This window comes from Microcebus murinus, chromosome 8 (assembly GCF_040939455.1).
Source record: "Microcebus murinus isolate Inina chromosome 8, M.murinus_Inina_mat1.0, whole genome shotgun sequence".
Classification (NCBI taxonomy): Eukaryota; Metazoa; Chordata; class Mammalia; order Primates; family Cheirogaleidae; genus Microcebus; species Microcebus murinus.
Genome location: NC_134111.1, coordinates 53,613,549 through 53,757,727, shown reverse-complemented (window position 1 = coordinate 53,757,727; position 144,179 = coordinate 53,613,549). Strand labels below are relative to the sequence as shown.

Sequence of the window (144,179 nt, the reverse complement as noted above, 5' to 3'; positions counted from 1 at the left end):
CAGATCAATATATAGAACACTACTACCATCCTACCATCCTAGAATCTTCCTATGTGCCCACTGCCAGTTATTACCTCCCAAAGGAAATTGACATATAGATTTCTAACATGATAGAATAATTTGGCCTGTTTTTAAACTTTGCATACATTGAATAATACAATGTATACTATTTTTTGTTGTTGTTGTTTTTGAGGTAGGGTTTTGCTCTGTGGCCGAGGCTAGAGTGCAGGGGTGCAATCATAGTTCACTGCAGCCTCAAATTCCTTGGTTCAAGTGATCCTCCTGCCTCAGCCTCCTGAGTAGCTAGGACTACAGGCATATGCTACCATGGCTGGCCAAATTTTTTTCTTTTTTGTAAAGATGAGGTATTGCTATGTTGCCCAGGCTGGTCTTGATCTCCAGGCCTCAAGCAGTCCTCCTGCCTCAACCTCCTGAAGTGCTGGGATTAGAGGTGTGAGCAATTACACCCATACTACAATGTGTACTCTTTTGTGACTGGCTTCTTTCCCTAAACATTATGTTTTTGATATTCTTCCATGTAGTTGCAAGTTGCAGGAGTTCATTCTTATTGCTGAATAGATTCCAGTGTATGGATATTACACAATTTATTTATCTGTTCTTCTGTCATTTGACATTTGGATTGTGTCCAGTGTTGTGCTATTTTGAATAATGGTGGTATAAACATTCTTGTATATGTCTTTTGGTGTACATATGTATGCTTTTCTGGGGAGTATAATAATTAGGGTTGGAATTGCTGGGTTATTTTAGGGTTACTATGTATTATTTTACTTTCTGGTAAGGATTATACAATAATCCTCCAACGACATTCCCTGTATCTCTTTATTCTAAGTTAATGGCCTTACAATTACTTACAAAGACCGAAACCATTTGGTCCTGACACTATCCCCTTTCTTGCTTCCTTCACTGCAGTTATAGTTACCTCCCTGCTGTTTCTTGAACACACCAGGCATGTCTCTCCCTTAGGGCCTTTGCCTTTGCCACTTCTTTCTGCCTGGTAGCTCCTCTAGCAAATGTTTGCAAGGTCTCTCTCCCTCACCTCCTTTACTTGACTCAAATGTCACCTTCTCAGGAAGGCCTTTCCTGACCAATTATTGAAGCTGTAACTTTTCCCTATTACCATATTATACTCCCTATTATCCTTCCTTGCATTATGTTTGTTCATAGCATTGATTGATATCTCACATACTATATGTTTTTATTTGTGTGTTTTTCAGTCTCTTTCCACTAGAATGTAAACACAATGAAGTCAGGAAATTTTTTTTATTATTATTAATAGAGATCACTATGTTGTGCAGGCTGGACTCGAACCCTGGGCTCAAATGATCCTCCTACCTCAGCCTCCTGGGTAGCTGGGACTATAGGCACACGCCACTACACCTGGCTGAGACAGGGATTTTTGTCTGTGTAGTTTTGTTTCCTCCACTGCTGAATCCACTGCTATATCAACAACTTTCTAGTCTTAGGACAGTTCCTTACACATAAACAGATGCTTAATCATTGTTGAATGAATAAATTAATGGATGAAAAAAGGAGGCCACAGTTGGGAAAGCAGAAAGTTGCAGAAGAGTCAGGACACCTGGGTGTTTGTCACTGCTGTGTCATTAATTGACTCTGTGACCTTAGGCAAGTCACTACCCTTATTTGTCAAATGGGGATAATAAAACACGTCCCTATTTAGGACTGTTAAGTGGATCAAGTGAGATAATGTAGGTGAAAGTGCTTTTCAAAGTTTAAAGTCTACCCAAATACGTATTCTCACTTGGCATGAAAGAATTCTTCAGGAAAACTGAGTTAAGAATGATAAAACTAATAAGGAATGCACAATGAGAGCCACAACTATTTTTTCCCTCTTGTATCTTATGAAGAAGGTTAGTGCATGTCATGGTTCAATTGCTTCTTACTTATATACTTAATGTGTTTTTCTTCTTAGCAGAGAGGAGGTTAGGGGCTCCTGCATGCATCTGAGGTCTCAAACCTCCATTCATGGGTAGGGCTGGGAGTCATAAAGGAAATCTAGGATCAGCCTGAATGATGAGAGCAGTAATAACTGCTTGCATTCATTGAGTGCTCACCATATGCCAGGCAAATGGTGCTGTGCATCCATTAGCTAATTTATCATCATAGCATCCCTTTGAGGTACTGTTACTACTCTTTTACAGGTGGGGAAAAATGAGGCAGAAAGAGGTAAAGTAACCTCACCAAGTTTGACTGGTAGGGTTAGGATTTGAACACAAGTACTCAGGTTCAGAACTCAGGTAAATAACTACTCTGCTATGCTGCCCAAGTTCTGGTAGCCTTCTACATGTATTATAGAACTGCACAAGCTAAGTCCATGGCCCCAGAAACTCCTTTCTGACTAGTTTACACAAGAGGTCAGGAGAGAGTTGGTGCTCTCTGTTGTTGCTGGGGACAGTGAAGCTTTTGTAAAGTTCTTGCCCCTTCTCAGCACTGCCTTATACTATGTAATTATTTGGATTTGACAGCCACATATAATATGGAAAATAAAATCATTGAAAACATAGTAATGCTTCTCAAAGCTATTTGTCAGTGAACTAATGACTTTTTTTTTGAAAAAAATCATAAAAAATAACTGCAATGGATTGAAACACTAAATATGTTTATATTAGTTCATCCTAATGCTACAAAAGAAAAAATAAAAGCCCTAAACCAAGTGGTTACCATTGGAGAATATTGAAGAACTCATTATTTTAAAAATTGGTAACTAAAAGACAAGAATTAAGAACTTTTTCTGCCTTTTAAAAACTTCATTGGGCCAGGCATGGTGGCTCACGCCTGTAATCCTAGCACTCTGGGAGACTGAGGTGGGAGCATCGCTCAAGGTCAGGAGTTCCAAACCAGCCTGAGCAAGAGCGAGACCCCGTCTCTACTAAAAATAGAAAGAGGCCAGGTGAGGTAGCTCACGCCTGTAATCCTAGCTCTCTGGCGGGCGGATTGCTCGAGGTCAGGAGTTCAAAACCAGCCTGAGCAAGAGCGAGACCCCGTCTCTACTATAAATAGAAAGAAATTAATTGGCCAACTAATATATACAGAAAAACTTAGCCGGGCATGGTGGCGCATGCCTATAGTCCCAGCTACTCAGGCGGCTGAGGCAGAAGGATCGCTTGAGCCCAGGAGTTTGAGGTTGCTATGAGCTAATGCTGACGCCATGGCACTCACTCTAGCCTAGGCAACAAAGCGAGACTCTGTCTCAAAAAAAAAAAAAAAAGAAAGAAAGAAATTTGTTGGCCAACTAAAAATATATAGAAAAAATTAGCCAGGTATGGTGGCACATGCCTGTAGTCCCACCTACTCGAGAGGCTGAGGCAGAAGGATCGCTTGAGCCCAGGAGTTTGAAGTTGCTGTGAGCTAGGAAGATGCCATGGCACTCTAGCCCGGGCAACAGAGGGAGACTCTGTCTCAAAAATAAATAAATAAATAAATAATAAAATAAAAAACACTTTATTGAAGTATCACTGACACACAGAGAACTACATATATTCAATGTGCACAATTTCATGAATTTGAGCATATGCAAATACCTGTGATACTATCACCATGTGAACATTCTCTGAAAAGGTATTTGGAGGAAATAGACTTTATTCCAGTGAACAGCTGGAAAATACAGCATTAGATATAAGAAAGGGGCATTGTAGAGAACAAAGAAGTTGGGGAGATTATAGAAAAAGTTCCCACCCAGGTTCCCAATTAGGTCCATTTTTGCTAATTAAAAAAAAAAAAGGAACTTCCTTTAGTTCTGATTGGTCAGCACATCTGAGTTCTGATTGGTCCATACAGCTGAGCCCTGATTGGCCAGGGCAGGTGAGCTTTGAGTGGTTGTTTTCCAAGCACTCTTTCAGGTGTGTCTTTGGGCTGGCGGCATACCAGGGCAGGGAGGAGGACGGTTCGCGGCAGTATATCTTGGCACTGACAACAGGAACTGATTTGGCTTGACTGTAGAGGGAGGTCCTGCGACACTTCTACAACCTCTGTCTGAGAACACGAGTACGTGATCACTCCCTTACCCAGCCATGGCCACCTGGTTCTGTTTTAACGTCGAGCACCTCAGTTAGCCATTTGCTCTGTCAGCTGGGGTAATACTTTAACGACCACAGTCAAGATAATAGACATATCTAAAACCTCCCAAAGTTTCCTGGTGTCCCTCTATTTGTTCTATGGTAAGAACACTTCATATGAGATTTACCTTCTAAACAAATTTTGAAGTACCCATATCATATTGTTAACTACAGGCACTATGTTGTTTAGCAAATTTCTAGAACATATTCATCTATAAAAACTGCAACTTTAGTATACTCATTGAACCACGATGTCTCATTTTCTCCACCCCAGCCTCTGACAACCAGTATAATGTTCTCTGCTTCTATGAGTTTGACTATTATAGATACCTCATATGCATGGAATCACGCAGTATTTGTCCTTCTGCGATTGGCTAATTTCACTTAACCTAATGTCTTCCAGGTTCATCTGTGTTGTTGCAAGTAGCAACATATCCTTCTTTTTTTTAAGGCTGAATAGTTTTCCACTGTATGTATACCATATTTTCTTCATCAATTCTTTTGTCAATAGACATCTTGGCTATTATGAATAATGCTGCAATGAGAATGTAGATATATCTTTGAGATACTGATTTCCATTCTTTTGAATGTATACCCAGAAGTGGGATTGCTGGATCATATAGTAATTCTATTTTTAATTTTTTGAAAAATCTCCGTAATGTTTTTCATAGCTGCTGAACCATTTTATATTCACGCAAACAATATACAAGGGTTCCAATTTCTCCACAACCTCACCAACACTTGTTATCATTTTTTTAAAAATAACCATGCTAACAAGTGTGAAGAGTATCTCATCATAGTCTTGATTTGCATTTTTCTGATAATGAATGATGTTGAGCATCTTTTCATATACTTATTGGTCATTTGTATGTGTTTTTTAGAGAAATATCTGTTCAAGTCCTTTGCTCATTTTTTAATTGGATTATTTGTGTGTGGGTTTTGTTTGTTTGTTTTGCTATTGAGTTGCAGGAATTCCATTTATATTTCAGAAATCAAACCACTATCAGATATATGGTTTGCAAATATTTCATCCCATTCTATAGATACCTTTTTCATTCTGCTGATTGTTTCCTTTGCTGACCTGACTTTCTTAGATGAACTGTACAATGGAGTAATCAATTAGTAGATTAATAAAGTTTCTCTACAAAGAAGTATCCCAACACATCAATGAAGGCAGCATAACATTGGAATGTCACCATTTTGCAACTCAAAATAAATTAATAATCTAGCCATTGAGCATCAACACTGAGAGACAGCAGACAGTATATGCCTCCTGCTGGAAGAAAACAATGCCAAGTATCAGGTAGTTTTGCTAAGAAACTTGAACCTGAATATGTTTAAGCTCCTAGATCAACATAACAATTTACAGAAAATATAGAGGACAAAAGAATATATTAAATAATGTATTAGCAAAATCCGATCTCTGGGAAACTTTAGAGAACAATTTAATTTATTTAACAAAAACATTGCAAAGAATAAAAGAAGGAGGAGGAACCTCTGAATTAAAAGATACTTGTAAGACATATTACCCAATTGCAATATGTATACTAATTTGAATCCTGATTTGAGCAAAAAAACTGCAAAGAATTTATGATGTATATTGACTGAAAATTTGATGGTCTTAAGGCATCCCTTTTTTTTATATAAGTATAATGGCATCTAGGTATACTAAGAGTCCTTATATTTTAGAGATACATACTGAAATACTTTTAGATGAAGTGATATGATGTCTGGGATTTCCATAAAAATAATATGGGAGAAAGAGATAAATAGGTATACAGATAATATCTAATTGTTCATAAGTTGATAATTACTGAAGCTGGATGATGAGTACATCAAATGCTTTAGTAAATGTATGAAATGATTGAATGTTCGAATGTATTATCAGGTACCAAAAATATATTATGTTTATTTCACTTCTCATGGAGCTAAAATGAAATGTCTATATTGGTGAAGATGTGAAGCAATTGGAAATCTTATACATTGCTGCTTGGCATCTAAAATCACACACCACTTTGGAAAACTGGCAGTTCTTTATAAAGTTGAATATGTACGTATCCTGTGATCCAACCTTCTCACTTCTAGATATTTACCCAAGAGAAATGAAAACATATATCCATAAATAGCTATAAACAAGAATGTTTATAGCTCTTTTACTCACAATAGCCGGAAATCAGAAACAGACTAAATCTCCATCAATAGCAAAGTGAATCAACAAATTGTGGTGTATTCAGACAATGAATATTACTCAGCAATATAAAGAAAAAACTACTGATATAATCAACAACATGGCCGAATCTTATAGACATGATGCTGAGTAAAGGGAGCTAGACAGAAGAGCCTGCAGTATAGTTTTCCTGTTATGAATTCTTAAACTGGCAAACTGATCAATGGGGATGGAAATGAGAAAAGGGATTGCCTCAGGGAGGGGGGTTTGACTGGGAAGTGCAGGAGGGATCTTTCTTGGGGTGAAGGGTACATGGATATATATGTTTGTCAAAATGTATTGACCTATGTACTTAAGATTTGTACATGTTGCTGTGTGAAAATTATACCTTGATTTAAAAATAATAAAAATAAAATCACTGAGAGGGTCAGACAACTACTTCTGTGGTGTGAGGCACACAGGCAGAGCTGTCTGTTGTCCTAGCATAGCAGCTAAGGCAGCCTCAGCCTAGAAAGATCCCAAGGGAGAGGAGTCCTCCATGACTAGATCTTTCTATATCTAGCTCAGGCTGAAAAGTTTTCTTTCCTGAAAACATTGGTCAAGTGGGCCCTGAAAAAAACAGGCAATTACTAGTGTAGTTAAGTTCTATCTGAAGGTCAAAGGCGAGTGATTTTTTTTTTTTTTTTAAACAGCATCTTGCTCTGTTGCTGGGGAGCTAGTGTGCAGTGGCGTCATCATAGCTCACTACAACCTCACACTCATGTGTTCAAGCCACCCTTCTGCCTTAGCCTCCCAAGGGGACTACAGGCCTGCACCACCATGCCCAGCTAATCATTTCAATTTGTTGTAGAGATGGGGTCTTGCTTTTGCTCAGGCTGGTCTTGAATTCCTGCTTCAAGCAATCCTCCCACCTTGGCTTCCCAGAGTGTTAGGATTACAGGCATGATCCTGGCAAGTGCTTTTTAGCAAGCTTTCAGGTCATCATAAACCAGAGACATAAACAGTAAACTAAAGCTGGGAATGGGAGGCCTGGTGCTCAGATCATCTGTGCTAGTCTCTGGCTAGTGTCTGTCTTGACATAGGCAAGACAGTTCACTTTTCTGGACACCAGTTTCTTTTTTCCCAAAATGAAGAAACTGTATAGAATGGTCTCTGGGGCCTCTATTGTAACTAACATTAGGAGACTGCACAGCTTTATCTTTCCCTGGAGTGCTAAAGAAAGTCCCAAACTGAACCCAACATCATTTTCTCTAGCCGTGCTCCTTTTCCTGCTTTCTTTCCCTAAGTTTCTCAGGTACCACCGTCATGCATGTGTTCATTCAGTAGATTCTTAATGAGTGTGTAGGTTGCCAGGCACTGCTTCAGGTATTGATGATGCAGCAGTGAATAAAAGAGACAAAATCCCTGCCCTGAGGAGTCTCATATATTCTGAGGGAGGGAGATAGATGATAATGAAATCATTTAAGAGGGTAGAGAAAGATGTAGCAGGTAAGGGACAGGCGATCCTGGTAAGGATGATTTGCAGTTTTAGTAGGGTGGGTCAGGAAAGGTCTCACTGACAAAGTGACATCCTATGTAGATACATGGAAACTGCCCCTTGTTATGGACTGAATATTTGTGTCCCACTTGAATTAATATGTAGAAATGCTAACCCCCAATGTGATGCTGTTTGGAGACAGGGCCTTTAGGAGGTGACTGGGGCTGGATGTGGTCATGAGGGTGGGGCCCTTATGATGAGATTGGTGCCCTTACAAAAAGAGGAGGAGACATGAAATCTCTCTCTGCTCTCCACTGTGTGAGGATATAATGAGAAGATGGCTGCAAACCAGTCTGCAAAGCAGGAAGTGGGACATCACCATATACCAGATCTGCCAGAGCCTTGATCTTAGACTTCCCAGCCTCCTGAATTGTGAGAAGTAAATTGTTATTTAAGCCACTCAGTCCTGTAGTGATTTGTTATAGCAGCCTGAATTGATGAGGACATCCCTGGTCCACCCCTTTTTGATACCTCCCATACCTAGACATCTGGGCATGGAGGGTATCAATTACACAGTGTAATATTTCTCAATTTTATTTCCTCCCCTAACTAATAATGGCCAGGTTCAGGGTTTTATCATCTGGATTGGATTACTAAAACAGTCTCCTAACTACTCCCTCCTGTCACCTGTCTGGTCTCCCCAAATCAATTTTCTACAAGGCCATGTCGGAGAGAGTTATCTGAAAGGTATATCTGACCTTACTAGGTAAAGACCTCCTGCCAACTAGGTAAAGACCAGATGCCCTAACAAGGTGTTTGAACCTCTGTGGTCTGGCCATTGACGACTGCTCCAGCCCCATCTCTAACCCAATCAGGCTTGCCACCTCCGTTCCAGAGTGGAACTTCCCCTTCCGTATGCAACACCATCCAGAATGCTCATATTTCTCTGTTCATGCCTGTGTCAGTTTTTATTTTAAGATCCCTGTTAACAATCACTTCCCTTGTGTGATTTTTCAAATCCTGCATTCTGCACCCAATCCAGATAGGCTGGTGCCCCTCATCTATGGTTCTGTGACACCGTGACACACCTTCTGTAATCACTGTGTTTGTCACATTGTTTTGAAATCATCCAGAATGGCTCCATTCTGCCATGGGACTAAGAGCTTTCTGAGCATAGAATCACATCTTCTTCATTTTTGTATCTTGGCTGCAACCAAATAATCAATGACTTCATTTGTGTTCTGATTCATTCCTTCCTGCTCATGGATCTCAGTAGGCTAACCAGGATGATTTATAAATTGTGGCTAAAAGACAGATATGGAAAATAGTCCCATTTTAAGGCTGATTTCAGTTCAAATTAATTATCAGAGAGTCACAGAATCTTTGAGTTGGAGAACAATTACAGGTAATCTCATTCAATTATCCACCTGACACTTGGAGGCCCTTCAACATTTCTACAAGTTGTAGGGGTTATGGAATCCTTCAAGTATAATGTAATGGTGGCAGAACAGGTGAATCTTTAGCTCACTGGAGGCTTCCCCTTTTCCCTTCCTCTGTGGTTCAGGATGTTGTGTGTGAAAATGAAGAAGCAGGAAGTTATTTGTATTAGGACATATATGTGTTTACGTACAGATGCATACACACACACACACACACACACACAACAGAGTATAGGTTTAAATCTGCAAGTTGTTTGACATGAAGAATGGCAGGCTATTACCTAAAATGTTAAGTGTAAGTTGGGGACTGAGACGGTACCCAGAGAGAAAATTATTTGTAATTTGAAGTTAAAACCATCTGTCAAAGCAAGGGGCTCAGAGTAAAAAACAAATGGATTAGTAGACTCCATGGAGGGATGGCAGGAGACCAGATCCCCACCCCCCTGCTCCCTGCAAGGACTTGCCAGCTGGAACCAGCAGTCTGGGCACCAGTCTGGCTCTATAACTGGAAGAGGGGACTGCGAACCTTGACTAAGCTATACCCCATTGGAGCAGCCTCAGGTACCACATTGGTCTTAAGCTTTTGTGAGGAGCACCGTACTTACTTGTTGCTCACGTTCCAGTTGAATTCAATGTGCTCGAGCTGCTTATGCTTGCATTTCACTTGTGGGGATTCTTCTTCTCTGAGTCAAGGCCTTCTCCCTCCCTATCTTCTTTTTTTGTCTGCTGCTCTTGTGGGAAATAGAGGCATATCTTTGGGTGAAAAGAATACAAAACTCTTAAAGAATCAGAATTCTTTAAATTCTGCCTTGGTCTCTAAGATTGGGGTCAAATTTATCTTTTACAAAGGAAAGTATTAAGACATTAAGAAGTTAGGAAACTTACCTTGTCCAGAGGCAACTCCATCTATCGCCATATAGCCTGTTTGGAAGCTATTCTCTTAGTTTAGTTGAAATCTGGCTTTCTATGGCTCACTGATCCTAGTTCTAAACCCAGGACCACATAGAACAAATCCAAATTATCTGCCACATAACAATCCTTGAATATTTCAAGGCAGCTTGTTTGTGTTATCAAAAATTACTGAACTAAATAGCATGGTGCTGGCCCAGGGTAATACCACATAAACAGCGGTCCCCATCTTTTTTGACACCAGAGACTGGTTTCATGGAAGACAATTTTTCCAGGGTTGGGGGTAGGGGGGGCGGGCCTCAGGCGGTGATGCCAGTATGGGGAGTGGCTGTAAATACAGAGGAAGCTCTGCTCTGTTCACTGCCCCCTCACCCCCCACAGCTCACCTCCTGCTGTGCAGCCCCCCAGCGCCACCCTCACACCCATTTCTAAGTTTCATGGAAGACAATTTTTCCACGGATGGAGGTGGGGGGGCAGCAGAACTCTGCAGCCCAGTCCCTAACAGGCCATGGAAGGGTACTGGTCTGTAGCCCAAGGATTGGGGACCAGAGTAAAATGATAACAGTTACTATTAGCTGTAGTGTCACACTGCCTTTGCTCATTTCTTTCTTCATACATCAAGCTGTTTTAGGAAAGTGGTTCACTGGTGTCACAAAAGTGGAGGTTCCCATTTAATCACATCAGCTTTATGTGCAGATGTTAGATACCAGGGTCCTAGACAACTGAGATGTCCTTCCTCTACCTGCCACTAACTACTTCTGCCTTACTGTTATTAAGTGCCAAGTCTCCCTTGAAGACTCAGCTCATTTAGTTCTTCTTTGAATCCTTTCCCCTCCTCCAAGGAGATCTGACCGCTCTGTTTTTAACCTTGAATTGAGACTGAGTACTGTCTATATTTCTATGTGATCTATCGCCCTTCCCATCTAGAATGCTGAACTTCTCTTGGTATTTCTAGTGTCAAACAGTGCCTGGAACATAGCATGTGATGAATATGTATTGAAGAAATGTAGCTTTTTGGCATATGGGTTATATAATTTTTAGAGCTAGATGGGAACTTTAAAGAGTTTCCCATGCTTTATTCCTTCATTTCAGTTGTTCTAACTTTGACTTTGTATTGGGGACTTTTAAAAAAATTCTGAGGCCCATGTCCTTCCCACAAAAATTCTGATGTAATTGGTCAGCCTCAGCATATTTTTTAAGCATCATATTTTAGGTTGCTGATTCCAGTGTGCAACTGAAGGAGAAAAACTGTTTTATTCCCTTTTTGTGGATGGGGAAGCTGATTTCCAGAGAAGTCACGTGTCCTGCCCATGTTATGTGGTGCACAGAAGTGAACAAAGAACTCTAGTCTCCTGACACCTGTTCTAACACACTTCCTATGGTACCATTCATCTGCTTTAAATGGACAGTACTCTCTACGGGGGTGCTGAGGATCAGCCCCCAGTTCACAAGCACCTGAAGCCTGCTCACCTTCTTAATCATTAAGGACAAAAGATTAGAAAGCAGGGCTGGGTCGAGTGGCTCACATCTGTAATCCCAGCACTTGGGGAAGCTGAGGTGGGAGGATTGCTTGAAGCTAGGAGTTCAAGACAAGCCTGAGCAACACAATGAGATCCCATGTCTACAAAAAATTTAAAAATTATCCAGGCATGGTGATACCCGCCTATAGTCTGAGCTACTCAGGAGGCCAAGGCAGGAAGATCATTTGAGCCTAGGTGTGGGAGGCTGCAGTGAGCCATGATGACACCACTGCACTCCAGCCTGGGTGATGGAGTGAGACCCTGGTCTCAAAAAAAACAAACAAACAAACAAACAAAAAAAAAAAACAAAAAAGAAACCCAAAAATAAATGAACAAAAAAACCCAAAAAAGATTAGAAAGCTGCTTTCATAATTATGCTTCTAAAATACCACCAAATACTATTTTTGGGGGGTGGGAAAATAGTATCATTTTCTTCTTTATCATTTTAGTAAGGGGAATAATCTTACTTTTTACCACATTCCATTTCCCTTGTGGGACTTCACAAAAGTAATTTCATTTGAATGGAAACAAAAATGCCATTTTAAAACATTTTAATTTATGACTGTATGTCAGGAATATTTACCAGTAAATTTACCAGGAATATTTACCAGCAACCTAGGATACAATGTTTAGATGGTTCATTGTTGCCTCTGCCTTGGGTGAGGGAGACCAGTGTTGCCCACCATCCAGATATTTTGCTAGACCTCCTTAAACTTGGCTGAGCACTCCTTCTTACCCATACTACTCTTCTAGATATTTGGGAACCCCAGGCCAAGCCATGCACAGAAAGTAGAGGGAGCATGTTCTTATTATCCATTGCTGTCGGACAGATTACCCTGAAAGCTAACAGCTTAAAACAGCAACACTTTTATTATGTCTCATGATTTTGAAGGACAGGGCAAGGCTCAGATGGGTGATTCTTCAGTCCCAGTGACATCACTTGAGGTTACTCAGAGGTGATCGTTTTGAGGTTAGGCACTCCTGGAGGGACCAAGACAGTTTCATTCATGTGTGACACCTGTGCAGGGATAGCTAGAAGATCAGCATCTGCTTGGACTGTCAACCAGAGGACCTACATGTGCCCTCTCCAGCAAGCTGGTCTCAGTGTATATTAGGACTTTAAAAAAAAATATGATATAGCTTACCGATTTTTCTAGTATTTTTGTTATTGTGTGGTAAAATATACATTACATAAAATTTACCATTTTAACTACTTTTAAATTTCAGTTCAGTAGCATTTATTACATTTACAATATTGTGCAATCATCTATTTCCAAAACTTTTTCATTACCTCTACTAGAAATCTTGTAACCATTAAGCAATAACTCCCCATTTCCCCTCCCCAGGTCCCTGGTAATCTCTAATCTACTTTCTGTCTCTATGAATTTGCCTATTTTAGGTACCTCATATAAGTGAAATCATAAAATATTTGTCCTTTTATCTCTGGCTTATTCCAGTTAGCATAATGTATTCAAGGTTCATCCATGTAGTAGCATGTGTCAGAACTTCATTCCTTTTTGTGGCTGAATAATATTCCAATATGTGGACATACCATATTTTGTTTATCCATTCATTGGTTCATGAACATTTGATGTTTCCACCTTTTGACAATTATGAATAATGCTGCCAAGAACATGGGTATACAAATATCTGTTAAGTCCCTGCTTTCAATTACTTTTGGTATATACCTAGCAGTGGAATTGCAATTCTATGTTTGGCTTTTTGAGGACCTAACTACTACCAAACTGTTTTTTATAGTGGCTACACCATATTACATTCCCACCATCCTCACCAACATTTTTTATTTTCTATCTTTTAATAATAACTATCTTAGTGGGTATGAAGTGGTATCTCATTGTGGTTTTGATTTGCATTTCCCTACTCATTAGTGGTGTTGAGAATCTTTTCATGTGCTTAGTGGCCATTTGTATATCTTCTTTGTGAAACGTTTATCAAGTCTTTGGCCATTTAAAAAATTTTTTTCTTATAGTTGTTAAGTTGTATATTCAGAATTTTTATGGGATAGTTCAGGGTGTTCAGAGAGAGGATCCCAAGAAACCCAAATAGAAGCTACACAATTTCTTATGAATTAGCTTCAGAAGTCCCAGGACCGCAAGGCCAGATGTGGTGTCACATGCCTATAAACTCAGCTCCTTAGGATGTTGAGGCAGGAACATCGACTGGGCCCAGGAGTTTGAAGCAATCGTGTGTTAAGATCATGTCTATGAATAGCCACTGCACTCCAGCCTGGGCAACACAGAGAAACCTCATCTGTGAAAAGGGGAAAAAAGTTTATGTTCATGATGCTAGGTTCATAAAAAAGAAAAAAGTCCTGGGACCTCACTTCTGTCATATTCTATAGGTCATTCAGGAAACTGAGGTCAGCCTAGATGCTAGGGAAGAAGTAGCAAAAAATTTGTGACCATCTTTAATCTACCAAAGTACAATATAAAATTAATGAAAACAATTCAATTTCTTAAGTAACAGTGACAATAACAATGAGTGCTGCCACAACTTTGAATTAATACAGCTTCTTTTCTCCTGTGATCTTTAGGTGTTTTCATCCATAAAAGCCATCATCATGCATTTTGCACATTTTAGAGATCTTTGATTATGATACAGAGATGATTACTTGATTTTTAAAAATCACTTAGCTGATCCACTTTATAATGATGGCATGAGGCAAGAGGCCTGAGTTTCCATCTTGATTCTGCGATTAACTGGCTGAGTAGCCTCTTCTGCGGAATGGGCCAGAACAGTGTTTGCAAAGGATCCTTCTTAAGAAGGATTAGTCCTCTCAACCTTGTGCTATTGTCACAGAATTTATTACTAAACCTGTTCCTTACATTATACTGTTATTATTTTCCCCTCCAATAGTCAATTGTGTTTTAAGGTGACTAAAAGTAATATTTTTAAAAATTTACCTTTATTTTGACTATTTCTGGAGTTCTTTATTTCTTTGTGTGTACAGATTTCCATCTAATAATATTCCTTCTGCCCCAGAAATTATTTTTTAAATGTTTCCAACAGCAGGTCTGTTGGAAAATTCTCTGAGCTTTGTTTTCTGAAAAAGTGTATTTCACCTTTATTTTTTGCAAGATATTTTTGCTGGGTATAGAATTCTAGGTTGACAGTTTTTTTCCCCCTCTCTCAGTACTTTAAAGATGCTGTTTCATTGTTTTCGCTTATGTAGCTTCCAATGAGACATATATTGTAAGAAGTATGTTATCTTCATTCTTCTGTAAGGTTTCCTTTTCTGCTGGCTGGCTGCCTTCAATATGTTCTCTTTATCTTTGGTTTTCAGTGGTTTGACTATGATGTAAGTAGGTATTCATTTGTTTGATTTGTTTTTCTCCTTGGGGTGCTTAGGGTTTTTTGGATCTGTAGTTTGTTTTCTTTTAGTAATTTTGAAAAATTCTTGGCTGTGATTTATTTAAAATTTCTTCTACCCCATTCTCTCTCACTCACTTACTCTCTCCTTCTCCCCTCCTTCTTTTCCCTCTCCCTCTCTCTCCCTATCTCTTCTCCTCTCTTGTCTTTCTGGACTTCAGTTACACACACGTTATATCATTAATATTGTCCCATATCTCTTAGAGATCTGCTTTTTTCCCTCTTTTTTTTCCATTTTGTTTTCTTTTTAAAATAGTTTGTATTGGTCTATTTTCATATTCACAGATTCTTTGCTCAACTATGTGCAGTCTACTGATAAGCTTGTCAAAGAGGCTCTTCATCTCTAATATTGTGTTTGTTATTTTTAGTATTTCCATCGGATCCTCTTTTTATAGTTTGGATCTCTGTCTTGAAATTCCTTGTCCATTCATGCATGTTGTTTTACCTTTTTCACTTGTTCCTTTAAATATCATTCATGGTTATTTTAATGTCCCAGTCTAATCATTCCAATGTCTGGGTCATTTTGGAATTTGGATTCTAATTATTGCTTCATCACTTGACATGGGGTCTTTTTTTCTTGCTTTTCTGTCTTATAATTCTTGATTTAATGTCAGATATCATGTGTAGAAGAATAGCAGAGACAGGGGTAGAGTATGTAAGCCCAGAAATGGGCGCACTTCTTGTTTTCAGGATGTTAGTGTGGCAGAATTAGTCAATTTGGTCAGGCACTGGCTAGGTTTGGTTTGCTGTTGTTATCTTTACCTTCAATGCACACATTTTAATTTCTCTATCAGTGTATGGCTATTATCTTACATTTGCTGTCAGGCCTAGGGTGTTTGAGGGATGTTCTCATGTTTGTGTGCTCTATCCTCCCTTTTTAACTGTTCCTGCATGTGTGTGCCACAGAGTGGAGGTCTCCCTCCATGTTCTTGTCCTCCTTTACCTGTAGACTTCTGTTTGTACTAATTTAGTGCTAGGTTCATTGTAGAAACAGGGAGATCTTGGTTCTCTGGTCCATCCTCAATCTTTGGCAGGGTCTGTGTGCCTAGGCCGGAGGAGTGGAGCCTTTTCAGCATTCCTCCTGGTGAATGCCCTCCCAAAGAAGTCAGACATCTGAGTTTTAAGCAGGTGAGAGTCCCTTATTCCTTCCTCCCTGTTGGGAGCAGACTCCTGCTTTATATTGTTGCAGGATCCCAGGCCCAAGAGATTTGTCTATTTTCCCCCCAGGGCCAGATGGCTTTTGTTTCTACTCTTTCCCCGTGAGCAGTGGACCTTTGCCTGGGTCCCAGATGTGGGAGGCTTTGCTACAGCCTCCTTGCCTTTCAGCCGTTTAAAGCTTTGGTTTTAAATGAGAGAAAGTTTTGGGGAGTGGCCTATGTTTCATGCCACTCCCCAAGTGCAGCTAATTATTACTTGTCTGCCTGAGCCCCCACAGAGGACTTGCTCCTATCTCCTACTCTTTTCCCAATCAATCTTAAGATCACCTGGTGAATAAGAGCTTGGGAAAAAGTGCAAAGTTCCTTGATGAAGTTTAGGGTTCCCATTTATTCTAATCTGATACACTAGCCCACATCCAGGCTTTAAGAATTTGTTAAAAGTTTAGCTGTTTTCCTCTTACCTTCCTTCCATGCTGTGCCAAAGGTAAAAAATTATTTGTTCCTTTTTTCCTTTGGAGGGGTTTGTCACTCTTTGAAATTCAGTTCATTTAGATGCCTTGTGTCCTCAGGGTCTCTAATGGGTTCAAGAAAAATTATGATTTTGTAGATCATATGGCTTTGGCTTGTTGTTAGGATGGGAGTGATGTTGTCTTAAATCATTCTAGATCCTAAGCAGAAGTGGAAGTCTAGATGATATTTTAAAAATCCTTTTTAGGCTAGCCTGGTGGCTAATGCCTGTAATACCAACACATTGGGAGGCTGAGCTGGGAGGATATGCCTGGATGGCATAGCGAGACCCTGCCTCTATGAAAAATAAGAAAAATTAGCTGGGCATGGTGGTACATGCCTATACTCCCAGCTTCCCGGGAGGCTGAGGCAGGTGGATTTCTTAAGCCCAGGAGTTGGAGGCTGCAGTGAGCTATGATTGTGCTACTGCACTTCAACCAGAGTGATAGAGCAAGACCCTTTCTAGACCCCTCTAAAAAAATAAAATAAAATAAAACCAAAATCCCCTTTCTATTATTAAATTTTTCAAACATTGAAAAAGGTAGAGAGAAGAGTAAGTACTCACCACTCATACTTTGCAACAATTTATCCTTGACATTCCTTGATATCACTACATACAGCTCCATTTCATTCTTTTTAGCAGGGGTATGGTAATGTATAGTATCAAAATACTTCAGTTTATATAACCGTTTCCATACTGGTAGCTATTTAGGTTGTCTCCCACCAATAATAATATTGCATAAAACATTTTTGCACATATTTCATTGTGCTCTAGTGTGAGCTTTTATTTTGGATGGGTTCCTAGAAGTGGAGTTAATGGGTCAAAGGTTATATATATCCTACATTTTGATAGATAATGCCAAATTGTCCTTTAAAAAGTCTTTACCAATTATATTTCCACCAACATTGTATGAGTGGCACCCAAAATCTTAACTGAAAAAGCGGAGGCTGCCTACTCTAAAGAAAAATGATAAAGCAGTTAGGTTTCCAGTTTGACCCAGTGAAAGATATTCTCACTGTAAATGTCTATTGTAAAAGAGCATTTCATAGAAGGAAGTCAACATTGGTGTATGGTTCTTTTAGTCCAGTATTTATAGCTGAGGCTATTTGCTTTTTAAATGTAATCCACCAAATTTAGTGCTTAATCACATGAACACTTCTGGTTTCTAATAGCTCCATATCCTTGTATGTCAGTGACTTTAATAATGGCTGTGATGATTGGTGTCAGGAGCAAAGAATGCCATTTGACCATTTATTCATTCAGTAAATATTTGTCTCTAATATTGACTCTGTTGCAATAATGTTGTGGAAACTCAAGTTGAATAAAAGGTGATTCCTGTCCTCAACAGAGGATAATCTAGTGGAAGAGATAGATATGCTCACATCCTACAGGAGGATTAGAGAAAGCTTTCCAGGAGAGGTGGCATCACAGATGTTCATTCAAAGGGTATGTAGGATGTCAATACATGGCCTAGGAAGAAGTTCAGTCCAGTCTGGGGAAATATGCTGGGCAAAGGCATGGGTGTGCAAAAGTGCACTGGGAAACAGGTGTGGAGGGGATGTTGAGTAACACATCAGATGCTTAAATTGAAATTTGAAACATAGTGGCTAGGGTCAGTAAGGAGAAAGGAGCATCATTATGGGTAAGCGTAGTTAGGGAAGCCTTTGTAGTCAAGGAAGAAGTACTTAAACAGGACTTTGGAGGATGGGTAGGATTTGATAGGCAAATTACAAAAAAAATACCAGAAGCAGAGAGAATAGCACAAGCATAGCCTTGGAGTTGACTAAGAGCCCAGCATTCCTAGGGGTCCAAAGGAGTGAACTTACGTGGGAAATAAGCAGTACCGAACATTGTGTGTCATATTTTTTCCTGCTGTCGGGTTTTCACATAGACTGTTTCCTCCACCTAGAATCCTCTTTGCCAGTTAGAATGCTTTTGGTGGCCATTTATAGAAAATCAAAGTTGGAAAGACCAGGAGGTTTCAAGCTTCAGTTCATAATGCCTTAAGGGCTTTGCTTCATTGTGATTACCCTGATTCTGCCCTCTCCTGTATGTTGGCTTTATTTGAAGTTGGATCTTCTTGTGGTAGAGAGGGATGCTGCTAGCTCCCAGGCTGCATGTCCTTGTTCACATTCAAGAGAGGAAAACAGTTCTTGCCCTACCTTCAAACAGAAGTGCTGTGTTTCATTCTGATGAACGCAACTTGGGTCATGTGCCTGTCCATGAACTCATTACTGTGACTTGTGGAGACTGTCATGTGCTGATTCGCCTAGGTCAGTTCATTTTTGAACCAATAGCCATGATAAGGAGATTAAATTAGACCAATCAGACCCAATCCTTGAGGTGAGTGCAGGTCTATATGAGCCCAAACCTATGCACGTAAAAGATGTCTAGGATGAGGAGTAGGAATGGAGGCAACGGCAAAGTCTACTCTATTGCTCCACTTAGGAGCCCAGTCAATCCATTTTTTCCATTCTTTTTTTTTTTTTTTTTTTTTGAGACAGAGTCTCACTTTGTTGCCCAGACTAGAGTGAGTGCCATGGCGTCAGCCTAGCTCACAGCAACCTCAAACTCCTGGGCTCAAGCAATCCTGCTGCCTCAGCCTCCCGAGTAGCTGGGACTACAGGCATGCACCACCATGCCCAGCTAATTTTTTCTATATATATTAGTTGGCCAATTAATTTGTTTCTATTTATAGTAGAGACGGGGTCTCGCTCTTGCTCAGGCTGGTTTCAAACTCCTGACCTCAAGCAATCCGCCCGCCTTGGCCTCCCAGAGTGCTAGGATTACAGGCGTGAGCCATTTCGCCCCGCCCATTCTTTCCATTCTTTCTTTAGTCCTCACCTTCCATGTCAGATCTGCTGAGAGGCTCTCCCTGATCCCTAAACAAATTTAGAGTCTTCCTGTTTTAGCTCACAGTGCCCTATAATTTTGCTTCGCAATGCTTCTCTCCTTTAAACTAGTCTCCCCTTAGCCACAAGCATACATTCCAAGACCCCCAGTGGGTCTGAAACCCTATGTGTACTATGTTTTTTGCTATACATACATACCTATAATAAAGTTAAATTTATAAATTAGGTGCAGTAAAAGATTAACGACCAATAATAAAATGGAACTATCATAACAATATACTGTAATGAAAGTTATGTGAATCTGGTCTCTCTCTCTCAAAATATCTTATTGTACTGTACTCACCTATTTTCAGACCACAGTTGGCCATGGTTAACTGAAACTGTGGAAAGTGAAAACTCAGATAAGGAGGGACTATTGTATGTGCTTATTTGTGTGATTATTTGTTAAAAGTCTGGTTCCTCCATTAGACTCTAAGCTATATGAGAGCAGGGTCCATGACTTTTTCTCCACACCGGTCCCTAGCTGGCGCATAATAGACACTCTATAAAATGTGTGAAATAAATAGTTGGATTCATCTCAAATTCTATTCAATAATGAAAAATTTTATTTCAATCAGCTTCAAAATTGGCATGGTACCAGGAGAGGGAGAACATAAAAGTGAATACTAAGCTCAAAGCTGTGTTACAATGTGACCAAAAACTGATAAGTACTATGCACAACAGAAAGATGCTCCAGGAATTACATGGATTAGAAAACTCAGTTATTGTAAATGACACTGTCAAATGCCAGTTCTGCATAAAAAAAATCTTGTCATTTGTAATAATATTCATCCCCACTCTCTTTTATTATCAAGGTTATATCTCATAGCAGAGTAAATTTTACATGCACTTACACAGACCGGGACTGTCTTACTTTTCTTATAATAAATTATCTGTATCAGAAATGCACAATCATGGGACTGAGGCTATAAAGAGGTTTGAAAAGAGGCTAAAGAAATGATTATAAGCCAGTGGAACTGTTGTCATTCAAAATATGCATTTGACTCCTGCTGTTTTAGATTTTATTTTCATATCAATTTTGGTAGTTTTCAAATAGAGGAGTTTAGGGAAAAAAATCAAGTTTCAACATTTTGAAACATTTATGTCATCAAATGTAGGTCTACTTTATCCCACCAACCTTAGCATTCTGGTCAATGATGTTTGGAAATTCAACTTATAGAGCATCAATTAAATCTTGTCAAATTATTTGGACAACCTTAATATAATTACTTTCTGTTCTTTCAGTGGGAAAAAGTTTCATTGTTGGATTGGTCCTGAATAAACAATGAAGTGTTTTAATGACCACTATTTATTGATTTTGTTACTTTTTCACACATGCATATTTTTCTGCTGTTATTCAGAAACATCCAAAGTATTATATGTTTAGATTTCTATTAGAATATGTGAAGAAAAATATACTTACTTCTATTTCATCTTATAGTCTTTTATCTTGTCTTATATTATTTTGTGTTTATAGAGGCTAAAATTTTCAATTCAGTAGTAATGATATGGAAACTAAAGATCTCAGTGATATTTCTTCCATAAGGAATCTATATTCACCATTTACTATGGTGTGTGTGGGCTAATCTATTTAATATAATAACTTTAATTTGTTAAGCAATATTTGGGCATAGCCACTAATTTGAGAAAATAAATAATCATCCAAATGAACCCTTTCTCCTCCTGCCCTTCACCCATTGTTTGTCTTTAGTATTGATTAAAATTTAAAAGAATCCCATTATATGAAGAAATAAAGATAATATGTACAATTAAAGAAACAAAAATCCCTGGCCCTTACTTGACAACAAAGTTTTTTCTTTGTTGTTGTTGTTGTTGTTTTTAGATTTTGCAAGACATAGGTAAAGCAGTGAGGTAGGTAAATGTGTGGCTTACGGATTTGTTGGCCTTTGTGTTGTGTATCACATTTACATCTCAATCTTTGTTTTGCTCATGAAAACATTGCAGATATGTTTGAAATTATTACACCCTTCACAAAAACAAAGCAAAAAATTGCCTTTTCTTTACATTGTTGCATTTTTTGGGAAGCTCCTGGATGTTTTCTAAATCTAAGGTGGGTTTTTAATAACCCATTAAGAAAACCAGCTTAGCCTGGTGAGATAAAAATTGACATCAGGACATCAGTCCTATTTTAATAGTAATTTTGAATAACTGCCCACCATTTCTGTGCCTCAGTTTATCCATCCATAAAATGCTTTGCAGTATATGCTTGAAGTTTATTGAATGAATGAATGAAATAATAACAACCAACAGTTACTTAGTGCTAACCATGTGTTGGGCACTTTACAGGCATTATCTCACTTAAGCCATATAAAGCTGATACTGTTATTAACTCTGATAGAAGAGAAAGTTGAGCTTTAATAATTAACTTACCCAAAGTCACCAGCTAGCAATGTGTGAGATTTGAACCCAGGCTTTCTAAATCCAGTGCCCGGGCTCTTAAATATGCTATGTCTGAGTCTTGCCCCTGGCTCCAGGAAGAGAAAGTCAGCTAAAGGCAACTAACACTTCAGCTATCCTTTGCTTGATGAACTTGTGTCTGTGCTTTGTCATGTCACACCACGTGAAAAAGAAACTCAGCAGAGCTGGAATCTCTCATTTTGTGGTGTCCATAATCTTGAATGCATGAAAACTACTTTACCTTTTGTGTCTTGAAGAGTGCATAGCTAAGGTTCTTCTAAACCAAAGAGACAGAGTAATTGACCTTAAAATATGTACTGCCCTTTGACCTCTTTGGGGGTAAGTGAGGGGCATAGAGCTAAATATTACTGCCATCTCATTCAGAAATCTAAATATAACATTCTCAAAGAGACATTTGACACCTGATGAAACAAATGGTCAATGGGTGCTTATACTCAGATGGCAGTGGTTGGAAGCTTGGAGGAGGAGGCCCCACTACAGTTTATGGAAGCCACAGATGGTATCCTAATTAATATTTAGAAAGTGTATGCATGAACATTGAAGTTGAGTTTATATAACTCTAAACCCTTCATTTCATTTTGAACACATTCAGTGGCACATAGTGACCTGGCCATGTGGAGTTTGAGATGAGATTCTGTGTTCTTCGTGATGGTTTTTAAAAACAATTCCATATTTTGGAATCATATTGAAATCTTATTTATATAGTGAACAATTCTAGGGCACAACCTGAATATTGTATGAAGCTAAAGTTAAGTGAGAGTGACTCCAGTTACATTGTAGGTGTCAAGGGTATGTCTGCTGAGGCAGAGCTAAACCCATGTGTCTTGAACAAAGTTGGAGATGCTGCTGCATGTGTCAAAGGCCAAAGGGAATTGCCAACCTGTGAGGTCAGGCATGAGAAGCATATATCACAATTGGACAAGTTGGTATCTTCACCAGTCTGTTTTTCAAGTAGCCTTTACAAAATGCAGAGTGTATGGGAGGAAGGGAACAGATAAGCTATCCCAATAAACAACGAGGATGGGCTAGACATAGAGAAAAGAACTATAAACAGGAGAAATGTGATTTTTGAGTGTTTTCTTATCCCAAAACACTTATCTAAAAGTGATTAATGCTTTTTAAACTCTCAAAAGTACTTATGAAAACATAAGGCATTTTTAACTCCCCCCTACCCTTCAGAAAAACTATATTAAGACTGTGATACAAACCAGTAGGCAGCAAAATACTCTGTTAATTTTGGAAGCCTTACCATATGTCATCATAACACAACATAATGCTGCTTTAATGGTTCTCTTAACATACCCTGTGGTGTTTGAGTATTGGATGACACAGTACCGTCCTGGTTTAATTGTGCATTTCCTTGCTTCCTTTCGTTTCTGTCCATCAAAACAGAGATATTCTAATGCTGATGCATATATATTAAACAATTAATAGTTAATAATGGAACAATTTAATATGTTGAAATATTTTTAAAACTCAAAGCAAAGCATACTTAAAATGTTTTTACAATTGTCAATTGGAACCTCTAAAAACAGTTTTCTATGTAATAATTTACCTTCCAAATTAGATTTAGGGAGAGAGGTTTTAAGGTGGTTATTCAAACCACGTGTAATGCATCATTTATTAAAATTGATGTAAAAAATAGAACCAGCTCTGAAAAAATTAGTAATATTATGTAAAAAGTAGTGAATAGTATTAAATTTTTAACTTATAAAACTGAGTGCCATACATGTTCAATGTACATTTATGATATCTCAGCATAATTATTTGTATTTACTAAAGAGTATTTTATCTTGTACAAAATATCTAAATAGCTGCACTTTAATCATTTGAAATATATTTATATGCATTTAAGATACTATGTTCATCAAATATATTAAGAATCAAAATCTATTAAGAAAGTATCTGAACATTTGGTTATATGTAATTTGTTTTTGGGAAAAACTGATAAAATTGCTTAGTATGTTTTAAACCAATATTAATACTAATTCACTCAGGAATGAGGACAAATGGAATTCCTCCTTATAAAGCCATATAAGCAAATATTGTCTTTTCTTCTTTCTACAGGTCCTCTTATTTCCATATTAAATTGAAGGAAAACTACTCTTTTTAAAGAATTTGAGGATAATGAAATGTTAGGATTAGATTAAAATTCTGGGTAATAAAATTACTACACATATGAAACTTTTAGTTCTGTATCATAAATTTCAAGAAAACAAGATGACCACTTTAATATTAGACTAAATCAAACAATTGGACTGCTTTGCAGTTCAGAGGGCACTTTCATCTTACAGAATCTTAGGGCCATCCACAGGAACATAAATCATCCTTGTCTATGGCTACAAAGAATTCTGGTTATTTGAGTCTAGTTAGATAGGAACTGCTGGTATTTGCTTCAATTCTCCGTTTGACTTCATATGTATAGTACTTTCAATGAAGTAGTTTTCAGAGCTTCTCTTAATGGTCTATTTATAGTATAACAGACTCTTCTAGTGTTACATATTTTATTCAAAACTAAAAATCACAAATTAAAACTCTTAATAACTTATGGCCTATTTGTTAATGTACTTCTGATTTAATATATTGTTTTACCTAATATTATGACATTAAATATAATACATAATAATACTATAAATATTAAATCAGAAGTAAAAGTTTCTATCTCTCTGTCTTGGTATCAGGTAAATCAATGTGAAATTACATTTATAATATATAAGATGGAATAATGCCTCAAAGGTAAGAGCCAAGTTTAATTAGTATATCCTTTTGAACTTTTCAACTTTTGATACTGTGTACATGTATTAATATTATTGCTTCAAAAAATGAAAACAAAATAATTAACATTATTTTAGGCTAGGATGGCACAATAACAGTCTATTACCACATTCTATCTCACCACAGGTAAGATGGCTTATTTTAAAAAGTATCTTTCAGAATCAGAATTATAATTTTACTCCATTCTCTCTCATTGCTTTTTTCTGATAATACTATTTCACTTTTAACTATTATAATTTATAATAAAAATCATCAATTTTATAAGAACATTATGACTAAGATTAGAGAGCCCTGAAAAAGTCCTTTAGTGTTTTGGAAAAGACACATAACATAAGAAAAAACATTATGATGTGGTGTTTAGGAAAATGTACTTAGAGGCCAATTTCACAGTGGTCCTCTTATGGGAGTCGACATTTTCCATATTGGAATATGTAGAAACAGGTGCATGGATGTAGGGGAGTCTATTTTCCCAGTTGACCTAATAAAACCATACATATCCACTTAGGTTGTATTCATGGGAAGCCATAGGAGATATATACATATATATATGTTGTTGCTGATTTTAACACAGTATAGTTTAGGGCAAAAGGTAGAACCAATGATATGGTGTTTCAGTGAAATTATGAAGGCAAAAAGATATTAAATACTTGACTTTTGTGCTAGAAGTTGAGATTTGAAAACTGGTGACATCTTCATTTTTTGAATTGGCTACCAAGCAGCCTAAGAAATGGTAGCCACATAATGCTTATTTGGTTGTTTCTCCAAAATTATTAGCAGTTTTAAATAAAAATATATTATTAACTTCACTAATGAGATGACTTTGTAAGATAACTTCCTTTACCTTCCTAGCGAGTTTTGCTTGCATTTGAACGTTTAGCTGAGTATATAGCATGGCAATGTTTGTTTCCATTGAATGCTTACCATGTGTAAAACACTTTACATGAATCATCCTCACAAAATTTTATAATGTAGGTACTATTATTAAGAATATTATCATTAATAAGAAAACTGAGACTCAGGAAAGTGAAGATCTTGCCCAAGGACCTGTTCATGAATGTCAGAAGTGGAATTGATTCAGACCTGTCTGACTCTAAAACCTGACTTCTTTCTACTAAACCATTGTCAAACTCCAGACCTTAAATTCATAACTGATTAGTTAGACAATATTTTGTTAAAAATCCAAAATTAAGTAAAGATTAAACATCTCTGAATACTTTGACACATTGTCCTTAATTACTTGCATTAAGTAATGTACTATCTATTTCTTCTGAGGATTAATGTTTCTGTTCAATATAAATTCAGGTTTATTATCTATAGTTCTCTTTAGTTTTTTTTTTTTTTTTTTGAGACAGAGTCTCACTTTGTTGTCCAGGCTAGAGTGAGTGCCGTGGCGTCAGCCTAGCTCACAGCAACCTCAAACTCCTGAGCTCGAGTGATCCTTCTGCCTCAGCCTCCCGAGTAGCTGGGACTACAGGCATGCGCCACTATGCCCGGCTAATTTTTTTTTTTATATATATATCAGTTGGCCAATTAATTTCTTTCTGTTTATAGTAGAGACGGGGTCTCGCTCTTGCTCAGGCTGGTTTTGAACTCCTGACCTTGAGCAATCCGCCCACCTCGGCCTCCCTAGTTTTTACACTCTAATCTGTACCTAATCTGTACAGTGATGTTTCAGATCTTTAAAAATGACTTACATAGTAAAGTATTTCTCATTTGTAGTTTCTTACTGATTTTTGTGAGGGTCATTGCCTTTACATCATCACAGAAGACCCCAATTTCATTCTTATGCTTTTCCATGGAAAAAAATAAATGCCAGGAAATGCTTCTGTCTGTAAGACACCATTCATTTGAAAAGAATTAAAGTCTGAGTTTGTTTTCACAATAAAATGGCCAGAAATATGGTGAAACAGCTTCTGATGATGGAAGTAAATGAAGACAATAAAATGCCAGCTATGGTTTATGACCATCATAATTTACTGTATTCTATGTGCCCCAGACACTTCTATGTATAATTTCTGCTACTTAATTTTCTACTTATTCATCTGTTACATTGTCACTGTTCTACAGTTTCATATATTGCTCTTTTGTCATCTGAACTACTTCATAATTGCAACAGAACAGGACCCTATCTTCAAGTTTTGTTTTTTAAGATGTGATACTGAAGATTTCAGCATTATGGGTAAATCTGCACTCCATAAATGCCGACTGAAGGAATATTGAAATAATCATTTCTGTGAGAAGGGAAGAACTGACATCACTAATTAAGAAATAGCCTTTATCTTCGAGTCGAAGTAACGAGATGGAATTAAATATTTTTTTGTAATTCCGAAATCCCTACGTACTTTAAAATGTACAAGAGCAAAAACAGTTTAATTAAAGCTATCAACAAACCTAGTTTTCCAAGACAAAATCATGAGGAAGAAAAACATTTATTAAATTTTATAAAGGTGAAGTGTCATGCTGCAGGTGATAAGTATTTCATGAGCCTCAGATACAGAGTTTTTTAAGTGGAAATGGAACAAGTATAAACATCTTACTGTCTTGTCTTGTGGTAAAGAGTTGGCTTCCTGAGATGTTAGAGCATTGGTTTGTGGGTATGTTACTCAGGCTGTTAGTCCTTCATTAACACTGGTTTTATTGTGTAGTTTGTCTTTTTTTTTTTTTTTTTGAGACTATCTTTTATTATAATTAAACTTAAGTTGGGTTGGGAGGAGCTTTCATGTTAACACGCTATTACAAATTCACAAATTCAGTTGAACTACCTAGGGTATGTTATTTATAGCTCACAAGTTTGTCTTTATATATTAGATTTATTTGGGATTATTTGCAAACTATTTCAGATTCATTATTTGAATCTGGAAAATCTGGACTAAAGTTTTGTACCTGAGAGGAAACTAAGTCATAGAAAGAATGAGTGACTTTTCCAGAGCTGTAGAATTGGGAGTAGAACTCTATCAGGTACAAACTCATCCCTCATCCATTCTTTATGTTATTTGTATTATTATGCTTACAAAATATCTAAGTAAAGTTCTTTCTGGGATATTAGTTTATGGTGACTTAAAATTATTCAACTAGAAGAAATTTAGCATTAGTACCACATAGAAACAATTCAGGGTAGAATTTCCACATGGCAAATAGATTAAAAAATATCAACAACTGGCAGAAATGATTTTAAACAATATATAATTATTATTCAATATTTCCCAAGATATTGATATAGCCTACCATGATTTTAATAGTGATGCTTACAGAAGTAAGTGGTGATTACTTCCTTTATAGAAGCAAGACGATTCTTAATAGGTTGGTATCACTCTTTTTGCCAAAGAAAGAAGTCAAAGTGACCTGGCTGTTGGAATTTCACTTGCTCACTGAAAACATATACATAATTATGACAGTAAGACCATCATTGACATCCTTGGTCTCCTTTTCACTGGAAGAGGAAATGTCTCCTTTTCCTAGTTAGTTTCTCTGAAATTTTCCAGTAGCTCTTTTTCTCTGCTTAAATCTGAGACTTTCTGTCCCTGAGCCTGGCTTTGGGGCACAAGATAAACACCAGGTGCAGCTAGCAATAAAATATACCACTCAAGACCACAGAAAAGATGCATCGGTTCTACTAGTGGGTGTTTGATTTATAATTTAGACATAATTTTCTGTTTTGGACCATGATTAAAGTAAGGTCTTCTGAAAAGGGCCCAGCACGTTCCTGACTCTTCTAGCTGCCTTCCACCCGACACCCCACCAAAGTGCTTGCTGAATTTCCTGAAGCTGGGACAGCAATTAGGACCACAAAAATGAAGTTCATTAATGAAAACTAATTGAAAATTAATTCACCATGACTCCAGGGAAGAGCTTGCATTTAAAATGTTGTGTTGTTAGCGAGCAAGTCTCTAATCATCAGAGCATGGCAAAATACTTCAGAATGACACATAGGTTAATGAGGTGGTGAAGCATCAGAAGAACAAAGTCTTGTAATATTAAAATAGCCACCATGCTTAAAACGTCTACCCTACCCCTCCCTTCTGGCCTCCCTTTCTGCCTCATTCTACCTTCTTATCTTATTATTGCTAGACAGAGCAGATGCCACCTTAGTTCCATTCCCCCAACAGATCTTTCCCAGAGAAAATTTCAACAATGATTCTTCAAATTTTGATTACTAAATAGGAACTTTGCAAAATGTCAATTTATTCTCCAAACCTTAAGGAATCTGATTTTTTAAAAAAACTTTTTTACTATGGAAAATTTCAAACATGTACAAAAGAGAGAATCCTATAATGAAACTCCTTTCTCCGACCTCAACAGTTACCTACCAGGAACCTATTTTAAGCCATATTTTAGTAAACTTAAAAGAGCAAATATGTAGACTTATGATATTTCCTTTCTCACAAGATATTGTGTTATGACTGGCTTGCTTTTCTTCTTTTTTTCTCATTCATATAAAAAACTTATTGTAGTTATTATACATGCAAGATAGAATGTAAGAGGGATGGGACATTTATTCTTTCAAAATTCCATCCATATCTCTTCTGAGAAACTATGTAGGATCCTTTTGAAGTCTCTTTATATGCAAATAGTTTCTAATTTTATGTTTACATGAAAGGATTTTAAAAATTATATCAAAAAAATTTTGGTCACTTCAAGTGTGATTGTTTTCCATGGAAATATCCATTTTCATTTTGCTCTTCACACAATTCATAGCTACGTCTGATATTAAAAATATTGGTAAGCTGGTATGTGAAAAAATCTAATAAATCACTACCTTTCCTTTCCATAGTATTATTTTATTATTTTTGAAAATGAGAAATTAAGGAAAGAATTTAGATGACAAATTCTTTTTCTCCCTTTGGTTGCTACCGAAGTCAATTTGTATTTCCTTTATCATCAGTCCTTTTAGCAAATCTCATTTCTTAATTCTTCCAGAATTTATGATTTGAGAAATCTACCTTCAATTTCAATCCAAAGAAGATAATAAATACATTATCTTTTCTGTTATCTTTTAGAAAGTTTTAAAAAGTTATTAAAAACTATTGAACTGTTCTAGAAATCTTTTGTACCTTGCATTCAAGGTATAGAGTTTAGATATACCTTCGCAGTAGAGCAAGTCTCTCTTAAAATTCCTTCTTTCTTCATGTACTCCTACATCTGAGAGTTTAATTCTCCACTTCTTGCAAATTATTTCAGAACAATTCTGCTTTTGTATCTTCTTTCTTAAATGTCTATTTTTTTAACAGAGTTTTTCCCATATCATATTAATATTATTCTGATTTTTTCAACTAAATCATTGGGCAAATATATATTTAGGATATTTCTATAATGCTGTAATGTTTTGAAATGAGACATTTTTAAATGAAAAAAAGAAAACCTGACAGAGTAAAAAGTTAAACAGCTGATGAAGAGAGCACTGTCCCAGGTGAAGAAGAGATTGGTGATTTTTTTTCTTTTTATTTAGTTGCTAAGAAAAATTTTTGTGTTATTTAATTTTTAAAAGAATATTTGATATAATGCTAGCATCCATACTAGGGCTGGAGCCAATTTCAAAGGACAAATAGAGACACACACACAAAAAACCCACATGAATTATTTTAATTTTGAGTGTGTCTATTAAATTTATCTGACACATTTGGTCAGATATTTTCCCTCTTTGGCTAAATTTCTTTCTCGTTTACAGCTATTGACTTTAAGAAATATTATGTAGTCTATTTTGTGTTCCTTCCTTGCCCTGCTCTGGGATGTACAAATGTACCATACTTAGTAAAAAGCACAACATGATGAGTTAATAGGAATTGGAGAACAGGAAAGGAAGTAGACTGTTTAACTGAAGAGATCCATTATGAGAGAGGAGTCCAACATTGAATACAAGCAGCAGCACATAAAGTTGTCTTCTCCTTTACAGAAATATGAGCATATATGTAGCTCGTGTGACGTCTGAGCATTACCAAATGGAATACATGTACACATTTCTTAAATTTCTGTGTGAGTCTTTATTTGCTAAAAGTCATACCCATTTTCTGTACATTAAGGTCTTTGACAATTGCCAGTACAGGAAATTTTAGTACATAAGCAGAGTATTTGAATGATAATATCAAAGAAAATATGGCTGTTTTCCTTTATTATTAACAGCCAGTCAATTAAATATCTCCATTTTTCCTTAGATAATTTACAATGGATCTTATAGTTGAGACTTAATCTTGTAAAACTTTTTTTTAACTTTAAAAAAAATGAAAACAACCAATCCTTGGCTTAATTTGAGTATGAGCATTTCAAAGCTGGTATTTGCAAACTCAGAAAAAAAGAGCTTTTCATTAATCCATGATTTTGGAAACAGTTACTCTAACCCACAACCACATACAAATACAAAAATCCTAATGGGACTATTTTCTTACTAAGCCTGTAACAGTTTACATTCACCTAATGGCCTCGGGTTATGAGCAAACTACTCAATTAGAGAATTTAGGCTGGTTGCCCACATATTTTAGAGCAAATTATCCCTTCACAAATGCAGAACCCCCTATATAAAACGCCTAACCAGTATTTCCTGTAAAAAAATACTATTCCCTAAATTCCCACCTTGAACCTACTAAGAATTTCTCTTTTTGCTAGGGCAAAGATTTTATGGAAATATTTGTTTTTATATCACATACCTTAGTTGGTCTTCCTGCTGCCTTGTGTTTTGACCTTAAAGTAGCTAAGAAATTATATCAAAACACTTCTAAATAAGTTATTTTTTTCTAAGTACTTTTGCTAAGTACTTAAGCTCAGGACCTTAAGTTGGAAGGTGTAGAATCCTGCCAATTCTTTGATAACAGATCTTCTGCTTGGGGGGTTAAATGAATTTCGTGGTTATCCTTAACACTTACTATTTCTTCTTAGGCCTCTTTCATTTAAAAGGGGGTCGGTGCTTCCAATCTATAAACACCCATTAAAAGTTCTCCACCCTTTTATACTTGGCTGCTGGTCTTAATTGTCTGCAGATGGGTGGATCACTGCATTTTTTATTTCAAAGGTAGAGATTTGCAAAATGTAAACGAGCCTATTGAAAGTTCTAAATCAACACTCTCAACATCTATTAAAGAGACCCATGTGTAAATGGGAATAGAACTCAATTGGAAAGTGTATTTTTTGTAACAAACGTTTTCACTCACAACTAAGAAAAAGTGTATATCACCAGCAATGCATTACAAATGTATTCATCACTAACAGTGCTTTGCTAGAGGGCTGTTAAAAAATTTCCGGCAAAACTTTGAACCAGGAAAAATGTGTTTGCAAAATATTATTGTTTTTCTTTGATAATAGTTGCTAGATAAGAGATGTTATGTAGCATCCTACATCATAAATTGTCACTGGGCTGAAAAGAAGCAAAAGCAATTGTTATATTTTACGTGACAAAATAAAATTCAGTACAATATAGTCCTATACTACTAAGAAATATTTTATTGTACTTAATATAAAATCTTAAAATATGACTATTTCTGGTTCACCTACTGAATTATTATTTTTTATTTTGGTATAATTTCTTTTTTAAAAATGAACCAAAATTTACGATATTGCTTGAGAATCAGCTGAGAACCAAACTCATGCTAGCTGTTCTTGGCACTGGCTTATCTTGCCTAAGGGACTGACAGTTTACTTCAGATTCTATAGTTTCTTCCATTCTTCTTTCACTAGCTTTCCCCCTTCGTCTTGCTTTTCATTAGCCCACCCTGATGGTTGACCACTTCTAATCCATAAATTAAACAGACGGAAAACACAAAAGCGTGCTTCTTTTATCTGTGAAAATCAAACCTATCACAAACTTAATTTTTCTTGGATCTAAAATAAAATGTTCTAAGTAGCAAAAATATATTGCTAGATTCTCTGCCCTTAAAAACCAGTCTTATATATTTATTCATCTTGCAGTGGAGGATACGGTGGAATTGCTTTGGACTGTTTTATTCACTTTGGCTTTGAGCCTCATAATCTGTGCCCAGTAGTCAGATCAAGGTCTGAACATCAGACACCTCTCCCTCATCCTTTCTTTAAATGCAACACATAATTTAGTTTTAGGGAAATGTTTTTTTTCCTCCTAAACTTCAGTTTCAATACACAGATTATGGCAACAATATTTAAAAGATGTTTCAATCTTTGAGATTCCATTTTTTAAATATTTTACTTAATTTTTCTGTGTGTGATGAAAAGGGAAGTAGAAGTTGGGTATATACATAAAAACAAAAAAACAATTTAAGTTACTCTCCAGCTTGCAAAAATATATTTACAAGCTCTCAACAAAATTTTACTTTTAAAAGCCATTTTAATATTTGTTATCTTTTACTGAGTAAAATAAGCTGATGCTTTTACATGTGGATCTTATTATGTGAATAGCCGTCTAAGCCTGCTATTGAACATAATCATATGAATTACGAACTGTGACTTTATTTCTTTTATAATCTTTGTAGTTCTTGCCATTACTTTTACATGTCTATGTCTGGCATTATGTAGCTTTGAAACCATGCCAAAAATATTTATTGTCGTATATCTGGCATTCTCATACTTTGTGGCTGAGTTTGGTTTCCAAGCTGGGCAAAACTTATTAGCAGATACAGTTCTTGGCATTTGTTTGAAAAAAAAGTCTTAAGTAAATTTTAGTACCTCCTGAAGTATAACCTTTTGCACTCCTTGAAACACGTATGGAGTTGAAATTTCAATGCTTGAGCTATCTCTTTTTCCAATTTTAAGTAATTCTCCTTCAGTTATAAAGTATGAAAAATGAAACAAAATGATGAAAAAAGGAAACAAAATAAAACAATGAATTTAAATGCAAACTGGAACATTTTGAAACATTCTCATGGATGGCCTGGATAAAATATTTCCCTGTTATGCAAATCCCAGAGAGCTGAGGCAGAGTACCACTGCTACAGTGCATTGCTAGTACTTTGTGGTGGCATAAACTAATAATAATGATAAAAAGAAAAATATGTATGAATAATTTTTTTATTAATCTCGTTGCAGCTTGACTAGAGAAAATTATTTAAAGAAATGTGATGAAGATATTTACTTCCTGCTTTGGGTTTATATACCAGTCTCCATTGCCACACTGTGCAGGCATAGCACAGTATTCTTCATGTAGTTCATTCTCAATATGCTTTTGTGTATATAGATGCAGGAACCTATTAGCATTATTTAAGGTGTTATTAAGGTATTGTTAAGCTCTTAAAGGTTATTTTATAAAAGCAGATAAAATCATGACTGTCATACAAATATAAGATAAACCCATATCAAGTATTTTATTTAATGCATAATTAATAAGGTAAACAGTAATATGTTAGAACCAATTCAAAAAAGAATTCAAAGAACTACACATATAAGGGCAATAAGGAATGCTCAAAATAGATGCAAATACATTTACAAATAGATGTAAAATTGATCTATCCATACAGCAATAATCAATTGCATTCTATTGGGTACAATCATTTGCATTTCTACAGACAAGAATCATTTGTATTATCCATTTTCTATAATTTACAGAGTCATAAATAATAATACTTGCACCATGTATTTTAGATGGTAAAGACTATTATTTTGAGAATTAATATGAGTTTTTCTGTATTTATATATTGATTAATGTTTTCCAATCAAAAGTTTTAGGAGAACCTACTATGTGTCAGGTACTGTATTTAGTGCTAATGATCAAAAACAGCCCTCCTTCATAGATCTAAAGTTTAGTGAGGGATACAGACATTAATCAAATGATTACAAAAATAAATGTACAATGGTAACTGTGATCAGAGCCACAGAAAGTTTGCAGAGCTCTGAGAGGGCCAAATTTGTATAAGGTAATCTTAATGTAGGTTAATTTTACTTTAAGTAGCATCTATATTTCCTGATTTTTATATTTATTAAAAGTGATACTTTAAATTACAAACCTATTTTTTAGAAATTCTCTTACTGAATCAATTAATCATATAAAACCTAGTAATTCTGTAGCACACAAATGAGTCTAATATTTACATACTTCAATCTTACTGTGAAAAATACTGTGTAATATAAACTTTTTATTTTTTTAAATTTTTATAACAAGTGCAGTTTTGTTGCATAGATATATTGCTGTGTAGTGAAGCCTGGGCTTTTAGTGTACTTGTCACCCTAACAGTGTACCTTGTACCCAATAGATAATGTTTCATCCCTCACTCGCCTCCCACCCTCCATAAACTTCTATATTATTAATCATTTATTTGTTAGGGCCAGAGAAGGATATCACAGTTGGTTAAAATTAGTAAAGTCAAAATTAAGTCAGCTAGTCTTTTGCCAATTAATTGCTCCTTCTGGAATCTTACTTGCATCCCCCCAACCCAGACTTCATTATGGTTCTGCAGCAAGTATCCTTGTGCAAAACAATTAAGTGTGATGTATTTGAATCTTCAGTGTTTCAGTTGCTTTAGAATCCATGCTGTCCTGTGTTTCGCAACACTTTCAGTCTGTGTTGGGTGATGCAGTGGTGAGTATTGCTGAGCTGTCTTGTTGCCCACTCACTCCATTCATTTAACCGAATTCCCATCATCATGGAAGATTCAGTTGGAAGATAACTGCTTTTATGAAGCCTAATTTGATAATGTAGAATATGAAACAGATGCATTTACTTTTCATTTTAAAAATCACAACAGTGTGGCCCATAAGTTTATTGTGTCTTCAAGATACTGCAATGACAATGTAGACTCCTCTCCCAGAGATGGGTCTTTCAGATGAGTTGCTCATTTCTCGTATTCACAGGTAGCTGGATTCTTCGTTTTGGATTTCTCAAACTCTTGGCTCTCCTGTGTGTAGATAAGAGAAAACATTACAAATGTTGGCACCACGTTAAGGAAGGACACCTGAGTGTTGCTGGAGTAGTGCAGGAAGGTGCGCTGCTGGAAGGGTGATGAGCCCTAGGTGACCACGTGCTACATCCATGTCATGGTAGTGGTGGTCCTTGCCCTCCACAGTGATGGATCCGCTACATTCATGTTTGGAGTAGGATTAGACATGCACATTGCAAAAGATGAATTTGACCCTAGCTAAACAACAAAAATACACATTTTAGGTTTTTTTCTTATAGTAGTGGTGATACCTTGGAGCTCAGTTCTCACCTTCTATCACACTTTATCCTGTGTCTTATTAGTTTTCCTAGAAGCAGACCATCACATGAGGATTCATGTGCAAGTGATTTGTTAAGAAAGTCCTCCTGGGGGAAACCAGTAAGAGAATGTGGAACGCAGGACAGAAAAGAGAAGCCAGCCAAGCAAGGATGAATATCATGCTAACTTCATCCTGTGTCCATAGGGGAATTCTGGAATGTAAGTTATGCCTCAAATTGTGCTGACCAGCTCCCTTGGGGGTGAGGTGGAATGGGGGGAAAGTAAATTCCCACGAACTTCCAGTATTGGCAAAGTGGAATCCTGTGTCTTTTGAAAAACAGTCGAGTGTTTTCTGTTGGAAGCAGAAACACAAAAAGAGGGAAAAAGGGAACTGAGAATATTGGGAAGAAATATTAATGGTGTTTGCAAAACTCTATCTGGTCCCCCCAAGTCCAGTCTCTTCTTCCTGGCCACATGGTTAGACTGCATTTCTCAGCCTCCCTTGCCAGGTGTGGCCATGTGACTGTGCCCTTTTCAGTAGAGTGGAGTGGAAGTGATATGTGCCATTTCTGAGCCTAGAATAGCCTCACCCATACTATTAATATCTTTCTCCTCCCTGCTGGTTGGGACTCAGGATGACTCAGCTTATGCTATAGAGATGACGAAAATGAGCTTAAGAATGGTGATGCAACATGATAGAAGTAGTGGGGTCCTTGAATGATTTCATGAAGCAGTTTCTTGATGATGCAGGACATTCACTTTGGACTTTTAGGTTAGAGAAACACACCTCTTTTTCAAACCACTGAATTATTGTTGAGTCTCTTTATCACAGTAGCCTAGTCTTTTTCTAGTTAATACAAGATGTTTTGTTCTTCTTATAACATTATATGGTATTATAGATCCATTTTTATAGTTTATTGTTGATTTCTTCTACTAGAATGTATATTAATATATATGAGAGGAGATTTGTCTGTCTTTTTCTTGTTGGCACAAATACTCAGTAAGTACTTATTTAGTGAATAAATATAAGTATAGTTTTATCTTGCCCTACAATAATTAAAATAAAACACATTACAATTAAAGAACTTACTATAATGCCATGTTAGAAGTTATATATAACAAATGGGAAGAGTTTAATAAAAAGTAACCCAAATGATAAATGAGGCAAAATATTGATGTATTAAAAATGAAGAGAAGATAAATTATACACTTTTGAAAAAACAAGGTTGAAGGGCACCTTGGTAACTGTCTTTGTGTATTGGAAAGGTGATTATAAAGAGGTTGCTGCCCAACTGTTTTCCATGTCTGCAGAGGAAAAACTAGCAGGAAAGAGCTTAAACTGACTTGACAGTAATAGTGATTAAACATTAGAAAAGGCTCCAGAGTAATATTGTAGAATCTCTGTCCCTGGTGAATTTTAAGGACAAACCATCTGTCTTAGACATTTCAGGCAGAGCCTTGCAGGAAGTGAGAGGTCTGGATTAAATGACTCCTTGAGCTAGCTCCCTTTCAATTCCAGAAGTCAGTGCCACTATTCAGGGTACGCAGGGGATCCGGCAGTGACATCTTTCACTCCATTGACCAGTCTGGCTGATTACTTGGCATCTCTTATCTGTAACTTGAGAGAGTTATTTCTCCAGGGAAGGCCAGTGGAGTGGGGAGTAGGGAGTAGAAAGACTAACCTCCCCAAATAATGATATTAAAAAGAACATTTTGTACCTAGAACTCAGAGATACTAAGTAATTTCTACACAATCAGTACAAACTGGAAAAGTCCTAAAACATTTTAGTACATTTCAAGTACTATGTTTTACTTAGTAAGATTAACTTCTATGGCAATGATGGAAAGATAATAGTTTAATGTTGACAGTGAAATTCCACAGAACAAAAAAAGTATTACCATTGATGCCCATTTATACTATTTATTTACACTGGTGTTGCAATACTAGCAACAATTTAATAATGCTATTTATGGATACTACATTAAAATTTATACTATTTTTATATTACTCATAAATAATCATGTCAGAAGGCCCCCCTAAAGACAACCTTTCATTAGAAGAGAGATTTAAGTCAGTTTGCTTTTTTTATTACTAAATAATATTATAGTTACTGTTTTAAAGGCAAACTTTTTTTGATTTGTATATATATATATTTCATTTTGACATGGTATTGTGTAAAACAATTACAATTGAGAATTTATGTATTTTGGGGACTTTCAAATTTATTAATAAATGATTTTAGTGAAACTTTACATGTTTGTTACAAGTCCAAAGATAATTTTTTTTTAATTCTTACAAAAAAGGTAGAAAAACCCTGCTTTTATATTCTAAGATGGTGTAGTGTTCTATTTATGTATTTATTTTAATGGCATAATAGCAGATGCAATAAAGTTAAAACTTGGTGAAGGTTCTTTTTGTCATTGAGGGGGAAATCTAGTCAGATTTAGAAGGAAATCATTTACTGCTCCTCAAGTAATGAAGCTTGAAAGTAAATATTGCTCTAAAACACACAAAGTGATTATCTGCCTCACTTATTGAGTAGAAAGATAAAAATTAAAACTACAATGAGATGCCATTTTTAAAATCTATCATATTGTCAAAAATCAAAAAATTTGATCATATACTGTGTTCTCCAGGATGGGGAAAGAGGTACCTTCCTGGAGAAAATGTAATTTTGTACAACCTCTATGGACGGCAATTTGGCAATATCTATTGAAGTTATAATCATATATATCCTTTAACCCAACAATTCTACTTCTAGAAATTCTTTGCTACAGATGTATATTGATGCACAGATGGCACATGTACAAGGTTATATACTGCTGCATTGTTTAAAAGACCAGAAATAACCTAAATGTCCACTAATAGGAGACTAGTTATGTCCACTAATGTCCTAAATGTCCACTAATAGGAGACTAGAATGCTACATCCTTTCAATTGAATATAATACAACCGCAAAAATGAGTGAGACTAGTTCTTAAGAAATGAGTCTCTTTGTTTTAAAAAATAGAAAAATATATACACATATGCACAAAATGTATTTGAAAAGCTTCCCAAGAACTGGTAACACTGGTTGCCTTCAGGGAGAGGAACTATGAATCCTGTGGATGAGTGGGAGAAAGACGTAATTCTCACTGTCCACTTTTTCGCAACATTTGAATTTTGTGTCACATACATGTGTTACTCATTCAGAAAATAAACCAAATAATTAAAAAAGAGAAAAATATCGTGAATTGGATAACAACTCATTTATTCTTCATTTGAGGATTTATTTACATTTAATATAAAATTATCTTCAATTTCAAACTATAGAATTAAGACTATTGTAAATCTTTTAGACTCTGTTCCCATTTTCTGTATGAATTATAAATTGTATTTAAAATATGAAAACATGCCATCTTGAAAAATATGAAAACATTTTATCAACTGTATATGGGAGTACTCCTAACAGAGCACATCTTAAGTTGATTATTTGAAGTGTTTTACTTCATCATCTCAGAGAAGTAGATATAAATAAATTTTGGCTAAATAATTTAGAAGGAAAATAAGAACAACTTATTGATATATAAAGTACCAAGTATCTGAAGTACTATGAAATGAACCATTTTGAAAAAGGTTGAGAGAGAAACTTAAGTTGCTTCAGTGTAGATAAAAGTGGACTAGATCAGGCTGGGTGAGGTGACTCACGCCTGTAATCCTAGCACTCTGGGAGGCTAAGGTAGGTGAATTGTTTGAGCTCAGGAGTTCAAGACCAGCCTGAGCAAGAGTGAGACCCCATCTCTACTAAAAATATAGAAAGAAATTAGCTGGACAACTAAATATATATATATACATATATATATATAATTAGCCAGGCATGATGGCGCATGCCTATAGTCCCAGCTACTCGGGAGGCTGAGGCAGAAGGATTGCTTGAGCCCAGGAGTTTGAGGTTGCTGTGAGCTAGGCTGACACCACAGCACTCTAGCCTGGGTAACAGAGTGAAACTCTGTCTCAAAAAAAAAAAAAGTTATTGCCTATAGAAATTGTTAAAAGATCTCCAAACCAAAAAGCTACTTTTCAGTAACACAAAAATTTTCCTAAGATACAATAAAGACAATTTTCTTATATTCATCTGTTGTAAAGGATCAAACTTCAATGTTAGAAAAATTAATATTGGAGGTGTTAAAAGATAGCACATATAAAACAACTAAATATAAAGATAATAATTGAAATTTTCTATGAAATAATTATAAGCAGAAATCATATTCCAGATCCTTCCATCAAGTTTTGATTATCAATACCACGAACAGCCTGAGGAAAAAGGAAAGAGCAGTAGTGCTGATCCTGTCTTTATTTAGAATTTTGATATTTTGTTCATCATGGATTTTTTTGCACTGATTTAAAAAATTTTGAATTAAAATATTATTTATATTGATTACTGAGTTTTTTGATACCCCTTTATATTTGGGACCTGAGGCAAATGTCCTGCTGGCTTAATCCTACTTCCAGTCCCATTGATCACTCAAATAATAAAATTATGTTATAAGGAGATGGGGGTGGTGGCACATAGTCCCAGCTATTGGGAGGCTGAGGCACGAGTATCGCTTGAGCCCAGGGGTTGGTTCAAAGCTACGTGAGCTATGCTGATGCCACTGCACTCCAGCCCAAGCAACAGAGAAAGACCCTATCTAAAAAAAAAAATTATGTTAGAAGGGGAAAAAGAACTATTTTAAAGCCTCTCCTAAGCACAATTTTCTCAATATTTCAAATATTCTATTGAGAGATAATAAAATAAAAAAAATAGAATTGATTAAATACTAAATTTTTTAAAATTCTGACAATTCAGCAAGGTATGTATTCTACCCATATTTTATAGATGAAGAAATTGAGACTCAGAGAAGTTAGTAATTTCCTTCTGACACGCAAACAGCATGTCAGATGACCAAGGTTGAAATCCAAATCTATCTTTTATCAAAGCTCCAAAATATAAGAGGTCCCTTCTCAGGGAATTATTTACATTTGAATCAACCTCTGAAAGAAGAGTCTGGATTTGCCAGAAGGAGAAAAAGGGACAGGACATTCCATGCAGTGAGGGAAATTGTGAATAAAGCCTGAAAGTAGTGTCCAGAGGCAGATTTACTTTGAAGCTAAGGTGGTTGAAATGTTCAGGCCCCTTAGTAGAAGCTCTTACAAAGCTTCTTGGCAGGAACTCTAATGATGTATTCATAAGGTCATGCATTTTTGTAAAATTCACCCAAATAAGGTATCTTAACTCCAATTACTGACAACTGCTGTCTGTTTCCATTCTGGCTTTTCCTTCATCACATTTCTCCTTGTGTTGGGTGGCTTTGGAATTCCTCAGTTATTCTGGGGATCTAGCTAAGTGGCAGTTGATTTGGAGATATGCTATTTTGGGTCTAGCAGGATATATTTACATGGTTAACAACCACTCTTGTGGTTATTGCTATCCTTTTCAGGGTAAGAATAATTTCTAGGCATATTCCAATTGCTCATTGTGCCAACTCACCTGGCACTGTGGCATGAAAGCACAAGGAGTATCTTTACATGAATGATACCTGGACAGTGAGAATAGGTTGGCAGTAGAGTGGAAACAAGGTTTGCAATGTACAGAAGCAGAAGCTAGTCTATGGAAAAAGTTTTCAGTCATCAGATGAGTAGAATTGTAAGTTGTAGATTGAGTTTTCATTAACATATAGTGAAATTAAAAGTTCTTTCCTATCAAGAATATACTCGATAATGCAGCCTATGCAACTATATATGCCTCACATATCTTTCTTTTTTCACAGAATTGTGCAAAATAGAGTTTATCAGAATTCCTGTGTTTGTAGGGCCCATACGCTAAAATAATGAGTGTTCTATGCAAGAAGATACCTGTTTTATGCATCCTGGTGTATTATAAGGTACCTTAGCCTATCTGATACATCTTATCCTGAAAAAGTCTGGTGGTTCAGGGAACAAGGTAAGAAAAATTACCACCAACACAATGTAACAGCCAGAGGAGTGATCCAGTGACAAAATTCCTCCACATATTCATCAATAAACCAATGTATATAATATGGGTGATTTGGTTACCCAATTTTCCAGTTCATCACATATTATAGCAAATTTTAAAAATGAATTTGAATTGTTCCTTTGAATGTTTTAATTTCAGGCTTATTTTATACATCTTTTCAGAATTATTGGTTTAGACTAAGAATCAAATATACCTGAAACAAAGTATCCTTTTGGAAGCCAAAAATTTAAACTAAAATTAAAAAGATTCACAAAAGCTTCAAAGTACTGAAAACAATCTGATGATATTGAAATGTACACTAAAATGCTGATTGTCAAAATTGTGAAGGAAACATTCAGGATAGCCAAGAAAATATAAATAATTAAAATGACAAGAGAAGAGATAAAGATTAGAAGAATGAAGACACCCCCAAAGAAGAAATGAAAGAGCAGAAGAAATATAAAAGTAATTGTAAAGCAAAACATAATCTGTATGCTCAACAAAGATCAGCAGCAGCTTTGCATTGATGACTTCATTGACTTTTATAAGGATTATGGTATTTAATTATGGTCTGTTACAAAAAGTAATAATATCACTTAACACTTCAGTTAACAACAATTTTTTTCTTCAAAATTATGATTCCAATTATATTCACATGGAGTCAAACAATGTAAAATGGGTGTATTAGTCTGCTAGGGCTGCCATAACAAAATACAACAGACTGGGTGACTTAAACAACAGAAATTTATCTTCTCACAATTCTGGAGGTTGGAAGTGCTGGCAAGATCAAGGTGCTGGCAGGGTTGTTTTCTCCCAAAGCTTCCTTCCTTGGCTTGCAGATGGTTGCCTTTTTGTATCCTCATGTGGCTTTTTCTCTGTGTGCATGTGATCCTGGTATTTTTTCTTGTAAGGAAGGATACAGTTCAGTTGGATTAGGATCCCACCCTTATGACCTCATTTAACATTAATTACCTCTTTAATGACCCTATGTCCAAATACAGTCACATAAGGGGTTAGGGCTTCAACCTGTGAATGTTGGGGTAGGGGGCAAAATTCAGTCCATAGCAATGAGTAAAAGAGATGTTTTTCAAAAATAAATTCACAATAATATTTTTAAATGGTCATTCTTTATGAGAGTCTACATAGCTTCTTCCAAGGCAAAAAATTCATAAATTTTTTTTGTCAATTATTTTTAACAAGACAGATACTAGTTACATGAAGTATTTTTTGAGTTAAAGAATATATTTAAAGCTCTTGAAAGCTGTGATTATTGCATGGAACACAAAACACTATGTTTTCTTAGATTCCACATAAATAAAAAAAACAGATAAGAACATTCCACATTAATTTGAAGTGCTACAAAGAGTAGTTGAGCTTATTATACTTTAAAGAAAACTGCTATGGTTTGAATGTGTCCTCCAAGGTTTGTATATTAGAAACTTGATCTCCAATGAGGTGGTATTGGGAGGTGGAGCTAATGGGAGTGACTAGGTCATGGGCGCCCCACCATCATGAATGGATGGATGCTGTCATTGTGGGAATAGGTTTGTTATCACGGGAGTGGGTTCCTTGTAAAATGACAACTTTGGCTCCCTCTTGCTCTCTTTCTCTTGCCCATGCGATGTCTTCCACCATGTTATGACACAGCAAAAGGAACCTCACCAGAGACTTGATCTTGGACTTCCCAGCCTCCAGAACTATGAGGAAATAAATTTCTGCTTTTTATAAACTCAGGTAGTCTGTTAGAGCAGGATGAAATGGAGTAAGACAGAAATAATGATGAAAATAATGATCATGATTCAAATAATAGAAATTTAATGGGAATCTCAGTAATAATTGTTGAATTTAACTCATTTTTACATGAGAACTTGGAAATATGTCCACCCAAAAAGTAACAGTTTATGAAAAATGACTTGAAATAATGGGAAACATACACATAATGAAAGAATTCACAAATAAACAAGACACCAAATGCTGCTTTGTTATTGTAGGTTCTATGCCAGATGTGAACAACACTGATTAATTGGCCATAATTGAACACTGATTAATTGGCCATAATTGTCCTCTACTGTTATGATTGCAAACCTTATGGGTAGTTTTTAGCTTTTCACCAACTTTTTCAATAATGTGGGGGAAAAAAGTCTTGGACTTAGTAATTTGTAGTTGAAAACATCCATGTAGAGTTGTCTGACAACATGGCCACTATGAAAGGTGAGGAAAAGCACTCCAGCACTCTTTAAAGATATGAATAAGTGTGCAGGATTTACACCACGTGTAGCTCATTCCTGTAATCTGTAAGAGAAAAAGTTTCCTCCAAAGTTGTTAACCATGTTGCTATTTTACAACAGTTATTTTATTTTCAGGTTCCCCTTACAAATGGAATATTTTAAATAAACATGTCAACTTAGATTTTTTAAAAAATGTAAGTGTAATATAATGGATTATCCATTATAAAAAAGCTGTACAAACCTGGCAACATGTGTCAAGGACATTTTAAGGACTCTAAAATATATTTTTCAAAGACTTGGAAGAAAAACCTCCACACACAAAAAAGCAAAGAGCTTAGTCAAAAAGTTGATAAAGATAAAATACATCATTTTAACTGCAATTCACAGAGACACTTTGGAATATTTTAGTAAGACATTTGAGAAGTTGCAATCACCTTATTTGAATTATATGAAGGAGAACTTCTTTTGCCATCTTTAAATCTATTTGTAACAAACTGAAAAAGTTCAGGTAAAAAAATTAATGGAATATAAAAAGTAGAAAAGGTGAACAATAAAATCAATAGTGACCAGGTGCAGTTGCTCATGCTTGTAATCCCAGCATTTTGGGAGGCTGAGGTGGGAGGAATGCTTGAGGCCAGGAGTTCAAGACCTGCCTGGGCAAGAGTGAAACCCCATCTCTACAAAAAAATATTAGAAAAATTAGCCAGGCATGGTGGTACATCCCTGTAGTCCCAGCTAGTTGGAAGGCTGAGGCAGGAGGCTCACTTGAGCCTAGGAGCTTGAGGTTGCTGTTGGCTATGATGATGCCACAGCACTCTAGCCCAGGCAACAGAGTGAGACTCTGTCCCCCCCCAAAAATAATTTTTTTTAAAATCACTCTTAGCTCATTGGACATATAAAAAGAGACCATGGGCTGAATTTTGCTAACACTTTCTAAACATATTAATTTAAAAAAATAGATATTGTATGTGACAACACCTCACATTTGTTAGGGTGGGTCTTATTATTAAAAAAAGTGTTGATGAGGTTGTGGAGAAACTGGAACACTTGCACACTGTTGGTGGGAGCATAAAATGGAGCAGCCACCATGGAAAAGTTTGGAAGTTCTTCAAAAAATTAAAAATAGAACTACTGTGTGATCCAGTAATCCCACTTCTGGGTATATATCCAAAAGAACTGAAATTCAGATCTTGAAGAAATATCTGGATTTTTCTATTTATTGCAGCATTATTCACAATCAATAAGATATGGATACAATCCAAATGTCTATTAATAGATGAACAGGTAAAGAGAATGTACTATATATAATACATATAATGGAATATTATTTGCCCTGAAAAAAGAAGGAAATCCTATCATTTGTGACACCATAGGTAAACTTGGAAGATATCATGCTCAGTGAAATAATTCAGTCACAGAAGGACAAGTACTGCATGATTCCACTTACATGAGGTACCTAAAATAGTCAAACTTACAGAAGCAGAAAATAGAATGGTGGGTGCTAGAGGATGGGGAAGGGGAAATGGTAAATTGTTGTTCAATGGATATAAACTTTCAGTTATACAAGATTAATATGTTCTAGAGATCTGCTGCACAACATAGTACCTCTAGTTGACAATATGGTATGTTGCTTTTAAAATGTGTTAAGAGGGTAGATCTTATGTTAAGTGTTCTTAACACACACACACACACACACACACACACACACACACACACACACACACATGAGAAAACGTTTGGAGGTGGTGGATATGTTTATTACCTTGATTGTGATAATGGTATGATGGGTATAGGTGTCTTGAAAGCCACCAGCTAAATCTGGATTCCAGTACAAGAGCAGCTAGCAACCCTGACCTAATGGGAAATGAAGGGGAGCTGGACATGGGTGTTTACAGTGTGCCTTTCACGGGACACCTACCTGACAGATGGCCTGATGCCTAGCTGTCTGACCTGTGACCAGGTGTCTCTCACACAGGAAACTTGTTTATACTGGCAGATATGGCTCCTGTTTGACTTGTGTTCAGTTTATGCCTTTCTGGCCATCGCTCTGCCACTGGGAGCCTACCTTTGTGTTCTCCCTGGCATCCTGGAAAAAACCCAGCAGATTGTGGTAGCTCTTGGTTCTTCAGATGGAAGGGATAAATTCAATATACCACCACAATAGAAGTTCAAAGATTTATTACTCACAGACCCTGAGCAGGGAGGGTGCAATGAATTGAGAGGGCAGTCCTCCATCCCTGGGTCACACAAGGCAGGAACAGTCAGGCAGAAAGAGAGAAAGAGGAAGAGAGAGACAGAGGTAACTAGCAGTATATATGTAGTATATATGAAATAGATATGGGTCACTTTAAAGTTTTGGGGCAAATGCCTGAATGGCCCATTTAAAAGAAGCAGTGGGAAGGTGAGGGGCCCAGTCTGTTAGGCAGAAAAGTTCTCATCTCTGGCCACTGGCTTGGGCCATTTGGGTGTGGTTGGTTCTATTTCTAATGCATAGGCAGCAACCTTTGCTCTGTTGTTCCCATTACCAGCAGATATGTGAATCAATCACATTGAAGAACTGAAAGGAGCTGTAAAACTAGAAACTGTGTCAAGGTTGACTGAGCCATGCTTCTGGTATAAAACAGTTAAACTTATATTTGGCCGAGCACTGTGGCTCATGCCTGTAATCCAAGCACTTTGGGAAACTGAGGTGGGAGGATTGTTTGAGGCCAGGAGTTTGAGACCAGCCTGGGCAACACAGAGAGAGAGAGAGATCCTGTCTCTACAAAATATAAAAAAATTAGCTGGGCATGGTAGCACACACCTGTAGTCTCAGTTACTTGGGAGGCTGAGGCAGGAGGATCCCTTGGGCTCAGGAGTTTGAGGTTATAGTGAGCTATGATTGCACCACTCTGCTACAGCTGGGGTGACAGAGTGAGACCCTGTCTCTAGAAAAAAAATAATAAAGCTAAACTTACATTCAAAATGGATGCTAAGGTAGCATAAAATTGTAAGAATTCACTACAGTATGTGTATGTCCAAACTCATCAAATTGTATACATTAAATACATGCAGTTATTTGTATATAAATTAGACCTGTAAAAAATAGATATTGTAAGATTATATTTAAAAAGAAGACCTAACTATATATATTTTTTTAATTTTTTTTTATTTTGGCATATTATGGGGGTACAGATTTTAAGGTTTCAATAAATGCCCATTTCCCCCCTCCCCCCAAAAGACTGAGTCTCCATCATGACCATCCCCCAGATGGTGCACATCTCACTCATTATGTATGTATATACCCGCCCCCTCCCCCCTCCCACCTGCCCAATACCCTATTACTGTAGTACCTATGTGTCCACTTAGGTGCTACTCAGTTAATACCAGTTTGCTGGAGAATATATCTGGTGCTTGTTTTTCCATTCTTGGGATACTTCACTTAGTAGTATGGGTTCCAGCTCTAACCAGGAAAATATAAGATGTGCTATATCACCATTGTTTCTTAGAGCTGAATAGTACTCCATGGTATACATATACCACATTTTATTAATCCATTCTTGGATTGATGGGCACTTGGGCTGTTTCCACAGCCTTGCAATTATGAATTGTGCTGCTATAAACATTTGAGTGCAGGTGTCTTTTTTGTAGAGTGTCACTGGATCATTTGGGTAGATGCCCAGCAATGGGATTGCTGGATCAAATGGTAGATTCACTTGTATCGCTTTAAGGTATCTCCATATTGCTTTCCACAGAGGTTGAACTAGTTTGCAGTCCCACCAGCAGTGTAGGAGTGTTCCTCTCTCTCCACAACCACGCCAGCATTTATTGTTTGGAGATTTTTTGATAAAGGCCATTCTCACTGGGGTTAAGTGATATCTCATTGTGGTTTTGATTTGCATTTCCCTGATGATTAGAGATGTTGAGCATTTCTTCATATGTTTGTTGGCCATTCTTCTGTCTTCTTTAGAAAAAACGGCACGAGACAGATCCTTCAAACAGAAAATTAATAAAGAAATAATGGACTTAAACAAAACTCTAGAACAATTGGGTCTGACAGACATCTACAGAACATTCTACCCAAAATCCACTGAATATACGTTCTTCTCATCAGCTCACGGGACATTCTCTAAGATTGACCATATCCTAGGACACAAAGAAAATCTCAAGAAATTTAAAAAAATAGAAATCATACCATGTACCTTCTCAGATCACAGTGGAATAAAACTAGAAATCTACCCTAACAGAAACTCACATTTCTACACAAAAACGTGGAAATTAAACAACCTCCTACTAAATGATTACTACGTAAATGAAGAAATCAAGACGGAAATAAAAAAATTCTATAAAGAAAACGACAATGGAGAGACAAGTTATCAACTCCTCTGGGACACAGCTAAAGCAGTTCTGAGAGGAAAGTTTATCTCCATAAATGCCTATAACCAAAAGACAAGAAGATCACAAATAGACAATCTAATGAAACGACTCAAAGAGCTGGAAAAAGAAGAACAGACCAACCCCAAACCCAGCAGAAGAAGTGAAATCAACAAGATCAAATCAGAACTAAACGAAATTGAAAACAGGAAAGCTATTCAGGAGATTAATAAAACAAAAAGTTGGTTCTTTGAAAAAATAAACAAAATTGACACACCATTGGCTAAGCTAACGAAAAGCAGAAAAGAGAAATCTCTAATAAGCTCCATCAGGAATAAAAAAGGAGATATCACAACTGATCCTAACTATATATTGTGTATAAGAAATCCACTTCAAATATAGACATAGGATAGGTTAAAGTAAAAGGATGAATAAAGATATATCACTCAATCACTAATCAAAACAATGCTGGAGTGGCTATAATAATATTAGGCAGAATAGTCTTCAGAATAAAGAATACCATCAGGAATATAAAGAAACATTACCTAATGATAAATGGTGAATTCACCAAGAAGAGGTAACAATCCTAAATATGTATGTATTTAACAACAGAGCTTCAAAATACATGAAACAAAAAACTATAGAAACTAAAGAAGAAATAAATCCATAGGTATATATGAGATTTAATATCCTCCCCTTAGTAATTGACAAAAGTTGACAGAAAGTCACAAGGCTATGGAAGACCTGAACAATGCTTTTGACTAACTATACCTAATTGACATTTATAGGATACACCACCCAACAAAATTAGTATATACATTCTTTTCAAATGCATATGGAACATTCACCTAGGAAGACCATATTCTGGACAAAAAAACAAACCATAACAAATTTTTTAAAAATAAAATCATACAAAGTATGATCTCACATCATAAAATAATGAAACCAGAATTGAATAACGAAAAGAAATCTGGAAAATCCCCATATGTTTGAATATTAAACATACAACACAATTTCTAAATATAATACAGCCTGGCTAAAAGAGAAAGACACAAGGAAAATTAGAAAATATTCTGGTTAAAACAAAAATATGACTATCAAAATAGGGATGGAGCTAAAACAGTGATTAGTGAGAAATTTGAGGCATTAATTGCTAATATTAGAAAATAAGAAAGTCTCACATCAAGGATCAGCACTTTCTCTTGAAAAACCAGAAAAAGAAGAGGAAATTAAAACCAAAGCAAGCAGAAGAAAGAAAATGATAAAGAGCAAAAATTAGTGAAATTGAAAATAGAAAAATAATAGAGAAAAATCAATGAAACCAAAAATTATTTTTTTGATAAAAATAAATCAATAAACCTTTAGCTAGACTGAATGAGAAAAATGGAGAGGGAAGACACAAATTACCAATATCAAACATGAAAGTAGGGACATCCTTACTGACCCTATTGACTCCATAGACATTAAAAAGCTGATAAGGGAATATTATGAACAATTTTATGTTAATAAATTTGACAACTTAGATGAAAGGGATCAGTTCCTTGAAATACACAAATTGTCAATGAGCATTCAATAGGAATTAGATTATCTGAATTATCTATCTATGGAATTATCTATCTATCTATGGAAGAATTTGAGTTTACAGTTAAAAACTTTTCAACAATGAAATTGGCTTTGCTGGTGAATTTTGCCAAATACAAATATCAATACTTCACATTTTCTTCCAGAAAATATTAATAGGAGAGAACACTTCCCAAATCATTTACTAAATAGAGGCATTATAAGAAAGGAAACTAGAGAGCAATATCCCCATGAACGTGAATGCAAAATCCTTAACAAAATACTAGTAAATTGAATCCAACAATATATAAAAAGGATAACATGTCATAACCACATAGGGTTTATTTCAGGAACACAAGGCTGGTTCAAGATTTGAAAGTCAATATCATTCATTATAGCAACTCAAGAAAAAAGAAAAACCATATGATTATCTTAATAGTTGCAGATAGAGCATTTGAAAAGATTAAAAATCCATTCATGATAAATATTTTCTGCAAAATAAGAAGGGACTTCCTTATCCTAGTAAAAAGATCTACTAAAATTCCTACACTGAATATGTTATAATAAGTGAAAAGATTCAATCTTTTCCCCCAAGACTGAGTGTAAGGCAAGGATATCTGCTTTCACCACTCTTATTGCACTGGAAGTACCAGATAGTGCAAAATAGGCAAGAAAATAAAATTTAAAAAATACAGCTCAGAAAGGAAGAAATGAAACTCTGTTTAGACTAGGTGATTTTCTACATAGAAAACCACAAAGAATCTACAAAAATACCTCCTAGAACTAATAAATCATTTTAGAAAAGTTGCAGGACAAAAGGTTGAAATATGTTTTATTTCTACATATTACCAACAAATATTTGGAAATCGAATTTTAAAACACAGTATAATTTATGATAGTACCAAAAACATGAAATAATTAGGTGTAAATCTATGAAAAATATGCAGTATCTGTATGCTGAAAACTACAAAATAATGAAAGAAATCAAAGGTCTAAATAAATGGAGAGAAATACTATATCCATGGATTGGACGACTCAATATTGTTAATATGCCAATTTTCCTCAAAGTGATCTATAGAGCAATGCAACCCTAATAAAAATCCCAGCAAAGTATTGTTTTTCTAGAAATTGATAAGTTTGTTTAAAAGTTCACATAGAACTAGGATAGCCAAAACAATTTTTAAAAAAGACAAAGTTGGAAGACATGAACCACCTCATTTCAAGACTTACTGTGAAGGTATAATAGTCTACACGATGTGGCAAATGGCAAAAATATGGAACATAGCTCAGTGGAAAGAATAGTGAGCCCAGACATAGACTCACGAATATACAGCCAATTGATTTTTGACAAAGGTATAAAGGTAGTTCAATAGAAAAAGGACAATCTTTTCAACAGATGGTGCTGAAACAGTTTGACATCCATATGCAAAAAAAAAAAAAAAAAAAAAATACCCTTAACCCAAACCTCAACTTTATATAAAACTAATTCAAAATGAACTGTAAGACCTAAAAGCAAAATCTTAAGTTACAAAACTTGTATATGAAAACATAGGAGGAAATGTTTGTGATTTTGGATTAAATATTTCTTAGATATGACACCAAAGGCACAACCAATAAAAGAAAAAAATGATAAATTCCTTTCATCAATGCTAAGAATGTTTGGCCAGGCGCAGTGGCTCACGCCAGTAATCCTAGCATCCTAGCACCCTGGGAGGCCGAGGCGGGCGGATTGCTCAAGGTCAGGAGTTCGCAACCAGCCTAAGCAAGAGCGAGTCCCTGTCTCTACTATAAATAGAAAGAAATTAATTGACCAACTAAGATATATAGAAAAAATTAGCCGGGCATGGTGGCACATGCCTGTAGTCCCAGCTACTCGGGAGGCTAAGGCAGCAGGATTGCTTGAGCCCAGGAGTTTGAGGTTGCTGTGGGCTAGGCTGAGGCCACAGCACTCACTCTAGCCTGGGCAACAAAGCGAGACTCTGTCTCAAAAAACAAACAAACAAACAAAAAAAGCTAAGAATGTTTGCTGTCTGAAAGACAATGTTAAGTGAATGAATAGCCCCCACAGAATGAGAGAAATATCTGAAAGTCACATGTCTGAAAAAGAACTAATATTCAGACTATGTAAAGAATGTTCAAAACGAATTAAGACAAACAATCCAATTAAAATAGGCGAATTATTTGGACAGACAATTCCCTGCATGCGACCTATTTAAGGAATAAAGAGAAGTCTGGTGAAGCTGTTGTGTGGAGCTTCCATCTCCAGAGGTGGAGCCTGGAGATGCCACAGACCCTGAATACACTGTACAGAAAGTTGGTTTTCCTTTTGTAGGGAAATAGCGGGTCTGATTTCAGCATTGCTACAGCATCAAGAATTTTCTGTAGCATATGTATATATTTTAAAAAACTACTGCTTTTGAATATATCTTCTAAAGTGAAGATCCTTTTACACTATAGCTCAAAAAATTCTTAAACTTCTAAAGTCCTTTACAATTCAGCTGTATACAGATCTATATGAAATTTTATTTATATTTACTATGTTATAGATGGAATATGGCTTGAACAAGAAATTTTGCAGAGTGTCTATTATTTGGGAAAACCATCTCTTAAATTTTATAAGAAATGAGTTATATAATTTCCAGTTGTCTAAGTTTAGAAGTTTGGTAAATGAATCAATCTTACATTGTATAATTCATATATTGGTTTATGTCTCACAGCACCCTGAGTCTTTTGTCCATTTTTGTCTCCATTTTTTCTCCAATTTCTCCTCTTTCATCATTTCTTAGAACTTTGTTCTGTCATCTCTTTTTCATTCTTCCTTCAAGCTTTTGCAATAAGTTCTTTTTTCAAACTCCATACATTTTCCTATTCTCTCTTTATAAGGCATCTTTCATGTATCCAGTCTTCCATTGGTGACCACTTTGTAAATCATGATGACTTAATATTTTTCCTGTTAGCTACTGCCTGCACATGTTTTACTAAGCTCCTCAGGGTAGGGAACCTGTCTTCCATATTTTATGCTTTGTGAAACACTCTGCACTCTTATGACTCCTATTAACAATAAATCTCAGTATGAATTAGCTAAAGCTACATCTTCCTTGTTTTATGTGTAAGCATTACATGCACACTGGAGAAGACTCAAGTTTCACCAGATTTGTCACGTATATCATTTATTACATAGGAAGCATTAGAATGCCACCTTTTGAAGTTACTGGGCACCAAGCCAAGAATGTATTTTTAAAAATCTGCTTAGCTTATGTATATATATATATATATTTTTTTTTTTCTAGAATGACAAAGTTTCTTTTTTTTTTTTTAATTGTAAGAAAGAAATGTTTCTCTCTTTCAATAACTAGATTGAGTTTGCATGGAGTTTTGAAACAGGTCTCTATGGCAGGATACCTTGTGTTCTAATTGTAAATCATGCCTTTCAGACACAAATGGTCTCTGGAATTATGCACAATTTATGATAACAGAAATCTTTAATGTTAGACTTGATATATGTCAATATCAAGATACATTGGATATTTTCTGAGCTATTTCACCGAAGTCTAGACTTTATTTTCTCATTTTTTTATTAGAACACGGGAACCACATTTAGCACACATTTGCTTCAGGAGAATGTGATAGACAAGCCCAAATTTGAAATGAGCAAACAGAGGCTGAAGAGCCACACTATTCATTCTGCTATATCCCATGCTCTTGGCTTTTGGTGCTGTGCCTCTATTTGCGGTCCCTCTCCTTCCAAGTAGTGTCTTGTCTACCAATCCCACCTTCAGGATGTAGCCGATAGCACCTTCAAGTGCCACCTCCCTTATAAATACAGTATGTGCATTTTCAGTCTGAACTCTAACAGGTGAAAATATCAGTCACAGGAATAGAGCAGTGTGACCATTTTGGAATCATTCTGTTTAGAGTAAAGGCTTACCTGGTGAGCTCCCCAAAATATTTTTGCTTACTAAGAAAGGTGGGTGTTAGTTTTCTTTTCCTGCTGTAACACATCACCATAAATTTCGTAGCTTAAAATAACACCCATTTATTATCTCACAGCTCTGTAGGTCAGAAATCCAGGCATAGAGTGGCTCAACTACTTCTCTGCTCTGGTTTCATAAGGCTACAGTCTATCAGCAAGCTGTGTTCCTTCCTGCAGGCTCTAAGGGAGAATCTGTTTCCAGGCTCATTCAGGTTGTTGACAGAATTTGATTCCATGAGATTGTAAGACTGATATCTCCATTTGCTTGCTAGCTGCCAAACATAAAGCATTCTCAGCTTCTAGGGGTTACCTGTATTCTTTGGCTCAAGGCCCTTTTCTTCTACTTTCAAAGTGAGCAATGATGTGTCCAGTCTTTCTTAAGATTTGAATTTCTCTGACCTCCCTTTCTGCCTCATCTTTTCTTAGCTTCTCTCCTCTGCCACATCTAACTGACTCCAGCTGGAGAAATTTCTCTTTTTCCAAGGGCTCAAGTGGTTAGATTGGGCCCACTCAGATTATCCAGGATAATCTCTCTATTTTAAGGTCCTTAACTTTAATTACATCTGTAAATTTCCTTCATAGCAGTGCCTGGATTAGTGTTTTACTGACTAGGGGTGGAAATTTTAGAAAGACTTCAGAATTCTGTCTACTATTAATATAAGGAGAAAGGAGACCTATATAATGAAAATGAGAAATTTTTTTTGAGAACATATGAGGATGGGCACTTGAACAAATGTTACCATATTCCAGAGAGGAAAAGCTCATTTGGAAAGATTTTATTTTCCCTGAAATTAATATACACAAAGAAATTTTAATAAAAATCCAAATGAGGTTTTGGGGGACTCTTGATGACTTCATTCCAAAGACAAGAAGAACAAATGGGCTAAAGTAATAACAATTGTCTAGAAAAAAGAAAGCATATTCATCAACTCATTTTATGAGGCTAGCTAAAATAACTTTGATACCAAATTCAGAGAAAGACATTACCAGAAAGATAAATTATAGGCCAATCTCATTCATGAGAGCCCTCTAAATCTTAAAGAAAATATTAGCATATTAAATTCATCAATATATTAAAAAAAATAAGAGGTCAATGGAAAAGAATACCGAGGTCACAAACAAATCCACACATGCATAACTATCTGGCTTATGACCAAGATAACCCTGTACCATTTTTTGAAAAAGGACTGTCTTTCAGTAAATAGTGCTGGTTTCATTTTCCACATGGTGGGGGATAGGGAACTATAGATGCCTCCCTTTCTCCATATATAAGAAAATTAATTTCACTTTTTCCTTGCATAAAATTTGTAAAGCAAGGCAATAAAATTTTAGAAGACAATATAAAAATCTTAATGACTTTAGGGTAGGCAAAGATTTCTTAAATAGGATATGGATGCCACTTTCCATAAGGGAAAAAAGTGATAAATTTGACTCCATTAACAATTTTTTTTCATCAAAAGACATCATTAAGAGAGTGAAAAGACATGCCACAAAGTGGGAAAAACATTTGTAGTACATATAATCAATAAAGACTAGTTTCCACATTATCTAATGAATACAAATAAATAAGACAAATACAAACAATACAACAGAAAAATGGGAAAAGACCTGAACAATGAGACAATGCTCTTATGAAAAGGTGTTATTATTCTTCATTGAAAATCAGGGAAATGCAAAACAAAGCCACAATCAATTGGCTTTACATATCCCTTAGATTGATAAAATTTAAAATGTCTGACAATATCAAGTATTGATGAGGACATGGAACAATAGAAACTTTATATATTGTTTTTGGTTATATAAATTGGTACAATCATTTTGAAAAATCTTGGCGTGATCTTACAAATCTGGAGATATACATGCCCTATAAACCAGGAATTACACATCAAGATAAAAATTCCAAAGAAATATGTGTTTATGTGTTCTAGGAGATATATATATATATATATATATATATATATATATATATATATAATGTGTATGTACACAAACTTTCACAGAAGCATTGCTGATAATAGCCTAAAACTGTAATAGAAATAGCCTGTATGTCCATCCATCAATAATAAAGTAGATAAATTATGGTATATTCATGCAATATAGTAACCTAGAGCAATAAAATGAATAAACTACAGCCATATCAACATGGGTAAATCTTTTTTTTTTTTGAGACAGAGTCTCACTTTGTTGCCTGAGCTAGAGTTCTGTGGCATCAGCCTAGCTCACAGCAACCTCCAACTCCTGGGCTCAAGTAATCCTTCCGCCTCAGCCTCCTGAGTAGCTGGGACTACAAGCATGTGCCACCATGCCCAGCTAATTTTTTCTCTATATATTTTTAGTTGGCCAATTAATTTCTTTCTATTTATAGTAGAGACAGTGTCTTGCTCTTGCTCAGGCTGGTTTCAAACTCCTGACCTTGAGCGATCCTCCCGCCTGGGTCTCCTAGAGTGCTTACAGGTGTGAGGCACTGAGCCTGGCCAACATGGGTACATCTTAAAGACATAGGTTGAACAAAAAAATGCAAGACATGTAAACAAAAAACTTACTCTATGATTCCATTTACATAGAACTAAAAAGCAGGCATAATTAAACTATATTGTTTCAGGTTGAGTAATTAGGCAGTAAAATGTAAAGAAAAGCAAGAAGTGAATGATAATAATCATGATAGTGGCCATCTCTAGGCACATGGGGGCCATAAAGGAAGGGGCACATTGGAGCCTTTTGGGGTATTGGTAATGTTCTACTTCTGTGGTCCCCAATCCCAGGCCCATGGACCTATACTGGTCTGTGGCCTGTTAGGAACTGGGCTGCACAGCAGGAGGTGAGCGGTGAGCAAGTGAGTGAAGCTTCATCTCTATTTACAGCCGCTCCTCATTGCTTGCATCACCACCTGAACTCTGCCCCTCCCTATCCATGGAAAAATTGTCTTCCATGAAACCAGTTCTTGGTGACAAAAAACATTAGACTGCTATTCTACTTCACCCAGATGGGGTTACATGAATGTTTGTGTTAAGAGTCTTAAGTAGTACACACTTCAGTTTCATAAACTTTTCAGTATGTTTGCCATCACAAAATTATTAAATATAATTTTGATCTTCTCATTTTTTTCTTCATACTTGCAGATTCTTGCCCCTTTCAGAAGCATCTACAGTGTCTCACAGAGACTTGCAGTTGTTACAGCAAGACTACAAAGAGAACTAAGAATTATAGGGGTCCAGTGGCTACTATGGCATAAAAATTATTTTAAACTGAAGGCATTTGAATTCTTGAAATCCCTTACCTTCCCCAAAACAAAGATTCTCCAAAGAACTCAATTGTTATAAATCTCTTCCAGGGGAGCAACTCTAATATTCTCTTCTGTAGAGAAGTGGCACCATACCCAGACATTGTTACAAAACCATTATATCTTCCATCCATTCTCCTAAAAGCCCATGTATTTTTCCAAAATGGCATTTGTTTTTCCCTTAATGCTTTTCCTTCTTCTCCCCTCCTTTGAAGAAGTCATATGTTCTCCCAGAAGTGCCCGTCTGCCTCTTCATGCCCTATAAACTACAAATTCTGACCACCTTGAGTCACATTTATGGGTGAATTTTCATTTGTGTGTACATATGTAATTAGATGTTTTTTTTTCTCTTGCTGTCTGTCTTTGTCATTTCAATTTGCAGGCCCCCAAAGGGAGAATATAAGAGGGCAGTAGAAAAGCTTTTCCTCCCTGACACAGCTCAGTATTTAAAAGCACTTCCAAAGTAGGTTCTTGAGAATAAAAAAGCCTTAGCGGGGCATGGTGGCTCATGCCTATAATCCCAGTACTTTGGGAAGCTGAGGTGGGAGTATTGCTTGAGGCCAGGAGTTTGAGACCAGCCCGGGCGGCATAGCAAGGCTCTGTCTCTACAAAAAATAAAAATATTAGTTAAGCATGGTGGCATGTGCCTGTAGTCCTAGCTACTCAAAAGGCTGAGGCAGGAGGATCGTTTGAGCCCAGGAGTTTGAGGTTGCTGTGAGCTATGATTTTGCCACTGCACTCTAGCCTGGGCAACAGAGTGAGACTTGGTTTCTTAAAAAAAGAAAAGAATAAAAAATCCTTGCCAAGAGTGAAACATAGATTTGACTCTAATTCCCTCTCATACTTGGCCCAGAAGATTTGCTCAGAGACATCTGAACTGGAGGCAGTAGAGGTGCAGGGTTTTGGAGCCAAACACTGTAGAAGACTAGGTGGGGAGAAAGGGAGGGAAGGATGGGCCTTGATGGGAGTGGTGGAAAAAGAGAGTATCTGAGTGGACTGAATGCCATTTCACTGGACAGGGCAGGAGGGCTGGACTGAGAGCCAGGAAAGCTGTTATCACAGGCTGCCTGCTGCCTAAATATACCTCATCCAGCAAAGGATGCCTACTTGCCTCTGAGCTGTCCAGTGGAGAGCTTAGGACACCTCTGTCAAAGATGAAGGGTAAAGTCTTGGACCACCTAGTATGGTACCATTTTCCTTTTTTCATTCCTCCCAACCCTTCTATCCCTAGAGATTTTAGTCTTCAGGGCCCAAGAGTCTACATTTTAATAAGCACCTCTCTCATGTGACTTTCATGTAGGTAGCCTCTGGTACTGTAGTACCACTGCCCAGATAAACTCAGTGAACCACCAGTGAACCACTCAGAAGAACCACCAGTAGTACTTGTTAAAAATCCAAATTTCTAGGCCCCATACCAGACAGGTGAAATCAGAATCTCTAGGGGAGATGTCTGAGAATTTGGATTTTTAATAAGGGCTCCTGGTGATTCTCAGAGAAGTCTGGGAAACTGCTCTAGAGACTTTTACTTTTTAATTTTGTTCTTCTCAGTATATCTAAAAACATCTTATAATAAATAAAGATATTTAAATTTTGATATTTTACATTTTGAAAAAATAAGTACCCTGCAGAAAAGAACAGATTACAAACTATAACATTTTTTTTTCTCAAGCTCAGTTCTGCAGACTCATAGATCCAACAGTTTCCACCTGTCCTTGAAGTCCACAAAACATTAAATTCAATATGTGCAAATCGAAATCACCCTTTTCCCTCAAACCTGGCTCTTTCGGTGTCCCCTGTTTCTTAGTGATAGCATTACTAGCCACCTACTGGGCCCAGCAGAAATCCTAAATCATCAGACCTCTCCCTCTCCTTCAGTCCCCATCCCACCCCACCATAACTGAATCCATCACCACCACCTCCCATTTTACTTTCTACATTGCTCCATTCCCCCCACTTGTCTCCATCTCCTTGTTCCTACCCTAGTCTACTTGAACTCCTACCAACACTAACCACCACTTATAGATCAAATTGGTCCAGTGCTGGCTCTGCTTGTATTCCCACACTGCACCTGGAATGATCTTTTCAAAATCTGATCATGTCAAATATTCTCTCTCCCTTTGCTCTTAAGAAAAATATTAAGGTTCTTAATACAGCCTATAAGACCCTGCTTAGTCTGGTCTACAGTTTTATACTGTAGCATTCGGTAACCTGTGCTCCAGCCACAATGGCCTCCTTTCAGGCCCTGCAATGTTCCCCACTGACAAAAGCCCTTTACATACGATATTCCCTCTGTTTCCCTCTCTCCCTTCTTCAGTTTCTCAACCTTCAGATCTCTATTTGAGTGTGACTTCCTCAAGGATGCCTTCCCTAACCTCTCCGATCAGATTAATGAATGCCCCTACTGTAAGTTGTCATATCACCTAGATAAATTCAAATTGTTTAATCAGACCACTTAGAATTCCATTGGCTTGAGCAGTTTGTTTCCTCTCTCAAAGTATTCTCTGGTGTTCTTCTGATTTCACTTCCTTAGACTGTGTCCTAGAACAATTTTAGGATTAGTAGGGGATAACTCTTGACACTTGGACTCTGCTAAAGCAGCACCTTCATTGGCTTTCACACATCCCCTTTGACTGCTGTTGTCTTATCATTTTCTAATACCTTGAACATTAGCCTATCACAGCACTTACTCTGTATTGTATTTTTCTTTCTTTTCTTTTTTGTTTTTTAAGGTTTCTCCCACTATTGTCAGCTGCCTTAGGACAGTTGTTTTTATTTACCTCTGTATTCTCAGCACTTAACACAGGGCCTTGTCTATAAATATTTGCAATCACCCTGTAGTCCAGCCACATAGTGCTTAAGTTGATTTCTCTGCTTATAATGTCTTTCCCTAGCTTTGCTTGACAACCTCTTACTTCTTAATATAAAGGAGGTAGTGGTTTAGAGTTACTTTCAACAATGTACATAATCTTTCCACTTTTCTCATTTGAAAAATGACACTAACCTTAAAAAGAGTTAATGATTAAATATGTCTCTCCCTTCCTTGCCAGGTCAAATCTCTCTCCTTCCTAGAGCAATACCCTAGGGAATTTTAACTCAAGTTAGGTTTTTGGAATCTCTTGCATCCAGGTAGTTCTGTCTCCCTGCCTCCTGTTTTTTCTTTTCTTTACCATAGACATTGATGGCTCAATTAAAACTAAAGGACAAATCATTAGCAAGTGGAAAAATCATTCTTCCTGGTTCTCTTAGGAAAGGAGATCTTCTGGGGTGAGATGTACTCATATAGCTGCATAGGACTTTAATACTTTGAAACAGCAAAGTTTGAAAAATAAAATGGTTAAATGTTCATATCAAAACAGGTGAAATGTTTCTGTACATTTTCTTCTACATTTATAAGTGCCTGATCCACAGTAACACACTAAACTTTAGTTCCCTTGCCTTCATCCTTTCAAGTTTACAGAACTGTAACTAAAACTTTTAGCATTTAGGGCAAGGAACTCCAACAGTGAATTATTTGATAGATTTTAATATAAAAAATTATTCTTACCAACTAGATACTATGCTCAGTTGTTCTTACTTTACCTGTTTGTGTTGTCAAAGTTTGAACACAATATTGTAAAACTATTATACTCTTTAAAAATCAGGAACTTTTTATTTTATAATGTGTGTATGCAACTGAAGTAGGAAAAAAAAACCATGAAAAATGTTTGCACATGGGATAAAACATGTCACAAGTGTAAAACATGATAAAAACCTTCTCTGAAATTTCCCTACCCTTATCCATGTGACCATGTGCACATCTCTAGTCATTTTTCTCATTCAAGAATCGTTTGTTATTCAGTATTTGTCTTTTCCTGTTGACTAGGAAACTTAACGTCGTTTAGTAAATGTTTCAAATCTAAAATATAGCCTGGGTGGTTTTTCGTGGGCCCACGTATCAGGGCCTCTGGAGAGTGCTCTTGAGGTTAAGAGTTTTAAGACCAAAAACTGAGCTTACGTTCTTACCCGCCAGTTTGAAATCAACATCGTTTGGCGTCTCAAGCTTGTGAGGTAAGCGTCCAGTCATCAAAGGACTCTTTTTGACGTTCATGAGTGACAAAAGCCTCCAGCACTCCAGGGGTCCAGGCAGAATTTCCCCCTCCCGTTGTTTGGGAATTGGCCTCTTCTAAGCAGTGCAGTCTTAACTAGCAGCCTGCAGCCGGGCAGCTCTCCCGGACTCTGCAGGAGGCACTGCTTTCCAGGCGCGCCCATCTGCACCCTCCTCAACTCCCCAGCCTTTGTTCCCCCCACTCTTTTCTCTCCCCGCGGTCTGAGACCACCAGGACTAGTTTCGGGGTCTTCTTCCTCCAGCGAGACTTGGCAGAACAGACATTAAAAGGAGGCATCAAAAGCAATTTATGTAACCTAAACGTTTGTACCCCTCGTAACATTCTGAAATAAAAGAAAAGGAGGCAAACGAAGAGTAACAAATAGCTGTATTGTAAGAGTCATGACACATGGCACCACACCCCTGAGAAGACGAGCTCGGCTGAGAGGGTTGCCCGGCACACACCCACTGACGTCGCCAGGCCAACCGCTCGGCCTGCCCCGCCCCAACTGCCCGCCCCGCTCCCAGTCACGTGACGGGGGAGCGGCGCGCGCCAGCCGCGGCGCCAATTGGCGGGCGGCGGGAGCGCGGGGTTTGATGGGAAGGAGCTGGCCCGGCCCAGCGTTCCGTCGGTGGCGGCTGCTGCCTGCTCTGGAGGCAGGCTGCGCGGTGGCCGCCGAGGCTGGCAGGGGCGGACGCCAGGGCCGGGCTGTGCCCGCTTCTCGCAGGTAGAGCGCTCCAGATGAGGGCGGTTGGGAGGGCTTTGCAGGGGGATGGCGCGCTGAGCTTCCCCCGGGGGAAATAAGCTCCCGGTTCCCCCGCTTGCTTCTCCCGGGTGCCCCCGCCGCGTGCCAAGTGGCCTAAGAGCTCCGCGGCGGCGGCCGGGCATACTCCCGTTACGGAGCGCGCCGACCCAGTCCGGCCGCCACGTCCCCTTGGTTTCCTGTCACAGTGGCAGAGGCGGTGCTGGAGTGCTGGAGACCCGGTTCTGCCCCGCCGAGGGCTGGTAGTTTCCCCAGCTCTGCTCTCAGAGATTCCAGGTGGTGACTGGCTTGAGCCCCAGCTCTTTGGCCCACCTGTGTCGAGGAAAAGGGTCAGAAGGTCCCAAACTAGCAGATCCTATGCTGAACTATCCGCTTTGAGTGTTCTACCCATCTCTTCTTTTTCTGGGTTGTGCGGAGGCTCCAGGAACTGGAAAGATCGGAGGGACTGAAAACTGTCAGTGTCATGCTGCTCGGCGCTGGCGTGTGGGCGTGGATTATGTGCTACTTGGAGAAGCAGCTCTACACCCATTGTCCTTATTTGAGGAATGGTGGGCGGTGTGAAGGGTGGAGGGGAAGGGCGAAGATGCGCAGTGTCGTGGGCGTGGCACATGGAGAAAAGCAGGTCTCAACTACATCAATGCGTAGTTTTAATTCTTTAGTGTTGTACTTGCGGGTAGATAGAGTGAGAATTGGTGAACTGTTTTGCTGATGTTACTGTCACAGTACCAAGCAGGACCTGTGAGTCACTCAGTTTTCCATGTTCTGCTTTCCCCACTTGGCCTCTGGTTTGTGGTGCTTAGTGTCTACTGTTTTTTCCCTTCTCTAGTCTAGATATCACCATTGACAAAATCGACCTTATTCAACAGCGGTTTGGTGGGTGTGAGTAAACTTTGTTTCAGGAATATGTCCTAACTGGGAGGGAATGCTAATCCCTTGTCCTCAGCAGCCCCCATAGTTTGTTCTTAGGCAAACCAAGTTGATTTTGAATGCATTTTCTTAAACAAGAGTGGTGCATTTAAAATTAGAATTTTAAGGGTCTCTTTCAGATAATGAGATCAGCTCAGTAATGCTGTTAATAACCTTATATAGTGTTTATATATTAACTTGAAAGACTATAAGAAAAGGGAGACTTATGTGGCTGTCAAAAAGGTATGATTTCATAATAGAAATCTTTTTAATCAAATAGTCATTTTTTTTGTAGTTCAGAATGAAAATTCACTTACCACGAAGGGAAACACTTAATCATTATCTAATAAAAGTGCTTTTAGAAGTGTACTTCTTTTTATTAATATTTTTTGTGGGAGGCAATAAATGCGGTTTGAGATATTTCAGAATTATCTTTCATTTGAAAGTTAGAGTTCTAGAACAAATCGCCTTTAATCTTAAGTTGTATAGTACAGTGCCTTATGGAGTTATTGTTGATGCTGATTAAATAGTTTATACTTAAGTTTGGAATTTGATAAACATAAAACTACCTTTGTTTTTTTCTCCAAAGGCCTACCAGAATTTTTAAATAGAGTAGTGCAGAATATTTTTATTTTGCTTTATTTTTAATACTAGAGAAAATGAGAGCAATACAATTTCAGTAAAAATATAAACTAATTTTATTTTCCAATTTTAAAATTATGAAATAGGTGTTTTCTTTATAGGAAGTTAGAAATGTGTTCCATATAAATACATAAGTTTTCTGATAAAGTAATAATAATGGCTACAACTTATTAAACACTATGTGTTGGGCACTGTACCAAGTGATATATAATTTCATTTAATTCACACAACAATTCTGTGAAGTGTAAATATTTTTTAACATTTTACAAATGCAATAACTGAGAGAGTTTAAGTAATTTGTCCAAGATAACATAGCTAGTATGCAGTTGAACCATATTTTGAATCCAGGTCAGTATTACTTCATTATTTTAATGTGACTTGAAGCGAGCTGAAAATTTAAGAAAAACATTTCCCAAGATTTTAAATTCTGACACCCAAATTCTGAGTGTGAATAGCAATTAGTAGAAAATATTTAAATAATATGGTGGACATTACTGTTCATTGCAAAACATATTTAGATGCACCCAGCTTTTAAGGTCATGACAAGTTCCATTGTGATATCACAGTGGAAAAAGACTCTCTGTACATGTTCATGGAAGAGTTCTTGGAGACCAGCCACTTGGTGTTGAACCATCTGTCCAATCAAGGGCAAGCAATTTGATTTATGCTTCAGAAGGGAATGCTAGGGTTATTTGCTTCTATGTATTTGAAAGGAAGCAGAGATGTATTAGCAAAGACCACAGAAGTAAAAACAGTTAATTTGTATAGAGCAATTACTATGTGTCAGGCACTGTTGTAAATAGTGTAGAATATATTATGTCATTTAAGCCTTTCAACATTTAACAGATTCCTTAACTATATATCCCACTTTTGCAGTTGAGGAAATTGAGTAACAAGCAAGTTAACTTATCTGTCTAAGATTCTATAGTAAGTGATGGGCCACAGGAATTGGAATTGAGATGTTTGGGTGCAAAGGAGAGACCCAGTGGTTGAATATAGAAGCAGTATGAAATTAAAGTTATATTTAGATCAGTCTGATCCTAAGGAAAAAAATAAATTAAAGTTATAGAGAAAGTTGTGATGTAATTACTTAATTTTGTTATGTTTTCATGTCTGCTGGAGAGTACCATCCATTACATGTGCATTGTAGTATATCAGTTTCTTTAATACCAGGATTTGATGGGGAAAAAATGCTGGAACAATGAAGGCTGACTGTTTCTTTGATTATGAACCTGAAAGCATGGATATGGCATTTAATGACTGTCACTCTAATGTTGTTTTAGAGGCCAAATTGAAAAGAGCAATCCCTGCTTCAGGGATCTTAGAGGCTAAGCAGTGGATTGTTTCATTTATACCAAAACAATTCTCCAAGCAACACTTCCAACACTCCAATAATTAGTGTCAAAGTTAGTATTAATTGTGATGCTATGCATATATTTCACATTATACTTATTTTAAAGTGATATATAGAAAAAAGGGCTGTGGTTGCAGACATCTAGTACTAGTTCTGCCCCTAGCTGGAGCTACATGATTTTGGCAAATCATTTAACTTCTCTTTAGTGTAGATTCCAGCATTCAAATTTAATAAAGTAAAGGAATTGGGCTACATGATACATTGTATTAATACTGTCTCTTGTGTTTATTACTTACTTTCCATTTTAGTAGTTCTGTATATCAACTATTTGAGAAAATATTTGGAAATATTTGAAAATATATTTCATATATTTTATATAAAAATATTCCAGTCTAATCTATATAAAGCCAACTTTATTTCTTATTTTGTTTTATTGGGAATAGCTGGGTGTTTTTTTAGAAAAATCAAAACTAAAATGTTTTGATCTGGCTCTGCTACTTCATGTCTTTGGGACCATAGCAAATCTTTTCAATTCGCTAGGCTCAGGTTTCTCATTTGTAAAAGGGAGGGATAGTAGTAGCTGAATGATAAAATTCATGTAAAGCAGTTGTTTTAGGGCCTGCTGGAAATGAAGAACTTATCAAGTCTTTATATTGTTGTTGCCATTAATTTCAAGTATTAAAAACTCTAATCACAGTCTCAGGGTGTGATGGTTACAAACTTGACTTGGAGGGATATAATTCTGTTTCAAACCAAAACGTGTAGGTCAGTTGTGTACAGAATACTGTGCTACATACCATTAACTAGTTCCAAAATAGTGGAATGATGTATACTTTGAGAATAACAGGTGGTTTATATGAATCTCTCCTCTCTACCCACCTTTCTTGATTATTATTTTTAGCATCTCAAGAAGGTTTTTAGATTTAATGTCCTGATTCAGATAGGAATTTAAACTTTTATTCATTAAAATGCCTAGATTTCCTGCAACCACATTTAGAAATTTTAGAAATTCAAATACTGAGCTGATTTTAAATGATTAATAATATTTAGATTGCAACTTAAATGTGACTTGTAACATTCATTCTGTTTATAAACTTCAGAATTTTTCAGGACAGATTAAAGTTATTTCTGTCCTTAGAAATTACTTTGTAAGTGAACGTATTTTATAGTTAGGCCCTTTGTTACCTTTTTAATTAAGTAACTCCAACATAGGTATGCCTTATGCTAATTGCAATATATAAATGATGTTGCAGAGTAAATGTTCTTATTTGATACTGGTATTTTGTAATTACATTTATGATTAAAAAATGTGAAGAGTGTGGCTTAGATAATTTTTTTGGGGGGGGGATTAGAAATGAAGTAGTTTCACACATTGGCAAGTATCTAACTATAACCTGGGAAAAATGCTAGTATGAAAGTATACTTTTGCCATTTCAACTTAAAAAAATAAAAATTTATATAAGTATTGACTGACAATTGATTTAGAATATAATTTTGCTGATTCTATTATAAAACATTTGAGAGTCACAGAAAAATAAAGGAAGGGACTATACAGCTAGCTGAAATGAAGTCCTACTAGTTTTCTTATTTATTTATTTTGAGGGACTTAGACAAAATTTCAGAGAGCATTGTTTGAGTGTTGAACAGTAGTGTTTAGTAATAAAGACCAGAAGTCTTGGAGATAAAGGGGCTTTCGGCCATATTTCTTCTGAACTGTTGGGAATCACTAAACCCTCTTTTCCCTTAGTTTTCTTATGTATAAGATGGTAATAATAAAGACTATCCTGTGAGAAAGTGGTGATACTATTAACTCTAATGTACAGAAAATTAAGGCTCAGAATCATTGAATGATTTGTTCAAGGTCACAGGTAGCCTTGTAATTCTTATTTCCTTTAAAATCCAGTTGGCTTTTTGTTATTACTGGTAAGGTGATGTTATTCTGAACATTGTAAGACATTCCTAATTTTAAGTAAATAGTTTAGTTGGGAGACAACTGAATGACAGGAACAGTTTTATTTATGTAGAATGAAAGTAGTATAATAAAACTTTTGTTGCAAGAACAATATAGAGAACCTACTTTAAAGAACAGAAAAAAACAAAGTGGTATGTATATACACTTCTAAAATGCTTTGTCATTTAAAAAAGTCTTTCCAGCTTTATTTTCACTTTAAAATATGTTCTGACTTTGAAGAATGGATTTTAAAAAGGTAGACTCTATCTAAATGACTGTCTGAATTTGCATTTCATATAAGTAGAGTCCAAAGAAATTAATATTTCATAGTATTTTTAGTATTGCAGTATTTGAATTTTATAGTAGGTACACTTTGTGTTTAACTTAAATTTTTAAAATACTTGCCTTATTTCTAGCTGTGAATTCCTTGGACCAATTGATGATATTTATCATTGCGCCCAGTTTCTACAAATAAAAGATGGGTGGATTATTTTCTCGATGGAGGGTAAGTTACTTTTCTTTATAGCTGGTTCCTAAATCTAACATAAAAGTGTCATATAAAGCTATTTGTAAAAGTCTCCTTTGGTGGTATAACCTTGAATAGTAGTTTGATATTATCCTTAACTCTATTTAATTTCTTTCTTTCTTCTCTTCTGAATTACTTTTCTATTTGGAAAAGTTCTACTTGTTCTATAGGTGTCTGATATCTTTGTTTAACAGAATTATTTTACTTTCACAGAACTATTATTTCTGTATTTATGTATTTTTGTGCGAATGGTTATCTGTTTTTGTTTTCTTCTTATACTGCCTAAATTTCAAACTTATTTGGAAGGTAGTTGAAAATAAGTATTCTATACCATACTTAGGTTTTTTACAGACTATATCTTTTTACTTAAAGCTTGTCACAAATATTGGCTAAAATCACACTGCATATACTTTCAGGAATTATAGGTTAAACAAAATAAGAAATAAGATTTTATTGGATAAGTCTTTAGAGAACTAACTCAAATTTATAGCTAGAAAATATAAATTATATTGATAAATGCTCTTTTCTAATCTAAGGAGATAAGGTAGTCTAGGATAAACTGCTTATTTGTTGACTTCTTATTACGATAATAATGGAGTCCAGCTATACTTGGTACATAATGTATGTTTTTGGACTCTGGCTGGATCAGCCTTGTTTTCGATTGATTTTTTTTTTTTTTTTTTTGAGACAGAGTCTCGCTTTGTTGTCCAGGCTAGAGTGAGTGCCGTGGCGTCAGCCTAGCTCACAGCAACCTCAAACTCCTGGGCTCGAGTGATCCTTCTGCCTCAGCCTCCCAAGTAGCTGGGACTACAGGCATGTGCCACCATGCCCGGCTAATTTTTTATATATATATATATCAGTTGGCCAATTGATTTCTTTCTATTTATAGTAGAGACAGGGTCTCGCTCTTGCTCAGGCTGGTTTTGAACTCCTGACCTTGAGCAATCCGCCCGCCTCGGCCTCCCAAGAGCTAGGATTACAGGCGTGAGCCACAGCGCGCCCGGCCAGTTGATTGATGTTTTCATGACTCACTTCTTTTTTTTTTTTGAGACAGAGTCTCACTCTGTTGCCCTGGCTAGAGTGCCATGCCGTCAGCCTAGCTCACAGCAACCTCAAACTCCTGGGTTCAAGCAATCCTTCTGCCTCAGCCTCCCGAGTAGCTGGGACTACAGGCATGTGCTACCATGCCCAGCTAATTTTTTCTATTTTTTAGTAGAGATGAGGTCTCGCTCTTGCTCAGTCTGGTCTGGAACTCCTGAGCTCAAACAATCTGCCCACTTTGGCCTCCCAGAGTGCTAGGATTACAGGTGTGAGCCACTGCGCCCAGTCATGACTCCCTTCTTATGACCTTATGATAGTCTGCCTGAGGTTCAAATTTATCTCTTCTTTGTCTTTCTTATTAGGTTGAACTTTATGAAATTGCCAATATTCAACTACTTTGACTTACAAAAATGGTAATTTCATATGGTTTAGCCCAATGTCAACAACTTTTATGGGCAGTATAATGAATTGATATTTATTACCCTCTTGGATTGTTGTATATGTAATTGGTAAATATTTTCTCAAGTGTTACATGAGCCATTTTGGCTGGTTTTTATTTTAAATGTGTAAAAATTAACTTTGGTAAATAAGCTTTGCTATAATGAGCTATTCTAGATGCCATTTTAAAATCTGATCTTCAAAAAGGTACTTTAGGAATTCAGAATGAAGGCACCCTGTTGATTTTGACCTCCAGAGTCCTAAGGGAACTTTTAACAATAGCAGATCAGACCATCTTTAGACTGTGAATTCTTTTGAATAATGTAAGAAGATTTTTCTTGGAGTAAATTTTTTTCTCTCCATAAAATTATGTTCAATTGAGGTTAAGAAAGGTAAAAGTTGAGCTAGATATTGAAAGCCCTTCTAGGACTAAAAATAAAGTAAGTAGGAAAATGCTTATTTCTTTACTCTTATGTAGTTCTGTTTATAATTATAATTCTTATTTAAATAAATCTTAGTTATATATAAATAGAAATACATGTTGCTTGACAACATTTGAAAAGACTAAATTTTGAATTAAAGTGGTTTTTTTATGATTATAGGAACCAAAATATTTCTAAGTTTTCAGTAATAAGTTTTAATGCCGTCTCTTATTTCTATTTCCTTAACAGACAAAACCTTCAACTGTAGAAGTTCTAGAAAGTATAGATAAGGTATGTTCTTTGGCTGTGAGGTATTTTAATTTATTTTAGGTATTAAGTAAATATTTTAGTAAATATTATTTTGGAGACCAGATCTGGTATGTTACATGATCTAAAAATATCAAGTCTATCAGTGATTTAAGAAGTCTGTATCAAGTAACAGTCTGTTAGAATGAAATTAGATCTACAGCATGGTGTAAATCAATGTTACCGATATGATAAAATAGATTATAAGGTAGTCTGCAATGATTTTTATTAGTCTCTAAAGTTTCACAGCTTTTTATATTTTCTGTCATTACCAAAAATGGTTATTCCCTGGAAATATTGATAGTAATGAATAGAGTGAAAGAATCTAGTATGGGTTTTATTGTTTTAATTTTTATTAATTCTATTTTTTTTTCCTAAATTTTTCTTTGTTTAGGCCTAGATAGGGAGAATTATTACTTGTTGGACTCAATAATTTTTTACTGATGCCAATTTCATTCCTCTAATCTTTGCCAATTTGGTAGGTTAAAAATAGTATTAAAGTAAAAAGTGATTTGTCAGGAATAGGCATTATACATTTTTAACTCCATTTTTTAGTTTTCATCTTCATGTTATACTTTGTTTTAAACAGGGTAGTATATTTTATTGAGTTTTAAGGGTTCTTCTTTAAATATAAGCTTTTGGTCATGTTAACATTTTTTAATGCCTTAATTTCTTTATGAAGTTTGAGCTTTAATGATATGGAATAATTTTCTTTTAACAGGAAATTCAAGCTTTGGAAGAATTTAGGGAAAAAAATCAGAGATTACAAAAATTATGGGTTGGAAGATTAATTCTGTATTCTTCAGTTCTCTATCTGTTTACATGCTTAATTGTATACTTGTGGTATCTTCCTGATGAATTTACAGCAAGACTTGCCATGACACTCCCGTTTTTTGCTTTTCCATTGATGTAAGTAAATTTTTCTTTCTATTCATTTTTCCCTTTTCTGACAAGATAGTTTGAATATATATTTAATCTATATAATATATTCAGTCTGTTTTTATTATTAAATGGTAACGTCTCAGATTAAACAAATTTGGATTTTTTTACAGTTTGAAAAAAATTTTTTTAAATAGTAGAATAGTTGTTTTAAGCTTTTATTTATAATTCAACATACCTGAGGAATCTCACCTGGTGATATTAATAATAATGGCTCTGTATGGCAAGGTTTTGTGATTTTCTAATAGATATCCATGCATCCCTGGGGACATTGGGCATGGAGTGAGGAGTAATGGCAAGTGGTGGAGAGTTTGTAAAATGAAAAGAATTACTGCTCAAATGCTTCTGAATATATTCCATTAATCCCAACTCTCTTCCCCTCTTTTTAATCACTGCTATAAAGCAATTGACCCTTATTATAGAAATATTTTATAATATAGCACTGTACAGGAAATATACCATAATTAAACATTTTGAGAGTTGAATAAAAAGTTTGTTCATTCAATCAACAAACATTTATGGTATATGGTATATAAAAATACAAAATCTCTACAGATCTTAGACTGCATACATTAAATAATAAGTATGATGAATGTTGTGAATGAGAAGTGCAAAATATTATGGGAGCATTTAATAGGGGCACTAACCTAGCCTGGGTGGGGGTCAAGGAAGAGCCTCTGTATTTCTATTGCTGCCACAAATTTAGTACCTTAAAACAGCACCCATTTATTATATCAAAGTTCTGTATGTCAGAAGTTCAGGTGGCATGACTGGGTTCTGTGCTTTGCGTCTCACAGTCCTAATTCAAGGTATCAGCTGGTTTGGAGTCTTATTTGGAGTCTCTGGAGGGAGAATCTGCTTTTAGGATCAATCAGGTTATTGACTGAATTTTGCTACATCTCTCTGGCTTCCTGTTCTACCCTTAGCTGGGAGAAAGCTCTGCCTTTGAGAGCTTAGGTGATTATATTAGACCCACAATGATAATCCAGGATAATATCATTATCTTAAAAATCAACTGAGTAATAACCTTAGTTACGTCTGCATAGTCCCTTCATAGCAGTATCTACGTTAATATTTCATTGTGTAACCAGAGGATGGAAATCTTTGGAATAAGTGTAAGGATTTCTTTAGATTTCTGCGTACTACAGATTAACCAAGGAAGTGATGTTTGAGTTTGAGACCTGAAGGATGAGTATGTGTGTCTAGGATGGTGTGACGTGGTGGATAGAGTGTTTAGGCAGAAAAAACAGCATACTTGAAGACCCTGAAGTGGGCTAGAGCAAAGTAGATTTAAAGAATTGAAAGAAGAAAAAGACTGGATTATAGAGAAAAGGCTGGGTAGTTAGGCAATGGATATTTCATGTGAGCCTTGTAGTCCATGATAAGGACTTTAGGCTTTATTCTAAGAATAGTGGGAAGCCATTGTAGCCACTGGGGTCTACAGTGGGGAGCAGTGATAAGGTTTTGAAAGTGCCATTTAATCAATGGTGATGAAGTGGATTCATATACGTAAGAGTACAGCTGCAGAATGAAGATAGGTCCAAGGTCATCAGTGATGTCAAGATTTCAGCTTTAACTGTGGGCAGTGTCCAGATTGACTGAGCAAGTTTGGCATTGGGGAAGTTGACTGTGTTGCCCTCTCACTGTGCTGCCATTTGACCAGCCTCTCCAAGGGTGTGATACCAGTAGACACTACAGAGAGAAACACTACAGCAACCTCTGAGGTTGTCCTGAAACAGACTTTTACATTTGAACATGGAGACTGTGCATGGACTTTAGGGTTTGTGCTCTGGGATAAACAAGCTATGGTGAAAGAACATAATCAGTCCCAAAGATAATTTCAAAGAACAATGACAGTAGGGTAGCTTGGAGTAGGTATTTGACAATGCTTATTTGATTTTGTTCTCAGTGTTGCAAACTATAATGTACAAGCCACTACCATCAGATAGCTTTAAAGTTGTGACCTTCTTGTATACAAATCTTCTAGCCAGTTTCCTTTCCCTTATAAGAGGTGACAAAACTTGGAACCCTAGAATATGTGAGGAAGCTCAGACTCTGGGTGTGAGGAAAAACAGTTGCAGGCTCTCTGTCCAGGGCTTCTTCCTGTTCTGCAAGGGCTAGTGATCTGGGCTGTGTTTACTTTATTCTTATGGTAGTGTTTTTTAGAATGGTCAATAAATGGTTTAAGTTTTATAATAAAATCATTTGGTACACTTAAAAAAAAATTATAGTTGTCTAAGAGGGAAATGATGGATGGTGATTTGCACTGGAGTGGTGGTGTTGAGACGCAGATGGAATGAAATAGATGGATTGAAGAGATTTAGGAGGTAGAGTTGAAGAATTATGGAGAGACTTTTGGTGACTAATTGGATATGGTGTGAGGGGGTAGAATCACATCAAGGATAAAACTCAAGTTGGGAAGTTTGGTTGATGGTAGTGTCATTCATCTAAATTCAGAGTGAAATGAAGAGGAGCAGATTGGTGACCCACTGAAATTAAAATACCTGTGTGCTTTCCAGATGGAGCTGCTAGGGGACAGTTAAGTATGAGTATGAAGCTCAGGAGAGAAATTTGAATGGGAGATATAAATATAGGGTTTGGTAGCTTATAAATGTTAATCAAAACTATCATCTCATCATTCATTAGATATTGGGCACCTGCAATATGTCAGGTATTAGGCTAGACCCCAGGGATAGAAAAAATAGTGCCCTGTGGGAGTTCACATTCTACTGGGTTTGGAAAGAGAAAACAGAGAGACAAGTAAATAGTTAATTTAGAGAGAGAGAAGTGCAATGAAGACAATAAACAGGGCATTATAATAGGAATAGGCTACTTTGAGGATGGTCCTGGAAGGCCTCTTTTGAGGAATTGGTATTTGGGTTGAGAACTAGAGTATGAGGAAGAACCAATGTGGAAAGAGCTGGAATTTATGGAAGATTATTTGTACATATAATGTATAATGGCACGTATAAGCATAGATAATATGAAAGTATTATACTCAAAATTTTAATGGTAATTCTCTCTAGGTGGTGGAATTTCAAGTAATTTTTTTCCATATGCTTTCTGGTATTGTTTGGATTTTTTACACTAACGTGTTCTTCAAATTCTAAAAACAAAAACCAAAGTCCAGGATTTGAGGGAAGATTTTTCCATAAAGAGAGAACAGAAAATGGCAAAGGCTGTTCACTAGAAGAGAATATGACTTACTTGAGGGGCCAAAAAGATTAGGTGTATCTGGAATGTGTGATTGAGAGGTAGAGTGATAGATATGAAGTGAGCTTGCAGAATCAGGCAGGTTCTAGATCCTGGAGGGTCTGGGTTAGGAGTTTGAATTTCATTTTGGGTGTAATGGGAAGCTTGTAAAGGTTTAGTGGAAGAATGACAACATGAGATTTAGGAGGATCATGCATGCCAACATGTGGAGATTAGGTAAGAGGAGGATGACAAGAGTGGAAGACAAGAGTGGAAATGGGGCTGTTATAGAAGTTTAATCTAAAGATGAAGATAGATTAGACTGCCCAGTGACACTGGGGTGAATAGATGACTCGGAGATATTTTGGAGATAAAACTGGTATAATTTGATAGGAAGAAATTGGAAAAGAAGGAATTAAGGGTGGTACTTTGGTTTTTGATTTGAGATTTAGTGAGTTAGGATCTTTTTCTTTGGGTCTACCATAAAAAATTTTGTTTACTCTTCAGTGCAGGGCATATTCAAATTGGAACAATAGCTCATAAAAATTTAATTTTGTATGTAGATACAAGAGCTAGAATTGAGTACATGTATAATATTGCAAAATATTAATAATTGTCTCTTAATTTATTTTCCTTCTTTTTTTAAAACTTTTGGGATGCTTTTTATCCTAGATGTAGTAGTGAATTTTATAATGCTGAACTCCCCTTTACCTGGTTTCCTTTATATTTTTTCATAAAAGGAAAGAAACGAAATTTAGAAAGGGAATAAACATGAGATATTTAGTTGACTGAAATTTTTTTAAATGCTTAAAAAGCCCCACTTTATATCTGTTTCCATATAGAGATTGATTTTTTTGATTATAAAAGATTTGTATTTAGTTGCAAAAGAATGTCTGATAGGGAACTCTACTGCTCTAATTCTAATGGATATCCACAAATTGTGATCTCCTAGATCTGCTATTATGACTCATAAGAAATTTATTGGCAAATAAATCATGTACTAATTGTTCTTTAAAAGTAGAAACACTTTATTTCTTTAAAAATATAATTTCTTACAGTAAAAACATGGTATAAATAATAAAAGAAAAATATAATTTCTTAGGTATGATCTTTCTACTATTTTGAGTACAAAGCTTTTATTATCCTTACTGTATCCCTCTGACTGTTCTGCATCACCTGCATCTCATATTTCTTGGCTTGTTAAGCTTCAGAGCCATTTTTCACTTTGTGTCATTCACATTTGTGACCTCGTCCTCAACTGTTGTAGTTTCTATTTCAATGAGCTCTTCACTTTTGGAAGCATAGACTGCTTATCCAACAAAGAATAGAATTGTCCTTCTGATCTATGACAATCAAAAAAGCATGAAAAAATACAACAATGTGAAAATGGATGTTGTGGTAAATACAAAGAAGACTTACTACATGGCATTTTTTTTGTGCCTAATGTGAGCTATGGCCCAAGTTTATCCCTGGACTTTTTTCTTTTGTAAACAGTCTTTTGTTCCATTCAATGTTGCTATGAAGGAATACCTGAGGCTAGGTAATTTATAAAGAAGAGAGGTTTATTTGGCTCATCGTTCTGTAGGCTATACAAGAAGCATGGCACCAGCATCTGCCTCTGGTGAGGACTTTAGGCTGCTTCCTCTCATGGAAGAAGGGGAAGGGGAGCCAGCGTGTGCAGAGATCACCCGATGAAAGAGAGGAAGCAAAAGTGGGAGGTCCCTGGCTTTTTTTTTTTTTTTTTTTTAAAAACAACCAGGTCTCTTGGGAACTAATAGAGCCAGAACTCACTTACCTCCTCAAGAGAGGGCATTAATCTATTTATGAAGGATTCACCCCCATGACCCAAGCATCTTCCATGAGGCCCCACTTCCATTAGGAATCAAATTTCAACATAAGGTTTGGAGGGGCAAATATCCAAATGATAGCAAATAGTTTTGAGGGTTGGACTAGGATTTACCTAAAGAATTGGGGCCGGGCGCTGTGGCTTGTGCCTGTAATCCTAGCACTCTGGGAGGTCGAGGCTGGAGGATCATTCGAGGACAGGAGTTTGAAACCAGCGTAAGCAAGAACGAGACCCCATCTCTACTATAAATAGAAAGAAATTAATTGGCCAACTAAAAAAAAATATATAGAAAAAATTAGCTGGGCATGATGGTGCGTGTCTGTAGTCCCAGCTACTCTGGGAGGCTGAGGCAGGAGGATCTCTTGAGCCCAGGAGTTTGAGGTTGCTGTGAGCTAGGCTGATGCCATGGCACTCTAGCCAGGGCTATAGAGTGAGACTCTGACTAAAAAAAAGAAAAAAAGAATTGGAGGCAGAAGGAACAATAAGGTGTATTGTTTGCCTCATTACTGTCTATGTTGATTATATATGTTAGAAATCTACCAGATATCTGCAGAAATTGACTGCTGTCATCATATTTCTAGTTTCCCAAATGCTTTTACCGGAGTCGTCATGGATCAGGACTGAGCATATATTGTATAACTATTCCAAAATAATCTTTTATGGTAAAACATCAATATCCTATAATAAGAAGCTTTGAGGTGTTATTGTAGCTTCATTTCAGGATATAATATGGAAGAACTTGGTATAATTCCATGCATTGTTTTTCTGTCTTTCAGATTCAGTAATATATTTATATCTCTCTCTGATCTTTTCATCTATTACTGAAACTTAAATTGTAATCTGAATGCCAAATTTACTTCATAGGAGTCATTAAGGCTACTATAGTGAGGGAAGGTTTGGGTTACAGTTACAATTTGGTGTTTCTGCATTATGCTGGTAGATATACATTACCTTGGAATTGGTTCATTTCTAAGTGAAAAACCATTAAGTTTTCTTTCTACCATTAACTAACTCCACAAGCAATCTTATATAGACTTTTACTCCTGGATACCTTATTTTTTACAAATTATAACTTTATAGACATTTCATATCCTGTTCTTGGATGAGAAGACTCAGTATTGTAATGAGATCAGTTCTCTCTAAATTAATCTGAAAAAGTGTGATCACAGTAAAAATACCAACAATATTTGAAAAATCTAGGCACACATATTCCATAGTTTTTAATGGAAAAATGGCATGTAGGACTAGCCATGGTATTTCTGAAAAAGGAGAGGAATGAGAAGTAGAGATCTACCATGCATCAAATGCTTTATAATACTTTGTTAATTGAAATTGTTTGGTAGAGTGTATAAAGAGGCACACAGATCACAGAAAGAGATAAGAGAATTCAGAAATAAACTTAAAAGGAATGTTTGGATATGGTTTTATGTATATATGGTAAATATGACATTTCAAGTCAGTGGGAGAAAATGTTGTTGAGTTATATGCCAAACAAATAAAACAAACAAACAAAAAACAAGAAAAATGTGATTCCTATCTTATTCCTTATACCAAAATAAATCCTGATTGGTTTGCCTGAATGTGAAGGTAGTTCTTGCTGATGCATTTGTCAGTTAAATAAACCGACAAAATAGTTATAAATATTGAGACCTGTATATCAATTCATTTTTAGCTTTATATATTACTAAATCTCATCTAAAAACATTTTGGTAAATTGGATAGAACTTATGTGGTTGTTTAGAAGAGAATACTTAAGTTTGGCAGTAAGGGTAAAATATAGGTAAAAATATGTTTCAAATCTGAAGGTTGGTGAAAAACTATCAGGTTTATAGAATGTTAATTATTTAGTAAAAGTGAGGAAGGTTTGATCATACTGATTGAATTTTAGATATTCTGCTATATTTCAACTCTTAGCACTTTTAGTTTGAGTATAGTAAAACACTGAATATTAAAGTTTTAATGTTTACTGTATTCTTTGTGTGATTCTGTTATATTGAGGTTCCAAGTATTTCCTGCTGGAACACATTTATATTGTTTTAGTTCAAGTTACTAGATAATATTTAACAAAAATTCCTGCTTTACTAATGTTTCAGATAGCATCAGTTTTATTCAGAAAAGAACTGGAATGCTTTGATGAATGTGAGTTAAGAGTTTTTTGTATCTTAGAACTGATTGTATACATGATTGTATACATGAATGTAGTGATCTATACTAATTTTGTATTCAACTATAATAATTGTCTTATTGTTCATAGTACTTTTTTTGGTTGATTCTTTGAGAGTTTCCAAGTATATGCAATCATATCATCTATAAATAGCAATGATTTTGCCACCTCCTTTGGTTTTTTGATTTTTTCCTCTTGGCTAATTGTGTTAGCTAATATCTTCAGAACAATGTTAAATTACAGAGAAAATAGTGGACATCCTTGACATGATTTTTGGGAGTGCTTCTCATGTTTTCCCATGATTCTGACTTTTGGGTTGAGACAGATATATTTGATCATGTTTAGGAATTTTCTATCTATTTTTTTTTTAGCCTTTTTTTTTTTTTTTTTTTTGAGACAGAGTCTCACTTTGTTGCCCAGGCTAGAGTGAGTGCCGTGGCGTCAGCCTGGCTCACAGCAACCTCAATCTCCGGGGCTCAGCGATCCTACTGCCTCAGCCTCCCGAGTAGCTGGGACTACAGGCATGCGCCACCATGCCCGGCTAATTTTTTGTATATATATTTTTAGTTGGTCAATTAATTTATTTCTATTTTTTGTAGAGACGGGGTCTCGCTCAGGCTGGTTTCGAACTCCTGACCTTGAGCAATCCGCCCGCCTCGGCCTCCCAAAGTGCTAGGATTACAGGCGTGAGCCACCACGCCCGGCCATAGCCTTTTTTTTTTTTTAAATCAAGAAAGGTTGTTGAATTTTGTTAAATGTAATTTCATCATCTATGGAGATACCAATATGATTTTTCATCTTACATCTCTTGATATGAGGGGATTATATTAAATATTGAATTATTCTTAAATTCCAGGAAAATTTCTATTTTCAATATTGTGATCATTTTATAAAAACATTTAAAAGCTTTATTTTTTAATGCTCTAGAACAGTTTAAATAGTCCTGGCATGATCTGTCCTTTACAGGCTTGGTATTAGAATTCCCTTACAAACCTTTTGGGCTTGATATTTCTTATAAAAAGTAGCTTTTGATTACTTTTACAATTAAATAGTAGTTGATCTTTTAGGTTTTTTGTTTCTTCCAAGGTTAGTTTTATTAAAAGTTATATATATATAATATATATTATATATTTAAAATTACCCATTCTATAGTTTTAAAGTATATTTGCATAAGTATAGTAGTAGTAGTCATCTCATGATTTAAAAATTTTTCTTTGTGTCTATGATTATTGCTTCCTTACTTGTTTATTTTGTGTATTTATAGATTTCTTTTTTGTTTGTTTTTAATAGCTGTTTACATATCCTTTTTCTCCAAAGAATCAGCTTTAAAAAAATTGTTGCTTTTTATTAATTCTCTTATTCTTTTCCTTAGGCTTATTTTATACTTGTAACTTAAATTGGATATTTAATTCATTTATTTTTATTCTTATTTATTAACACAATATAATGTACATGTATTTGGAACTGATATTTTCTGATCATTGCTTTAGTTTTATGCCACAGATCTTAATATGTAGTGATTTACTTTGTTTTTTTTCAAGATATTATGATTTTTTTTGAGGGGTTGTAATGTGAGAGTTATTTCCAGGTGGCAAGTGTGTGTTTCTATGTTTGTTTTTGTCTTAGTTACCATTTCTAGTTTTATTGCATTACTCTCAGAGAATGTTGTTAAAAATATTTCTACTTTGAATTTATTGAGTTTTTTTTTTTGGATGGTATGCTATTTGGCCAGTGTTTTTAATTGTTTAATGAACACTTGAAGATGTATTCTCTTTTTTCAGGTACAAAGAGTTTAATATTATCAATGAGTACTACCTTATTATACTATATAGATCTTCTGTATCCTAATGTATTTCTCTTTATGAATGTTGATGTTTTGCTCTTTGATGCATAGATATTTTTGTTATATTTTCATTGTAAACTTTTTTTTTTTTTTTTTTTTTTGAGACAGAGTCTTGCTCTGTTGCTCCAGCCAGAGCACAGTGGCATCATTGTAGCTCACTGCAGCCTCAAACTCCTGGGCTCAAGCCATCCTCCTGGCTCAGCCCTCCCAGTAGCTGGGACTACAGGTGCATGCCACCACGCCTGGCTAATTTTTTCTATCTTTTTTTTTTGTAGAGATGGGGTCTCGCTCTTGCTCAGGCTGCTCTTGAACTCCTGAGCTCAAGCGATCTTCCTGCCTTGGCCTCCCAGAGTGCTAGGATTACAGGTGTGAGCCACTTTTAATTTTGTAAACATAGGTTCAGAGGAAGTTACAAAAAAAAAGGTATAAGCAGGTGCCGTGTCTCCTCACCCAGCCTCCCCTAATGATAGCATGACTATACAGTAGTATCACCTTATCCACAGTTTTAGTTTTTTTTACTTTTTGTGGATTTGGTTACCTGTGATCAACAACAGTCTGAAAATATTAGTCTTTTGGTAAAGAGAGAAATTAGATTCATATAACTTTTACTATAGTATATTGTTATAGTTGTTCTATTTTATTGTTAGCTATTGTTGTTAATCTCTTGCAGTGCCCAATTTATAAATTAAATTTCTACCTATATATATAGGTATGTATGTATAAGAAAAAACATAGTATTTATAGTTTTGGTTCCAGGCATCCACTGGGGGTCTTGGAACCTATAAAGGGAGGACAACTGTAGTAAATTACCACAACCAGGGAATTGATATTGGTTCAATCCACAGAGCCTATTCAGATTGCACCAGTTTTATATACATTTATTTGTGTGTGTTATGCAATTTTATCACATGTAGCTTTTTGTAACCACCCCTCAATTAAAATCTAGAACTGTGTTATCACCATAAGGCTCTTTTTTGCTACCCCTTTATAGCAATACCTCTCTTCCTCCACCTGCTATTCACTAATCTGTTTTCCATCTCTATAATTTTTTTAAGAATGATATAAAATGGAATCACATATTATGTAACCTTTTTAAATTGGCTTTTTTCACTCAGCATATTGTTGAGATCATCCAAGTTGTTCAGTGTACCTTTTTCTTATTGAGTAGTATTTCATGATTTTAATAATGTGCCACAGTTTGTTCACCTGTTGAAAGGACATTTGGATTGTTTCCAGTTTTTGGCTATTACAAATAAGGCTGTAATGAACATTTGTGTACAGGTTTTTATATGAACATAAGTTTTTATTTTTCTGTAATATATGCCTAAGAGTGGAAATGGCTGGGTATATGGTAAGTATATGTTTAGTTTTGTAAGAAATTGCTAAACTCTTTTTTAAAGTCTCTGTACCATTTTATATTTCCAGTAGATATGTATGAGTGATTTGGTTTCTCTGCATCCTTGCCAGCATTTGGTGTTATCACTATTTTCTGTTTTGACTCCCTGATAAGGTACATAGTGATATCTCATTGTGATTTTAATTTGTATTTCCCTAATGGCTAGTGATGTTTATTGTGTTTATTTACCAATTATGTATCTTCAGTGAATTATCTGTTGATGTCTTTTGCCCAATTTTCTGAATGGATTGTTAGTGTTTTACTGTTGAGCGTGTGTGTGTGTGTGTGTGTGTGTGTGTGTGTGTGTGTATGTGTATGTGTTTAAAAAAATTCACTTGCCCAGGCTGGACTTGAACTTAGGCTCAATTGAATTCCTTGAATTGAATTCACTTGCCCAGGCTGCACTTGAACTCCTAGGCATGTTTCAGCATACCTGGCTACCGCTGATTTTTGAGAACCCTTTATATATTCTAGATATAAGTTCTTTGTTGGATATATGGTTTACAAATATTTTTCCCTGGTCTTTAGCTTGTGTTTTCATTCTCTTAATAAAGGATTTTGCAGAGCAAAAGTTTTTAATTTTGATGAGGTCCAAGTTACTAATTTTTCCCTTTATTGATTGTATTTTTCTTGTCAAGTATGAAAACCCCTTTCCTAGCTATAGGTCATGAAGGTTTTCTTTTATTTCTTTTCCCTATACTTTTAAACAAAACATTTTACATTTAAGTTCATCATTCATTTTATGTTTTTATATTTTATATTTTATGTTTTATTTTATATTTTTATATCAGGTGAGGTTGAGGTATTTATTTTATTTTTTTTGTTATTGTTTTGTTTTGTTTTGCCTTGTTTTGCCTGTGGATGCCTAGTTGCTCCAGCACCACTTGTTGGAAAGGAATCACATCCTTTTTTAACTCTATAAAAGTGACCTTTTTCTAGTTTAAAGCTTTTTTTTTTAATTCAACTTTTTGAGTAATAGGATCACACGCTTATTTTATCTGCATTTTCTTGGTATACCTTTGCCCATTGTTTCGTTTTCAGTCTTAAAAAACACTTAGTTTTAGATGTATCAGTTTACATATAGAATTAGGTTTTGTTTCATGATCCAATCTGAAAGTCTTTTTTCTTTTACTCTAGTAAGTTTAGTCCACTTACATTTATTGATATGAAAGAAATTGGTCCAAGTTTTGAAACATAATTTTGTATTTTGGTTTTTATAATTAATAAAAACCTTTTTCTATGTGGTATATTTACTTTGGGCCAATTAATTGTAGATTTGTGTGGTATAAAGGTATGTTTTCCTATGTTCCAGTCTAACTAGAATTTTCCTTATGATTCAAGATTTCATGAGTTTGTTTAGCTTTTATCTTTCTCTAGCCAGTGGAGTTAGGCAACTATATTTTTTCATAATACAAAATTTTCTTTCTCCCTCCTTGCCATAGAAACAGGATGCTCTTTATAAATAGGGTATTTTTGAATGATTTCTTTTTAATGTCTGCCTTCTCTCTTTCCTTAATGGAACCAAATTGAGAAATTTCTGCCTGTAGCTGTGCATCTTGTTCTTACTGTTACAAACGTGGGTTTTAGGCTTTATACTTGGAAACGTTTACTTTGTTACCTCCTTGTGAGAAATGCAGTTTTCCTTTTGTGCTTGCACTCTTTTGAGCTTTCACCCCTGTGATCTCCGTTGATTTTGAGAGCCCTTGCATGTATTTTGATGGTTGGATTTTAGCTATATCTCAGTTTTACCAGAGGGGAGTTTGCATTTTTGTTTTTGTTTTCTTTGTTGTTGGGATGATTTTTAAGAACAGAAGGGGGAAATGGAGATTATGCCACTATTAAAACTAGAAGTTAGTAATAGTATCTTTAATATCTTCACAAAACAGGTCACTATATTTTAATAAATTATATTGAATTATTGGGATAGCAAAACCTTTGTTGAGATAACTAGAACATAGATTCCTGAAGTACTTTAGTTTTCTCTCTAAATTTTATTTTAAAAATATAAAATAATTTAATTTAGCCCTAAAAAAATAACAAATTCTATATGTTTTACCTTTTCAATTCTTGAAGACTTAACACATGGAAATGTGTATTTATTGTTTGATAGCTCATTTTCCCCAGGAATAGTTCTGATAAAAACAATAGTTTATTGTCCATAAAGGGAGATATAGTGAGTTTTATTTTGAAGAGAGTATATTTCAATTGTAGTTTTTATACTTTCAAACTTATATGTACTTTTTAAAAAGCATTGACTCACTTAAGAAAATTTACTAATTTCATATACTATCACTAGTGACCTTTTTCTAGAAAGAAAAAGACTTTCAGACTGTATCATGAAAACCCAACACTATAGTGTAAACTGACACATTTAAAAAGGTGTTTTTTTTTTTTTTAATTTTTATTTTTTTTTTATTTCAGCATATTATGGGGGTACAGATTTTAAAGTTTCAATAAATGCCCTTCCCCCCCTCCCCCCACAAGTCTGAGTCTCCAGCATGACCATCCCTCAGATGGTGTGCCTATCACTCGTTATGTATGTATATACCTGCCCCCCCTCCCCCCCTTCCCCAATACTCTATTACTGTAGTACCTATGTGTCCACTTAGGTGCTACTCAGTTAATACCAGTTTGCTGGAGAGTATATCTGGTGCTTGTTTTTCCATTCTTGGGATACTTCACTTGTAATATGGGTTCCAGCTCTAACCAGGAAAATATAAGATGTGCTATATCACCATTGTTTCTTAGAGCTGAATAGTACTCCATGGTATACATATACCACATTTTATTAATCCATTCTTGAATTGATGGGCACTTGGGCTGTTTCCACAGCCTTGCGATTATGAATTGTGCTGCTATGAACATTCGAGTGCAGGTGCAACTTGTAGAAGGTTAAAACAGGACCCACACCTTTCACCTCTCACAAAAATCAACTCACGCTGGATAACAGACTTAAATCTCAGGTATGAAACCATTAGAATTCTAGAGGAAAATGTTGGAAACACTCTCCTAGACATCGGCCTAGGCAAAGAGTTTATGAAGAAATCCCCAAAGGCAATCAAAGCAGCAACAAAAATAAATAAATGGGACATGATGAAACTACTAAGCTTCTGCACAGCCAAAGAAACAGTCATGAAAGTAAACAGACAACCTGCAGAATGGGAGAAAATTTTTGCATCCTACGTATCCGATAAAGGGCTGATAACTAGAATATACTTAGAACTCACGAAAATCAGCAAGAAAAAATCAAATAACCCTATTAAAAAGTGGGCAAAGGACATGAACAGAAACATTTCTAAAGAAGACAGAAGAATGGCCAACAAACATATGAAAAAATGCTCAATATCTCTAATCATCAGGGAAATGCAAATCAAAACTACAATGAGATATCACTTAACTCCAGTGAGAATGGCCTTTATCAAAAAGTCTCCAAATAACAAATGCTGGCGTGGATGCGGAGAGAAAGGAACACTCCTACACTGCTGGTGGGACTGCAAACTAGTTCAACCTCTGTGGAAAGCAATATGGAGATACCTTAAAGCGATACAAGTGAATCTACCATTTGATCCAGCAATCCCATTGCTGGGCATCTACCCAAATGATCCAATGACACTCTACAAAAAAGACATAAAAAGGTGTTTTTTAAAGTTGAAAATAAAACAATGAGCAAAGGCAAATAAAATAAGAGTTGCGTTCTTAATACCCCAAATGCTGAATTTAAAAAAAAAAAGGCTTTAAAATTAGAAAAAGCTCACTATACTAATTTCTTACACTAGAATTCTAGCCAGTATCACTGCAGTTGCTTCGCTCTTATCCCCTGTTTTCTTTCTCTGTAGTCTCTCACTAAAACTTCTCTCTCAGCTTGCTACTATTTCAGTGGGTTTGCAGTAGAAAAATAATATAGGCCTTTTCTACTATTGTAGGATTCTTGAAGTTCTTAACTTTCCTTTCTTCTTACCTCCCTACCCTTGTTAAAGACAATGCTCAGTATCTTTTTTACTGAGAGGTAATTGTCCAAGTTCCATGTAGGAATCTAGTGCTAGTTATTTAGTGTTTTCATATCATAAAAATAAATTATCATATAAAAATGTGTATTATCTATTGCTGTGTAACAAATTACCCCCAGAAGTTAGTAGCTTAAAACAATAAATGGTTATGTCTCACAGGCTCCTGAGGGGCAGGAATGTTGGGAGCAGCTTAGCTGCGTAGTTCTGGCTTGTTTTTTTTCTTATGTAATTATAGTTAAGCTGTTGGCTGGGGCTACAGTTATCTCAAGACTTAACTAAATCCACACAGTCACTGTAAATAAAATCATTGTAGAATCTTTACTCCTTCTGCTGTTATTTAATCTCCAGCTCATGGCTAGACACTTTATTTCTTTTTGCCACCATCAACAATAGCTTTTGCAAACCCTCTGACTTTCTTCATTCTGTTCTTATATTCCTTTTGCTGTTTCCTTGAGGTCTTTTTCTGTTCATATAAGCTGTTTCTTGCAAGTCAGTATTTGGTTTCAGTTTTCTTTGTATAATCTGAGGAATTTTAAATCATGCCAAATCCAATTGTCTTGCCACCCCCAAAATGGGTTCCAAATCCAAGTACAAAGATGATATCTGGTATGGTCTTGTATATTTTGGGTAATTTTTCCCTAACCTACTTCTAAGGTCATACATGCTAACTGCTCACAGTAGTTAGCAGGCATCAGTTCTTTGTTGAGTGTTTACCACAGACCTCTGTTTCTCACCACGTGGGTCTTTCCATAGACTTCCCTTACTGTTCCCATGTCATGACAGCTGGCTGCTTTCAGAGCAAGTAATCTGAGAGAGAGAGAGAGAAAGGCAGCAAATGAAAGAGGAGGCCCAAAATGGAAGGTGCAGTCTTTTATAACTTAATTTGAATCTTGAAGTGACATGCTATGACTTCTGCCATATGCTGTTGGTCACTCAGACCAATGCTGGTGAGAGAGGACTATACAATGGTGTGAATACCAGGAGACAGATCACTGGTGACTGCCTTGCAGGTTGAGTCCCCAGAATAGTAATGCCATATTTCAGAGTGAAGAACTAATTTTCATACCTATATTCTGAACTTATAGCCTGATATAATGTATTTTTTTAATAAAATGATGAATAATGTTTGTATACTTATTTCTGTCATGTTGTATGGAGAAAGAGATATTTTACTATATTTACATTGAATTTAAGAAATGACTTTGACAAGTTTGTGATTAGGATCATTCTTTGAATTTCTTTTAATACTTTTCATATCATTTGATGTCTTAATGCAAGGCCTAAAGAATTATCCTTATAAAATATTTGGGAGGAGGTATGTAGTTAAGTTTACTTAGCAAGTATTTATTTAAAGGTAAGGTCCCCCCCCCCCCCCAATAGCTATTCTATTGAGTAGAGAAGATCTCTCTAATGTTAAATGATAGGGAAGGAGTAGCAGCTTAGGTTGGTATAATGGTCTCATGTTTATAAAAGCAAAATGTGCTTTTCCCCTAGCATGTAAGAATAGAAAAGACAAATTTTTGGAGTTGATGCTTACTTAGTAAGAAAGGGATTCTATAATATTCTCAATCTTTTGGAGGGTTCATAGACTCCCTTGAAATTGATGAAAGCAATCTTCTCTCTAGAGGAATGAACTTACGTACACAAAGATAATTTTCCAATTTAAGGGGAAGCTCAGAAGGTCACGGATTTGATGTTGAGAACTCCTCTTTTGAAAGCACAGGTAGCCTTCTGATGTCTTCTGACAGAAGTACTTTTTGGTTTCGATATATAAAAGGAAACAATGTACCTAATTCTAATTGGAAATATATAATATATTTGCTTCATTTTTTTATGGATTCTAATTCACTCATCCTAATGATGGTTTTTTTTCCTAAATTTTGTTTCCCCTTTAGCATCTGGAGCATAAGAACAGTACTTATTTTCTTCTTTTCCAAGAGAACAGAAAGAAATAGTAAGTTTAATTTCCAAGTTTTTATAAATATTTAAAAAACTATCTTATAGTATGTTGGTTTATAAGGCAGTTTGTAAGATATATTGAAATGACGGTGTGGTTAAATAGTGAAGAGTTGTTTATTGTAAAACATAAGAAAAGTATTGAATGATCTAAATGGTTCTATTTTTAATTTGTGCTATTTCCATATTTTTCATTTAGAATTTTTCTTAACACAAAACAATCATTTCTTTAAATCAAAAGAAATTATATTTGTTAAACTAATCCTTATAGAAAACTTGTTTTATTATAGAGTAGAATACAGTTACACATCTTTTGATTTGTTCCATTAATTGCATCACTCTCTTTAACCTCACAGCTCTTTGGGCCCTTGTCTTTATTAAAATATGCAACTTTTGATAAAATCTCCTTCTGTATATTTTTAATATATGTACAAGTTTTAAAGATTTTTCGGGTCTTAAAACTATGAATTATAATTAACCAGACATATATATATATTTCATTTTAAATAAACTTTATGTATAACTTTTTTCTTATTTTAATTTTTTATTATTGAAAATTTCACACATATACAGAAGTAGACTAAATAGTCTAATGAACCTTCCTGTATCTGTTACCTAAACAATTATCAGTTCATGGTCAATCTTGTTTCATTTTTACCACCTCCCACTTCTTCACCCCCTGTATTATTTTGAAGTATATGCCAGATATATCTATCCATGATATGCATTTTCATACCTAGAAAAGAATTTTTGATATCATAAAATAACAAATATAAAAATACCAAATTTTCAGTTATCTCATAAGTATCATTTGTTTTAAAAAATAATTTGTTTGACTCTGAATCCAGATAAAGTTTGTTTAAATATATGACTTTCAAACTGCTCTCCTTACTCATAACCTCTCTTTTCTTCTACTGAGTTTAGGCCCTATGTTCTAGCCCAGTGACCATTTGACTCCTTTGCTCCTTCTTCCCATCCTACTTAATGTGGCACAGCCTGCCCTATTTAACACATTGACTGCCTTGTGAGTTGTGTTTAACTCAGGCTAGTTTTAAGCCTGGGGCCTTGTGAAACAAAACTCTGCATTGGTTCATGAACATCTTACTTGTTGATGTTCTTATTATTACAATTAATATTGACAATTTAATTCTAAAAAGGTGGATTATGTTATATATAACTCACAAACAAAAAACAATAAAAAATAATAAATTAGAAAGGATCATTTTTTTAATAGAACACTGTGGCCCTAGGGAAAAAAATTTTTTTTCTAGTGTGGCAGTCAGTGCGTTAAATACAATTATATGCTTGACCTATGGCTGGCAAAACACTATTTTAGTTAAATACATTTATATGCTTAATCTTACCAGAACAACTAAATTTGTTAGAAGAAAATCCATACAACATGCTGACCAGACTTGTTTTAAATCTATAATTGCAGATATCAAGTGAACATTTAATGCTACTATATGGTCCTATTACAGTTCCTTAGTAAATTAACTTTTTTTTTTTCTGTTTGAGAGCATTGTTTGATATTATATTTCTCCTCAAATCACTAATATCTACCTCCTCAATAAAAACCCCAAATCAAATTATACCAAACTAACCAACAGCTAAATACTAATAAAAAAAAATCAAAAGCCACGAACAAAACTCCACAAAATCTACCATCTATGTGACCACTCTTAATTGATAGTCTCACTTTATGCACAAACTAGATGTAAACACATGAGAGCTACCTCTACCACCAAATCCATCATCCCTCAGTATCTGCAGGGGATTGGTTCCAGGTACCCCAGGATACCAAAGTCTGAAGATGCTCAAGTCTTGTATATAAAGTGGCATAGTATTTGCATATAACCTATGCATATCCTCCAGTATATTTTAAATCATCTCTAGATTACTTATAATCCCTATTTTAAATGCTATGTAAATAGTTGCTATATTATATTGTTTTAAAATTTGTATTATTTTTTATTGTTGTATTGCTATTCATTTTTCTGAATATTTTTAATCTGTGGTTGGTTGAATCTGCAGATGTAGAACTCTCCCATATGGAAGGTCTGACTGTGTATCAATAAAGCTCTATCTGTACTCAGTATGTTCTCATCATTCATTGTATTCTAGAAGACTAGCCTTGATCTCATCTATGGCCATCTTTATTTATGCTGTGGAGGCTATCTCAAGAACTTTGTTCTTATAGTTATCTTCTGCAGTTATCTTCCCTTGCACATCATCTGTTTCTATCGGATTATTCCTATTGGCATATAATGTGCCTCAATAAACCATCTAGGGGAGACAGATCCTGACCCCATATTCCCTTTAGGTTACCACTCGTTTCTCTTTCCTCTTCAAAATAAAATTTCTTAAAATCCTGTCTATAGTTAGTATCTCTTTTTGCCCCCAACTATTCCTTCTCCAACTACTTTGATTTTGTTTCCACTACTTTTTACTGTAGTTGCTCCATTCAGGGTCACTAACAATCAGTGTCTTGTCAAAGCCAATAGTCAGTTCTCTTTTTTCATCCAGCTTGATTTCATAATAGCCTTTGAATTAATTCAGTTATCTGTTCTTTTTCTTGAGACATTTTTATATTTAAGCTCCTTTGACAGCACTTCACTGGTCATTTCTTTTCAGTTTTGTTTGCATATACTTCCTCTACTAGAAGTTTGTCCATGGTGTTCTCTTTTTGATAATTTGTCTAGGTCTGTGCTGTGTAGTAAAATCTTCTGTGATGAAGAAAATAATCTGTATCTACTGTCTAATACGGTATTTGCTAGCCGTTTGTGGCTATTGAACACTTGAAATGTGGCTAGTGCAACTGAAGAACTGGATCTTAACTTTTATTTAATATTAATTAGTTTAACTTTAAATTACCCCATGTAGCCAGTGTCTACTACATTGGGCAGTATATCTCTAGGTGATTTTGTCTACTCCCACAGATGTAAATATTGTATATTTGTTAGTGTTTTCCAAATCTAAATCTCCAGCCAAGACTCTTCCCTTCAGCTACAGACTTGTATACCTGTGTAATTGACATTTCTATTTGGGAGTTTTTTAGACATTTAATACTTAACATGGCTAAAATAGAATTATTATTGCTTCTCCCCTTTACCCTCACTCCCTCATATCTGTTCCTCCCTGTGTCTTCCCCATTTTAATAAATAGTTAATCCTATACAACTAATTATTAAGACTTGTATTAGGGTTCTCCAGGGAAACAGAACCAGTAGGAGATATTATTATTGTTGTTGTTAGGAATTGGCCCATGTAGTTATGGAGGCTGAGAAGTCCCAAGACATGTAGCCAGCAAGCTGGAGACCCAGGAGAGTTAGTGGTTTAGTTCTAATCTGAATCTGAAGGCCTGAGAACAGGCAGAGCCACTGGTGTAAGTTCTAGTTTGAAATCTGACAGGTTCAAGACCCAGAAAAAGCCGATGTTTCAGTTTGAGTTTGAAGGCAGGAAAAGATGGATGTCCTAGCTCAAGCCAGTCAGGCATGGGAAATTTCCTCTTACTTGAAGGGGGATTAACCTTCTTGTTCAATTCAGGCCTTCAACTGATTAGATGAAGGCTACTATACTAGGGAGAACAATCTGCTATACTTAGTCTACTAATTCAAATGTTAATCTCACACCAAAACACCCTCACAGAGTGTTAGACCTAGAATAGTATTCAGTCAAGTATCTGGACACCTTGTGGCCCAGTCAAGTTAGCACATAAAGTTAACCATCACAAGACCAAAAACCTGGGAGCCATTTTTGATTTTCCTTTCACATTCATCCACTTTACCAGCAAGTCATATCATCTTTACTTCCAGAATTATCTTGAGTCTGACCAGTTCTCATCTTCTTTACTGCTACCGTTCTAATTCAGGTCATTGTCATCTCTTGCTTTATATCTGCAATGGCACCCTAACTCTTGTATTCTTAAGGGATAAATCAGATCTTATGTGTCTTTTGCTTGAAATTCTCTAATGGCTTCCCATTGCAGCCAGAATGAAATCTGAATTCTTACCCTGACTTTTGGCATATGTTTCTTTCTCTGACTTCATCTTTTTCCACCCTTCTATTTTTCACTTTTGCTCCAGCCACACCACTGGTCATCTTTACATCCTGCAAACAAATTCTTTGAACCTCAGTTTCTTAATTTATAAAATGGGAACAGAAATATTTGTTTTGGTAGGAATGTTACAGGTATTAAATGTAACTATATATGAAAACATATAAAAATTGCAAAGTGTTATACAAATGTGAGCTGATGATACTGATTCTTCTTTTCCAATCCTTATTCTTTTATTTTTCTTGCTTAAATAAGTTAGGACCCAGTACAATATTCACTAGAAGTGGGAATAGCAGATATCCTTGTCTAGTTCCTGATTTCAGTAGAAAAGCTTGCTGTTGTTTTTAAAAATATTAACACTTTATCAGATTAAGAAAATTAAGTTTATGATATTGTTTTCAGCGATATTTAGTAAGATGGCAGATGGTGGGAGGATAAGAAGTTTATGACAAATATGCTCTCTGATGTCAAGGAATCACAAAATAGTAGAAGATATAAGAGACTTTATTTCAGAGGAGTCCTCTGGAACACTTCTTTAAGAAAATCAAATGTATGAATATTTCAATTTATAGGCAGATCTGGATATGGTTATTATATAAAGGGATTTTTTGCTTTAAAAATTAGAGGTCCTTTGTATTTTTAAAATTTTACTAATTGATTTGAATAGACATTGTATATCCATTCAAAGTAGACTTTATAAAAGATTGTCTTGTAGTCTTATACTTTTTTTTTAAGCATAAAAGTTTCTTTTTAAAGCCTGAAGCTATTGATGTTTTCCTTGCTTTTTGTTCATTATTAGTTTTAGTTCTTCTGTTTTACAAGTTGGACCTAATATAAATTAAAGCAGGAGTTGGTAAACTACAGCCTGTGAGCAAGTGGTGCCCACTGCTTTGTACAGCTCATGGTCTAAGAATGGCTTTTACATTTTTTAATTATTGAAATAATTAAAAAGAATAATATTTTGTGACATGTAAAATTTATATGAAATTTAAATTTCAGTTTTTATTGAAACACAACCACGCCCATATGTGTTGTCTTCAGCTGCTTTCATTCTACAGGGGCAGAATTGAGTAGTTGTGACAGACTGTATGTGGTGCTCTTATCAGTTCAGACTCTTGTCGGACAAATCACATCTCATCACTTCAGACTGTTGCACGACCAATCACAGTGATGCTGTTGTAACTTGACAGCATTTTAAGTGCCATGAGTAGTGAACTGTGACAATTTTATTTTATTTTTTTATTCCCAGTACAGACCCATCATATAAAAACAAGAAAAAAAGAGAAGAGTGGAGTTTGAATGTTGCAATTTTAGGGCACAATGGAGTGTGTACTGTTTTGTTATCAAAGTGCAAATCATTGTGTTTATTATGCAGTGACATTATAGCTGTGCTAAAAGAATACAATATATATGGACATTACCATAGTAAGTTCTCATCATTATATTCCCAACTCACAGAAAAGCAATGGTCATAAAAATTAGAAAATTGAAAATGGAATATGTCATCATTGCAGAATTTCTTCATAAAAAGTGAAAATGGGGCTTTAGCTAAAGTAAGTTTCTGAGTGGCTTGTTTGTGAAGTAAGGGAAGCCATTTACTAATTGTGAGTTAATCAAATTGTGTATGATTGCAGCAGCAGAAGAAAATATTCAGAGAAGTATATTTATTTAACACTAGTAGCCTTTCAGCAAGAACAGTTGCTTGAAGAATTGAGAAAATCGTGAGCAACGTGAATAGTCAATTAAAAAACAAGGCAAATGGTTTCAAGTGATCTTCCTTGTCTCTTGATGAGTTGACAGATGTTACTGATACCACTCAATTATAGTTTATTTGAGGCGTCAACTCTGAGCTTGAAGTGACTGAAGAATTAGCCTCTGTAAAAAGTCTGTGTGGAACACCGTCAGGTGAGAATATTTTCAAAGAAGTTGAGAAAACACCAATTTACTACAACCTGAAGTGGAACTGCAAAGACATATTATAACTATTGGTGGTAAGAATATATGTGTAGCAGAAAAAATTTAGTTGGACAAATTTACAAAGCTCATGATACTGTAAGGTGTTAAATTCTATGATTATTCATTGTATGATTCAACAGCATGTATTTTGCAGAGCATATTTGAATCTGTCATTGTGGTTTTGAACCAGTAGTATCAAGGGGAACTTAATTTACTCTCATGGACCTTAACTATTGTCAGTTATGTGAACTTTTATCAGAAATAGGAATTGAACATCTTGACTAGCCCTAGCACACAGCATTTGGATGGCTTAGCAGTAGTAAAGTTTTATTGTATAATAATATTTAGAACTCAAGATCCCAGATTGAAATATTTCTGAATGAGAACCACCTTCAGAAATTGAATACTGACTGGTCTTGGAAATTGGCTTTTGCTACAGACTTAAAATGGTTCTTAATGAATCCAACCTAAAATTGCAATACAAAGCAATGCGTATATGCAAAACCTATACAGTGATAAAGTCATATGGAGAACAACTAACATTGTAGTGACAAAAAGTAACTTAAAAAAAGTGCTATGAAAAGTTGAATCAAGAAGCAAGATTACCATTCCCACACAAATTTGCAGCAGATGTATTATCTGAGCTTAAACTATAGTTTCAGCAGCATTTTTTAGACCTCAGTGCCAGTACAAAGGAATTTTTCATATTTGTAAACCATTTAATTATATGATTGAGGAGCTTCAGTCTTTGGAAATGATTAATTTGCGATGTAATGACAATCTAAAAGACAAAAATATCAAGACACTAATAGAGTTTTATAAATGTCTTCCCAGTGATGAATCTGTTCAGTTAAAATCATGTGCTCATGCATTGATATCAATATTTGACAGTATTTACCTGTGTGAAAAGACATTTTAAAAAATCAAATGTATAAATTCTCATTAGAGATCAGCATTAATGGATTATCATTTACAATCAGTTTTGGTGATGGAGAACCCTTAACTTTGACCCTCAATTAAGTGAAATGTTATCCATCCCCCCAAATATTGCATTATTTTCACTGGTAGACCTAAATTACTAGTAGTATTAAACAAGTTGAGCATCCCAAATCTGAATATCTGAAATGCTGCAAAATCTAAAACTTTTTGAGTGTTGACATGTTTAAATCAAGTTATAACTCCTTTTTATTTCTATATGAAATAGTATTCCTAGGTGTATTAGTTAAATATTTTTAAATAAAACCCAGAAACCTAAATAAATTTGTAAAGCAGACATTGACATTTATAAATGGTGTCCTCTGAAATGTGTTCCACTATGCCAACCTATAGAAGCAGACAAATCTTAGAAATGTTTGATTTTGAAAAGTTATTAGTATTACTTTCCAAGTCCTGCTTCAGGTATAATAATATAGATTTTCAAAAGGTTTTCTTTATTAAGTGCTCAATATCTTGAGGGTTGACTAACTCAACAAAGTATGTATTTCCTTCCTTATAAACAGAGAACATTTTTACTACCAATGTATAAAAATATAAAAATAGATTTGGTATTAAATTTGTAAATTAATGTGGGTAGGGTGTTGAAAGGAATGAGAAATAATAGAAAGTAATATTTCTGAAAACATTTACAAATTTATTTTTTAAATTTGGATGTGTGTTATTCCATATAGTTTATTTTTTCCTAAATGGCTTGTAATATATAATACAGGCAAAAATAGGAACTATATGTGGATAAAGGTTGAGATAATTTTTGTCTCTACACATTAGTTAAATTTAGAGAAACCTAAAATGAGAAAGTTTTCTTTCTTTCTTTTTTTTTTTTTGAGAAAGTTTTCTTGTGTTTGCTTAATGTATAGCATTTGGCATGATTTTTTCTTATGTCTAAGGATCTTAATATTTGATTGGAATTTTGTTTTTTAGATGAAGCATTGGATGATTTAAAATCCCAGAAGAAAAAAATAGTAAGTTAACTTTTATTTAAAGTTAATTTATATACAACTAATAAGTTAAGAACTGAATAATTAATGTTCATATGTTATAAGTTAATGACTCTCCAAGGAACAAGTATGCTTTTAGATAGCACTTTAGTGATGAAGCTAAATTATGAATACTTTTGCTAGTTAATAATGATTGGCAGGAAAAGGTAGTTTATTTATATTTTTGAGATTCTGAGACTCTGTGTCAGTTGAAAGCTGAGAAGTAAATAAATGAATCACAGCGGAGGACTAAATGAGGCAGAGAAGGTAAAAAGATGGGTGCCCAGATTATTTGTTAGAGCCAAAAAAATGACCAAATATCTATATATATATCAGTTCTCAGGTTTTCTTGATACCATAAGGCCAAGAGAGAGGGAATCAGGAAGATTGATTGTAAGAGACAAATTCAACACGAAAAGATTGAAGAAAGGGGAAGGGAGAGAGAATTTTTTTCTTCAGTTTCTTCCACTTTCTATCGGCAACTCTGATCAAAAGGACATCTACTGTGGGGCTAGTTAAATGCATCCTTCAGATGCCTTGGAAAGAGGGCCAAGAGTAAGAGAGGACCAAGCTGGGTGCAGTGGTGCTCCCAGCCATTTGGGAGACTGAGGTGGGAGGATCCCTTGAACTCAGGAATTCAAGGCCAGCTTGGGCACCATAGCAAAACCCAGTCTCTTAAAAAAAAAAAAAAAAAGAAAGAAAGAGAACAAGAAAGGGCTGTAGATGTTTAGAAGTTGATATGTATAGTCTATAATAAGTGAATTGGTCTTAGAATTACTTTTGTTTTTGATATGATTATTTTTGAAATGTGAAAATGATAATTGCTGATAGTATTATGTTATATGGAAACTTATTTAATGAAATTTAATCAGATGCAAGTGATCAATATATTTTAGTCTAGTATGTAACAAGAAATTATGTATGAAAGTAATACAAATTATAATAGTTAAGACTAATGTTAAAAATTGTACTGTGAATTGGTGATGGAAGACATTGGTCTTGGAGGTTTTTAGTACCTGAAAAGCAAAGGAACTTTAATTCTGGAGGGATTTCTTAGCTTTGTTTGTTTGATACTTCTTCAGTATTCTGTGAGGTATTTATCAAAATTATATTGGCAATTTTTTTTTTTTTTTTTTTTTTTTGAGACAGAGTCTCACTTTTGTTGCCCAGGCTAGAGTGAGTGCCGTGGCGTCAGCCTAGCTCACAGCAACCTCAAACTCCTGGGCTCAAGCGATCCTCCTGCCTCAGCCTCCCGAGTAGCTGGGACTACAGGCATGCACCACCATGCCCGGCTAATTTTTTTGTATATATATACTTTTAGTTGGTCAATTAATTTCTTATTTTTAGTAGAGACGGGTCTCACTCAGGCTGGTTTCGAACTCCCGATCTCGAGCAATCTGCCCGCCTCAGCCTCCCAGAGTGCTAAGATTACAGGCGTGAGCCACCACGCCCGGGTTATATTGGCAATTTTGATAGTCCTAAATTGAAACATAGAAATATCTTATTGTGTTTCTGTCATACTATACATTATGGAACAGCCATAAATTCAAATTGAGGGAATACTGATGGGCTTAGTGATATAGAAGTTGTGATATGACTGGTTTGGTTTGCTGATAAGATATTAATAAAAGGAAGATCTTGTAGTGGTGACCAGAGCCAAGCCTTGCTTATACCAAAATGGAGAAATATTGGTTAAAGTAGAAAAGACAAAGAGGAAGGCAAAAGAAAAACAGAAAAAAAAAAAAAGAAGGAAAAAATTTTAAGTGATTAGAAGCAGCCCAATGTTAGTGACATCACAGTATCAGAAAACAGAATGTTGAAAAAGATATGATTGGGGATAATCTCTCAATAGAGTAACAGAGAAGACTTGGAATATTCTGTGAAAGGGCAGCCTAAGCTATTTACTACTTTTTAATAGCCCTTGAAGGAATCACAACATAAAAGATGCTCCATCTAAGTCTGACAACTGTTGGGAAATTCAGTTCAAGGTTCAGTAGCTCTGTATATCTAAATGATTCATGAGGCGTCAGTATTATAGGGTAATTCAGATAGCATTTCTCTTGCAGTATAACTAAAGAAAAATGTATTGGCTCTAATTCACTTTATTAAGTAGAGAACACAATTTGCATTGACTTGAGGGTTGTTGGTTATAATACTGTTGCTATTGGAACTAGTCCCTGGTCTTTACTGCTCAGTCCCTTAACAGAGCTGCTTTGTTTGAGTAGCTTTACACTTTGGGAAAAATAGGTGTTGAAGATAAATTAGTAAGGAGCAGAGTGCTAACTAATGATCATGCTAGTAATGAGAAGCAAAAGAAGGGATATTACTTTTGAGGAACAGCCAAACATAATCAAAACTGATCTTTTTCATTGATGTTTAGGTTTAAATGCTTCAATTGTAGTTTTAAAATACTTTTATTATTGAAATGACTGCAAGAAAAATAATTCTTAACAGTCTAGAATTGTCCAAGTCCCAACCTTTCTCTTTCATTAACAAAATTAATACAATTAATACTACTACTATTTTGTTATATGTGGTTTCCTTAGGCATGCATCTCTTTAATTTGAATAGATTTGTAAAATAATTTGAAATTTGTAAAATTGTAATTTATACTGATGAATATGAATTAATCAATTGTTTAAAAAATTAAATTACTTAGGAAAATGAGTAGCATCTTAGCAATGTTGTAAATTTTAAGAGCTTACTATAAGTATTTACTTATTAAAATAAAATTAGGAATGGATCTTTAGTTATCTAAGAAATTTCCAAGACTGGATGTATAGATTTTACCACTCACATATTTTATGGTCCTTTAAAAAATCATTGAGTAATCTGTGCAATAGATAATCCCTCTGCATCCATGAGCATTCCTTCCGAACAGTTCAAAATCAAGCTTCTTCCAAATGCACAAGTCAAAATTACCTCTTTAAGTGCTTTCATGAAAATTTTGTGCATTTTCCAGAGTAGTATTTCTATGTGGTAATTGCTTTCTGGCATTTCTCAGGAAATGAATATATTCGTGAATCCTGAGAAAAATCAATTGAGAATCTGGGAATATGGAGAAAAGTGTTATAATTCTCTGAGAATTAAAGCTTAACAATCAACTACAGATGTTACTAGTTCAAAGGAAGCCACTCATGTCAGTTGAAAGCAAGAGTAAGAATGACAGTGTGCTGAGCTACAGGTTAATGTTGACATTTCTGGGAACAGGACAGAAGCTTTTTGAAAGGAAGTGGCACAATCTAATCAGTTAGTCTTGCTTTTGTGGCCATGTTTAAGTGTGTTTTTATGGCCCTCTCTCCTATTAATGGTGAATCATTCATGCAAATAAATGTTAGTACGTTTATACACATACTATAATTTATATAAATTTATAAAGTATACTTTATATAAATCCTATGAATGATATTCCATGAAATAAATTTTGGAGTCAAAAGAAGTTTTTAAATTGGCAATTTTAGCATGTGATTCTTTGTAGGGCAGTTAACCTTACTAGTAGTTTCAAATATTATACTTTTATAATAAGCCAGTAATAGTTGCTGCCTTTTTCTGGTGTTTGAATATAGTGATATAGGCTATAGAGTAACAGAAGGAATGCAAAGAGGAAAGATATGACTATTATTGAGGAATACTCCTATATGAAATCAGAAAATGGTATAACATCTGAATTAGTAAAAACATTATCAATTTCAACAGCAAAACCAAAATCAGGGTAAGCAGAAAATATTTCAGCATGATAAAAGGATGAGTTTATGTGATATAACATGTTCCCTAATTCTCTAATTTTTGAAGATGCTTTTGGATGCACTCTTAATAATTTGATGAAAGTCAATGCAAAATGAAAGAAAGTTTTCCATATCTGGAATATTTGTCATGAACAAATATTGGTTATTGGATAGGGCAATTAATGTTTTGTGTGTTTTAAAATTTTATTTGAAGAATGAAAAAAATTTTATTTGAAGAATGATAATTTGAGAATTAAATATTCATAGACTTATTAAAAATTTAAAAGTTTTTTTGACATTTATTTTGTGTTAGTCTTCCTTTCTTTTAATATTTTCTATGATGAAATGGCTATTTTCAAGTAGAAATAATTTTTTATGTTATTGAAACATATAATCTGATCACAGTAATGCTGATTTATAATAATCAACCATTTATTATTATTCTGTTTAAATGAAAAGGCCCTGAAACTTTTAGTATAATCATACTACAGAAAAACAACTCATGTTGTGTAAAAATAATTCACTTATTATGTTTAAAATACAATATTATAAAAAATACAGAATGACTCATGACTTAGGGAATTTCTGAGAATTCTAATGTCTCATTCCTAAATCTTGAGATTAATATATTGAGTATTTAGAAATAGTATTTGTCTCGGACCCATTCCGAATAATTGATATGTCATTGAAAATTATGTTAGTGTTTTAGCAGCTGTTGTGGACTCTTTCTCATATTTTATTTAAATTGCCCAATAGTGCTATGAAGAAAATAATAATATATTTGTCTTACAAAAGGAGAAACTGAGGCTAACAAAGGTGCCCATGATCTTTCTGAGAATGGAAACGTGCTTTGAACCTAGATCTTTTCTGATTTCAAAATTTCAAGTTCATTTTCTTTCCATTGATCAGATTGTCTGTTTAAAACATGTTATTAACTTAAAATTTTGTATGGATAGTATGTTAATTAAGCTGCTATGTGAAAACATTTTGTTAGAAGTAAATGCAAAAGAAAAGGGGAATAGATTTGCATCTCTTAGTGCTTCTAAAAATTTCATTTAAGATAAATAAATAAAACATAGACACATGAATTCTCGTTGAATAATCTACCAGGAATTGCAATCATTTGATGAAATAGCATTTTGGTTTTGAGTTTTGTGTGTTGTTTTAAAGATCATAGTTGTGTCTAATCTTCTTTTAAAACCTAGTGTTAGTCTAGAGCTTTGCTTTCCCAAAATCAGTGACCACTAGCCCCATATAGTTGTTTAAATTTACCTTATTTAAAATGAAGTAAAACTACAAATTCAGTTCCTCAGTTGCACAAGCAACATTTTAAGTGCTTATTTATCGCATGTGGCCTAGTGGCTACCATTATGCGACATAGACCATTTCCATCATTATGTAAAGTTTTATTGCACAACACTGGTCTAAAACATCAAACATCTACTTTATAGAGATCAGGGATTTGGCATTTTGATATTTTATGTAGATTGTGGTGATTTGGGGATGTATTCTATCATGCCCTCTATCTACCTCCATTCCTAGTTTGTTTTTTTTTACCAGCTATAAAGTGATACTGTAGACATTTTCTTTACATCAGAAAAGTCAACTTATTTGGAAAATTTATCACAATTTTGAAATAATTAGGAAAATATTTTAGTTTCACTAAACTAAGATTAAAAAAAAGGATTCATTTGGCTGGGTACGGTGGCTCACGCCTGTAATCCTAGGGGAAGATTGCTCAAGGTCAGGAGTTGGAAACCAGCCTGAGCAAGAGCTAGAGCCGTCTCTACTAAAAATAGAAAGAAATGAATCGGCCAACTAAAAATATATACAAAAAATTAGCTGGGCATGGTGGTGCATGCCTGTAGTCCCAGCTATTCGGAAGGCTGAGGCAGAAGGATTGCCAGGAGTTTGAGGTTGCTATAAGCTAGGCTGATGCCAGGGCACTCTAGCCCGGGGAACAGAGTGAGACTCTGTCTCAAAAAAAAAAGATTCATCTAAGCACCTAGCATCTTGTATGTTGAATTGAGTGTTTAATGAGGAAGCTGTTAACTGCTATTGTGACAGCATATTAATATTTTAAACTATGTTTTTCACTCAGTAAATGTTTTCTGGGTTGCATTTTAAAATAAAAGTCCTTTGGAATGAATGTGACACTTAATGATCTAAGTGACCATCAGTTGTCACTGAGAAGGAAAAGGTTCTGTTCCAATTTTTGTAAAAGCACTTTATTCTACATGTTAGGTAATTTGTCATAACTATGACTGTCTTGTACTACAGTTCAACTTTTTCTGATGTTGGGCCATAACTACTAAAATGATACTTTACTAGTGATTATATTTTAAGTTAAACCCATGTATTAAGCTATAAAGTGATTTGATTACATTGTAAATAAAATGCTTTAATAATAAATTGTTTTAATTACAGTCCTTAGTATGAGTGTAAAACTCAGTAAAATTTTTACTTAAATACTATGTTCAGTTTTTTCCTCTAAATTTGCTTGAATCTAAGTAAAAAAAGCATGGGGGAGGGCTTTATCTTTTAAAGTCATTTGAGCAAATTCCATGGCTGTTCTCCCAGTTAGTGAGTTTTCATTGCATTTGCAGCAAGCTAATTGCTTGTGCTAATAAATAATCTAAAATCGATGCTGACAGCAGTTAATTGGCACAGAGATTTTATTTTGTAAAGCTCTTGGCTAACGACCTTCTTTAAATTAATAGCATTAAGTGCTGTGAGGAAATAAATCTGAGGAATTGCCTGTCATTTGCTTGTCATGTCTAATAACTTCCAATAATGATGGCTGATAGATTTTTGCACATTCCATTATTGAAGTTGGTGCATGTAATTATTCTCCTCATTATATGTAAACAATTAGCAATATTTGGTATTTCCTTGCAGTAAAGCTGTTAAATACAAGTAACATATTAGAGGTTAAAAACCATTTTAAAATCTTGATTTTAATTATTTGGATGTAGGAAGTCTTTCATTCTATCTGGATATATTATGTGTTATTTATTTTAAGCCTTGTACTTGAATACTTTTTGAATAGGACTTATAAAAATAAGTAGTATGCGTGTTTTAAAATGTGACAATTTGTGGAAATTTTTGTTCATAGCTTGAAGAAGTCATGGAAAAAGAAACTTATAAGACGGCTAAATTAATTCTTGAAAGGTTTGATCCAGACTCAAAGAAAGCAAAGGTAAGGCTGTGATATCACTACTGTTTTATTATAAATTGCACATTGTAATAGGTCACTGTAATAACATGATTGTAATTGACAGGAGTTTGAGCCGCCATCTGCTGGAGCAGCTGTAACTGCAAGACCTGGACAAGGTAAATAACTTTGTAGAAACTCCTGCTGCTGTTGGAAAGATCCATATTTACCCAAGTGAGTTCAAAAGTGTGTTGGAGGTGTGTAAAAACTTACATAGAATGCTTTTATGTTAGCTTATATTTGGTAATTTGGGATTGACTTGGGGTAGATGGCAATCATTTTATTTTCATTTTGATTTGGGAATATGTTGTGGAATTTGGGAATATGTGGGAATATGTTGATAAACTAGGATACCAAATATATGTTGATTGGTTTTATATGTATAAATTGGCTTTAATCTTTTGAAATTTAAGTACTTTCACTAATATTTTATAAGATTTTTTCCCCTTTCAAATAAAAATCTTTTGGAATATCTGTTATCACAAAAATCCTTACATTTTTGTTTTGTTTTTGAGAAATGCAATGAAGATTAAATTTGAAGTTTCTTCTAAAATATAATACTTATTTAGGAAAAGAATAATTTAGAAATAAGAAAACATACAATTGAATTACTGCTAGATCATAATGTTAACGCTTTCTTTTTGAGGTTGTATTACCATTATTAATAAAGCCATCACTATTACACCATTAGATATTATGTAAAATTTTAAAAGCCATTATTTTAAGGGGTTACATAAAATATTCCCAAGACTGGCATATGAAAAGATATTTTGGAGTTTGCAAGGCTTTCGTCTTTGTTCTTTTCTCTATCTAATAATATAGTTTGTAAGGCTTTTATTGCAATTTACTGCTTTTAAAAATTTAACGTCAGTTTTTTCAATTTATCAGAATTATAAAGTTACGATGACATTTAAACCTTTAAAAGGAAATCCTTGGCCAGGTATAGTGGCCCATGCCTGTCATCCCAGCACTTTGGGACACCAAGGCAGGAGGATCCCTTGAAGCCAGGAGTTCCAGACCAGCCTGGGCAACATAGTAAGACCCCATCTCTAAAAAAATTTAAAAATTAGCTGGGCATGGTGGCACACCCCTATAGTCCTATCTACTTAGGAGGCTGAGGTGGAAGAATCACTTGAGCCCAGGAATTTGAGGTTATAGTGAGCTGTGATGAGGCCACTCCACTCCACTCCAGAATCCTTTTATAAATATCTTCCACAAAGACCATGGATATTAAATTATAATGGTTTTAGGCGTTCTCATTTGCAGGGCTATGTGTGATGAACCTCCCCACTTCCATATCCTCCATAAGTAGGATTTTGGTTTATAGAAATATTAACCTGTTCTTTTTTGTTTTTTAGCCTGCTCTTTTGATGATTACATATGATTAAAATATGTATGCTCACATATGATTAAGTTCTGCATATATACTTGCAATGAAACTCCTACTTTCATAACAAGTTTAAATTTTTCTACAATTTATACTTCTTTCTAGCAATAATAAAAAATAAGTTTTTTTGCCTAAAGACCAAGTTTCTATAATTTCTAAAGCATTTTGTATAACTGGTACTAATTTTTCAAAAATATTTTTAGTTCAACTCATAGAAGCAGAGAGTAGAATGGCTGTTTCTAGGAGTGCTGGGGGAGGAATGGAGGAAATGACGTTTTGGTCAACGGGTACAAAGTTTCAGTTATGTAGGTGAATAACTTCTAAAGATCTAATGTACAGGCCGGGCGCTGTGGCTCACGCCTGTAATCCTAGCTCTTGGGAGGCCGAGGCGGGCGGATTGCTCAAGGTCAGGAGTTCAAAACCAGCCTGAGCAAGAGCGAGACCCCGTCTCTACTATAAAGAGAAAGAAATTAATTGGCCAACTGATATATATATAAAAAAAAATTAGCCGGGCATGGTGGCGCATGCCTGTAGTCCCAGCTACTCGGGAGGTTGAGGCAGAAGGATCACTCAAGCCCAGGAGATTGAGGTTGCTGTGAGCTAGGCTGACGCCACGGCACTCACTCTAGCCTGGACAACAAAGTGAGACTCTGTCTCAAAAAAAAAAAAAAAAAAAAAAAAAAAAGATCTAATGTACAGCATGGTGAAAATAGTAATGTATACTAAAATATTCTATAAAATAGTGCTGTACTATATACTTGAAATTTGCTGAGAGAGTAGATCTTAAGTGTTCACACCACACACACACACACACACACACACACAAAGGTAATAACTATGTGAGTTTATGGACATGTTAATTACTTGACTAGTAATCATTTAACAATGTATAAAAATACTTTTAAATTAACTTTTGTGAACATATATTTAAAATATGATGTTTTAAAGTCATAGCTATTACTTTTGTAAAAAATATATTCTGGCTTATTAAAAAAAAGAAGATATTCCTTTTACTAATATTCTTAAGTGCTTATTAATATTTAGGCAACATAAGTTATTTTAAGAATCTCAACTTATTTTTTCTTAGTAACTTTTGAAAGCCAAATACATTTTTTCCATCTGATGTCATGTTGAAATTATAGAAGAGTGATTCTTGGTCTCAACTTTGGATTCCTGTGGCACTGCTTTTGGATATTCTTTTAGGGAGAATTAACATTTAGCTATAAGATAAATGAATAGTTCATTTAAAAAAATTTATTGAGTAACAGTTACATGCAGACATCATGGGGGAATAAAGAGATGAATGTAACATAGTTTTTGACCTTAAGAAGCTTATGACCTATATTTTTTTCTGTTAAAAAATATTTCTTCTATGCTACACTATTCTAGCATTTCTCACTTATCCAAGTGTATAGTAATTAATTGCTTTTTGACATTTTCTTTTTAAAAATTCTAGATTATATCCCAGCTTTATTCTACTTCTTGAGAATTATACTTCTGTTGTTTAATTTAATTCCATTTAGTTTCCTGTCATTTTTATAGGTGACTTAGTCATTAATTTGTTCTGTGTTTCTGTGAGTTTAAAGTCTTCATTTCTGAATGACTATTCATTTCTTCTATCTTTCCTTCTCTTTTTCTTTCTAATTTTGTTTTTGAATTTAGTCTGTTTCTGAATTTAAATAATAGAAACTGGGGGAAAAGTACTTAAAGATGTACTTTGTACATACAAAGATGTATGTACATATGTAGCTCTTGAAAAGATCTGCCCTCCAAAATGAATCTAATTGTGATGTCCTTATTTTACAAGTGTATATTTGGAAGGTAGAAACCAAAAGATTTCTTGATGGATTGGATATGGAGTCAGAGAAGAAGTCAGAATGACCTCAAAGATTTTGGCCTGAGTACTTAGAGAAAGGGAGATGAGGGAGATGGGAGAAAGGGAGATGCCATTTACTCAGATGATGGAAATTGCAAAGGAAACACTTTTTGGAGGGGGCTTTAGATAGGGTGGTGAAGAACAGGGCTTGATTTGGGACGTGTTATGTTTGAGATGCCTATTAGCCAGACATCTACTTGAGTCTACTCGAGGTTTCAAGAAAGTATTTGAACATGAGTTTGGCAAACAGGAATTATCTAGGCTGGAGATACAAGTTTGGGTGTCATTAGTATGTGGGTGGTATTAAAACCATGAGACTGGTTGAGGTTACCAAGGAAGTAACTATAGAGGAAGAAGATAAGAGGACCAAGAGGCATGCTCTCTGACATTAAGATGTTAGGATAATGAAGAGGAATCAGAAAAGTAAACTGAGAAGAAATGATCAGTGAGATAGGAAATGCAGGAGAGTATGGAGCCTGGACGCTAAGTAAATAGAGTGTTTCAAGGTAGTGATCGTCTGTGACAAATACTGCTGCCAAATAAGTTGAGGGTTGAGTATCGATCACTGATTGTAGCAATGTGGAGGTCCTTGGTGACATTGAAAAGAAGTTTTGGTGGAGGGATGGGTGCAAAATCCTGATTAGAAAGGATGGGGGTAAAAAAGAGACAACGAGAAGAGACTACTTTTTTGAGTAAAAGGGAATAGGAAATGAGTGGCTTGAGGGGGAAGCATTTTGTATTTGTGGGCAAGCATACTGTATGAAAGAAATAATAGCATGTTTGTATGGTACTGGGAATGGCCCAAAACACATGGAATAGTTGATGATATAGGAGACAGTGGTGACAGTTGATTTGGAAGTATCCCTGAGTAGGCAAGAGGGGATGCAATCTAGTGTACAAATGGAGAAGTTGGCTTTTGATAGGAGTGTGAGTGTTCATCTCTAGTAACAAGGTAAGTCTGAGAACATGGGCAGATATAGGTAGGTGGTGGGAATTGTTTTCTGATTGTATCTGTTTTCTTAGGGTGAGGCTGGGGGAAGATGATGTTGGGAGCTTGAAGGAAAGATGTGAAATGACTCTCTTGGAGACTGAGAGACTAAATGAATGAGGGAAATACAGGAATGCCAGAGGACCCAAAAGCCCACTTAAAATTAATAGTCATGAGTTTAAAGCATGATTCTTTGTGGTTTTCCAGTTATGTTCATCTGCATGGGTACAGGTATGGAGAAGGCAGATAGTTGGTTTTAACCAGGGTTGGGTTTTGCCTTATGAATTAGATAAGGCGATAAAGGGGCCAAGGGGTAAAGTTGTTGCAAGGGAGTGATTATAACAATGGATTATAGAATTTAGGATGATCATGAAGAAAATAAGGATATGAAAGGTGGTGATAGATAGTTAAAAGGTGTTGGTAATGTTAATAAAGAAATCTGAAAATGTGGGCTAAGACCTGTTTTTTATGGCTTTTTGGTTTAGAAAGTCTTTACATTTTCAAAGCATTCTAAAAATAGCAAAAAACAATAAGAATATGTAACAGAGACTTTGTGTGGGCTGCAAAGCCTAAAATGTTTACTTTTGGCTCTTACAAATAAAGTTTACTGACCGCTTAATAATTAAGGGATTATAGATCCCCGTGGAATTGGAAGAAATAAGCCAGAGAGGTAAATGTGGTTTGAGAGCCGTATCAATTCATAAGGCAAAATATCCTTAAACTTGAGAGGGATCAGTTATTGTTAGTGCAGCGTTCTAGGATAGGTTATAACCGTAAGAGTGAATGATTGAGGTAGGAGATTATTATAGGTTGCCACCTGATAGCTAAAAATGAATCCTTAACAGACCCTCCTATATTTTTTTAAAAAGGAAATCACCTATACTTTCTCTTTTGCCTTTGTACATAACCTAGAACCTTTACTAATGAAGTTATGAAAGAAAAATTATGTCCTACCTATGGCTAAATTTGAAATCAGTTATTTTTGCAGAAAAATTTAATGGTTTTACCAATAGGTTTACAACTTCCCGTTTAAGTAGGCTTTAGGGTTCACTCACTTATATTCTATGGCATATATGGAAAACTAAGATTTGTGGCAATCATAAATCTTTTTTTGATCTTCATACCAAGTGGGATGATACTTCATATTTTGCTTTTTTGGGAAGGTGTATGTATGTTTAAGAGAATCTGGAAAATGCCTTATAAAATAATAAATTTGCTTTTTGGGTGGCCTTTACTTAATTATCAAATCTGTAGTGTTGCAATTTTGTATTGCATAACAAACCATCCCAAAACTCAGTGGCTTAAAACAACTTCATCTGTTTTGCTGATGAATTTTTAGTTTGGCCAGGGACAAAGACAAGCTCATCTCTGTCTCATAACATCAGCTGGAGCTACTTTATTGGAGCTGTAGGGTTCTATCAGGATGGCTTACGTGGCTGGCAAGTTGGTTCTGGCTGTCAGTTCTTCTCCACATGGACCTCTCTATGGGGCCATTTGGGCCTCCTCACATGGTTGCCAGATTCTAAGACCAAGCAACCTGGAAGATAGGAAGTAGTCCTGCATACTGGCACAGCTGTATTTTCTTGGTGTAACAGTCACAGGGTACAGATTCAAGGGGAAGGTACATAGATACTCTCCACTTGAATTTGTTGGGAGGAGAATCAAAGGATTTTGGAGTCATATTTTAAAATTCCCACATGTACCTTAACATAGATAACAAAGGCATTTCTGTCCCCATCTAGTTTTCATTGTTTTTCTCAAATGCCACCATCACCGTGAACCCTTTCCATCTAGTGACTAACCCTTTGGTCCCTGCTTCTGGGGCCCTTTATAGTACTTCACTGGCTCCCTTTTTATGGCACTTAGCTTGCATTAGAGTATTAGGGAGTTTGTCTTGCTTGCCACCTTTATAGCAACCCTGAATCCCCTTCAGTGATCTATTGTTTTACTCAGAGTGGTTGCTTAATAAATGTATTGAGTTGAAGGAAATAAAAGGAAATATTCATTTTATAACAGAATTCCTGTATTTTGTTTAAATGTTATAAAATAGTAATTTACCAAATGGAACTTTGGTGATCTGCAAGATGCAGGATGTTTAATGTTGAGAGAGTTAGAAGACAGACCAGAAATAAATCATCAAGGTGATGAAAAAAAGTAAATGTTAAAATAAAGAACTAAAAAACGAAGTATATTCTTAATTTGAAAAGCAGAACAACAAAATAGCAAACTTAACTAAAGGCTGGCAAATGGTATATATTATTAGAAAATTTTCTGCTTGAAGATAGCTTTTTTGTTTGGTCTCTTGAAGTTAGGCTGAGATTCTTAATGCAGCAGGCTGATTAGTTACCTTAATTCCATCTGCAATCTTTATTCACCTGGCATGTAACCAAACATGTTTACAGGTTCTGGGGATGAGGATGTGGACATGTTTGGGAGGCCATTAATCTGCTTATCACATCATATAAGTTGGGTAATAGGCAGTTGGAAATTTAATATTGAAATGTAGGAGGAAAGTAGATTCATTTCCTAGACCTTTATCAAGCTCATACTCTGCCAGTTACCTTGCCACATCCTGAGGCTATCCAGATGCCGTTCCTGCCTATTATCGCCTGGTTAAAAGGGGTATACACATGTAAATATACAATCTTAGTATACTAAGAACTACACAAAGCTAGGCATTTCTAGGAGAATAGAGGGGTTTGATAAAGAGTAGTTATGATCATAACAGTAGTGTAGTAGTGTTGACATTATAAGTTTGTTGGTGATCAAAGCAGTGGTACTTTCAGTGGGTAATACTGTGATAGTTAAAAAGGAGCACAAAATCCAGATTGAGTTGGGTTAAGAAGTGAAATATGGAGAATTTTTTTTCCTTTTTAAAAACTTTGCCTCTATGGGAAGGAAGAGATTATAGAGTCATTTTTGTTAATAAAAAGCCATTGACCTGTTGAGAGAAAAATTTTAGTAGAGAAATAGGGTAGAAGCCGAATTTGAAAGAGTTTAGTATGAGTAGGATATGAAGAGATGAGCCAGTGAATATAGACTTAAGAAAATTTTGAAAGTAAAAGGAAGAAATATCAGATGCATGGTCTTTATTATTTTTATTTAAAGGAATCATATTCATATAAATTCAAACAATACAGACTTGAAGACAGTAGACACTCCCTTGGAGATATATCTCCATGTCCTACCTATGTCTAAAAATCACAATTATAGAAAGCCAGATTTATCCTAAATCTAAGAGTTTCCACATCTGTGTATGTGAATGATTCATAGAGTTAAAGATCCCTCCTATTACTAAAATTCTAGTTATTGAAATTTTTCCTTATGAGACTTAGAACTGAGCATAGTAGTTCAGAAAGCCTTTGACTAGTGCTAGGGAAAATATGAAGATTGTCTTTGTATGATAGTTCTGCCAACACTTCATTTCAAGGAAATCTGAAATGTGGTGGGTTTTTAGTTCACATAAAGAACTGGTGGTGACAGCTAGGATGAAAATTCAGGTCTCCTAACTATTGTATGGTATTCTTCCTATTACAGTCTAATACCAGAACAAAGACAAAACCTTACAGCAGTGTAAAAAGAATCAATACTTAAAAAATCTGATAAAACTGAGGGATGATTATTTGTATTATAGAACATTCATCCTAATAATTATTTAATAGCAAGCTGGAGTTATACATTTAACTTTTTATGTAAATTGTGAATTTACACATTTAAACAAGTTCACAAATAATTTTAAGGAAACATTTGATGTGTAAATTAATATCTATATATGTTTAATAGTTGCTTTAGAAATTCTAGGTTGCTTAGCTTTTGGTTTATTGTAATCACTGGAACCTTTAGATGTATACTACTTCTCTTAATAGCTATTGCCTGCTAAGTACTTTTCATGTGTTATGGCTTAGTTCTTTGTCTTGATTTTCTCATTTAATCTTTACAACTATAAGAGGTAAGTATTCTCATTATGAGGAAGCTGAACTGAGAGATGTGATCAACTTGGAAAAGGCTGCATGTGCATCTATTAATAGTAAACAGGATAGAGTTAAAATTAAGACTGATCTCAGAGTTTCTGCTTTGCATAGTGATGTTCTTTTATATCACTATTATAAACTTTGTTTTCTTCTTTTTACTATAATGTAGTAATTCTTTATAAATCTCATTTTGATTCTGTTTGCTTCATTTTTCTATTGATACATAATAATCTTTGGGGGACAATGTGATATTTTGATATTTGTATACAATGTATAATGATCAAATTAGGACAATTAGGGTATCTGTCACTTCAAACATTTATCTTTTCTTTATGTTGGGGACATTGCAATTCTTCAAGCTATTTTGAACTCTCCAATACATTATTGTTAACTATAGTCACCCTGATATACTATCAAACACTAGATTTTATTCCTTCTATCTAACCATATTTTTGTACCCATTAATCAGCCTATGTTTAGAGACTAAAGAGCTTGGTTAATAGGCATATTACTTCATTTTGAATTTAAATCCAATATAGACTTGTCATAATATTCAGCATGATTTTTGTTGTGTTATTGATTGATCATTGATGAGGGTGTTAAAACATCCTCCAGTCCAGAATGGACCTTATGGCACACTACTTATGATTTTTTTGCCAGATTCACGTGGAATGCTTGCTAACTTGTAGGGTTTTGTATTTTACATTTAAGTGTAGGAAATGTTGAATGTAACCAATACGACTATTTTGTTGAGTACTAGAAACTTTATAATGTAATTTCATACAAAAGATTTGTGAATGACAAGTAGCTAAAAGCAGATAAATCTTAGATATTTTAAATTGAAACTACCAGAATATTTTATAATATTTTACCAAATATAGATTTGGTACTGCATTGCAAACTCTTTTAAACTATTAATGATATTGTAACTCTTTGTTACCTGCTTTTCTTTTGAAAATGATGAAACTACATTTTTCCCTTTCAAGACTCTTTTTTCCATTTGCCTAAGTTTAGAATTAGAAACCAATTAAGCTAAATGTCTTTTATGGAATGCTAAACATGGTGTCCTTTGTTAACTAGTTATGTATCTCACTTTTTAGTAGTATATGAGTGGTATTAAAAGTATTTCAGGATATTTTCACAGGGTAAATGCACATTCAAAGGAAGCAGTTTGAAGTCTTTGTTCAAGAAGTAAAAGGATAATAGCTACTGTTAATATAGTCTAATAAATGCCAGACTTTTATTTATCTGGAAGAAAAATGTCAGTTTTTGAGTTATTACTTTACCTGAAAATTGGCTAAAAGTGATTCACAGTATTTGATACCTTATTTTTTAAATTAACAGCTTAAACTACCAAATCTTAATATGATTTCGTTGATCTCAGTACCTTTTGCAGAATTTAATGGCTTTTCTAATGTGTAACCCCCTATGAAGGTATTCCCTGTGAGTAAAAAAACAATTAAGTGACCACCTAATTTGTAGGAGATGTGATGAGTTCAGGTAATATCTGAAATTTTCTATATAAATTTCATGAGAAGTAGCAAAGTATAAAGATAGTTCCATTTATATAATGATAATGTGCTTATAATTTATTATTGTAGTGACTTGATTAGAGACTAATTTATAAACCAATGGATTAGTTGATCCCAGTAATTATAGCTAAAATCATTTGAAAATAGTTGTGTGAAAACAGTCATCTGAAATATTAAATATTCAGTAAATATGAGCTGTCAGCTTACAGACATTATCTTGTTTAATCCTCATAATAATTCTGTGAGTTCAGAATATTATTATCCTAATATTGTAGGTAAAATAAAAGATGTTTGTCCCAGTTAAGTAACCCATGAGGTCATGTAGCCAGAATCAGGGTTCCAACCAAACCTTTCTCACTATGGGGCCTGGGTTCTTAGCTAGTAGACTAGATTGTGTTGAACTGTAATTTAACACTAAAGCTCTACTTTCAATTGCAATGAACTCTTCATAAAAATTTTTAACTGTCAAGTAGAGCCTAAGTGTTTTGCTCTGGAAGTATATACTTTTACTAAGCATGCCAATTAAAATATAACTCATTTAGTTTCAGCTCACTTATTCAGGATTTCTGATAATTTAATGTGATATGTAGCATTAAAAACGTATAAGGGCTAGGCATGGTGGTCTCACGCCTGTAATCCTAACATGGTGGGAGACTGAGGCAGGAAGATCACCTGAGGCCAGGAGTTCAAGACCAGCCTGAGTAACATAGTGAGATCCCATCTACAAAAAGAAGAAAAATTAGTTGGATGTGGTGGCATGTGCCTGTGGTAACAGCTACTCAGGAGGCTGAGGCAGGAGGATCACTTGAGCACAGGAGTTTGAGGTTGCAGTGAGCTATGAGGATGCCGCTGCAGTCTAGTCTGAACAACAGTGCAAGACCCTGTCTCCCCCCAAAAAAACAAGTTATAAGGGCTTCTTTATTTGAGATTTTTACCACTGACATTCAAGTAAGATATTGGTGGGAAGAGGGATTGATAGAATTTAATTTTATGTTATCAAGTATGAGTCATGAAACTTTTTTAGTGAAGGGCCACGTAGTAATTACAGTAAATGGCTTTGAGGCTATGGTCTCAACTCTTTTAAAGCAGCTGTAGTCAATGTTAAACAAAAGAACAGAACTGTGTTCCAATAAAATTACAAAAATAGGCAACAGCCTTGGGTTGGCACATTTGCCAACCCCTGTTATCCAGAATCTGGTAATTTCTCCAATTATAAACTAAAATTTATTTATGAAGAAACATCGTTTGTGCATAGTTTTCCTTTATTGAGTGTTTGGGCAAAAAGAAATTTGCCAAAAAAGTAGCAATATCATAAAGGAGAATGGGACTGGTACCTAATAGTAAAGAATACCTTTTTGGCATTTTTATGACTATTTAATTACTTTATAAATTATTTGATAATTCCAGAATATACTTATTCACTTATTTCTTAAAGTTATCAATTTTTTGAATCTTAAAAAACAAATCTACAATTTGGAGTTTTCACTAATTCTAATCATTTTTTCTCTTTATCATAATTAGAAAGGTTTACTGTAAAAAGATATGACACATAATTGGGTGATGATTTTATTTTATTAAATTTATTTTTAAAAAATGATATCAATAGACTTAGATAAAAGCTTGTATAAACATGTGCAATTGAATTGTTAAGTTAAGAAATCTAGCACTCTATTTTCAGTGTTACATTTTATAGATTTCTTATTACAAGCAGTTTGTTTTTTTGTTTTTTTTTGAGACAGAGTCTCACTCTGTCACCCTGGCTAGAGTGCTGTGGTGTCAGCCTAGCTCATGCAACCTCAGACTCCTGGCTCAAGCGATCCTCCTGCCTCAGCCTCCTGAATGGCTGGAACTATAGGCATGCGCCACCATGCCCAGCTAATTTTTTTTTCTATATATATTTTTCTTTTAGTTGTCCATATAATTTCTTTCCATTTTTTTTAGTAGAGACGGAGTCTCACTCTTGCTCAGGCTGGGACAAGCCTTTTGGTGCCACAAAATTTTAATAAATGTAAGTCATTTGTGGTATTGGCTAATATGGTATATTGAATATTAAATCTAGTGTATATACTTACTCTTTGCAGAGATTCGTCAGCGAACTGCAGCTCACAGAAACCTTTCTCCAACATCAGCAAGCCCTACCCAGGGCCCTCCTCCACAAGTTCCAGTATCTCCTGGACCACCAAAGGACACTTCAGCCCCTGGTGGACCCCCAGAAAGGACTGTTACTCCAGCTCTACCATCAAATCTGTTACCAAGACATCTTGGATCCCCTGCTACTTCAGTGCCTGGAATGGGTAAACAGAGCACTTAATGTTATTTACAGTTTATATTGTTTTCTCTGGTTACCAATAAAACAGGCCATTTTCAGACAGTATGGAAATGGCATTTCATTTGGAAATAGCAGAGCAGTTATCTGATTAAGCAGGAGTTCCATATTCAATTAGCCATAACTCTTTACAGCTGGCACCTTGTGATACTGAAACCTATTTCTTGAGCTCATTTAACTGTTATGGCTTCTTTGTTTAAATGGTAATAAAACTTTGTAGTATTGTGTAGTCAACAGTATAGCATATCTTTTTATATTCAACTTTAGAATAACTCCAGATTTATATAAAATGGGGAGAGAACACTTCTGGAATGTATTCATGTTTTTTGCTAAACTCTGCACGTATATTTCATGAAGAATATTCCTGCATTGTAGTGTACAGTATTACTTATATTAATATGCGCTGGTAGATTTTTTTTTTCTTTTTTTTTTAAGGCATAGAACCTTAGTATTTCTGATAGATACTTTATAAAGTTCTATTAAATGATGTATTTCCTTAACTATTTTATTTCTTGGATTCTCTTTTTTCGCTGTGGTAGCTTTTTAGGGAAAGATCCTGTTCTGGAGTGTAACAGACTATATTATCCTGTGGTTTCTTTGGAGTGTGATTGGGGCATAGAAGCCCACTGCTTTAGCAGTTCACGTTATTTTATGTAGATTTCTGTGTTGGATTATTGCTTATGATAGTAAATTATTTGTTTTGTTTTAGGTTATTTAATTCTAATTTAGAATAATTTATTTCATCACTAATTACTAACATAAATTATAATGATTTTGAGGCTAGGCTAGTTGATGTCAGGTAATCAGGGCATTTATGTAATAAAATCAATAAGAAATTTAAATACTACTTATGGTAGATTTTTTTCTTGTTTTCCTTTAAAAATGCAGCATAAGTTTTTAGAAGACTAGAAAACTTAATTTATAAACAAATTAAGAAAGCTGACTACAAAAGAAATATATATAAATCTTATAACTTTTAAAGTACCTATTTTAAAAAATACTTTTAAATTTGACATATAATGACAGCACTGTAAGGTAGCCAATGTATTTTATGAAACTGAGAAAAGTTAAATTGAAAATGACTCATCTTTCACTCATTATCTGGTTGATTTGAGATACTCTTGTTTGTAAGTTTAAATTCCTGATTGTTTAATTGAAAGAACTTATTTTGGAGAAAATGCATGAATCTCATACATTTGTGTATCTAAATGATTTTAAAGAAATAAAAGTTTATCAACTTACAATAGTAATAAAAACTGTATTGCACATGTAAGAATAGGGCTATAGAAGGAACAATGGCCTAAATTTCATGATCATGTAAATGTAACATATTTTACTGAATTTTTAAATTATTAAATAGTTTCTGTGTGAAAGACTGTTTAAATTGTACATTGCCAAAAATATGAACGAGTTAAGTGATTTATTATTGATTTTTTCATTATACCATATTTGTGGAAGAGAATCAATTTAATGTGTATTACCACAGGGCTCCCATATGTCTGAAAATTAATAACCAGCAGGTACTTGATAATTTGCCAAGCTGTGTAAAAATGACCAGTATTCCTACAATGATTGCTTTTGATGTTTGTATTAATTACTGTTGTCTATAACAGCATGAGTATGAAGATGCATTATTTTGAAGGTTATTAATGCGCATGAAGTTTAAGATGTTTTTATGAAATCTGTTGTTTTATGTATCCAGATTCTTTTATGGACATATTCATTTTAAATATGTAGAAGTAAAATACTCTAGCAAAAGTTAAGTTGGCTTAAATGCTTTCAAAATCTAATGAGGCTTGCTTATTTAAGTTGAAAATTTGATAATGAAGTATGATAGTGTTTTGATTCAAGCTTATTTTTCAATGATAATAATTGAATCTTTTTTATTGCATCAAGTAAAGCAATAACTTACCTGATGAAATCTTAAAAATATACTTTATTTGTATTACTAAGGACTTGTTCCAGAACCTAACTTTTTGTTTACTAATAGCTATATAATTTTGATATCCGTTGACCTTTTAGGTTTGTGATTGTTTACAAAGCAAATCTCTATTCCTTCTTAGGTCTGAGAAAAAGAAGAAGAAGAAAAAAAGACAAAGCAAATCTGTTTTTTAAATTATTAATACTTTAAAATAATATAGTATTACTGTCCTAAAGTAAACTTGAACGCTTTAAAGTTTTTGTCACAAACATTTTGAAACACTTATATCCTTATATTGCAAGGCTTATTCCAACAGGGTTCCATTTTGTTTCAGTTTTCTGTGAGGTCTCCATGTAAACCTCCATTGCAGCCCACTTTATTATGTTCATTCTGTCTTGTTTTACAAAGGCAAGCATCGCATTTTATTTATTTTCTCACTTCTCAGTGCCTTCTTCTTCTGCAAACAGTTCTGTTTTAGTTTGTAGAAGTCATAGAGTTACAATTCAAGAAGTTTGAATGTGTAACTCTTTATTTTTGTTATTATTTTTATATAATAATTGTTTTAGAATTAACTAAATTCTGTGTTCTTTTTCCACTCTCCATTAGTCTTTTCTGATGTTGCCTAATTTATATTAGATGTACTGTATGGAACACAGTATAACTCTCCATTTATTTAGGTCATTAATTTCTCTCAGCAATGTTTTGTGGTGTTCACTTTATAGGTTTTGCATATTTGGGGGTTAAATTTACATCTAATTATTTCATATTTTTGATGCTGTTATAAGTGGTATTGTTTTATTAACCATTTCTAACTGTTCATTGCTAGTTTATATAGAAATACAATTGATTTTTATAAATTGATCTTGTATCCTCTAACCTTGCTAAATTTATTTATTGGTTTTGGTAACTTTTTTATAGATTACATAATATTTTCTACGTAGATAATCACATTGTGAATAAAGAAAATTCTACTTCTCCCTTTCCAATCTGATTTCCTTTTATTTTTCTTATTACACTAGCTAGAACCTTCAGTACAATGTTGAATAGAAGTGATAGCAATAGACCTCCTTGCCTATTTGTTGATCTTATTGGAAAAGCTATTATTTTTTCATCATTTAGCATGATGTTAGCTCTAGGGTTTTTGGTTTTTAGTTTTAATAAATACCCTTTTTTCAGGTTGAAGTGCCTGCCTATTCTTAGTTGGCTGAAACTTTTTATCAGTAATAGATGATGGATTTTGTCAGATGCTTTTCTGAATCTATTGAGATGTTCATATTGGGTTTTGTTTGTTTCTTTGTTTTAACATTTATTCATATAGTGAATTACATTGATTTTTTAAATGTTAAACCAACTTGCTTTCCTTGAATAAATCTCACTTGATCATGATGTATTGTTTTATATGTAAATTGTTGGGTTCAATTTGCCAACATTTTGTTTAAAATGTCTACATCAATGCTTATTAGGGATATAGGTCTGTAGCATTTTTTTTTCTTGTCATATCTTTGGTTTTGGTATCAGAGTTATGTTGGCCTCATGGTATGAGTAAGTAATCCATCTTTGATTTTTCTGGACAAGTTTGTGTAGAACTGGTATTAATTCTTCCTTAATTTAAATGTTTGGTAGAATTTACTGGTTGAAATGTCTGGGCCTTTGTTTTCTTTGTGGAAAGATTTGTTTGCTGTTTTAACTAAAGATTCAATTTCTTTCATTAAAGAAAAACTATAAGGCCGGGCGCGGTGGCTCACGCCTGTAATCCTAGCTCTCTGGGAGGCCGAGGCGGGCAGATTGCTCAAGGTCAGGAGTTCGAAACCACCCGGAGCAAGAGTGAGACCTCGTCTCTACTAAAAATAGAAAGAAATTAATTGGTCAACTAATATATATATATAAAAATTAGCCGGGCATGGTGGTGCATGCCTGTAGTCCCAGCTACTCGGGAGGCTGAGGCAGCAGGATCGCTTGAGCCCAGGAGTTTGAGGTTGCTGTGAGCTAGGCTGACGCCATGGCACTCACTCTAGCCTGGGCAACAAAGTGAGACTCTGTCTCAAAAAAAAAAAAAAAGAAAAACTATAGATGAATATGACCTGTAGATATAAAAATTCTTAACAAAATTTTAGTAAATCAAATAGTTATCTTTTTTTGAGTGATCTTTGATAGTTTGGTAGTCTTTCAAGGAATTTGTCCATTTCGTCTAACTTGTAGAATTTATTGACATAAAGTTGTTCATAATATTCCCTACTATCCTTTTTTAATACCTTTATAATCTAGAGTTATGCTGTCTCTCTCATTTCTGAAACTAGTATTTTATATCTTCTATCTTTTTCCTGATTAGTCTGAGGTGTATCAGTCTAGAGGTTTATCAGTTTTATTGATCTTCTCAAAGAACCAGCTTTTCACGATTATTTTTGTATTTTCTACTTTATTCATTTCCTCTGTGATCTTTATTATGTCTTTTGTTTTCATTTTTGCTTATTTTGGATTTCTTTTTAGTTTTTTAAAGTAGAAGCTGAAGTTACGGATTTTAGGCCTATCTTCTTTTGTAATATAGGTGTTTAGTGTTATATATTTTCTTCGAAGTACTGCTTTACTGCATATCATAAATTTTGATATGCTTTTCTTGTTTTCATTCAATTCAAATTATTTTCTAATTTCCCTTTTGATTTTTCTTTGAATCTGGATTATTTAGATGTATGTGATTTAGTCTGTAAATATTTGGAGATTTTTCAGATGTTTTTCTATTGGTGAGTTCTAGTTTAATTCTATTGTGGTTAGAAAACATATTTCTTCTTATTTGAATCTTCTTAAATGTAGCAAGACTTGTGTTATGACCCAGAATGTCATGTCTTGGTTAATCTTTTTGGTCACTTGAAAAGAACATATATTTATGGGGAATTGGGACTGGTTCTAGGACCACCCAAGCAGATACCAATATCCATAGATTCTCAAGTCCCTTATATAAAATGGTGTATAACTTGTATATAAACTATGTACATCCTCCTATGTACACTTTTTTTTTTTGAAACAGGGTCTTGCTCTGTTGTCCAGGCTAGAGTGCTGTGGTGTCACCATAGCTCACTGCAACCTCAAATTCCTAGGTTCAAGCAATTTTTCTGCCTCAGCTTCCTGAGTAGCTGGGACTAGACATGTGTGCCATCATACCCGACTAATTTTTCTATTTTTATAGAGACAGGATCTTGCTCTTGCTCAGGCTGGTCTGGAACTCCTGACCTCAAGCTGTCCTACCACCTTGTCCTCCCAGAGTGCTAGCATTACAGGCATGAGCCACTGCACCTGCCCCCTCCTGTATACTTTAAATTATCTGTAGAGTACTTATAATATCTAATACAATGCAGTCAGTTATCTTTTAAGGTGATTTAAAGAATAAAAAAAAGTCTTATATATTTACTCACATAGCAACTATTTTAAATTCTCTATTCCTTTGTGTAGATCCTGCTTCCTGTCTACAGTTACTTTTCTTCTGCCTGCAGGACTTTTATTAACATTTCTATAGTGCATGCAGTTCTGCTAGTGATGAATTCTTTCAGTTTTGTATGCCTGATTTAGTCTTCATTTTGCCTTCATTTGACAAAGATGTTTACACTGGATACAGAATTCTCATTTGACAGTTTTTTTCTTTCATAACTTTAAAGATATTGTTTCACTGTCTTCTGGCTTACTTCCTTTCTGATGAGAAGTCTGCTGTCATTCTTTTCTCTGTTTCTCTGTATATAATGTATCTTTTTCTGGCTGCTTTTAAGATTTTATCAGTGGTTTTAAGCAACTTGATGATGCTCTGTTGTGTGATAAAATTATGTTTTTTATGCTTGGGCTTTGTTGATAGTCTTGGATCTGTGGTTTTATTGCTTTCATCAAATTTGGAAAATTTTTATACATTTATCTTCTAATATTTTTTCTTTTCATTTCTCTCCTTTTCTTTATGGACCCCAGTTGGATGTATATGAGGCTGCGTGAAGTTGTTCCACAACTTGCTGATGATTTTTTCAATTAAAGAAATTTTAAGTCTTCTTTGTGTTTCATTTGTACTGTTTCTATTGATATATTTTCAAGTTCACCAATATATTTTTTCTATAATGTCTAAGCTGCTTTTCATATCATTTGTGGATTTTTCATCGTAGACATTATAGTTTTTATCTGTAGAAGTTCAATTTGGGTATTTAAAATTTTTTCCACGTGTCTACTTAAAATACTGAATCTTTCCTCTAGATTCTGAAAACATATGAAATATAGTTATTAATATAATAAATGTCTTGACATCTTTGTCTACTAATTCAATCATCACTATCATTTCTGGGTCAATTTCAACTGATTTATCTTATTGTAGGTAGTATTGTCCTACATTAGCATGTCTAGTAATTTTTTATCTAATGCCAGACATTATGAATTTCACCTTACTGAATGCTGGATTTTTTAAACCCTTATATGATATTCTTCTGAATACTTGACTCAATCTCCTATGTGTTAAGAAGTTTTCCACTCTGGCTGGTAGAAACAAGGAATATTCTTGCCCTTGTGTGAACAGTTTCCTTTAATTTTTTTGAGTGGTTCTGTTTTGATCCTCAGATAGTTTCATCACATGCATACACCAATCAATATTCTGCTTATTACTATGGGAGACTCTTTGCAGATCTGTGGTGTTCTTTCTCCGTGCCTTTTTTCTTCTTCAGTACTTTTTCCTGTGAACTTGAGCTACCTTGGCCTCCCTGGAGTTCCAGCTCTGTCTCCAATACTCTGAGAGACTGCTACACTTCACCTGGGTTTACCATTCTTGTGCAGATTCCTGGAAACATTTTCTAGGCACTAAACTGGGGGCGTTCGTAGGGCATGCTTTGTGTTTAGTCTCTCGGGGAACATTAACCTACATTGCCTGATATACACTGTCAGGCAGTGTATTAAAACTGTATCAGTGTATTAAAATTGTTTCTTCATATGTTCTGCACAGTTTTTTAGTTACTTTATGTGGGAAGGTAAATCTGACCCCTGTTACTTTATTGTGGCCCAAAATGGAAGTCCCCTAATGTATTACACAAGCTTTTAAGAGTTGGGCATTTTTAAAAATTTGTTTTTACAGAACCAAATGTAGTTTCATTTTCTAATAGATTATATTGGTGGTTCTGATATAGTACATATTTAAATATGTTTTTGTAGGACAGTATTTTTAATGAAAATTTGAATATTCTACAGAGATTTATAAGAATTAATATTTTACTGTTAGAACTTTTAAGAGTTCTAACAAGCATAAGTAGTTCTTGGTAACTGAATTAAATTTTATATATATATGTTTTATACATGTAAATTTATATGTATTTGTGTATTTAATAGGTCTTCATCCTCCAGGTCCACCTTTAGCAAGACCCATTCTCCCTCGAGAACGAGGTGCTCTGGATAGAATTGTTGAATATTTAGTTGGTGATGGTCCACAGAACAGGTAATGTTTACTAGGGTGTTAGATAAATGAAATGAAAAGATTTATTGGTCATAGTACGTGTGCTGCACTATATGATCCACAGTTTTGTGGCTTCTGTTTCCTGATTTTAGAATATAATAGAGTATTTTATAGCTCTGCAAAAGAGTACATATTCAATTGTTTTACAGTAGGAATTTGGACAAAATAGTCTAGATAAAAACCATTTGGAAAAAATATTAACTCTGCTATAATATTATTTTTAGAGAAATAGAATTTTTTAAATGGAACTTTTAAACTTGAAGGCACAAAAATAGTAAAATCCTGGTAGGTTGTAAGAAATGGAGTTTTTTAGGTATCAGTGCTGGACTTGGTGATGATAATACTTTTAATAATGTTAAGAACAATTTGCATATATTTAGCACTTAACAGGTCTCAAAATACTTTTCTAATTATTACTTTATTTCATCCTTTTGATAACTCTTGGAAGATAGGTATGATATGTGCAGAGCAGTTGACAAAGTATAGACTTTAAAAAAGTTCATGGGATAGTAGAGTAGATGTTTGACAACTTTACAAGTTAATATTATAATTTTAATAAAGGGACTATAATTTAATGTTAGTATGATAAATTATGTTATTCAAAAATAGAATGGTGTTTGATAGAGCCAAATATTTGTTGATTACATACACACAGAATAGAGAAAGTATATAAATAGAAAATGAGGAAGATGTTTAAGTGTAACTGGGAAAGGTGTAGGAATCATCATGTATAGAAATTAACCTTTAGACTAGACTAAACAAAATTAAATGTATTTTTTTTTTTTTACTGCAAGACTTCTCAGAGTCAGGTTTTAATAATATTTAGTATGAATCTCCAACAGAGTTCCATCTTTTTCAGTCTTATCTAATCACAAATTTGGGGAATTTAATCCACGTGTGAATATACATTGGGAAACACCAAAATTCAAGTGTTGTTATCAAATATGTTTCTGCTAACTTAGTAAGGATATATTCATTTTAAGTGTTTTAAATTTGATATATAAATAATATTTTTAAATGGTCAAAATGTTGCTTTTATTTAAAGAGTATTGTTTATGGTTTACTAAGTAACATCTAATCTGTTATGTCATATTTAACTATGTTAAAATATAAATTAGCCATGATGGCTAAAATAGTTTCATGAGCTTTGCATTTGTAACTGGTGCGTTCTTTTTTTTTCCCAATGGCTTAGATATGCACTTATATGTCAGCAGTGTTTTTCTCACAATGGCATGGCTTTGAAGGAAGAATTTGAATATATTGGTAAGAATTATTAAGTAGTTAGATTTAAATATTTTACTCTTAAACATTTTATTCTATGCCACTTTCCATGTAACGTCATCTTATTTTAGATACTGTCTGTATGTATTGGTTAGGCATATTGTCCTTATTTTGGTACACAGAGCAAAGCAGGGAATATAATGTATATATAACGTATAATCTCATATATAATCTCTAGGCCAAATCTCCCTGTGCATCAGAATCACCTGAGGAGCTTAAAAAATTACGATACCCAGGATCCACCTGGACAGAGACTGCTTTAATTGATCTGGGGTGGGGTCCAGGCATCAATTTTTTTTTAAAGCTCAACAGATGATTCTCATGTATAGTGCCTATTAAAAACAACTGTGGTAAATTATGATTCTGAAATATGACATACTACATTTTCTTGGGCAAATGAGCAAGGTTCTGAATTTTAAAATACCTAATGATTCTGGTGATTATCAATTAATTAATAATAAATTAAATAATTAAATTAAAATTAAATAATAATTTAATATTAATATTACCAATTAATGAATCAATAACCACTGATTATTAAAATAATATTATATATTAATAATATTATATATTAATATATTATTAAAATAATTGGTGATTATTAATTCATTGATTGGTAATATTAATATTACATTATTATTAATTAACAATCAGTGATTATTAATTCATTAATTGGTAATATTAATATTAAATTATTATTAATATTATTTTACTGTCAATCTGCTATGTAACCTGTTACATAGTTAACCTGCTATGTATCTTATTCTGCTTTTTCTGCTTTAAAATTTAAATTCTAATTCTGATAATAATTAGGAAGCATGCTTTAAAGTTAGCTTTGATTAGAATACCTACCACAATATTATTAAAATAACATGTGAATTTCACAAGGGATAAGTAACTTTTGAAGTGTTCTTTGAACATCTGCAAAAATAATAATGTGAGTTATCTGGTTAGTCCTTGAACTTTCTTTGGTTTGTGGTTTTACTTATTTTTTAAAAATTCTCTGCAGCTTTTCGATGTGCCTACTGTTTTTTCTTGAATCCTGCAAGAAAAACCAGACCCCAGGCTCCAAGACTTCCAGAGTTCAGTTTTGAGAAGAGGCAGGCATTGGAAGGCTCAAGTTCAGTTGGTCCCTTGCCATCAGGAAGTATGCTTTCATCAGAGAACCAATTTAATGAAGGTATGACTATTTAAACAGTTTTTAATCTTAATGTGTGCTATTTAACAATGAAGCCTAATGCTTTTAGGTAAGAATGAATTAATTTATCAGATTTTACAGCATGTATATATCAGCTGTTGTTCTGATACTGTAGCCTCCTGTGTGATTGCTATGATGTCTTTCACTTTTAATATGCAGGTTATATTATGATAAACAGCATCTAGCATCAGATAGGTAAACATTGTTTAAGAAATGATCTCTTCTAAAAACTGCTGGGAGATTTGATTAGCAGTATTTTCATGGGATCTTGTTTTCAACTCATCTAGGTAAAGCAGATTATTGGAATTATGAAACAACCATTCAGAGTATAAAATACTTATAAGATTTTTGATTAACATTGGTTAAATATGTTTATGTCTACCACTTGAATTGGTAGAAATTACCAGAAAGCAGGAAACTTTGGAATTGTAAAGTCAACATTGCCTTTTTTGGATGACTATATGAATAGAACTTGTATTACATTGAAACAAACAATTTATAGAAGACCACAAGATTAACATTACCTTTGATGTAATGATTTTAGAAAAACTGAATTCATTAGAATTTACTCGGTTTTAGAATTCATCCTACAGTTCTGTTTTTAAGAATTCTTGGGGAAGTTTCATAAAAAAATGGAAAAGATAAGGTAGAAGATTTGACTATTAATTGCCAACTATTTCTTGCTACAATATTAAATTTGGTCAGGAACTCTTTGTTAAGCAGTTGTGAATTATGGAGATTGCTAAAATTATGAGACAGGCCATGACATTTAGGGGTTATGTCTAGTACAGAAAAAAAGGTATATTGGAAATTTAGTTTGCATAATTTATTTCCCAATCAGTATTCCTTATTTTAATTTTTAGGAATTATCATTTACATATATTTGATTTCTTCTTCATAAAAACATTCAATATTGCAAAAGTTGCTTTAACTGAGGATATTATATGAGGCAATGGATTTTCAGATATCAGAAATTTAGCATAAAATTTGAGTATCTTTTTATTTAAACTTGGAAGAGTGAACCTAAAATATGTGTGTTGAATTGGGCTTGGCTTTTGTCTTACTAACAAATATTAAAATGAATTTGAATACAAATAGCTATATCAGAGGCCTGTGATTCTTCCAACACCGAATCAGTACGTTTATCTTCTTCAAGTCTGCAACATCAACTCCAAACACAGTAAAATTTTTTTCTCTTGCTTAAGTCATGCTCTGAGCCACATGCTGTCGCATGCAAACCGCCTGCCTTGCCATTGCAACCTCTTGGAACTGAAAATTAAAGGAGTTCATCTGAAGATGCCTAAAGGAAAAATTGAAGTCCTTTCCATGAGTAACCTTGCTTATGAAAGCTAAAGTGAATATGTGAAAGCCAGTAGTTGGGACGAAAAGAAAAGCAAAGGAAAAAATGGCCAACAAAATAAAAATCTTGATAATGAGTCCCATGCGTTATATCTTCTGCTAAGGTCAAGATGGATAGTTAGCAAACAACACCCAGCTATACCTTTCCTTCTCATCTAATCTAGGAGGAGCAATACCCCAGATGTCTCATTTTCTGTCTGAAATCTCTGGACTGAAGTCTAACTGTGTCAGACTCAACCCCAATAAGGTAATGTTAATAGGTGAAGACATACTTGAGGCAGGGTCTGATAACTCCCTAGTGCTAAAAACTGAAGCAACCATTCCATTTGGTTAAGATAGTTTCTAGAGTAGCAAGTTTCATACTTCTTTTTGGATTCACCAAAGTGGCCATGAGCTTCTTTTTCTTCTTTGGCTTTCCAGAAGACTGAAATTTTTCTCAAGACTCCTATATGAACACTATAACACAGAGTTATGGATTTCAAGCTGAATTCCTTTAGTAAATTACTAGAAATATTTCTGATGAACAGAGGAAGCTGCGTTTGTTTTGAACACTGGTGGCATACTCTTTTTTTGATCAAAATGAACTTTTAAGTAAGACCATACCATCTCAACCATCTACTCTGTGCTAACAGCCAATGTAACTGGGATTTTAGATTTCTGATTTCTAAATTATTAGATGATACAGAAACTTGAGATTTGAAAAAAAACCTTTCCTGCTTTAATCTATATATTATTAAAAACATTGAAATAGCTCCTTGATAGCAACAGGGACTGTAGAGATTAGGTTATTGTATTTACAGATGGAACCAAAAGGTAACTTTCTTCCATCTGAATTTTTCTTTTCACAAACATCAGTAACCTAGAATTAATGGAAGAAACATTTTTTTCAATCTATGATGTAAGACTGGAAATGAAGTTTTGTTTGGATTCTGATACTGAAAGATTTTGCATTTAGGATGAGGTACAAGGCTTTTATAATTTCTGGACCACTCTTCATAAAAACATATGGAATCTTAGAAAGTTTTTATTGAAGATGGAGACCTAGAAGACATTTTTCCCATTAATTGCTCATTGGAATTCCTTTTCTATCTGAAATCTCCAGAATGAAGTCTAACTGTGTCAAACTCAACCCCAATAAGGTCATGTTAATAGGTGAAGACAAAACTTGAGGCAAGGTCTGATAACTCCATAGTACTAAAAACTGAAACAACCATTTTTTCTAGGACTTTATATCCAGAAGCTTTGGTAATAGATTATTAAAGAAACATAAGAAATTAAGGATATGGATTGTTTTTTTCTCTGAGAGCATATTAGATATGGTATGCCAGGAAATTAACTGCTTTTGGATTCCTCAGTTTCTTTTATGATAAAGTACACTAATATCTGAATCTCCACTAAGTTACATTAAAGTGATTTATCAATATTGCCTTTTTAAAACCAACATGTGCCTTCTGAAAAACCTGGTACATAGCATTCTTTTCGTCATATGTGATAATCATTAGAGTACTAGATTTCTATATTGTTCATATACTAGTGCAGTGATTTTTGGCTATTATGTTTAAAAAATGTCAATATCATGTTTTCATTGCTCATTGTGCTTGTCTAGGTCTTATATAATTATTTTAGTATAAAATAAGTTTTTTAATCCAACTGGAAATAACTCGCTAATAATAAAACTCATGACATCTAATTAATACCATCAAAATAGCAGGTAAAATTTATATTAGGTGAAATTTATCTTAATCTGTTTTCTGTCCTTCCTTTACACACAATACTGTTACCATTAAGTTGTATAGAACCAGGGAAAATTCTATTTTTAGTGTTTTTGTTATGATGCTCTAAGAAACTGAACTATTTGATAATATAAATATTGTTGAATTCTGTGTATATACCAGATCCAAAAAACATACCTTTGTTTATATTTACTGAAGATGTAAACTTGCTTGTAGTATGTTTTTGCATGTTTGTTTTAGATAGAGATCTTTTGGCTTTCTGACTCCCTTTTCTAAAACACCTTCACCTAGTAGTTTAGTTTTAGATCATTGCTTAATCATGAAACTCTTAACTTGTCTAATTGATTAGTTTACCAATGGTAAATAATTAAATGATATTCTTTGTGTTGAATACTACCTATTTTCTCATGGTTATAATTTAATTGAATTTTATTCATGGAGTCATTGGGTTGGAATTGGGATGAAATTCATGCCTTTGTTTCTTAATAAATTGACCATTTTCTTTGAGGCAGGAAAATTTTTTAGTCTTCCATATATTCTCTGAAATATAGTACAATATTGACCAGAAAACTTTGTATATCCTTTTATTTTCTAATTATTATTATTATTTTTTTGAGACAGAGTCTCACTTTGTTGTCCAGGCTAGAGTGAGTGCCATGGCGTCAGCCTAGCTCACAGCAACCTCAAACTCCTGGGCTCAAGTGATCCTCCTGCCTCAGCCTCCTGAGTAGCTGGGACTACAGGCATGCGCCACCATGCCCGGCTAATTTTTTGTATATATTTTTAGTTGGCCAATTAATTTCTTTCCATTTATAGTAGAGATGGGGGTCTCGTTCTTGCTCAGGCTGGTTTCGAACTCCTGAACTCGAGCAATCCGCCCGCCTCGGCCTCCCAGTATTTTCTAATTATGACAGCACATTGAATTCTTATATTACAGGCATTTGAAAATTCCACTGTTACAGTTCTCTTCTTTGTATTAATTGCTTTTTAGACCCTGTAATTTTTAAATTAAATCAACTTTGATTTAAAGGGTCTGTTTTGGCAAATAGTAACATCACAAAACTTTAATATGATAAGCCTTGAATTTTGCTACATCTCCTGTTTCAATACAGTGTTGAGACAGTCTGTCAGAATATGACAAACTATGTGGGCCTTTGTTCAGTTAAACATGTTTATTGGTGAGTTGAGTTCTTGATCCTGAGGTTTTTGCTTTTCTATTTCTTATGGCTTTATAGGTTTGTTTCAGAAGGCTTATTAAACTATAACAAATTGTAAGTCCTTGCCAAGTAAATATTGCTGTATGGCCAGAGAGTTGTGGAAAACCATGACTCTTTAATTCTACCATGAATAAATTCTGTGAGGATAGAATTACAAATGGTTGGTGACTCTTGAAGTTTTCCATGGAAAAACTTGCTTGTTGTAGCAGAAATGATTTGTACATGTCCATAGTTTTATTTGCCCTTTCTGCTTTTTCTTTGTGCCCTGGAACATTGAAATAACAAAACTCGAGTGACTTACTGCTTTTCTACCTTGGATTTTTTTAAGATTCCAAGTTGTGCAGCAGTGCCATTTTAAGTTTCCTATTAAGATACAAGCAGGGTTTTTTATGAAATTTAGCACAAGTATGATTATAAACATTCCTCACTACACTTTGTGATTATATGAAGTTTTCATACAGTAAAACCTCATTAAGTTGGATGTCCCTGATTTGGGCCTTTATTCTACATATAAAAAGGAAGAAAGAAGGTGGTTATAATTAATTCCACAAACCAGAATCCAAGGTATCTGCTTAAGGAAGTAATTCTCTTTAAATATTTTTAAAGTCTTGGCATAGAGTTTGTGAGTTGTAGATAATTTGTATTTATTAAAACTGGTATGGTAAAACCATGAATTTCTAAGATTTCCATGTTAACATGTGTGCATATAACCATAATTTCTTTATAAAGCTATTAATTAATTTTATTTGTTTAGCAAACTCTGGCCTGTACTATATAAGGAACTTAACTAGAACTTTTTATTAAGTAGGCTGGCCTTCCCTGCAGATTTTTTGAATCAGTAATATTTGTAATATATCATAAGGGATGTTCTATGAGGATAGAAAAATCTGCTTTTTTGCTTACCTGACGTGGTTTAGTCATATTTCTCCTTGCAAGGATATTAATTACTATTTATTACAAAAACAAAACAAATACTTCAAAGCTAGATTTTTATCTTTGACTTGGAAATTGGGTGACCCAAAATTTGTCTGCTCTTGTCATTCCCTTCCCCATCCTGTTCTTTAAATTTCAAAGAATTAAAGGCAGTTCATTTAATAAAATTCTTATTATTAAATTATTATTAAGGGATTTTAATTTAATAAAATTCAAAAAGAGAGTGTAAAGGGAGTAAATTTTCAAATAGGAACCAAGACCCTTACTTAGCTTCATCTATGGAGATGGGGGAAAATGACCCTTCCCTTTCCTTCCTTAGGATGCTAGATATATAACATCTTCTAACTCAGATGTTAAACACAGAGGATTTGTCTTACAAAGGGATGAAGGGAGACTTGTCATGCCTTTGGGAATGGTGGATTCTGACTTTTCGAGTCATTGGGTAATAGAGATGTACATCCATGTGAGAAAGCACAACCCACACAAACACGCACAAAAAAGTATACATTTACACATTGCTCACAGGGTGGCCAGGGCACAAGGGAAACAGTTCCTTTGGAAAATATAATCTGGGAGTTAATACATTTGCTTTGTATGCTGGACTGGTGTCTTATAGTAAATATTAATAATTCTGTTGGGACTTTGATTTTCAAACATTCAACTTTTAAATCTGTCTTTAGGAATTTATTTTGTTTAAAAGTATGGGAAATTAGATAAAAGTATGTTTATGAGTTTATTTCCTCCAAATTTTTTTTTCTTCAATCATACTAACTCATAAATGGTATGCTATATAGGGAGTTAGGTACTTATTTTTAAAGATTTTAAGGATAATGTTAGACAATGCTGTTTCTTAGTCCATGTGTTTGTGTATGTATGTGTGTATATTTATTTTTTGCTTGCCTTATTTAGCAGCTTTAATATTTAGGTATTCCTAAAATTTTGAATCTTTATCTTTTTAGAATCTGTAGAAGAACAAGATGTTCTTGATAATAGTACAGAGCAGACAGATGACAAAATATCAGCCACAGAGCAGGCAAACCAAGTGATTGAAAAAGCATCTGGCTCAGAGGAACCAGAGGAGAAACAAGAAGAGACCAAGAATGAGGAAACCTCAATGAATGAAGCCAAATCAGTAGTTTCCAGAGATGACTCTATTCCTAATTCTGAACCAAGTGAAGAATCTTTGATGGCAAAGTAGTAAATGCTTCCATGTGCCTTCAACTGGATATTTATAGTCTTGTTGATGTCCGTTATTGCTTTTTAAGTGGTACTCCTTTCTTTCCTGCCCCTCTAAGAATCTGTTTGGTATCATTTGAATTCAGGTTGCCTAGCTATTTGAACATGTCAAGGTTACATGTACTGGGTATTAAAATTAAAAGCAAGTGGTATCAGTGAAGTAAGATCCTTTTTAATGTACAGAGACCCACACTATTTAGACAACTTTTCGATATTTTTTTGTCCATTCTAAAAGTAAACAAACATAATAACATTTTTGTTTTCTATGTGTATAACCTGTAAATATCCATTTTGACATAGGAAGAACTTTGGTTAGGACTAAATTCTCCAATAGTGTTTGTTTTAAGAAATGAAACCCAATTAAGATTTTGAATGCTTCATTATTAAAAATGGATAGAATTTTAACTCTTAAGGTATTTGCTAGCAGGGGGAAATGTCTATTTAGGTGTTACATGAAGTAGTATGACAGTTGTGACTGTAACTACATAGACATTGGTATGAATTCTTAATAAGAATGCAATTGTACAATCAAGTGCAGTATTTCTTTTTGATATCTTTTATTTTGCAGCTGGGCCAGAGGCACATGATGTATATAATTAGTTTATGTTTACATAGTAACATAGGAAATATCTCTGCACTTGACTGTACTTGAATTCTGAACATTATTTATACTTGTAAAATGATGATATATAAGTGAATTTTGTGCTCTTGTGTGTATATTTTGTTTAGGAAAATAAAGATAATCTGACAGCAGTTTCTTTTTGTTAAATATCTAGACTTCTTCAAACAGTATCTTGGTGGATAACTTGGCTACTTGACAAACCTTAGTAGAAAGAACTCACAGTAGAATAAATCTGTAGATTCTGCTTAGAGCAAATTATGATGCTTTTATTCAGGCTTGTTGCCTTCCACATTCAGAGAAATAGTAACAGTTAGAGGTTCTAATCAGAGGTTAGGTTTTTCTGATTCAGGAGCATCTTAGGCCAATTTGTAATTTTTAACTTTCAGAAACAAGTTTTGTGAGAACAGGCAGTTTTTGGCAGTTCATTGGATTTAATATTTGTACTAAGGAATAACTGGGAAAAAATGTTTACCCAGAATGGTAATACTTTGGACCTTAAATACAGTGTGATTATCTTTTATAGCATCCTTTTATCTTTATTTTCCAATATTGAAAAAAATTGAAATCAAGTTATGCCAAAGGGAGGACTATATTATACCTATGTGAGAACAGTGTGTCTGGCTAATGTTTCCACATTGTACATAGTTTATTAAAAATCAAATAAAATATTTTTAGCATTTAATTATTTTTATGATTTAGTATCTTGTATATGATAGGTATTTTTAAGGAACCCAGTCTTAGGCGACTTGGTATAGTGACCAGAGTTTTTGAGCATGCAGAATTGGGCTTAAATTCTAGGTCTGCAGCCTTGGGCAAGTTACCTAACCTGTCAGAGATGGTTTCCTCATCTGTAAAATGGGAAGCAGAATACCTATTTTTCAGGGATAATTTATGTATGTGCCTAGCTCACTGCTTGATAATTAATAGATACTAAGTAAATGGTAGCATTTGTTATTACAGACATCTTTGTGAACTATGGGCCATGAATTCTTCCTCTTGCAGATAAGGTAATTAAAAAAATAATATGAATGTATAATTCAGCTGTTGAGGATCAAACCCAAGTTTTTCTCATCAGCTTTTATTATATGTATGTATATAAATATATGTTAAGGAAACAGGAAGCTGAAACTACGGAATATAATTTAAAAAAAAAATAGAATTTAATCAGGTGGTTTTTTTGTTATGTTATCGGCCCATAGACATCTTAGTTAACACCTTGTTGTAGAGTCTTGTTATAAAACATTCCAATTTGAATGTACATTGCTGGAAAATGAGTACCTCAGATAAATATAATTTAATGATAGAATGAAGCAGATTTGAGAAATATGTATGGAAGAAGTTTAAAGGGGATTAGTAAAATTATTACAAGGGGTGACATGCTTATAATCATGTAGTATCCTTTAGATAGAAACATTTTTTTTTATATTGGTAAAATGAGCAGTTAATTGTTGAAAGAGTAGTAAAATTTCCTATTTCTAATTATTAAGACTAGTATAAATGAGGAATGCCAAACTATTAAGTACTATTAGAGTGATCTGAACTTCCTTACTTTCAGATGTTTACAGGCCATCATCTAAACTCTTCTCACTGTGCCCTAAGCATGATCTGCAAACATGATCTAGCTTCTGTCTCTCCATCACTCCTCTATTGTTGTGCTGTAGCCACATGGGCCTCTTTCAGTTCTCTGACCAGTTCTCTAAGCTCTTTCTTGCCTTTGGTTTCAGCTTAAATCATCTTTCCTCAGAGAGCTGCCCTCCCAAACTCCCTGTCTAAAGCTGGCCTCTGCCTTGTACTGTCATGCCTCTCTATCTCTGCTCACAGTCCTTATCCCAATTTGCAGATATTTTATGTATTTACTGTCTATTTTCACAACATAAAGTCTATGTGTACAAGTATCTTGTTTTTCTTATCACATCTGTATCTTGTGGGCCTAGCACAATGTTTGGTACATATTTATTATGTGAATACATAATTTTGTTGCTAAATCCAGTGAAAACTCAGTTCTTGTTTCACTGCTTGGCCGTATTGATGATGTTGAGTACTTGCTCTTCTTTGAAACACTTTTTTTTTATTTTGGCTTTGGACATTTCACACTACTATTCTCTTACTTCTCTTGCTCTCAGTGTCCTTTGCAGGTTTCTCTTCTTCTGCCCATCCGTTAAATATTGGTGTTCCTTGGGTTCTACCTAGTGTTATTTCTTCACTCTGCATATTCTTTAGGGACTGTCACCAATACCTATGAACTTAATTACCATCTGTCTCTCTGAATTTCAAATCTCCAGCCTTGATCTGTTTCCTTCACTTCAGAGCTGTATATTCACCCATCTATTGGCATATCTCACAGTCAGTATATTCAAGAATGAATACTGTGTTTTCCTTAAAACCTGGTGGAGAACCTTCAAACCTTCTGTTTCTCATCTCATCCAAGTCAGAAACTAGAGTGTATAAATTCATCCTTTTCCTTATATCCAAACTGTCAATTACTGTCTTCTAAATAACCTTCCAGTTATATTATCATGTATCTATCCCATTCACGTTGCACTAATATTAATAAACATTTGCACTCTTATTCGGTATCAGGCAACATGCCAACTGCTGCATATTTAATATTTATTCTTTAGCAAGAATCCTGTGAAGATTTTTATCTGGATCATAGAAAACTGAGATGAAAAGAGAGTAAGTGTCTTAGTTCATTTATGCTGCTTTAACAGAATACTACAGACTGGATAATTTATAACGAACAGAAATTTATTTGGCTCACAGTTCTGGAGGCTGGGAAGTCCAAGAGTGTAGTGCTGGCATCTGGTGAGAGCCTTCATGCTGCCTAATCCGATTGCAGAAGGCAGAAGGGCAAGAGAGGGGAAGAGCAAGCAAGAGATTGAATTTACAGCCTCAAGTCCTTTTATAATTGGCATTAATCCAGCCCTCATGACCTAAACTTCTCCCATTAGGTCCCCACCTCCCAACTCTGTTGCATTGGGGATTAAGTTTCCAACATACTTTTTTGTGGGGCACATTCAGACTATAGCAGTAAGCAACGTGTTCAAAGTTGTACATCTGATAAGTGGAAAATCTGGGATTTTGAATGCAGGCAAATGCAGAGACCTTACTCTTAATTGCTTTTATACTGCTTTCTAATTTGGGCCTCTATCATTTCAGCTTTACAAAGCTGTCTTATCTGGTTTCCCTGTCTCCAGTCTTGCATACTTGCTGTCTATTCTGTGCATTGCAGCCTGAGTAAGTTATCAAAAATGGAAAACAAATTATGCCACATCAGTGCTTAGAAACTCCTCACTGTTCTGGAGATGAAGGTCAAATTTGGTATTATGGCCTAGTAAACCCTGCATAATTTTGTTCCTCTGGCATCTTCTCACGCTACAACTACTGCCACTGCCACTGCCACCTCCCCCTTGCCACATTTTTAATGTAGCACACTTTTAGTGTAGTTATACTAATCTATACTAATGATTTTTGTGCTTCACATATGCAAAGTCTTTTCTAATCTAGCCTTCTTGAGCTCTTCCCCTGCCTGAGATATTGTTCTACTCACAAAGATACTTTATTTTAACTCAATAAAAATAGTTGTTGAATTGTAATAGTTCCAGTTAGAATCCAAGTTTGGAAATTTTGCTACTTGTTAAACTATGCCTTTTATTCTTGAAATTGTATCAGGAACATTATAGTTTTGTGTTTGTGTGTGTATGGGGAGGTATGTGTGTGAGAGAGAACTGGTTTCTTTTGTTTTTGTTTTTTTGAGACAGGGTCTTGATCTGTCATCTGGGCTAGAGTGCAGTTGTGTCATCATAGCTCACAGCAACGTCAAACTCCTGGGCCCGGCCGGGCGCTGTGGCTCACGCCTGTAATCCTAGCTCTTGGGAGGCCGAGACGGGCGGATTGCTCAAGGTCAGGAGTTCAAAACCAGCCTGAGTAAGAGCGAGACCCCGTCTCTACTACAAATAGAAAGAAATTAATTGGCCAACTGATATATATATAAAAAATTAGCCGGGCATGGTGGCGCATGCCTGTAGTCCCAGCTACCCGGGAGGCTGAGGCAGAAGGATCACTCGAGCCCAGGAGTTTGAGGTTGCTGTGAGCTAGGCTGACGCCACGGCACTCACTCTAGCCTGGGCAACAAAGCGAGACTCTGTCTCAAAAAAAAAAAAAAAAAAAACAATAAAAACTCCTGGGCCCAAGCAATCCTCCTGCCTCAACCTCCCGGGTAGCTGGGACTAGAGACACATATCACCATGCACAGCAAATTTTTCTATTTTTTTTGTAGAGATGAAGTCTCACTATGTTGCTCAGACTGGTCTCAAACTCCTGGCCTCAAGCAGTCCTCCCACCTTGGTCTCCCAAAGTGCTAGGATTGCAGGTGTGAGCCACCGCACCCAGCCAAGAGATTCCAAATATATGGTTTTCATTAAATATTGTATTCTGAGTTTTAGAAAAGCTAAATGACTTTTACATAGTCATAGGGGTATCGGACACCTGAGCCAAGCCGGAACTCAGATCTCAACTCTTTCATGCAGGATACTTTATATTGAACCACTAATTTTATGCTGCCTCTCACTACTGGTTTAGAGTTTAAGATTACTTAAAAAATACAAATTTACTTCTATTTCCAGATGACAGCAACTACTTTTTAAAAACATTTTTCTTACAGTGTTACTTTATAATATTATACTACTTTATGGTATTACTTGTATTTTATGCAAATCAGCTAGTTGAAGGGTCAAAAATGAAGATAATGTATGAATTATGGATAGCTATTTGAAATCATGGAGAACAGAGCTGCTTTAGAAAATTAGGAGACAATAATGTAGTAAGGTACTATTTAGTATAACTTTAATTCATTGTAAAAATTATAGATAAGATCTAGATGTAGTTAATGAACTCCCAAAGGGCCATTAAAAATAATTCAAGTACTTATGTAAAAATGAACCAAGGTAACGATGGTTGTGAATTGATGATCTGCTAAATCTTATAGCTTTGTCATTTGACTTGTTCTGAATTATTAAAGTCCTAAATATATTCTAATGGTCAATAAGTACATATATCCAGTCTCTGAATTTAGACAAATATATAAAGTACATTTGTTAGACTACAAACATAAGTAAAAGCTAAAATGAGTATAGAATTAAAGCCGTGTTATATCAATCCATAAAGTATTAAATTGTCTCAGCCTAATTTTTTCCTCCTCAGAAACTAATGTGCAATTTCTACTTTAATACTATTTTAAAATGACTTTTTAAAAATTGCTTTATTTATTGGATAGTAGGTATCCCCCAATTACCATTTTTATCAGTTTGCCTTTGTGTAAAACTTAGATTCCATTTAATTTTCTGTTCTTCCTCCTCCAGAGCTCCTGTTATATGTGGCTTAATTTGTACTGCTCATGGGCATTAGCAGAAGAAAACATTGTCCACTTATATAGTTCTATATTATTTGATGCTTTTTAAAACCTACATTTTCTGCTTTTTCTCTAGTTTTTTTTTTAAAGTATTTATATCTTCCTTTTTCTTTGGCAGCAATATTGTTAGAAATTGGAAGTACACTGGGAAGATTAAAAAGCTTTCTTAAAAAATCTCCCTCATAAATTAGATTTTTAAGTTCTTAGTCCAGGATTCTGTGAGAATAGGCCAAATTTTCAGCTGCCAAAGATTTTTACCAGATCCCTGGCACTTCATTTAGGAAAACTGGGAAAAATCATTTACTTTCATGAAAAGAAATATTTCTATCATAGTCTGATTTTGAAGGGTGAAGAAAGTGGGAGATTAAATGAACATTTTTTGAATACCTTCTCTTGATCAGCAGGCACTGTGCTCTGGATACTTTCACACAGTTCTCGTAACTGTGTGAGAATATAGAATCCTATCAAAGAGATTAAATTCATTCCCCAAGACTATTTAGTTAATGGATGTTTCATTTATGGATATTGTGAATGGAATCTGAAGCTAGGGTGTTTAAGTCCCTGTTCTTTTCACTACCTATAATCCCTCTCCTTTGGTAGCTGAAAAAACATAGATTAATGCTTTCTTGGGCCTCTCATGTTTTTGTGATAACTCAAATGTTACTTCTTCAGTGCAGTTTTCCCTTAACCTAAGACTTGCCAGACTCTCCACTCAAACACCCTGCCCTTGAAATTCCTTCATGATGTTGTCTCTTGCACCAAACTATGAACTCATTGAAGGCAGGACCTTATCTGTTTTTGCTCATCATTTTATACCTAGTGTCCAGCATAAAGAAGACACTTAATATCTATTGAATAGGTAGTATGCACACAGACAGAAACATAGAATGGTAAATATTGATATAGACTTAGTGCAGGTATTATAGTGTGGGGCATTTTGTAAATCTCAACATTTTTGAGCTATTGAGTAGAAAAAGCCAGGTTAACTTGTTCCTCACAGTTTAAGCAAAGTCCAATTGGTTCCTCTGTCTCTTTTTAATCCATTTTCCACATTGCTATTGGAGCTTTCTAAAACATAAATTTTTAAAAATATTCTAAGGCTCATTTGTGTGTTGCAAACTCCTTACGCAGCTTGCAAGGAAGCCCTTCAGAATAAAAAATCCGCCTTTCCATCCTATTTCCCAGTATTCTCTTTTGTGCTCTGGCCACAGATGGGTATTTCATACTTCCCAGAGGTGTCATGCACTGCCCTTATGTGATGCTATTCTTGTTAAATTCTCATTGAAGACACAGCTTTACCTGTAATTTTCTGAGTGGCATCTTTCTCAACTTGCATAAGCAGTTACTTGCTTGCTTTATTCCCGTGGTACTTTACACACTTTTTGTGTAACTTGCGGTTTCCTGACCTCTTGTTATTTGTTCTGTCTACCCCCATCTGACTGTGAACACTGAAAATAGGTCATCTTTCTCAATTTTTATTTTCTAACTCTTGCTTTCCTCAAACAAAACAGGAAATAAAACAACAACAAAAAACCTTGCATGATGCCTGCTACATATATGTTTAGAGAGTGGATTCATATGAATACGTTTTACATCTGATTTTCCCAACACCAGTGGTTGGTGTGCTACTTCTACCTGAAACATCTATAAATAAAGAAATTGGTGCTAGAAAGTGAGAAGGACTAGCTAAAAGTGTAAGAATATGGCAACCTTGAGCAGGTAGGAGGATTCATTTGTTTTGTACTCTCAGTGCTTGACATAGGAGAAGCTCAATAACTGAACTGGAAGTGACCTCAGAGCACATGTGTTCAGGTGGGATTATAGTGCAGGAGCTCTTCCCTAATTCTCACAAATCCATCATCAGGGTAAAGTTTCTAAATTGTACATAAAATAATTTGGGTTTGTTTAACAAACTCCCATTCTTGAAGCTCACAATAGCCCACACTTCCTGCTCCCATGAACACCTATGGAATGAGGTATTTAAAAATATGCTTTTGGTTTTTATTCAGTGTCTGATTTCTGACCCACGTAGTGTTATAATTGACATTAAGTTAGAAATCACCTGGATAAAGTTGCTGCTTTTCTTGACATCTGTTGGGCCTAGACACATACACACATTCACACACATACACGCAAACAATATTATTTAAGAATATTTTCTCTTTCAGTAGATAGGTCATAGGAATTCAGACCTTAAAGTTGAATACTTGCTTCGAAAAACCATTAAAAGGAAATGTGTACTGTACATGGCAAGTATAATAGAACTTGCACTAGTGTGGTATATTTTATGAATTGTAGTCAATCAAGTTGTTGTGTTTCTAAAAATAAAATTGGCTACTGGTGCCTTACTGTCGATAGCAAGAATTCTAAAGTCTTTGCCTACCTGCGAGGAGTTGACACATTTTATTAAATTGCAGTGGTTTGATTTTTTAAAAATGTTTTTTCTAGCAACAAAAAGGGATCAAATATATTTAAGATGAACTTGTATTCTTAATATGAGTGTTCACATGGACAAAGCATACATGAATTTTTGAGGTAAGGCGCTGTGAATTTTATAAAGTAAATTGAGTACAAATAAAATTGATATGCTGGAGATACATTTTGTGTGGATGTTGTGGATTCTTCCTGGTCCTTTTCAGCACAATTTTTTCTTTTGATTTTTGAAGACCTGGATTCTTTTTGCATGTCTGTATGATCTTCTCTTCAATAAGGTAATCTCCTGTAGTTGTACTCGATGAAATTAAATTATATTTTATTTATTTCAAAACAACCACAATCACTACTGAAAAAGGAGGAAGGGAGATGTTTTCTTTCCTACTGTCTCCCCCATATCCTGATCACCAAAGGAGAGAACAGCAGTTCTTCATGTTTTAGTAGATTCTGATAAGAACAATTTACCCAGAAAACAATTGTAAGCAATAGTTTGAAGCCAGTACGTAAATGTCCAATTCTCATTTAAGGTCAGGATGGCACAAGACTACTAAATTATGTGTTGGCATGGTAGTGCTCTGTATTTGGGTTTGGAAGAGGAGAATGGGAAGCAGATGCTTTGCCTCCCAATAAAGAAGCTGAATTTGGGGCTGCTTCGTTCCAGATGAGTAATGAGATCTGGTGGCCGACCCTTCTGTTTTTAACAGTGCCTTCAATAAGCATGTAAACAATTCAGTTTGTGCATTATAGGTTTTATTGTCTCTAAAGAGTGATTTATGTCCTTATTTCTGTATTATTGTCCACCAGGTACTGCCCTCTGTCAGAGGGCCTGCACTATCTAATTTTTTAGACCTTCGTCTTCATTAGTACAGCAATTTTAGCTTGTGATCATTGTACTAGAACTCATTGATAAGCTAAGACAGTATGAGATTCATAGTGCTGACATCTAACCTTGCCAATGGCTTCTTGACCCTTCTGCTTCCGAAACATGCGTTCATTTTTTTTTTTTTTAACCTAAGGTAGGACTCCATCTATTTTTCACACACATTGTGGGCAGTTTAAAGGTTGGTCAGAATCAAATATTGTGCTTTCAAATTTGATAATGTATGAGTACAGAAGGATGACCTTTGATGCATAGTCATACATCAACATGACATGAGCAGTAAATGCAGCAATTACCTTTACTACGTTGAAACGCTGCTTTAGTTTTCATCTTCAGAACAATTATTGCAAAAACAAAAAAATGCATTTAAGTTCTAGCTATGAAATTTTTAAAATTATGTATCTTTAGGAATAGTCCTAATTTATATATTTGTTTCCAACATAAGTTTGGTTTCATAAGATACAATACTTTACTAACAAAGGATGTTAATTGTTCTGATAGTATTAAGCAGATTGATGTAAAGCTACTTTGTGTTTTATGAATAGGTTATTTTTCAAGAGGAGTAAACACTGTTTCAGTGTGAAAGAGTTTTATCACCTGTGTTTTAAAATATATTAAGGTCTGTGCTTAGTGGTTATCTAAAGGAATATTTACCGATGACAAGGAATTTTATGTTGTGGCAACACATAGCTGCATATAGCTTCTGCCACTGTCTATGGGATTGTTGCCCCAGTGTGTTCATTTATTCATTTCTTCTTTAATGAATGTCTTCTATGTGCCAGGCATTAAAGATATAAAATGAATGAGACATGGACCCTACTCTCAGGGAGTTCACAGTAGATGGTTTAGTCTAATAGTTCAGTTCAATCTTGAGAAGTCCCAAGATGAAAACATAGAAAGTTTACTTAGTAAGTGCTAAGTGAAGTGTGCATTGGACTTAAAGTCAGGAGACCAGGTTCACCTTTTGGCTCTGCCACGTTCCAGCAATATGACCTTTGGGGAAGTTCTATAACCTCTCTGAACTTTAGTTTCCTTGACTATAAAAAAAATATGTAGTGCACAGAGCCGCTATGAAAAGAAAGTGAGAGGGAACGTTGAGGCCATGTCTGGTCCAGGATGGGAAACTTCCTTTTCTACTTCTCATCCTTCCATTATCTCTCTCTGTAATTCTCAGTCTGACAGTTTACTATTTCTCTGTAAATTGCTCTTTTTATGGTATAAAGGTTGTTAACAGGGATTCTGGGAGTCCCAGGGCCTCTGAAAATTGTCTGCAGAATTTTGTATGTGTGCATGCACATTTCTTCAGGAAGAGAAAATACAGCTCTCATCTAATTTTCAGAGGGGACCATAAGTCAATAGAGGAGGAATGATGTCACTCTATTCTAGGAGAATAGCTAACTATCAAAGATATTACTTATCATTACTCTAATATTTGAATTGATGATGTAAAAAAAAATATCAAATGACCCTCAAATACCCTTTCATCAGGCATTAAAGAATCCTTCAAGGTATTCTCATGGCCATACTGTCAGGTACAAAAGAAGCCATACTACACTAGCAAAATTAATATAAACGTGCATTTAGTGCATGAATATTGAGTGTTTTTAGATTTCTGATAGCTTTATCAGTGACAACTTTCAAACATGAGACTAGCATAACACTTGTCAGGTTAGTAATGATAAATTTTGGAAATGTGAGTATTGTGAGGAATCATATGTATGATACTGGATCGGATATTATCAATATTATATTTCTGCGCCCCCCCCCAATTTATTCTTTGTCTCCCAGTCTCCCCCTCCCAGGAAGTTCCTGCTTGTGTAATGGTGTCCTAGAATTAGTTTTTTTCACCGATGTCTGCCCATTTTTCTCTCTCTTGGTTTTTAATATTAGAAATCTAAAGCACAATGATAAAAGTTTTGAAAAGCTATTTTACTGCATTCTATCATTGTAACACATTGTTTTCCCTTCCTTAGGTTTCCTTTGAGCCTTTAGTCCTTTTACCCTACATGCTTTATAAATTGATATGTACACAATTGTATTCTTAAGACAAAACTGTGTCTGAGCGAGGTACTCTGTGTGGGATCACACTTGCTTCCTGTAGCTCCTCTCACATGAACTGCCGTTAGCAAACCCATGAGTCATTACCGACTACTTGGTATCATCTGAAGCCATGTGAACATCTGGTCATCGGTAAGAGATTGGAACCCTTTAACTTGCTTTTTATAGACCACAGAGCAGCTGCCAAATGGTAATGAGTTTTTTACCCAGTCAAGCTGAGGACTTAGATGCCTACCTACTCTTGCTCCTTTCTCTAATATTTCCTCATTAATTTCTTCCTCAGAATGGATTTTGAGTTTGAGTTTGCATGTTTTCATGGTCAAAACCTGTTGCATAGTAAAATGAGGTTCATCACAGTGTTATTAATGATAGTGAAAAAAATAGGTGATCAAAATGTTCAGGAATGTGGGAAGGTGTTTAAATAATGCATTTAAAATATTTTTGAAGTTTTAAAAAATTAGTGAAAATGCTCATGATTTAATATTAGGAGAAAAGTGGATACAACATTACACAGTAAATACAATCTTGTCTTAAATGTGACCATAATGCACACATGGAGAAACATGGCAATGTTTTAACTGATTATATTTTAGTTATAGGAGATGGGTTACTTTTTTTCTTATACTTTCTAAATTTAATATCAAAGATGTATATTACTTTCAGAAATTCTAATTTTTAGAGTAAAAAAGTAAAAAATCTAGAATAATAATTTACAACAAATCACTATGTTACAGAAAGATTTCTAATTCAAGTTAATGGTTCAGTTATCAAATTCAGAACATTTCCTTATGTGCAAAGTCTTTTGGGACAAAGTTGACTGAAATTTAGCTTCAAAAGGTAGAGAGAATCAAAGCCTGAGAAGAAAAAGAAGAAAAAAGTTTATCTGAGCAGTAAAAATATAGCGACCTCTATTGCCTTGGAAACAGAGAAGAAGAATGAATGCTTTATGAATCATATGGGCTCAAAAATTCGGGAGGAATCTGAGAAGCTCAGATATTTTTTTTCTTCCAGCAGTTTAAATAAAGCTCTCTCAGCTTGTAAAGTAGTATGAAAACTCCTTGCACACATTTACATATCTTCTCTACCTCCCGTTATATGCACATATATAGACATACACAGCTCATTAATTCCTTTAAGAGAAATGAATCATGGCTTTTGCCTTCTAAAAAGTACTTGCTTTGTTATATTCAATATGGCACTGTAATCTTTGATCTTCCCTTAATATATTTCTTTGGAAATCTCACAACTAAGTTCATATTGAGACTGCTTCTTATGGATGTTCAAATAATTTCCTTAACCTAGGTTTTGACGCACATTTAAAAATGATCACAATACAGCATGGAGTAATGCATGTTAATGCAGTTTGGTCTGGAATTGTGACAGCAATTATACCAAGATCTGATTCAAGCTTCACAAATCGAGAATTTGTGATAATTTGTAATAGAGGTGAGAATGAATTTCACTATTAGAAGATTAGAATTCACGTAAATTTATAGTATATGTATAGTTTTGTAGAAATATTCACTTAAGAGGTAGCTATTTTAAATGTCTAATGACAGCAGCATAAGTGGAGGCCATTCTGATGTGCTGGTTTCCTATGGGAGAAACCATAATTGACCAAATGCTTATGTAAACCAGCCTGCTATAAGACAGTTTATCTAGTGTCATCTGATCCTTAGAAGGAATCTTTGAAATAGATGCTGTTCATCCCTACATTGTAGATAAGGAAGCTGAAGTTCAAAGTCCAGTAACTCATCCAATGCCACTAAGCTAGTAAGTGGCAAAGGCAGGATTTGAACCTAGCATGATATGATTGTCAAGCCCATAAACATTTCACAACCTACATTCTTATGTATTTGTTAAAGTTGGCTTTTTATCAGCGACACTTATCTTTACTGTATCTACTTTAGAGTGATTAAAATATCCTGTAAAAATGTCCCATAGTAATATGTTGTTCGATATTTTGAAGAAATGAAGACTATCCTGAAAAATGCCTTTAGAAAGACGACTACCCCTTAGGTTGGCCTGATTTCACGAAGCACTATTGGAGATTTTGCTATTATTTAAGAACGTGAAAAAGAATATCATACTGCTTGCTGGCTTTTCCTCCACTTAGTAAGGAGGACTGTGCATTTTTTTCTAACTTCACCATTGACTGTGATTCTTCTGTGATACCATGCAGAGTGGAGTTCATTTCTAACAACAGCAGAAAAGATGTGCACAAATTTCATTTCTATTCTCAGTACTAAGTGAAATTTTAAAACCAATAGCTAATTTCTTTGATTTTGTCCCATTTAAAAAATTTTCTCTCCAATGAGATCATCATTGAAAACATTGAGAAAAGCCTAATATTTTTTGTTTCTCAAAATGTTTGTTCTAAGTGCACAGCAAATGCTGGTTTGATTTACACAAAAGC

At 34.8% G+C, this 144,179-nt stretch overlaps 1 protein-coding gene across 7 annotated transcripts; it reads left to right on the top strand.

The window, feature by feature from the left end:
• The first annotated feature begins 61,827 nt into the window (after window positions 1–61,827).
• LNPK (lunapark, ER junction formation factor) lies at window positions 61,828–131,113 on the top strand. Of its 7 annotated transcripts, XM_076005665.1 has the most exons (14): window positions 61,828–62,052; window positions 67,358–67,450; window position 68,159; window positions 69,618–69,659; window positions 70,396–70,583; window positions 86,957–87,015; window positions 94,947–94,987; window positions 101,843–101,926; window positions 102,009–102,060; window positions 113,777–113,989; window positions 121,280–121,385; window positions 122,596–122,666; window positions 123,694–123,864; window positions 130,084–131,113. In XM_076005665.1, the coding sequence occupies exons 1-14, from the start codon at window positions 61,922–61,924 to the stop codon at window positions 130,320–130,322; spliced, it is 1,491 nt and encodes a 496-aa protein (XP_075861780.1). In that variant the 5' UTR covers window positions 61,828–61,921; the 3' UTR covers window positions 130,323–131,113. The 7 variants fall into 7 exon arrangements, with proteins under 7 accessions (XP_075861780.1, XP_012608856.1, XP_075861779.1 ...); XM_012753402.3 differs by lacking the exon at window position 68,159 and having other exon boundaries at window positions 61,913–62,052; window positions 67,358–67,446; XM_076005664.1 differs by lacking the exons at window position 68,159; window positions 130,084–131,113 and adding an exon at window positions 125,406–125,947 and having other exon boundaries at window positions 61,913–62,052; window positions 67,358–67,446.
• Window positions 131,114–144,179: the final 13,066 nt, after the last annotated feature.

Excerpts from the sequence above, each read along its gene's own strand:
- LNPK (XM_076005665.1), top strand. The coding sequence starts at position 61,922 with ATGGGAAGGAGCTGGCCCGGCCCAGCGTTCCGTCGGTGGCGGCTGCTG. Across the intron at positions 101,927-102,008 it reads CAGACTCAAAGAAAGCAAAG|GAGTTTGAGCCGCCATCTGC; the intron begins GTAAGGCTGTGA and ends TGTAATTGACAG. Across the intron at positions 102,061-113,776 it reads AACTGCAAGACCTGGACAAG|AGATTCGTCAGCGAACTGCA; the intron begins GTAAATAACTTT and ends TACTCTTTGCAG.